The sequence below is a fragment of the Scophthalmus maximus genome, chromosome 18, assembly GCF_022379125.1.
Source record: "Scophthalmus maximus strain ysfricsl-2021 chromosome 18, ASM2237912v1, whole genome shotgun sequence".
NCBI lineage: Eukaryota > Metazoa > Chordata > Actinopteri > Pleuronectiformes > Scophthalmidae > Scophthalmus > Scophthalmus maximus.
The window spans coordinates 4,651,946-4,760,000 of record NC_061532.1 but is presented as its reverse complement, the minus strand read 5'-3'; the positions used below and the strand labels follow the sequence as shown (position 1 = coordinate 4,760,000).

General features: G+C 44.2%; 5 protein-coding genes and 1 long non-coding RNA gene across 27 annotated transcripts in view; 3 read left to right on the top strand and 3 right to left on the bottom strand.

The window, feature by feature from the left end:
* Positions 1 to 17,535, bottom strand: part of pnocb (prepronociceptin b) — a 25,874-nt gene extending 8,339 nt beyond the window's left edge. The window contains exon 1 of the mRNA XM_035618222.2: positions 17,148 to 17,535. The gene's annotated coding sequence lies outside the window, so the exon portion shown is untranslated. The remainder of the gene's footprint in view (positions 1 to 17,147) is intronic.
* On the top strand, positions 15,588 to 21,541 carry si:ch211-63o20.7 (Serine/threonine-protein kinase pdik1l-B-like). Of its 3 annotated transcripts, XR_004786433.2 has the most exons (6): positions 15,588 to 15,786; positions 16,175 to 16,915; positions 17,154 to 17,379; positions 18,255 to 18,342; positions 19,255 to 19,289; positions 19,992 to 20,096. XR_004786433.2 is itself a non-coding variant. In XM_035618221.2 (5 exons), the coding sequence occupies exons 2-5, from the start codon at positions 16,193 to 16,195 to the stop codon at positions 20,025 to 20,027; spliced, it is 1,020 nt and encodes a 339-aa protein (XP_035474114.2). In that variant the 5' UTR covers positions 15,588 to 15,786; positions 16,175 to 16,192; the 3' UTR covers positions 20,028 to 20,179. The 3 variants fall into 3 exon arrangements, 2 of the variants coding, with proteins under 2 accessions (XP_035474114.2, XP_035474113.2); XM_035618221.2 differs by lacking the exon at positions 18,255 to 18,342 and having other exon boundaries at positions 19,992 to 20,179; XM_035618220.2 differs by lacking the exons at positions 18,255 to 18,342; positions 19,255 to 19,289 and having other exon boundaries at positions 15,591 to 15,786; positions 19,992 to 21,541.
* Positions 21,542 to 25,357: 3,816 nt separating this feature from the next.
* elp3 (elongator acetyltransferase complex subunit 3) lies at positions 25,358 to 48,418 on the bottom strand. The gene is made up of 15 exons (XM_035618210.2): positions 48,237 to 48,418; positions 47,758 to 47,857; positions 46,698 to 46,836; positions 46,052 to 46,122; positions 45,780 to 45,843; positions 45,389 to 45,457; positions 44,738 to 44,892; positions 38,718 to 38,879; positions 38,460 to 38,586; positions 30,128 to 30,321; positions 29,239 to 29,329; positions 27,765 to 27,830; positions 27,443 to 27,670; positions 27,123 to 27,204; positions 25,358 to 26,352 (listed from the first exon to the last, which is right to left on the bottom strand). The coding sequence occupies exons 1-15, from the start codon at positions 48,256 to 48,258 to the stop codon at positions 26,276 to 26,278; spliced, it is 1,647 nt and encodes a 548-aa protein (XP_035474103.1). The 5' UTR covers positions 48,259 to 48,418; the 3' UTR covers positions 25,358 to 26,275.
* A 310-nt stretch (positions 48,419 to 48,728) lies between these two features.
* Positions 48,729 to 84,267, top strand: LOC118290489 (kinesin-like protein KIF13B). Of its 9 annotated transcripts, none has more exons than XM_035618207.2 (42): positions 48,729 to 48,915; positions 49,082 to 49,191; positions 49,522 to 49,607; positions 50,584 to 50,677; positions 56,652 to 56,664; positions 56,756 to 56,816; positions 57,343 to 57,435; positions 58,013 to 58,193; positions 58,327 to 58,414; positions 58,581 to 58,715; positions 59,867 to 59,979; positions 60,360 to 60,471; positions 60,757 to 60,969; positions 61,057 to 61,167; positions 61,341 to 61,475; positions 61,571 to 61,701; positions 62,447 to 62,533; positions 62,744 to 62,934; positions 64,256 to 64,472; positions 64,580 to 64,742; positions 64,849 to 64,995; positions 65,406 to 65,555; positions 66,549 to 66,680; positions 67,275 to 67,448; positions 67,555 to 67,712; positions 68,555 to 68,687; positions 68,874 to 69,020; positions 69,189 to 69,218; positions 69,355 to 69,454; positions 69,691 to 69,817; positions 70,231 to 70,286; positions 70,383 to 70,501; positions 70,621 to 70,797; positions 70,927 to 71,019; positions 74,019 to 74,171; positions 74,864 to 74,941; positions 75,658 to 75,672; positions 76,602 to 76,695; positions 77,008 to 77,090; positions 80,711 to 80,776; positions 81,530 to 82,850; positions 82,936 to 84,267. In XM_035618207.2, the coding sequence occupies exons 3-42, from the start codon at positions 49,535 to 49,537 to the stop codon at positions 83,184 to 83,186; spliced, it is 6,015 nt and encodes a 2,004-aa protein (XP_035474100.2). In that variant the 5' UTR covers positions 48,729 to 48,915; positions 49,082 to 49,191; positions 49,522 to 49,534; the 3' UTR covers positions 83,187 to 84,267. The 9 variants fall into 9 exon arrangements, with proteins under 9 accessions (XP_035474100.2, XP_035474096.2, XP_035474098.2 ...); XM_035618203.2 differs by having other exon boundaries at positions 48,730 to 48,909; positions 75,616 to 75,672; positions 76,972 to 77,090; XM_035618205.2 differs by having other exon boundaries at positions 48,730 to 48,915; positions 76,972 to 77,090.
* Positions 84,268 to 84,316: 49 nt separating this feature from the next.
* Positions 84,317 to 105,933, bottom strand: hmbox1b (homeobox containing 1 b). Of its 12 annotated transcripts, XR_004786430.2 has the most exons (13): positions 104,215 to 105,068; positions 102,808 to 103,479; positions 98,615 to 98,700; positions 96,979 to 97,089; positions 93,062 to 93,215; positions 92,687 to 92,769; positions 91,055 to 91,150; positions 90,502 to 90,596; positions 89,686 to 89,769; positions 89,499 to 89,597; positions 87,306 to 88,109; positions 85,836 to 85,937; positions 84,317 to 84,658 (listed from the first exon to the last, which is right to left on the bottom strand). XR_004786430.2 is itself a non-coding variant. In XM_035618212.2 (12 exons), exons 1-11 carry the CDS (start codon positions 104,229 to 104,231, stop codon positions 87,966 to 87,968), a joined length of 1,641 nt encoding a protein of 546 aa, XP_035474105.1. In that variant the 5' UTR covers positions 104,232 to 105,069; the 3' UTR covers positions 84,317 to 87,452; positions 87,931 to 87,965. The 12 variants fall into 12 exon arrangements, 8 of the variants coding, with proteins under 8 accessions (XP_035474105.1, XP_035474110.1, XP_035474108.1 ...); XR_004786429.2 differs by having other exon boundaries at positions 85,836 to 88,109; XR_004786428.2 differs by having other exon boundaries at positions 84,317 to 85,937.
* Positions 105,934 to 106,118: 185 nt separating this feature from the next.
* LOC118290496 lies at positions 106,119 to 107,791 on the top strand. Its single transcript, XR_004786434.2, has 2 exons — positions 106,119 to 106,378; positions 106,575 to 107,791. It is a non-coding gene; the product is annotated as an uncharacterized LOC118290496 (long non-coding RNA).
* Positions 107,792 to 108,055: the final 264 nt, after the last annotated feature.

Below are 108,055 nucleotides of genomic sequence, written 5' to 3'. Positions count from 1 at the left end.
TTTGTGCCAGGACTTAACTTTCCCTAGCAGTACACACAACAGTACATTGCAGCAGGAAGATTATACGTAGCTGTTGTCATTCATGGTGACACAAAAAATATCTAACCAACATATATATATTTCATAAGAAGTCATGCCCTCAAAGCCTCAGTCTGCTTTAGGATTTTTTTCTATTACTCTTCTTGACATAAACGACTCGCTGCAGGAAACTCTACGTTCCCCCTTGGTAGCACTTGATAGTGATATTGAAATATCAAAGCTGGTCCAGAGGGGGGAAAAAAACCTGTTTGAGAAGTCGTTGCTAATGAAAGGAAAAACAACACCAGTGTTCAGCAGGTACACTTTCCAAATAATGAACCAATTACCGGTGTGAGCTGGAGCCTTGTAGACAACGCACAGCGGAACGTTCCTTTTTCCGCTGCTGATTTCTAAAAGGGCAAAACCAATCGACCAAAGCCAGAGCGATCGCCCCCGTTGCTCCTGTAATTAGCACCGATTTGAGTTCTTTTACAAGCGACGTGCTCAGAAGGGATTAGGGAAATGATGGGACCCATGAAACTAAGCAGGGCCTTTTTGCACATGCACTGTTTGTGCAGCTGATAGATCATACCATTTTTTCGCTGTTGGGTAAAATCCATTAAACATTCTGTACAGTAAATGCAGCATTGGTTTCTGTTACTGCATATAACTGTTTGCGGATATTTATTTTGGATAGGTTTCACATGTTAAACACCTAAATTTACTAAAAAATCCAACTTGATCGTGAACACGTTGAGGCGGGCTGTGCAGTCATTTCCTCTACAGATATTGAGATGTTTGGCATATAAAAAAAAAAAAAGGGTTAGTAATACAAACAGCGGCACGACTGCATCATACGCCATCAATAGCAGATTGAAGAGGAGAAACGCCCGGTGGCGCGTCGACTCACACGAGCTCCCATCTGGTCAAAGTGGAATTCACACTCGCGACGTTTTCACAGGTTTGATGACGACAGAGTCGGGTGGCAGAAGTCGCCATGGCTGGAGGCAGCAGTAAGGACGTGGTATCGATGGGAGTGAACGGAAATCTTTGGAAATAAACAGTGAGTGGGTGTTGTATTGATGCGTGCACTGAAGTAAAAAAAAAAGAAAGTAAAAAAAAAAAAAGAATACATTAAAAAACCGGCCCACCGAGACCATTCTCGCTTTAGCACATTACCACTCACAGTCGATAACATATGGTTCAAGTCGAGTGTGACGCCGGCCCATTGAAAAAATATATAAATGGCTTTATGGGAAATCATTAGAGGGACATGTTTGTTTGCTTATGCCGAGATGTTTTGTGCAATGATCATTTGCTAGCCTGCTGACTAAGCCCATTTGATATTGTTATGTTCTCCCTAAAGTGGCCCTCACTAAGTAAGTTGGACAAATGAGTGAACTGTGTAAGCGATGGCGTAGGCCCTGGATACGCTCGGGTGCCACAAAGATGTGGCTTTCAAACATTAACAATGGGCTCCAGTGGTGTGTTAATATGAACAGGCATTCGGAGCCATCATCATTAATGGAGAGTTTCGCGATGTCATGTTTTCAGGGCTTTTGTTGTGGCACAACGGACGTCCATTTGTCTAGTTTGACACATTGAGACGTTCATAGCTTAACAACACGGGGGCCGCATCCCATCATCTGAGGAGTGATGATAAAAAAAAAGGGGCCAGAAACATATCCTCATTAGGCGAACGCTTGCACTTTTTTATTTCCAATTTTGACAAAACTGTTTATCAGTATCCATTTTATAATATGAACGACTTCCAAATGAGCCCCATCCGAGTGCAATTGTTTTTGGCGAAGCCGCGGGTCGATTCAATATATCCGGGAAATCTTCAACTGACTGCCGTCAAATTTCCGCGGTGGGTTCGTTTGTTAATTCATTCGTTCGTGGGCTTCGATAGGCCTATTGTTTAGCTGATTAGAGATCTATCTGGCTGCAGCCGACGCTTGATGAAGTGGATCAAGAGCAATTTATGCGTCTGAATGCTCAGGGAATGACTTACCGGGCCACCGGCTGCCGCCGTCGCCCCCTTTGAATGGAAACCATTATTGTCAGTGAGAGACAATTGACAAGGATATTAATAGTAAATGGTCTACACTGTCATCAATCTGCAGCCTGCTAGGTGTTTATGGAGGGCATCATAGTGAGCTGCTTGTAATGATTTGTGTTGGTCAGCTCATTGACTCGGGATGGGTTGAAAGTGTCTCCTGTTGCTCATTGTTTATTTATTGCATACCCCACTCACGTCTGTTTGCACAACTCCTGTCCCCACACAGCACGACACGCCTAACCCCGCGGGGCCCGGCGATTGCGCCCATTAGCCCGAGAGTTCCCTGCTCCGACATCGTTACACACCGAAAGTGTTTCATGGAGAGCGCACACACGTGATGTACGGCCACAGTGCGTGGGGTTTTTCTTTGGTTGCCATTAAAGTAATATCTCACCCTTTGCTGCCTCAGTTTTGAAAGTTTCCTTTGTAATCCGTCCCCAACTTAATGGAAGTGAAACACCAAATTTTGGGACGGCACCTTTAAATGACTGATTTTCTAGCAGTGGGTGCTAGAGCATATTGATAGCAGTGAGGGACTCAAATAATATCAGGGGAGGAAGTGGTGTGAGTAGAGTTTGCTTTTTGAAAACCATCAATAGAGCAGTCGTCACTGTAGACTGTACATCAAGATGGACGATATGACAGCTCCCCCGAAAGTAAGCCACAACATTTTGATCGCGCCAGGTTAGCAGATGGGGCAAGGACAAAAGTCAAAGTACGCTTTAAAAAATCCAAAGATGGATTCTGTCAGTTTAAGTAGTTCTAATCACACTGATGTACTGTAATGTTCACGTGTTGATTTTTTCGCAGCAAGTTTGGTTTTCAGTCCTTATTTGATTCTAAAAATGACGATTGACAGCTGAGACTGACTTACAAACAGGATGAGCCGAAATAAACGTCACCAGCGCAAGATGGCAGCGACCAATTCCGGAATATTTGGGCTTCTTTTTTGGGCAGTGAGGGGAGGTGGAGATGTCTATGGTCACCACTCAAGTGTGCTCACTTGTTATGCATGAATAAAAACTAGCCCAGGCTGATATTTTAAAGTTTGGTTGCTAATTTTTGGCTGGCTCTCGGGATGACAGCGTCGGTCGGTCTGTCAGTCTGTCACGGAAGTATTTCGAAAACCCATCGGATGGATCGCCAATCCATACAATCGTTGGTGATCTCTGACCACATTGATTTGACACCGTGGCATTTTTCAATAGCTATTTGATGGACCGTCTTGGAAAGATCTGTGACCGACATCAACATTCCAATGCGTATACACAATGCACTGAGATGGGTAACAGTCTTCAGTAACAGAACATCATGGAATTAAAATTGTCATTGTGTTGAGTAGAATAATAATGCAGTGGGAGCAGAATAAAACAAAATGTAGCTTTACACAAAATGAAAACTTGACAACTCTGTAACGTTAGATATTTCTGATAATATGAGTTGAAAAAGTCATTTGGAGTTAACAGAAAAAAACAGTGATCTGACAGTTAAAGGAAAAAAAATACAATTGCAGGCGGATACAAACAGTTATGAATCCCTCAAAAGAACAACATTCATTTCTCCAAAAAAAAAAGCACTTCTCCGGCCAAGATTGGATTAAGTAGATGATTGGTAGTCTGTAGTTTTCTAAAAAGAACCACGACTGATTGTATGACACTTTACCGAGTGGGCGCGTCACCGTGCCCAGGAGCTGCTCACATCCAAGGGCCACGCCCAGTCACAACTTTCCCATATTCTCAACAACTTCAAATGGAATCTGTGTGACACTCTGAGCCGCCTTTTCCATTCTTGGCAACGACTCCCCTTCTCGGTCCTGACATTGCCACATGGGTCCATTTTTCGCCACCCCTTGCGGGTGAATTTGCATACTTTTTCAGCTATCTAGAAATGTTTCATGTCATTTGCATAATGTGCATAATGTGACCGAGCAGGCAGTTGACTGGGTGCAGGGGGCTGATATATCATATGTGACGTACACGGATAAAAGGATGATTGCTAGAGACGCCCCTTCTCACAGGGCTTCACCCCCCCCCCCCCCCCCCCCCCCCCCCCGGGGCACCGAAACAACATTATTCGTGCAGGAGAATGGGACCTTATTACAGGGAGAGTAGCATTTGAAACTATAGATCCTTGTCATTTGTAAATAGCTTGCCCTTCTAAATGAACGCTGGCATGAAAGCGAAAAGAAAATGGAGCATAGAAAATGTCCCTCTGAATATACATCTTTTCATCTTGCAACTATTTTGTTCTCCTAATAGAGGTAACTAAGACGGTAAAAAAAAGTTTGGGGAGAGCATGGGAGGATCCGTTAACTTTTTCTCGTCCTAAATGTATTTTTCTTTATTTCAGTCTTTTCTTGTTAAAAAAAACCACCTCATAAAACGTTCAAACTTCCATATCAGGGGATTATTTTATTTTTGATCAATTAATTGATACTCTCTACTTGTGATCACCTTTCTTATGTTTGTCATAAATATATTCTTTTTGTTTAATGGAGAAGGAATTATTTCAAAGTAGCACAAAGAAAATATAAATAACACAAGCCAAGCCCTCGCCTCTTTACTGAAATAGAATACTAGATTCACCTCCATTCAACCTGAGGACTTTCAGGAAAAATATTTTTTTTTTCTGACGAAAGCGAAACAAACGAATGGACGAGAGCGGAATATGAGCAGCCCAGGTGTAAGTGCACCGCGTTGAAAGGTGAACAAATAAAGCTGACGGGGGGGGGGGGGGGTTTGTGAAGGGTGGCGAGCGGAGCCGGGGCGTCACGGGTGTGAGGCGAGGGAGAAGAAGAGCTCCTTCCTGCGCTTGTCTCCGACAAAGCTCTGACTCACTCGGTCTCGTCCATTAGTCGCCTGCATGGAGCTGCGGAGCACAAAGGAGGCTGCTAATGCACAGATAACCTGGAGGCCTCCCTCTGTCTGTCCCTCTGTGTCTCTCTGGCGCACCCACTCTGCCGTTCTCGTTGCTCCATTCGTGCCTCAACACTCAACCTCCCCCCCCCACCCCCCCCACACACCACCACCTCCATCCGACCCCCCTCACGTTTCTCCCTGTCGCTCTGCACATCTGTGAATTATGGCAGAGATCTTTTATCTTTAATGACATATCGCGGAGGTTTCCAGCCGCGTCCAGCGGTGAGTAGATCTTAACTCCCCGTCATTACGGGCCAGGCTGGAAGCTGGAAGCCACCGAAGATGGATGGCGCGGGAAAAAATGCGGCCACTTATGTCGGAGGGGAAGATGATTAAAATGCATATTCCACCTATTACAGCTAACGGCGGCCTGATGAATTCCTTGTAGGCCGAGAAGAGTGGTTTATCACCTCACACTCTGGGACTGCTTGTTTAAAATGCGTGGATCTGAGATAACGGGCCGATAAAGTGTGGTTTGGTGGAGAAAGATAAAGATCGGTCTCATAATATCCATGCAAAATTCATATAGTTTTTCTACTCTGGTCCTGGTACATGTTTCTCTGGACCACTGGGGAAAGATGGTTGTCCATTCAATGGCTTGATCCACCCAAGTTACAAACACGGGTTTATTTCCTCACCCGTGTCTCCTGGTATGGTGCCATGCACACAGTTCTGGTTTTGATTGCTCAAGTTTTTCCCCCTTCAATCTGTACAAAGTGGTGCGCGCAGCACAGAGCACGTAAGGAAACTCAACAGGCGTCATCCTGGATCATCTACAGAGCGCACCAAGGGCGTAATTTACATTTGAATGAGTGACTATTTGAAGGACAAGTAGTACAATGTTTTTGTCTGTTGGCTACAACAGGGCCTAGAAAAATAAATTTCTCCAAGGCCTAGAAAAATAAATTTCAAAAGCCAAAGATCATCACTTTTTGTGGTATTTTTTCAACAATAAAGGGGATGAAGGGGATTCATCAAAATCGTGTACTAAAGCCCTTTTACTGTAACTATCCCCCCCATTGAAATCTAAATTCCACCCCTGGAATGCACCATGATCAGTTATTTTGGCTAAAACTACATCTGCAATCCTTTGAAGGAAACATAACAATTTTTATCCAGATAACGAGGAAACAGATGCCAAACGTTGCTATTGAACATACTGTACCTGCTAAATGCTCAATGGTAATCGATTTTTTAATTAATACCAACTTAACACTATCATATTTGCCTATTGCAACTGAAGCATGATTAAACCGTTTCTGAATGGCTTTAGTTTTGGGCACTCGACGCACTTGGTTAACATCAGGGAAAGATTGTGTTTTTGGTTTAATACGGTGTGCGTTATTCAACCATGGTTTCCATTATCGTCAATTTTCACAGGGACTATTTCTCTGTTAGAATATAGTCCCAGATATTCTTTGAATATCAAATGTGAGGGGGGACACTGCTTCTGGTGAGAGAAGTTGTTTTTTACATTTTTTTAAATGTAATTTTTCAATGCATACATTCACGTTGCTCGTGATTATATGCCGACAGAAACCTTTGTAACAGATACGTCACAACTCACACTGATAAAAACCAGAACTATCGCCATGGACCGATACCACAAAAGGTGAATGATGGTTTTTTTTTCTGGTGGGGGTGGGGGAGTTTGGCTGAACTGACAATTTGATGTGAATTTGAAAGACAAAAGGCCCCAAGCGGCCCCCTCTGAAGAAATCAATCAAATGTAATTCTTATTTTGAATCGCATTGATTTTGCTCGGCACGAAGAGAGAAAACTCAATCGACTGTTTTTGCCCTTTAAAGCTACTTTTCTCGACAGAAAAAGAAAGAAAAATGACTCGAGCATTGTATCACATTACTGTAACACTTTTGAACATTATGGTCTAGACTGTGGAGTCGGTGCCCTCTCCTTTCTTTCATCCTCATCTGCCACCGTGTAACATCACAATCCTTCACCGGCATCTGAGTCCAGCTCACAGCTGCACCGCATCTTTCAACATTTTAAGAACCCGTGTGCAGAGTCAAATAACTACTTTCTTTGTGTTATTCTAAAATCAGTCACAGATCCTGTGTTTACTGGAATTGCCTCTAGCTCCTCTCGTCCCCCTACAGAATGGGAGCTTTAGACAATTGAAGGATGTGTGGACAGATGGGTGGTTACCCCTAAAAAGTAACCACGGGGGAGAGCGACAGCCCAAAGAAGAAGAAAATTTAAACCAAATCACTGCAATTATTACCATTATCACTATTATTACCAGAACCAACATTGCGAAAGGTCATAAGCACAGTCATGCCACGATGGCCGGGCTCATGTGTCTTAAACCGTCGAGTCTTATGAATGGAGCTCCCTGCAACGTACTCGTGTTCATCATGCGGTGACTCATCAGACCAGCCACTTGACATGAGATACTGAATCTCTCATAGGTCACGGATTGCCCGCAATTACACTGCGATCGTTTAAAATTCCAACTCTAATGGAATTCTTTTTATTATTATTATCATTCTGCTTCTCAAACTGCAATTAGGGCAACTTCTGCTTACATGCTATGATGCAAACAATGCGCTTGCCATCCGCAACCAGTACGTGCTATTACCCGCAGATGTGTTAAACAGGTTCCCCCCGCCCCCGTTTCAATGAACTGATCTGATCATTTGTTTCGTCTATAAAACCACAGAAAGCTGTACATTGTCCATTACAGTTTCCCAGAGCACAAATAGACGTCCTTCAAATCGCTGGTCCAAAACCTTCAAGATGCACAATTTACAGTTATGAAGGAAAAATGAATGGAGAAAATCTGCAAACCCCTCATATTTGAGAAGCCTACCCCCAAAAAAACAGCAAAATGTTTGGAAACGATTGCTTGACAAAGGAATCATTTATCAGAATGGATGTTCCCTTTTACTGACTTTGCCATTCCACTGCGTTGGTCCAAATCCCAACTCACAAAGAGAAAAACCACAAGTAACATGTCAATAGCAGCGGGAATCGACACCAAGTACGTCCACGGAGGTTCTGTGAAAGCGCCGATGACACGCCTGCGACCCGGCGGAAAGTTGAGAAGGGGGCACCTGCAGCCGTGCCCCTCCTTGCAGGCAGGATCCTGAAATGACTCATGTGAGAGAGAGAGCGCGCGCGCTGCTTAATCCCGTTCAGACGCGTCCGCCACAGCGTCACCAGACTTCACGATTGCGTCCGCGCTTCTGCACTTCGGGTCCGGACGCCGTCACGCGCGGGCAGAACTGACAGATGGTGAGGATCGCGAAGGGCGAAGAGGTCAAGCTCAAAGGGCACTGAGGTCATGGTGACGCATGTACGAGCGGTTCGATCAAAGCGGACACGAGGGTGATAAGACGCGTCCGCGGGCAATAGAGATTCTCCTTCATTGTCTGAACTCTCGCTGTCTTAATCGCTGCATCTCCACATCTATCTCAATAATCTCGATTCCTGCTGCTGGATAACTATGTGCCTTTATCTTCCTTCTCCCCCCCCTTCAGGAAGACTAATCTCATGTCGACTGCGGAGCACACAAATTGAGTGCAAATAAGGTAAACGGCAGAACTTTTTTCTTCCAATACCCCGCATCGACCATAACCGTCACATGATACACATTTAGCACAAATATTGAGCGGGGATTTGATACTCTCTGTATGTTTTTTTCCACATCATCATCATCATCATATCAGATCAACTGAGCATATCATTGCTATTGTTTCCCTCAATCGTACTTGCAGGGTTCCTCTAAATCAGGGGACTTATTCCCACCTCCGAGGATAGAGCGGCAATCTTTCCCAGCATCAGGTATGTGGTTCATTGGGAAGCACACGATAATCGTCTCATTTAGCCCACGCAAAGCTGCGTAATTCCCCCCCCCCCCCCCCAAATAATATTCTCGCAGTGTAGCTCATAAGGCACCAGCGAGAAAAGAGAGAACAGAGCAGCACGGACTCGTCGGGGCCGATCGGATGTGTGTGTGTGTGTGAGTCTGTGGGAGATTGGGGGGGTGATTGCAGAGAGGTGCACTCATGTGGATCTCTGTATTCACATCATTTCTCAAAGTTATTGATGGAGTTCGGGTTATTTGGTTTTCCTACAATGCCAGAAAGAGAAGAGACGAGGAGAAATGTCTCTTGATGCCGGAATCAAACCAACCCGTCTATAGTGCGCGGTAAAAAAGTTGATTGAATTATGTCATTTTTCATCAAAGCCCAGTCAGCTCAGGACAATTGGAGGTGGGAGGAAATAAAAAGCTTTTTTAACGCGATGTGGACATTGAGCACTTCGCCGACGCACCCAGTCCGTGCAGTGTTCCCTGCCACCAGCCTCCGACTGGAGTGCTGACATTCTGCAGTGCTGGGCAGCTGACACGGTGTCATCGTTGATCAGGTCGCCGCTAAGCTGCGTTGACACCTGCACAAATCCATTGGACATGGGGCATCTGGCACGGCCACACCAGCTCCCAACTTTGAGAAAGCCGAGGACAGTAAAGGCCGGGATCAAAATAAAGAAAAAGTGATGAACCGATGACGTGCTAAAAATGTTTGTGCAGGGGGATAAGGCAACTGCCACTGAATAAATAAACAAGGTGGAAAACTAAATTGTGAGATGGTTTTGTTTTTGCCAATATCGTGGGGTATGATCAGATTAAGCCTATTTTCGATTAAGATGAAATATAAAAATTGGATTTACATAAAAAAAGGAAACAATTGTATGGACTCTTGTGTTAGCTTTTTTTTTTTTTTTTCAATCTTAAAATAACCAGCTATTGAAAGGCCAAATAAATAAATGTATAGAATAATAAAAACATGTTTTTCTTCCCACAGGCATAAATGGGATTTCTCTTATATGCCATGCATCTTAAATTCAAAAAAAATTGAAACATATGAATTGATTGGCTGACATAGTGTAATATACCTCACTCCATCCTGTATACATATTTCCATCCTTCACACAACAGTTCCCCACTATGGAGTCATTTATCTGTGAACGGCACATTAACCACCCATCTTCTCCCCTGTCTGTGCGGGTATCGTCTCCACTGATAATGGGAAAAGATTATGCACAGTCATTACCATTATCATTAAAATCATCATCATCTTACGCTTAGCATAATAACGCCGTTCAAGCGATTCACCTCAAGCCCCCCCCCCACCCCCCCTACTTGTTGAGGTTGCCGTTGGAGCGGCTTTGACAAGAATCAAATATCTTTAGTCACTGTGGAGCTTTCTTGTGATTCACTCAATCTGACACATGATATTCAACGAAAACCAATAAATAAGCGGCTTTCAGCATAAATATTGGAATATTTCTAAAGATCTATATCTGTATACACTATACACACATTTATACTTTCATAGCATCAATAATCTACACTCCATTATGATTTAAAAAATACATATATTCTACCTGTGTTAGATTAAAGTCATACATCTGAGTGACTAACCGCCTCCTCAGCACAAACTGGGACTTACTCTCTTGTTAATTAAGTATTTATCAAGTGCGATGTGGGTAATGGTGACGGGGACTGTGGTACCTTGAGAGCCGCTGGGAGACGGGCACAGTAATGGAAATTTTTATATATATATATATTTATATATATATATATATATTTTAAACCAGGTGAGTAAAGGGTTCTTGATAGATTTGCCTCCGAGGTCAAGATCCCAAAAAATCACAGAGTCGGAAAGAGACAAAGCAGAAATGACAGAATAAAAAAAGAGGGGGATTAAAGAGGGAGAATCCTCACAGTGTTTGTCTTTAAACAGCAAGATTCCCCCGGGATCTCTTAGCCATTGGTTCGTGCGTACAAGAGTCCTTTCCTAAGTAACTATTTTAACATCTTCCCACAATTCATTCACAATCTTCCCCGCACAGGTGGCCTCACACTCGTGGTTGGGGAAAAAAGAAAGGAAAGGAAGGTCACACTCGCTTACCTGTATCGGTGACGCAAAGATAATCTCTCGGAGTCCTCCTTCTATCTGTAAGACAGTTGGGTGCTTCAGCTCGTATCCTTAGGCTAAGGGTTTCAACAACTGAACACATGCCTCCTCTGAGGCTCCTTATAATGGCACACCCCTTCCCTCCTGGCTCAACCCTCCACCCCCACCCCCCCACCCCCCTCCCTTTTCCCTGCATATCACCATTCACACCAACATAGAGGAGAGTTAGAGAGAGCGAGCGAGCGAGCGAGAGAGAGAGAGAGAGAGAGGGGTGGATTCCCCCGTTCTGTTACGCACAATCCATGGACGGACACACGAACCGTTGCCCCGTGCTGACGTAGGAGGCGTCGCCTACGCCACCGCTTTCGTCTTCATTGAGCCAACTAATGGGGCTCTAAAAATACGCATCATCCACCGTGAGATTGATCCCGAGGCCTCATGTCTTAAAGGTGTGTCCATAGAACCCCCGCGGCGTCAACGCCGACCCGCTGCCAAGGTCGAGGAAAAACAATGGCACAAATCACATGTTTACTCCAGAAATGCAAGTTGAGCTCAGGTGAGGCAGAGCAATGGCACGGAGACGACGATGGGTCGATGAGCTTGTCTGTGCTGGAGAAGGAGATGAACAAAGAGCCTTTTTTTTTTTGTTGTTGGTGGTGATGGCACACCTGAATAGGAGACTGCGTTCTCCTTGGAAATAAAAAGAATGAACAATGTAGGACGGGGCAGTCCACGGACAAAGCGCGCAGCCGGCCCGAGTCTGCGGACAGCAGAGGGCTTGTATGACTCATGCTGGAAATTTGGGGACGGAAAATGGGACCTGCCCCGAGGTCCTGCGGGGTTTTCACTGCAGGCTGCAGTCGACGATACCGGTTGGGTGTTTGGTTAGGGTGACGATCATTATGTCAACCACGAGAGAAGTGGAACAAACAAAAAATATGAGATTGAGAGAAATATGAGAAACGAGAGAAGTGAAATGAAGATAAGAAAAAAAAAAGGCGTTCGGACAAAAAAACCTCAACAGCAGCCCTGTGTTGTTTTAACGCAGGCGCTGCATTAGCGGCTCCTTGTTTTTTTCAGGGAGCCGCTCAGATAGTAAAAGATGAACGAGGACGTCCAATTGGAGTAACGGATGAATATGCTCAAAGTGGTCCTAAACTATATTAGATATATTAATATTAGACCTGTGGGTGGCTCTAGATTAAAAAGTTAGGGGTCCTTCAAAGTTATTACAGGTTTTTCCAGAGGGGGACATGATACCACATTTCATGCCTGTCCATCCAACACTTCTCTAGACCGTCGCCTCAAAACCACGTCAACTGCATATTCAAAATGTACAGCTCAGTAACAACCGACCGTTCGTATATGTGAAGGAAGTCACAATGATTACGTCTCAAAAACTCAAAATGTCTCTTGAGCACTTCGGGGTTCAACGTCCCCTCTCATCACGAGCTGCCGTGAGCTTTGGCTTCCCTGTGAAAGCTCGTGAATGCATGGCCCCGAACCTGTGTGAGGTCTGATAGTGATGGATGAATTGGGTACATAGACGGAGCCCCCTCGGTGCGGCTGAGATAAGGAGCCCCGGAGAACAAGCAGCCACTGCGAAGGCCTGTCTGTCATTGATATCGCCGCTATCCACCGGCGGCCCAGTGTACATGAATGCTTCCAGGAGGCGGAGGTTGCCCTGGTGTCACAGAGGGCCACGCTTCGCTTGGCACCACGTCACATCAAAGACGTTTTAAGTCCAATTTTGATGATGATGTTGAGTAATATTTCTTGTCAAGCCAATCCTTTGAAACCGTATTTTAAAAATGGGATTCTTCAAAAAACACATACAGTATATGAGCATTCAAATAAAGGCCAACCAGTTCCAGTGCGGACAAAAAACAGTGTTGTTAATGACCAAAGCTTTTGTCATACACTAACTCTCCACACGGGTTAAAAAAGTAAATAAGCCTCTGCAGACATGTGTCATTGGTTTCCAGACAGCCCTATGACATAATTTATATTATATAGAATATCACAGCGAAGCTTCCAAAGATCTTGAATTCATTCTGATATATGTGAATATGTATTGATTTGTATCAGTGGAAACGCAGTAGATAAACGTTCAGATGAGCACTTTAAAATCATCAGTCCCGTTGCCATAGATCAGAGAATGTCAGACCAAATGCCTTCATGAGAAAGAAATAACATCTTTTACTCTGTATCACAGGATATCTATATGCACCATTAGAGAGTTGTGAGAGAATGGTAGCTGACATAAAAGCAGACCTTATAATCCAATCAGAGTAAATGTATTATCTGTCCCTAGACAGTTGCCGGTAACGGACCCAATTTTCCAGAGAGACGGAAGCAAACGGAAATATGTCCCCAAATCTACATACACTGTACATTCCACTTTTTGGGTTTACCGCCTGTGACACCAAGTTAGACTTTCATTTCCTGCACTAACGGCTAGATTTAGAAGACTTTTAGTGACGTTAAAGTGCTGACTGATGGCTCACGGGCCCCCTTGTCAAAGGAGTTCGTAAAAACCATATACATCTGCGACCAAACCTGCGCGGCGGTTGGCCCGTGTCTGCCGTTCATCCCGAGTCGCACTCCTCGTCTCCTCTCCGTCTCATCCAGCGGAGGTGTTTTACCGTTCACCTCCACAATGAAAGCCAACGATGTGAAACAGGGGAAGGGGGGTGGGGGGGGATCTCTGCTTTGGTTTACAGCCCCTCGGGACTCTAACCTGTCAAGACACAATTGATCGTTATTAAGAGCAGGGCCGACCGGAATACATATACCCAGGCAAAATTCATCCCAAAGAGCAGCCTTAGTTAATTTCTTTTCAACGGAAGAAGAATGAAGTCGCTGCTCAGAGAATCTGCAGCATCAACCACCCCAAAAAACTCTGGGACACTCGATTTCAGAGCGCAAGCATTTGGCGGGAAAGTATGTCATATGTTTGTATATATCAATCATATTGCTTAACACCTTCAAGGTATTTTTTCTGTTTAGTGCCAGCTGCAGTTACCGGGAGGGCATCTGAAACCAGAGGGGAGCTTTAGTTCTCTCTTTTTTTTTTTAATGGAGAGAATGAACAGTAACAGTAACACACAATTGAGTAGGATTTCCAATGAAGAGCCGGCTTACTGGGCAGGAAAATGATCATTTGTGAGAGAGTGACTGCTGTGAAATTGAGTATGGGCTGCTGAGAAGATGTTTACTGATGTTTACTCTTTGTGCGAGGGAGCTCAGGATAGACCTCGGGATTAAATGCAAGGGTTTTGACCTCAATCAGGGAAATAATTACTGTTGCCCCTCCTGTTGGTGGACTCCATAATTAGCAAGCAGAGCCCCCCCCCCTCCCCACAGAAAACACAATTAGTCCGAAAACAGAGGTGATTGCGACTATAATTCTTATTCGACTCGTTGAGATCTTGCTGGCTCGGCTCGGAAGCGTTATTGAATTTTTCCGGGAAGTTCTTCGTGGCCCGTTTGCGTGGTTCCCACGAAATATCTCCCTAATAAATTCTCCAAACGGAATGCCTCCCGTATTGCGCCCAATGTCTGCATCCAGATATCTGTCAAAGCAAGCGAGGGGTGAGATAATTGAATAGAGGGCATTTGCTTCAAGATAAAACACGTCAAGTGAGACTGACTCCATCTTCCTCAAGTAATGAAGAGTATTCATGATCGGCACCACTGATAAAAGCTATGGATCACATAAGCACGCATGCATGCAAGCACAAGCACACACACACACAGATACCCTTCAAAGCTCTTTTCTTTCACAGTGTGCTTCATTGCAATGAATCACCATGTTTCCTATTATATTCTCTCAGAAGAACACGCACACGCACACACATACACACAAAAAGCTGTTATCTGTCATCACCACTGTTACCGCTCCTCCACCAAAAAACAGTCGATACGATTCACCCACTCATTGTATGTGTGTGTGTGTGTGTGTGTGTGTAGGTGTGTACGTTTTGTGATTAAATGGAACTCAGGAAATGATGGAAGTTGGCCATGTTTTTGCCCATTCGGAGCTTTTAATTCCGTCAAGCTGAAACGGTGCCTGTTTATAATAGACTAGTGCATTCAGATTACCTAGTCTCTTATGTAAGACAATCTTAGCATCTCTATCGTATCTTTTTTTTCCCTTTAACAAAATGATCATCAGTATTGCAAAATGAAGACTGACTGAAGCATTTATTGAAGTTTAATGTGTCCTGTGAATCTACAAGGATACGCGAAGATCCTTCAGACCAGGTTTTGGTTGTTCTTGCTCTCTCTAAGGATTTTTGTCCAAATGTGTCAGACAGGCCTTAAACTATGGAAAGCGGTGTTTTGTTTAATTTTTGTGGAGTCTAACTTTGCAGTCAAATTAAATGTTTCCATTGGGTTTTAACATCTGAGAAAACCTTCTGCTTATTATAGACTGTCGTTTGGAGTAGTTGTACCTGGGCTAATGTGACTCTACAGTTTAAAATAATTGCTTACTTTACTATTTTAAATCGATTGTAAAAGGTTTGTACCTTTAAAACCATTCGCCCAGATGACAGTAGCGACCTGTACCGAGCTCCCATTACCAGCCAATCACAACGCCTGACGCGATTCGATTTGAAGCCAATCACGACGCACGTACGCACAAGAGCGGGACGTTACGAATTAAGACCCGGAAGTCTGGCGAGTTGTTTTCTTTTTGCTGTTTTGTGTCAGTTTGTTTAGCGACAATTGAAAAGAAAAAAAAAATCCTGTTCGTTGAATATGGCGCGGGTCGGCTCGTCGGTCGTGTAAACTGCCGATTTACGCGGATTTATCGCTCGGGATTAGAGCTGCAGATTTGTGGGTAAGTGAATTTCAAAGTAAAGAGAAATCGTCGGAAACGAGAGCTTCGCCTTTAAAACCAGCGCCTACAGATAGCGCCATGTCAGAGCCGCTCAGTAATTCACTTCATACGGTCTCGGGGACACCGTGAACATCTGAGTTATTGTTTGTATTCTAATGTATGTATGTTAAACCTCTAATGTTTTTCAAAAGACCACTTATTTTGAGACAGAGGTACGACAGTTGTGAATGTAACGTGAGCGTTCATAATACCAGATGAACCTGAACATCCTAAAACGTAAGGGACTCTGGTTGAGAGTCCCTTAAGATATTTAAATGTTCATCACATGTCACTGTTATCAAAATAACCCGAGGTGGTTGTTGTTGTTGTTGTTGTTGTTGATTTTTAGGCCCAGTCCCTGTGAAAGATGGAGGAGCTCTACACGTTAGAGAAGGAAGTGGGACGGGGAAGCTACGGCGTGGTGTTCGAGGGTCATATGGCCCGGACGGGACAGCGGGTGGCCATCAAGCGGCTGCCCTGCAGCAACCCGGAGTGCATCGAACTCTACCTGCAGGAGCTGTGGGCCATGAGAGCCACGGCGGAGAGCCACGTCAACGTCATTGCGCTCCACAGCTGCCTGCTGCAGACGGGGCCGAGGAGCCTGAGGCCCCTGAAACCGGGCGTCCTGCCGCTGCGTCTGGTCGAGAGCGTGCTGAAGGGTAGTGTGGTCGGAGCGCCGCAGAGTCAGGGAATGGATAACGGCCGGTCCACCACCAAGAGGAGGACCAGTTCTGTCTCCAGGCTACAGGACAGGACCAACGCTTGCCAGGCCGAGCCTAAATTGAACGCGACGGATTGCACGACCCCTCAAAGACCTCAGTGCAGAGCCGGAAAGAGACCGTCCCAGGGCGAGGCAGAGCAGCCGGGCCCCCAGCGCCGCCTGGCCCTGTGGCTCGTGATGGAGTACTGCGATGGGGGCGACCTGAATCGGTACCTGCTCTCCAGGCCCCCCGACGCCGAGCGCAACCACGGCGTGGTGCGACAGCTCTGCAGAGCCGTGGCCTTCCTTCACGGCCTTGGCATCACCCACCGGGACCTGAAGCCCGACAATGTGCTGGTCTGTGTCACTCCCAAAGGCCCCGTCGTCAAGGTGAATGCACCCCAAAATACAGTCAAACATTGATTTTGGAGAATAGTTACACCCCTAAATTTCACATATCGAAATGCGCTTTTCACATTGATTTGCTAACGAACAATTACACTAAATAATACAACAGATATAAGGGTAGTACAGAGCTCAAGTAAATATTCTTTTAGGCATATTTTTTGTAGAAATGATCTTCAGCGTGAAGTGTCTTTTCACCTTATCTCCCCGTACAAACCTCTAGGTGGCCGACTTTGGTCTGAGCAAGATGAGGGGAGGTCTGGGGGACGGGGGTTTGACCAGGCAGCACTTCTCGTCCACCTGTGGCTCCGACTTCTACATGGCCCCCGAGGTGTGGGGCGGACTGACCTACACGGCCCAGGCGGACATCTTCTCGCTGGGTGTGATGTTCTGGGCGGTCCTGGAGAGGATCACCCTCCTAGAAGAAGGGACCACGCAGGAACAACTGGGTAAGTCAATCAACAGAGCAGACCTGGGGGAGGAAGAGATCGTAAAATAGAAACCTGATGCTTCCTTTCCTCAAACGAGACAGAAGGATCAACCAAAGCTAGACCAGAATAGTCTTATGCGAAAGGGGCCTCAGACTTTTGGGCCACGCCAAAAAGTGGCAATACAGATTTTGACAGTTAACATTTAGGGTAACACATTAGCGCAGACGTGTCACGTGACATCCCGCTCACTGGTCCTGAGCGCCCTCAGAAAGGTTGAGCGTGTGTGTGTGTGTGTGTGTCCAGGCAGGTCGATGACGCATTGCGCCGAATCGAGTTTGATTTAATTAACTGGCACATATTAAAAATGTCACATGCTATACATCATACATCCATCAGCCCCACGGATGGTACAATCTCGAATCTAAATGGCAAAGATATGAGGGATAATTTCTGCAGGGTACGTTTTTTGATACGGATCGCGGTACGCTCCGCTTCTCGTAATGAAACGCGACAAGTGCGCAATTAGGTGTTCCTTACGCCAATAGCGCCGTTGTCGCCAGCATAATCTGATCGATTCATCATGTATATTTTTATTCATCTATTTGACCGGATTTCCTTTTTTCACCTTTGGTTCCTGACAAGAGTTCTCTTTTAATAACATCAAGCTACATTACTGAAGACCAGTCACATATTCTTAGCAAAGATGACGATGAGTTGTAATTGTGTCAATTCATAATTTGTCTTTTGTCGTAAATTAAGCCCGTCGTGGCATAGAAGCTTGGTGTGGTGGAAATGGACCCATAAAGAGAGGCAACGTGCCAGGCTTTCCAGTGCAGCTTTGGGATTTAAATCTATTTGTTTAATGTCCCTTTTTTCCCCCTCCTCCCTGTCAGAATCCCGAGTGGCCATAAGATGAGGAAGCATCTTAATGTTCAGTAGTGTACAGGGCCCTGCTCCGGCTCTGCACTCCACTATCCCATGGTAATGAAACGGCTGTAATGGAGACGTCTCGTTTTATTCACAAAAAATGTAGTTTTTTCAGAGGCGACCTGGTGGCAGCGGGGAGATGAGATGCTATCCCGAAAGTTTAGTGTGTGAGAACCTCCTTGAGTCATTGATACTCCCATCAGGGTGAATGAAAATGGTTATTTTTGGAGGGTAGGGAGGCCGGGGGGGCGACTCAGTGGATTCAAATGAAAAAGGCAAAAAGCAGAAGGAAAAAAAAAAAGGAAAAATGAAATTTAGCAGCGACGATCACAATCCTCTTTGTCAGTGAGAAAATGGGGAGAGGCAGCCGGAGGCTTTTCGCAGACAGATAAAATGGTCTATTATTTTTACTTTATCCTCTCTCAAGACGCACACACCCACACGGTTATTTGACGAGGCAGGGGAGCGGGGGAGGGGGGACGCAGCCTCTCCTGTTTGTCCTCTAGGTCTGGGGGAGCCTGTAGCTCGCTGGCCTTTTTTTTTTTTGGTGCTCGGGTAATTCAGCAAATCGCGGCTGGCCTTTCGCCATGTCGCACCTGTCGCCCGCGGTGTTTAAATCTGGGTTTAATGATGTGCACCGGCAGAAGACGACGACTTAAATGTGCATGACAGATGTGTTCCTATCAGTTTGCCTTTAAAGTTAATTCTCACTCCTTAAGAAAAATGAGAGAGGACCACACTAAACCTGGGGTAGAAGTAAAATTTGATGCATTTTTAATTACTTTGGAAGATAATCCTCGTTATCTTTTCTCTTCCGTCCTTTTTTAAATGATGTAACTAATGATTTTTTTTTCTTCCATTTATCGACTTTTATCAATTCATCTTGTACTCTAGAAAATGTCAAGTAAAGACAAATGACCAGTTGAGTCTGTTCGGGCCTAAAGTTTTACCTTCCTTACTTTTCAGATGAGCAGCCAAAAAGAAGAGAAGAGCTCATCTTGGTAAAGCCCTAATAAGTCCCAACTCCATACTTCATATTATCCGTGTACAGTATGTCCAGTACACCGATCTTATGGTATATACTACTATAAATATGTAGTTGTAATTTTTAGTCAAGTAAACGATGCACTTCAGAATCAGTATTCTTGTAGAATGTAAGTAGGTTCCTCGCATACAAGGGATTTGCTTTGGTGATTCGGTGCACACGTAGTAATCAAAAGATAAGGGGAGGGATAAAAGAAAATTAAAAAAGCAAGTACTGTAAGTACGACAGGAAGAGCAATGAATGTGTCACACTGAAATTATACTGTATGTTTTTTTAACAAAACGATCATTCAAAGCTGCAACAGTTATTGTTTTCTACGGTGTTATTGGAGCCGTTTCACCAACTTCTACATTTAGTTTTTTCCATCTGTGAGCAGCTCCTCCATTTCTTTTTAGTATCGACCGGTGTTCAAGTGTACTTCATGATGTCTCTTTTCGAGTGTGTGTTTACACTCTAAATGTCCTGCTTAGAATGAGTAGCGGCGGTAATAGGTAGTTTTATGGAATTGGGACAGTCCTGAGAAGGCTACTTATTAGGCCAATTAGCGTGTGTGTTCAGCATACAATGGGTGTGTGGGGGCTTCAACGCTGCCCCCCGTCAGTGTTACGTACCAAAGCTGACCTAACTGCGTCTCCCTTTTTTGTACTTCCTCCTTCAGGCGCCTACGTGTGTAAGGGTCGCTCCGGCTGGTTGATGCCGCTGGGTGAAGCCCTGTGGGAGAACGCCGACCTCCAGCTGTGCATCCCCATGAAGTTTAAGCGGGCGCCCCCGCTGCCGCCCCCGCCCGGCCCATCTGTGTGCGTCCTGCTCTCAGACATGCTCGCCTCAAACCCCGATGCTCGGCCTCCGGCGGACCAGCTGGAGGCCAGAGTGCGGGCTGCTCTCAAAGAGGACTCCCACTGACACAAAGTGCGCTTAAGCGGCCATTATGGTCAAAACCGCGGTAGCCGTGACACGGAAATATTGACCGAATACCCCCCCGACCACGGCGCTTCCTTTGTGTGCAAACAGGAACCACTTTGCTGCCACCGGGGAAGTTGGGGATAACAAACATGTATGATTATATGGACTTGAAGGTGCTATTTCTGTCACGGAAGCAGCAGCCCCGGTTTATAAACTCTGTAGGACAAACCATGAGCAGGGAAGATTGAAATAGAAGAAGTCCATTTGACCCCAGAGATCGTCTCGCAGGACTTTATCTATTGACCTTGGACCCCCGGACTGCACTGCAGACACGCAATGATAGTGGAGCAAGTCCATATAGAGATCCAGTGGGACTCGCTGTGTTTCCTGTAAGCACCGTGCTGTTTAGACACACAGGCAAGACATAGAAAATCAATTTTAGTGTGTATAGAGCTGAATTTAATGCAAAGGAGTTGTTGCCATTGCTTGTTGTTTTGGTGATTCCTCATTATTTCAGCAGTATATCCGGTTTTACTTAGATTTTTGGGCATTGAGGTTTTTACTTGCTGGGAAAAGGGTGCAGCTTAAATTGACTTCTTTTGCACTTAATATGCTGGCTCGGGTATTTCCGCCTCACACTGACGCAGCATGGATTGAGCTGCACGCTGTGTTTTTACAGAATTTCTTACTTATGTTAACAGAGAGAACAACACATAGAAACACATCCAGAGTAATGTCAGTAAATACAAGAGCGCTGTAATAAGCACTGCGTTTCTAAAACAACTCACGTAAGTCTTCATTAATGTCGAGTGTCAACAACAGGTCTGCTCTGAGGCTGTAGTTTGTGGCGTCGTACTGGAATACATTATATAGCTAGAAAAGGCAATTTGTGGAAAAATTGCAGAGTGAATGCTGGCTGCTGAAAGGCTGATGCTAACCTGGACTGCTGGCTTGAATTTGGACGAAGAAGCGGAAGGAGTGGGAAATGGGAGCGGGAAACAAATATTTCCGTGTGTAAGTATGAAAGATACGAAAAAGTAGAATACAATCCGGAATGTCCTAATTGAGCAGAATGTTTTGTAATGTTTGACTCAAGTTATAGGTTGAAAGGGTTGCAGGGTTTTCACACACTTGTTTCTTTCTGCAATGAGCTTTTTATTCCTGTGAAAATGCTTCGTAAGAGATACTGTGTGTGACACATTTTGCTTTACACATCAATATTAATAGGAATCGTAAGGGCATCTTATTTTGAAAATGTTCATGTTTCCATGTACAATGACAATAAAGGCCTCCTATTCTATTCTACCAGTTTGATGATGGTGCTTTTTAAACGTATGTGGAATTGTAAAAGTCGACCAATGTCTGAGCAATTTTGTGGGACATCCGCACACAGAACCGCTGGTTGGCAGACCAGCGGTTCTGTTTGCGCGGCGAAAATAAATCTGGGTTTCCGGCTCTGTAAATAGATAACTAAAACAATGGCTCGGGCCGCACCTCACAACACTGTGTGCAGTTTGTTAACATCACATGACGACACGACTCAGGGGTTTTGGCCTCGTAGTAAGCGTGTCGGTCTCCAATACAAGCCTCTTCGGGTTCGCGCCCAGTGCAGTACAGTCACAACAACAACAAAGAAGGAGACAAGCTTTCTCCAAAATTGCTTACTGCCCCTTTAACAGTGACTAGCAATCACTAATATACTGTCCTCTCGTGAACAGGAAATTAAAGCCAGGGGAATCAGGCGTAAGGATTGGTGTTGATCATATCCATGAGCCCATAGCATTTATTACTGACCATAAATCTTAGTCGCCGACTGTCCATACCTCAGCTGACGACTTTATTTCAGAACGTTTCTGCCCACGTGTCTGAAAGAAACAGAATATCCATTACAACATGAATTCTACTGCCAATGTCTTTAAAAATTGTATTCACTTGAACTTATTAGAATTTGGTGGTTGGAGGTCAAAGGTCTCACGTTACAGTAGGGCTGGGCTTCTTAATCTTAATTATATTCATTAATACCGAAGCAAGTCTCATTCCGGAGGCTTGACAAAACTTTACGTGACAATGTGTAGTCGCGGTATTCGCCATATAGTCATTTCAATACATCTCACGTACAACAAGCCGCGATACATCGAATATATTCGCGGTGTGGCCCACCCCTATAGTATCTAAAGATCTGTCATTTGTGTAAAATTCCTGCCCTTCAGTCTTGCAGGAAGATGACCTGCAGAAGAAAATCCTGAATGAACCAATGCAGCATCGACATGAAGGTGACCACTCGGCTGGGTCGTCAGTCTGCCTGGGGTGAGGCCGTGGAGATTTCAGTCAGTGGGCCCAGCCCACCCCCACACACACAGACTTCTGGACAGCCAATAGCTCACACAGATGACCTCTGACCTTCCTACTTCTCAAGTGATTATAAGTGTCCGGTTGTATAAGGGGCTGGAGAGGTTTTCATACTTCGAACGTTTGTCCAGGTCACGCTGGCTGTGAAAGTGATGCCCTCTTTGCGTGACCTCAGTGTAAAAAGATGTGGACGATGGACACGTGAAGGTCACAATCCACAGCGGTTCGCTCCACTGACGGACGGTGACCTTAAAGAGGCAGTAAGCGATTCTGGGGAAAATTGTATGTATTGTATTGTTTGAGTGCACTTGTCGGGGCTCGAACCCGCAGCCTTGAATATGCCTAGATCTCAACAAGGCTTATAATATTACTAATTATGCTTTCATTAGTGTATAATCACCTGAAACTAAGTATTATTTTCTTGTTTTTCTTACCTGAGAATGAGCCTTTATATCCACATCAGGAGCGGGGTCCTTTTCCACGGAGTCCGCCATGTTTCTACAGTAGCCCAGAACGGACAAACCAAACACTGGCTCTAGAGAGGACATTTTGGATTTTTTACCTGTTGTTACTTACAGTACCTGAAGGCCTCCTAAGACTGGAAGGGGAGGATGGGGTGAGGTGTATTTAGTTGCTTGCAATCTGCAACCTCACCACTAGATGTCACTAAATGACACACACTGAAGCTTTAAAACAACAGAACACTGGTGTTTCTTGCTGTAGTCATTCTTCCTGTTCATACGAACTAAATGTCCCCTCCTAAAAATAAGACCCAACCTCCTTATTCTGTAAAAATTGTATTGTATAGGGCAGTTAGATGTGCAGCATTGAAGGAGATAAAACGAGTAACAGAATGAGGAAATGCCTTAAAAGACTAACTAATTTGAACTTGATTTCATTATGAATGTGTTTGTGTGCCAAACTTCAAAGCAGTCCATCCAAAAGGCCAAATCTTTTAGTTAGTTATGGTTACTAGCTCAGCTTTCTAATTCTGCCCCTGAGAGTCTGTAAACACAAACCCTTTGCTTCTGTTGCAGAATGTCCTCTGTTGAGTAAAACGGCCGAAAAATAGCTTGGCCCGTGGCAAATGGTAAAAGCCGTGTCTCGTTTCACCACAGTGAAAAAGGTGCTGTGTGTGCGTTTTGCCTGGTTACCCGCTGCGAGCAGGTGGTTGGCAATTGGGCGCTCCCAGAGAGCTTCAGGCCTCGTTGCGTTTACAAGACGGGAGGTTACGAAACGCCTTGTGAGCGGCGCTGGCTACTCCTTTCCGAGCAGAGTGGACGACGCTGCTGTGACTCACTGTCAGAGGGTGAAGAGATGATGGCAATAGAAAAAGCTTAATAACAACGATGAGTCACAACGATGAGGGTGACCTTATTCCCTCCACGTGGTTCGGTCACAGTTCACCCTGTGGCATCGGTAAATCGTCCCAATCATTTCTGTTGGGAGTATTTCAGTGTGGACCAGATTAGTGCACTGACAGACAGACCTACATTATATGTTGAGCCACGCTGACAGCATGGCTCAACACGATGCTATTTATGGCAGGATTTTCCAAATCAAGCAAATACACTTAATCAGGATTACACCGACTTGTGCACACAACGCATTGGCAAAGCTGGGCCGGTTTGTCCAGCACCATCATTATGTTTGTTAAGAGGAATCATTGTATTGCAACACCACCATCCCAAGAGTCCACCTGTCAGGGCAGTTGCGCCTACAAGGAAGGAAGATATTTTTACGATTTTTGTTACACCTTGTTAAAAAGTATAAAAAAAAGGATGCTCCATATCACATAATTCTAGCACTCATCTTTTCTGTTTTTACACTGAATTTCCACACATGAAAGAGGTGATTAAAAGTGATATTCAGCACTCAAGTTGTCATAAAATACATTGTATAATTCAGGACCTTTGACGAGCCATTACTTTTTTTTAAGAATTAATGAGGCAATGCCTCCATTTGGTGGAGGAGTGAAATATAGACCTCAGCAAATCCCACATCCTGTTTCACCTTCTTCTTGCTTTTTACACCGGTAATTGTCGTAAACAAGTTCTGTAACCTTCACTTCAGCAGAGATTTGAACTGAACCTGCGACACCTCTGCTCGTGTTGCAGTGAAGATTAGGCCCCGAGCCTGCCTCCGACGCGGCACCAATCAGCTCGGCACAGACTCAGCGAGTCTGAGCGGGAAGGAAAGTCCTTTCAGATTTCACAGCTGATTGCGGAAGTGAGCAAGCGTGGAGAGAAAGCCCGAAAAAAAAGAGAAAAAAATCCTATTACTCACTGCGTCAGGACTGCAACAGCAAACACACAGCACAGCGCAGTCACGACACAAGGGGCCGCATCCAGGAAATTACGCATGGCCGTTCAGCCCCCCCCCCAGCCCTGTGCAGTTGGAATCTCTGTGAGACATAGGTCGACACGGGAGCCCTCCGCGCTTTATTGCGAGCTATTTTTCAAATGACCATCACTTTGTTCGGTAAGAGTGCGGCCAAACGCAGCAGGCAGTCAATGTTCACCGGACAGGTAACGGATGGAAATGTGATTGGGAAGGCCGTGTCAAATGAGCCAGTAAAACACTCTCATAGGGCAATCGTCAGGGGTCTCCCGCGAGGGCGGGCACCCTTGACACTGGGGAACACATTACAGGAGCCGTTCATATGACGTGACCTTTCTGTGGGAAGCTAAAACCTTTTTGGCTATTCTGCCATTTAGGTTTTAATTATCAAAATGTCCTCAAGAAGTTCTCTCACGAAGCAGGACATGCAACGATAACTGAAATATACTTTATTTTCTTGAGTAAAAGAAAATGGTCAAGTGTCGTGTTCCAACTGGAATTTTCCAGAATACATGGAGCCCAAGAAAGCGTGAAAGGAAAAACAAGAAACAGGATTAACTGTGGAGCTTTTTTTAAAAAAAAAATAAAGGAATTTATGCAACACTAATATTACATTTCCTGCCCTATAAATCATAATTGTGCAATTACACAACGGCTGGCCAGTGAGGACACTTCCCACTGTTCATTCATCCACTGCCAACCGTTAATGAACGCTCGACTAATAATGGGTTTTCCATTTAGTTGCAGCATAAACATGATTAACTCAAACTGCGATGCTAAACAGGTTTCTCATCCTGAATCAACACTGAAACGCAACATCTCAGTGGAATTAAAAAATGCCACAGCAGCCTCGTTGTCAGTTCTCCTCCACATGACAATGGTGGCACCTTTGTTACATCTTATTTTAGTACGTGTTTAGGCGAGGAGCAGACGGAAATGTAACGTTTTAAATGTCAAATGTCCACATCGGCTCGATTGCATCTCTAAGTGAACTCACTACCTCATTCACAAGATGCTCAGGTAACTTTTTTATTATTATTATTATTATTATTCCTGACGTCCTCACACCGTCTCCTTATCTGAACTAAACAGAAGAAATGCAACAGCATTTTTCGAGTGTGTCCCAGATAAAAAGCAGACGCATGGGCTGACAGAAACCCCCCCCCCCCAAAAAAACCTGACCACTATCTCCTCTGATGCTTGGCGAACAGAACACTAAAAATACCGCAGGAATTACGTTCCCCGAGGATTATTGTCTTGATAAATAACACAATTTTGTGCGTGTATGCATGTCTTTTTGTGCGCACTTTTTCCAGGTATGAACATTGTCCAGGTTCAGTCCGTTCCTGCTCAGTAAAGGTCCTTCACCATGTATGGCCCCTCCAGCTTGTAGCCCATCTTCCTGTAGTAGTTCCTTGTTCCTACTCCTGCAGAACAAACCATGGACAGAGGACAATCCGATCACAAGAACGAAGAACGGAAAAACATTCTGCTTAATGTTGAATGTTATTAATCAATATGAAAACTTCTCTTTTTTACTTGTGAGCACAAAGTAGCTAAAGCACAACCAATACGTTCCCATCGCTTAGCTCATATACAGTATAACTGCAATGGTGTATACAGCTGAATTTTAGGTCATTGAGAGAACATAGCCATTTAAGCTATAATACACTATATTTGCCTTTCCCACCTACCTCCCACAATCTTAATACTACCACTATGATTATATGCCATAAGTAGTAATTTTGAAGATGACATATTATGCAAAAATCACTTTTTCAGTGTTTATGCACATAAATGTGTGTATCTGTGGATACAACACATTTTTTCCGTGACTCCGACTTCCGAGTCCCGACATTTTTTTTTCACAACTCGGGAAGGGGACCGCAGGGGAATTGTACAATAAGACTTGATACTGGTTTCGAAATTGGCCTAAACATCCAGTAGAAGTTGAGCTTTGAGCCCAACTTCTGAACCTGATATGGAAATATTCGGACAGGTATCAGTCAGTGAAACGCATGAAGGACTTTTAATACCTTAAAGCTGCTCATCCTGTACGGCCTGTACGGCCTATTTCAAAGTGGAAATAGTATAACTTGCAATATAGTAGCAGTATTTTTGTACAAACGTATGTATAAGTATGGCATATGTCTTAAAGAAGGATAAGGATGTCCTTTAGTGCTCATGTGGTTTTTACCGGAGATGACGGCCAGTTTTCCGGAGCCGTGTTCATCCCTGGCGATTCTCTCCGCCTCCTCCATCAGCATCATACCAAAGCCCTACACCAGGAGGACAGGGGAGGACGTTACTTTGTAAAACCAGCAATTTTTCAAAAACATTTGATCTACTTATAACAGATTTTTAGCTTAATCTCAGTGTTGAAATTGTCCAGTCGCGCGGGGGCAAAGAAAACACAGGCCGGGAGTGTCTGGGGGAGGAACAATCAGACTCACAGCTGGGGTAATCCAGGGGGATCTACTTTATATGTCGAGGCGGTTGTGCGAAAATCATAAGCACCTGATGCTGGAACTTGCTGGGGTCCCGGCTGCTGACGGGCACGACGCTGCCATAGACGTGCAGCTCACGGACGATGGACACACCCCCTTTCAGCTCGGGACGGAAAGACTGTGGAGAGCAGCGGCGCAGACGCAGCAGGCCAATCAGGATGTCCTGCTCGGGGTCCTCGTAGGAGAGGAAAGTCTCCCAGCTGCCGTTGGCCACGTAGTCCCTGCGCACCAGCTCCACCTAAGAACGGACGCCGCCTGCCTTTATCTTGAAACTTGAAAATGATACAACACCACTGTCTTTCCAAAGTAAATCTACTGGTTCTGCCCCTTACCTGGTAAGGTCGGACTTTGTGATGGATCTCCTGAATGCCCACTTCTCTGGTTCTCACATCTCGACACTGTAAATAAATAAACATTCAAATGAGTCAAACCAGTTAAAAGAGACTTGCATAGGGCTGCAACTAACGCACGATTATTTTCATTATCAGTTAATCTTTTTTTCTCGTTTAATCGATCAGTTGTTTGGTCCACAAAATGGTGAAAAATGTCGATCATGTTTCCCATACTACCAAGATGATGTTTTGTTTTGTCCACACACCAAAGATATCTAGTTTACTGTCATAAAGGCGCAAAGAAACCAGAAAATATTCACATTTAAGAAGCTGAATTTATAGAATTTTGACCTTTAATAAATTTAAATACTGTGTCTTCCTCTTTACATAGTTATTTTCATTGTCAGTTGCAGACTCTGCCATTTATGTCCTAGATTTAAGTTACTGTAGCTGTTAATGTATTTCACTGAAAACAGCCTTACTGTTTACTGTTGTCTCTCTTGCAGCTGTATAAGCTGCTGCTTATGCAATCTACTCAATGTGTCTACTCAATAAGGAGTGGACATTTTGGTTAAATTGATTCAAATTTTTTTCCATACAATGGATCAGTTTGAAATCTGTCAGGGGGTTGGTTAAGGAGAAAAAGTAAAGGGCAGCCACTGTGAGATGTTCGATAAATGGCTGCAGGTAACACTCCTCTCACTCTGCAGCAAATGGACCAACGTCACTGTGTCCCCGCTGTTGACAGGTAACCTACATGCACTGTGTCCAACATTACATCAGATTGTAGTCATCCGTGATGGAAACGACTGATCAGCTTCCTTTTGAAAAAGTGTGTGAACATAAAGGCTCAGCAACATGAAGGCTCAGCAAGTGAAGTTAAAAAAAAGAAAATGTTTGTATAGCAGGTGGTGGAGACAAAAAAAAAGAGCGTAGTGTGTGTGTGCCGTGATATTTCAGCTTTATAGTCAATAAATGCCTCGCTTGTTTTTAATAGAAGCTAACAGGAGGCTCGTCCCCCCCGTAGGCATTTTCTGATGAAGAATCTTTTTTATCCTGAGTCTGTTTTAATGGAATTTGGTGAGGGGGTCTACTGCCTGTTGCTCCTAGTTGGCGATTCTGTTAGACGGACCCTCGCATGTTTTTTTCAGCCTGAATGAACTCCGCATCTACTGAAGCTGTCAAACTCAATACATGTGCGGGGTTGCAGGGAAGGAGGGTGCTCCAATTCCATGCTCCGAAAGCTCTAAACGATACCTGAGAAGTTTTATAATCTGTCATCTTGCCCTATAACAGCGGTGTATGCAAATTATTTTGACAGTCAGCATTCGTCTGTTGGCAGCCTCCGCCGCTCGAGTTCGGCTGTTCCCGTTTGGATCGCATCCCAGCTGGAAAAGTCCATTAGCTTCCTCGCTCAAAAATGAGCTGACACAGAGTCTTTTTCGTTTTAATATGTAGGGCCCTTGAGTCTCACCTCAGTGCCCATGTCCTTCATCCTGGCCAGTGCTAGCTCTCTCAGGTTGCCGTGCTCCACTCCGGAGCTCACCAATGGCATGGGGATGTCCCTGGTGGTGGGGGTACCAGAGCAGAAATGATGGGAGAATAGCTACTTAATAGGATATTACAGAAATGACCACAAAAATAAACTTATACCGGATCAGTGATGCACAAAAAACTGTTGCTACTGTATCTACGTGTATCTGTTCACTGATTATTATAGGTGGCCAAAGATTTTTTTAGAGTTAGTTAAATTCTATTGCCCCCCCAAAAAATGAATGAATAAATAAAAAGCTTTTATTAAATTGAAACATATAAATGTGATCCTTAGCAAACACCACTACTGCACAATAGTTTTACACATTGCCGCCAAATTTCTCCATATTCGTTCGGGAGAATTGTGGTAAAGTGAAAAATCATTTGTAAACTAAAAACTACAAAATAGATCATCAACTGATAGTGTAATTAAGTGGCTCTGCACGTGACTTACAAACTCAAAAAGGCGGATTTACCCTTGAGTTACTTAAAGCTGCATCATGAGGTTTTTGGCCACTAGAGGGCAGAATACTCAATAACAACTCACCCAAACCAAAGTGTTGATATATTATTAATTTCTGGCTGTTGGCTAACTGTGTAATAGCTAACTGTAACTGTGGCTAATGTGTGCTTTTTTTTTTTCTTCCCACTGTTCAGATACCAGAGTGCTGCCATCTTGCACTGGTTAGTCTTCTCAGTAGTGATCGTGGCGTGGAGCTGCGGCATTGAGGTCCGACCAACACACGCATTTGGTCGACCGCTTGACTTTGACTAAGTTAACATAGAGGAGGTGGGGTTTGCGACAATTACTGCGGCGTTTCTTCTCCTACCTCTGTACACGGTACACTCGTGTCCAGGGCGGCACCAGCGCCAGAATCCGGGCCACGAGGTCGACCAGGGCGCTGGGTGTGTAGCTCTTGTAGCGGCCGGTCTTCCACAGCTCGTACAGCCCCGTGCCCCGGATCACCAGCGTCGGGTACAGCTTCAAGCCATCTGGCCTGAAAGCTGGATTCTCAAAAAACTCCTGCGAGAAAAACACACAGATACACGTTGCACATAAACAGTCAATGGAAATGTGAAGGCGGAATAACACTGAGCGATTTCCCAGCTCTCAAAGTCAAAGCCACCAGTACAGTTTGTTTCTCATTAGTCTTGAAAATTGAAATTGTTGCGTCGCGATTGGAAGTGAATTTAATGCACTTGTGTATTTAAACATGAATCAACAGTATTTATTTTACCATGAGTTGCTGTGTTGTCATGTCACTATATAATAAACCTTATGGACTAAAACTCATTGAACAATGCCGTATTTGCAGTGTTAATTTTCACATTTATATCTTTTACTCCCCATGACAACAAGCTCAAACTCGTTTACGGACTCACCACGTAGCTACTTTGATACCTCGTCAGCTGAGTAGAAGCTATTATGTGTGAGCATCTGAGCCCATTCTACCTTTAACGCTACGTTAGAACATTACCGGCAAAATATTGCTAAAGATGACATGTTTTGATGAGCAAGAAAAAGCGTTTTTGATTGGAAATAATGGTTTGGATTCGGAAGCAGAACAAAGATATAGAACGAACCTCATATCTATCTTGACAGAGTTGGTTTAGCAGGGGGCAGTGGTTGAATGTAACCAGGTACATTTACTCAAATACTGTACTTTAGTACAATACAATTTAGAAGTACATGTACTTGAGTATTCTCATGGCATTTTCTGCTACTTTATACTTCCACTCCACTACATTTCAGAGGGAAATATTGTACTTTTACCTCCATCGCATTTATTTCACAGCTATAGGTTCCTACTTACTTTTCAGATCAATATTTTATACGGAAAATTTATGATCAGTTTGTTATATATTTATTGTTATATGTAGATCTATCATGTGTTAAAATTAGCTCTACTATATATATATATATATATATATATATATATATATATTAATATTAAAAATCTTTTACTCTGTAATATCAGCATCGGCCCCAAAAATCCAATATTGTTCAGTCTCTACAAAATACCCACAGTTTATTTCATTTATGCAGCTTTTTTCTACACAAGCAAATAGCAGCATAGGAAAGTGTCTGAACGTTCAGTAAAAACTGACTTCTAGACGTCCACCCGGCCCATACAGGGCAGATGTCAAAGAGAACAGTGCAGCGGAGCTCAGTCGTTCAATTGAAGGGAACAAATGTGGCCGTGTGGTTCGGTGCAGTGAAGGGAATCGGTGTTATTTCCAGTCATTCTCTTCCCTCTGTACTGACTATCACATTGACAGAACCATGAAGATATGGAATTGAGGCACATTCAACAAAAACAAAAAACGGGCGGCATTATCAGTATCTCACAATCTCTCTCGTCGCGGCTTATAATCGCACAGGGCCACGTGGCCCTTCACTAAACCTAAAGGATGTGGAAAATAGCAATGCTTCAATGCATCCCCCCTAAAAGGGCTGGAAACTATTTTAGGTATTTTGCAACTGCTACCATTCTAGATGGCGTATCACAATCCTGTTGGACGGTGGAGAGGAACCCTGTTAACAGGCGAACGGGCAGCATCTGTGCACAGGAGATAAGTGAGAGAGGATCTCAGGCTGGGAAGTAGTTGTAATCGAATTTCATTATCAGGACAGTCACTGATAGATGCAAGGAGGTTGCAGAGTTCTCTCGCTGCCCTCCGCCTGCTGCGGCTCCTTAACTGGTCTGCGGGCCACGCTGACATGAGGAGCTCGGGAGGAGGTGGCGAGGACAAGACAGACTCTAACGTCGGGCAGGAAGTGGGAGAGGAGGGATGTTTGAATGGGTGTGGTTAATGCAAAGAGAAAAAACTACAAAAAGGGAGAGATCCCTGCTTCCTTAAGCTGGCAACCAGCACTGAAGAGCTCTGTGCTGAGAAGACTTCAATAGCATGATTATGATTATTACCAAATTTCATGGAGGTTTCTCTACATCTATGTAAACATCCCTCTGCTGAAATCTCAGCTGCCGCTTGCATCAGAGTTGCAGCATTCGCTTCACATTCTGATCAAATTGGAAACAATGACGTCAAAATGTAGGTAATCTGGAATTTTCCTTCGTTTTCCTTCCCTATACTTAATCCTTTTATGGGTCACGGGGCAGTGGGAGTCTTAGCGCAGGGTGGGCTTCATGCTTATGGCTAAAATTAATAAATATTCATGCATATTCTTGGAACAAAATAGTTTGATATCCCTTAAAAAAAACTCAATCCATTTTTTTTTTTTAAACGTGAAAAAGGGTTGCTCGTAGTGATGGGTCACCTGTTCCGGCTCAATGTTTATCATTGTCCAGCCGCGGGCCAATTGAACTGTTCTGGTTCATCCACACCGCCGACCCACCCGCCGTTTCGCCGACCCACTGTGTCCACCCTGCTCAGCCCCCGCAAACAGTTTGTTTTTAGCTGCTGAGCATCGTGGAGCATTTCAGAATTTTAGGTTGAAAGAAAGGTAAAGAAGAAGAGACAATTAAGTGATTTCTGATGCAGTCTGTGTTCCCATTCATTCTCTATTCATACCATTTACTCACAGTAGAGACCCACTCATGAAAATACATTGCTCTATAGCACTACCAGTGCTTAAAAACTCCTTAATACCTTTAATTGAGGCCAAATATAAGCATCCTGGACAAACCTAAATATGAATATTATTAGATTATACATTTGTCCCAAGATTCCAAATGAAAAACTCCACATTCAACTCTTAGGATATTTTCTAGAGCTGCCACAGTTAATTGATTAATCGATCTGTGATTGACTACTAAATTAATCAACAACTATTTTGACAGTCTATCAAGTAGTTTTTATGAGGAAAAAATCTAAATTCTATAATTCAGCTTCTTAAATGTATTATCTCATTTCTTTGCTCCTTTGTGACAGTAAACGGAATATATTTGGTGTCTGTACAAAAGCAAACATCATCTTGGGGTTTTTGGAAACAAGATCGACATTTTTCACCATTTCATGGACCAAACAACTGATCGATTAAACGATGATGAAAATAATCGTTAGTTGCAGCCCTAATATTTTCCACCACTACAACTTCCTGTCTTTCAAACTAGAATATTTGTGGATGCTCCCTGAGTAAGAGTTGTGGCAGGATCCAAGTTAAGCAACAGCAACAAAGATGTTCAGGAACCTGCATATTTTTCCGACTCGCTAAGGAAGCACGTCACAGGAGATTAGATGTGACGAGGAGGAGCAAAGGGGAGCCACAAACACGTCGTCTAATCTGGGGGTGTCTGTGTGATAAGAGGGAAGATGGGGAGATGGTATGACTGGAAGAGTACAGAGATGAGAGACGGGGGGGTGGGGGGTTTGGCGGGTGGAGGATGAAGTGAGTGCAGAGATGAGAAGAAGAGTTTTGACGAGGGAGAACGAATTGAGTGAAAATGTACAACCGGAGAGGAGAGAGAAAAAGATAAAAGATAAGGGAGGGAGAAAAAAAACTCAGGAGGGGAAAAGAGACAAACAAGGAAACAGGAGAGAGAGAGAAATACTGCACACTGTTCTCCCAAAAGACAGAAGAGACAAAGGGAGAAATGAGGTGCAGGGAGGAGACAGTGACAGAAGAAGGGAAGAGGCTCCGAGGACACATTTAATCTGCTTCCCCTCGCTGTGTCGACCTGCTGCTGCCCTCCTTATTACCATCAAACACACAGAGTCGCACACAGAAGTGGTTCGGTGAACACACACGCTCACACACACGCACACGCTCACACACACGCACACGCTCACACACACGCTCACACACGCTCTCACACACGCTCTCTCACACGCTCTCTCACACACACGCACGCACACACACACACACACACACACACACACACACACACACTCTCTCTCTCTCTCACACGCTCTCTCACACGCTCTCTCACACGCTCGCACACACACACACACACACACACACACACACACACACACACACACACACACACACACACACACACACACACACACACACACACACACACACACACACACACACACACACACACACACACACACACACACACACACACACACACACAGTAACGTAACAAATCTGCAGGAAGACACGGACACTTCTCGCCGACTTAAATCTCCTGTGAAAAATGAAGCACTCAGTTGTTGTTGATGCTGAGAAGATTGGGAGGGGGGGTACGCCTCCATCGCCACACATTCCCATTTCACACAGTCAGCACTGACAACACAAAAAAAAAAATGAAGAAATGAACTTGACGGGGATGCTTCTTCTTCTCTCACACAACCTTAAATAACACCAGATCCTTTCCAGGAAAACAAAAAAACGAGCATATTTTGTCTCGGCTCATTGAACGTCCACTCTGTCCACTCCTGTTCTCTGTGAGACAGAACACTACAGCGTCTTGTGTCTTCATCACAACCCAGACAACACGTCAACCAATTTCAGCTAACTGTACATACAGTATATTAGCATCATCATAATGCCGTCCGATATGTAACAAGAAATTGCAGCATATAGATGAGGTTGAGGGTTCTATTCTGCAGTTTGTCTACCATATTACTGAGAGGTTTTAATTTTACATTTAAAAAAAATCTATGATATAAATATAACATTTATATCAAAAAGTTTTTAAAAAAAACCTGAAATATGGATATTGGTATCTGCCTTCAAAATCCCATTCGTTGGGCTTTATAAAGGTAAAGGAAATAAAGGAAATCCTTAAATTGTCAAAAAATATTATTCCAAATTACTCCAATCTCTGTTGATGCTATAGTGAGATTACTGGAGATGAAGATACACATTTAGCTGCTCATTATTTATCTGGGTTTGTTAAGACTATGACGAAGAAAATGGGGTTGATATGAACATATAGCTTCATGTCATATAAGACTCTATGTTGACCTCACAAATTCACAACAATTTTAAAAAACCCTGCACGAATCAACCCGCCAAAAGAACGCATGGGGTGAAGTCGCCCATAAGATGCGCCTTTTGTAGTCCATCTTCGCAAATGTGTAGTTTCACCAAAGCAGACGCACATCTATAACATCCACCGTCGCATTAAATCATGTAGTATAGTGTAAGTGGAGTCGGCTTCTCTGAGCAGCGCTGTCGGCTTTTCCTAAGTCAAATGAATCCTCATTTACACCTTTCTTTGACCTCATGACGATTTCCATTGAGGCCAAGGAATAGTAGATAGGAAAAGACAACAGGAAGGACAAACAGAATCCACCCCTTGACTTGGGTGATCCATGACGGCAAAACAGTAACAGGCCATAAAGGGACGCAGTAAGAAGTAAAGCGAACGTGCCCATAATGAGTCAGCGATGATTTCACCAGTCAACATCATACCTGACTTTCTATTGGTTTGGGACTTTTGACCGGGTCATTTCACAAAACGTCTGAGAGCAGTAGCAGAAAACTGAGAGTGAGGAGGAGGAGCAGGAGTCAAACTGCAGCACGGGACATTTGTGGAGCAACAGTATAAATCTGCGCGCAGACAGACAGTTCTGAGAGGGAGCAGAGGAAATGTGCACTCGAGCAGGTGCCATTTAAGAGAGAGAGAGAGAGAGGGCAGGGTTTTGAGGGAAAGCATTACAAATAACCGAGCGTGAAATGAAGAAATAATGCTCTCAAAATGAAAGATCACATCGTCGCCTACAATAAGCGAGCGGTATCGATCTCCTCATCTGACTCGGCGAGAAAGAAAATACTTTTATTTTCCTAATATGTCAAAACTCCTTTAAGGTGCGACAGACGTCCAACCGTCCAAAAAAAAAACTTGGATAAAGTCATCCTGGCTATTTTCCTCTGTTTTCTGTCTTTATGCTAAGAAACGCGAAGCACCTACCTGACTCTCTAAATGTCAAATTATTCCTTGAATATTTCTGGCACACACACACACACACACACACAAGTTACCTGACCAGGCCTGCATCACTGTTCAACAGAGAGGCAGCAGAGCAGGGTTTTTCTATGTAATAAAATAATAATGATAATAATAACAACAACAACAACTAGAATTTGAATAAAATCTTGCAATGTTAAAGAACATCCGGACCCAAATGTAATGGGTTCTCTCGCTCCCTCTTGGCCCAAGACTCCTTTCACCAAGTTTCATAGAAACCCATTCAGTAGTTTTTTCGTAATGTTGCCAACATCAAACATAACATCCTTAGTAGCAGTAATAATAATAATCATAAAGTTTAAAATGCTGCTGGCTTAGTGTGGCCGCACTCTGAAATCCCCCCGGCAGAATGAAGCCATTTCCGCATCGCATCTGAACGTTCGATCTCTTGTTGTTGTTGTCTCCTGGTGTTTAATTAGAAGCTCATTACACGGGAACATCGGGGGTTTGAACTTTTTCACCTCGGCAGAAGACTGAAAACTGATCCTTTGCAACACCCAGTGAGTCACCGCACTGCCAGAGATCAGACGCAGCAATAATAAAAACAGAATACGTGATGAGAGAGAGAGAGAAAGTTCAGGAACGCTGGTTCTGAGGGAGCGAGTGACACATTCTGTCACGAGGGTGCTTCACATGCTCACCGGCAACCATTAGTGACATGTTATATTTCCGTCATTGAGTTCTCAATACAATAATTCGTTCTTAATAGCGTCATTTGTGTTATAACAGTAAAAAAATAAATAAATAAAAAAATAAATAACAAAAGCGTAATGAGCTGAGCCTCAAACAGAGTCGTCATCTACATCCTACAGTCAGGCACGTGGGGAGGCGGCGTGCTCTGATTCGGCACATTCATATTACGGCCGTGTTTCCAATCAGAGCTCTTTACGTGAGCCTGCTGTTGAGAAGACATCTGACAGGATTTCCTATTGAGTCACAATCACAGTCGAGACTGTGCGTCGACTGTCAGTGCCAGGCCGTTTCTATTTTTAAAATGCTACATGTAGAACTTACTCGCTTACATACCACTGTGAGAGGAATAGTCGTGACGCACTCCACGATGCCAGGAATAAGAGTGATTACTAATGTCACAAACAATGAACCTCATGATCAGCCTGGTGCTGAATATTACCGGTGTTATTTTTGATTGACAGTCGTCTCCCATCCGACTAACTTCTGGTTGTCAGCTTAAAAAGGAGCATACGCCTCCTTTCCCCTCCCCTGCTAACCATAACGGCCGAGAAACACCCAATCAATTTGGTGGATATCAGTATCTCTGTCACATTCACCACTCTATAGTCCTGTCAATGAAAAAAAACAGCAGAGAAGCTCAGTTAGACCCTTTGTGCCACACGGGTGAGGTTCTCCAAAACTGCCAACATAAAAGGCCAATAATTTAGTTTATAGGACAAATATCAAAACTTTCTACGTCTATGTCTATGAAGCGCTTTCGCAATACAGAATACCGTGGCAACGACATGAACTTTGGTCAGTATTACAACCAAGTGTCAACCCACTGTGACGTCACTCATTGGTTTTGAGAGCTGTCGTTTTGAAACCTTGAGTTTATCGTTTTTTGGCCGGTGCCCTTTTGTTTTTTGGGAAACCAGAAGAAACCATATTTGAGGAGCAGGGGGGGGGGGGGGGGGGGGGGGGGGGGGGGGGGGGGGGGGGTGACTGAGATGGTGCACGTCCACCTAGACCTGTCACCTGCACCTATTGGAAGGTACTAACTGTCAATCACACGTTATCCGTCTTTTTCTTGCAACCAGTGAGTTGCCATCTGCTGGTCATTCCAGAGAATTAAGGGTTTTTAGGCACTTCCCCGTTGGTTTCACTTTGAGGACCCGGTGATTATGTCTATTTTTATTACCATTCTATGAATACAGCTTAATCTAATGTTATGCAGATCATGTATTATTGTTAACTGACAGCGTATCATGCCACTAAATTGATTTTGACTTCTATTTAGGAGAAGTGTTAGGTAACGGAATCAGAACATTATCTAATTATTTTTGTTAGGTAAGTGTTATAGGCAACAGTTATTGTGCTATTCTGATGGTCAAATATGGTTTATATGAATAGTTTTTCTTATATACTAACATACTATTATGACCTGTATTACAACAAATTCTTACTAAGCGAACGTCCTTTTAAAATGGAGTGCCATATAAATGTATGTTCCTGAAACACATTTCAACATTTCAGTCGATGGTCTAGTTCATATTTGGAAGTTTCAAAAAGCAACAACAAAACTAATAATGTCACTGCTTACAATGAACTGCTCCACGTCCCTCTCCATGCCCACATTGGGGAGGTCTGGCATCATGTGGGCGACCACTTTGAAGCCGGCGTCCTTTGCCAGGTGGAAGGACTCGCACACAGCTCGCACCGTGTGGCCCCTGGAAGAAACACAAGTAGAGTCAAAATTCAAAAGCCCGTAGGGGAAAACTATCACACACCATCAAACCAGCGGCTGTTTCATTACGTCTGCTCTCTTATCTACATCCGTCACCCCCCACGAGCTACTGACCTGTTTGTGTCGCGGGCCACGTCTTCGTACACGCTTTGGACTCCAATCTCCAGCCGGGTGCAGCCGTAGCCCAGCATGTCACTGAGGTGTCGCTTCAGGCAGTAGTCCGGCCGCGTCTCGATGGTGATTCCCACACACTTGGTGTTACTGCGCTCAGAGTACCTGCGGCAGGAAACCGTCTCAGTCATCTCCACTGATTGTTATTTCCGCTCATGATATGTTTGTATCGTATACGCTTGTAATACGGCTCCTGCTTGACATTATATGTTTTTCCTTAATTAGACTATTTAGTCAGAATCTTCCAACACCGAGTGTGTTGGAGGGCTCTAACATGCTGGGATCATTTAGCAACATCAATTTACATGCTGCGAGTTTGCACGGCTCATTATCCAGACAGTTAACACTAACCTCACATTAAAGACACACTGAAGGAAATAAAGAGAAACAGATGACAGCAGAAAGAAAAGCATTCATCATGTTCACATGTTAAATGAGACATTACCGAGTGTTTACTTTGAGTCAAAAGCAAGTTAAATTATTCACTCATTTATAAGCCATGACTGACTCAGGGGATGTAGATGATTAAGTCTCAAAACATTTAAAACTAGTTATTCTTTATTTTACGGGTTAATATCAGTCACTCTGTTTTCCATAACAGACTCAGAATTAAAGATTTCTATAATAACAAGGAATCAAATGACTGTGTAATGTGAATGTGAAAAGTCCCTGGTAGTGTTGAACCAGTAGTGGTAAACCATTAATTATCACTCGACTCTGCATTAGCCCTCAGCTAAGGAGGAGCGTTTTAGTGTATTTCGGCTCATCATTTTGGTTTTAAAGCCCAGATTTTGTTTTGATTTACTCTCACTGCTCTCATTAGTGGAATTTACAGGAGGGCAGCTGAAAGCTCTCAGACACAAAAACAAAAACACTGTTCACCAAAAGCAGACAATGATAGCGAAAAACTGGTGAACACAGCACTTAGTTGTTAAATATTCTGATATGTCCCTAAATGTTTGTGGAGACCAATCGCTGCATGTTCAAATTTGCAACATTAGCCACATCAACTTTTAAAAGCTTATTTTGCTGCCAAAAAAATTAAAATAAATAACAGTGAGGAATCCAAATGTAGTGGTAAACAGCAGCAGGAGATGGGAAACAGCATTTGTTCCCAAGCTACTGGACAATGTCACATTCAATAATGTTCAATTTCAATCCCATTTTCAGACACTTTCTAAAGGAAGTGAAACATGTGAAACAATTCAATCTTTCGAATATGAAATATTGAATCAGTGTTTTTTGCTGAAGAGAAAACTTTATTCATATACCATTGAGCACAGCTTGGAACCAAGTCTGATTACTGGTAGCTCTATCTTGAGAAAATAAATGAACCGAGTCAAATGTTTTCCTGGTGCCAGACGCTGCATCCTATTTAAAACTGCTGGCTTAAGGATAAAATAAATATAGTAAAACTGTAATTCACGTTGGCAGTAAAAAGACTTGATTATGCCAATCAGAGGTCACAAAATTCTATGTTCAGTCGGTGTGTACATATGCAAAGACGATGTTGGATTTCTCTGGGCCTCTGCTGAATCTGACCAGTGTCGACATTTATAGCTGCATGTCATCACTCAACCACAGGCTGTCGATACGGTGTCCAGCAAACAATGTGAGCTGCGAAGATAAACGGCAAACTTTCTGGTCTGATTATGAGAGATAGCATTCATCCCACGCTGGATGGAGCAGCTCTCATATCTGGAGATCTGACCGACACCAGTAGATAGGAGTTGCAGTCTTACACGCTTCCCTGCGCTTCCATTAGAGCAGTCACCCACCCAAAACCACACAGATACCGTGTCTGCCACCCCGACCACCTAAATTAATTAAATCAGAAGTACGCTTAAGATTAGCGTTGCACATTAAAGCCTAATAAAACTAAAAATAAAAGTACAACAAAATAGGAAAATCAAATCTAATATCAAATTATCATATTGATTTATTTTGATTTGTTGCAACGCGCCCGTGTCACGATGAATATGTTTCCACTCGCCCCGGTCACCTAAACACTCACATTCCTCGAGGCACCGACGAAGGAGTTGGAGCCATTTTCAACTCAAGACGATTAAACAAACTCTATACTCAGTCATAAGGGTTACCAAACCCTAACCCTAGAAAGCCTCGTTCTTAGTCTTTCACATCCGACCTTGAAAACACTACCGCCAATTATTTTTGTCATGTGAACCATGCGCCTGGTCCATACCCGGCATTGTCTGAGTATTGTGTCTGAGAACGAGTGCCTGACCTAAAACCTCTATAACTAATTATCAAATGGTTTTAAACTGCATGTAGCATGACTGGGACTTATGAAAAACTACACTGCTCAAACGAATTGAGGGAACACTTAATGGTCACAGTATAAGACCAAGTCAGTTAAACTTCAGGGATATCAATCTGTCCATTTAGGAAGAACAAATGGTTGTGAATCAATTTCACCTCCTTTGGTGCAAATGAAAGAGACAAAAACAAGACGACCCCCATAAAGGGAATGGTTTTACATGTGGTGCAGACAATTGCTCTCTCCCTATCCTTCCTGACTGATTCTTGTCTAGTTTTGTGTTCCGCTAGTGTCCTTGTCCCTACTGATAGCATGAGCCGGTATCTGCAGCCGAATCAGGTTGCACGGGTAGTCCATTTCCTCCAGGGTGGCACATCCACACGTAAGGTCGCAAGAAGGTTTGCTGTGTCTCCCAGCACAGTCTCAAGAGCATGGAGGAGATACCAGGAGATAGGCCGTTACATGAGGAGAGTTGGACAGGGCCGTAGAAGGCTATCATCCCAGCAGCAGGAGGGACAGGAGGGCTGCCAGAGCCCAACAAAATGACCTCCAGCACACTACTGGTGTGCATGTTTCTGGCCACACTGTCAGAAACGGACTCCATGAGGGTGGCATGAGGGCCCAACGTCTTCTAGTGGGACCTGTGCGCACAGCCCAGCACCATGCAGCTCGACTGGCATTTGGAGAGAACCCCAGAATTGGCAGGTCTGCCATTGGCGCCAAACGCCAGAATTGGCAGGTCTGAGCCATGGGACAGGCGTGAAAGAGTCTGGAGGCGCCGTGGTGAACATTATGCTGCCTGTTACATCATCCAGCATGACCGGTTGGCTGGTGGGTCAGTGATGGTATAGGGAGGGATATCCTTGGAGGGTGGCACAGACCTCCATGTCATAGCCAACGGTACCACGACTGCTGTTAGGTACCGAGATGAACTCCTCAGAGCGATTGTCAGACCTTACGCTGGTGCAGTGGGTCCTGGGTTCCTCCTGGTGCAGGACAATGCCCAGCCAAATGTGTAGGCAGTTCCTGGATGACAAAGGAATTGATGCCATCGACTGGCCCTCCTCTTACCCTGACCTAAATCCAATGGAGCACCTATGGGACGTTATCGTGCATCCGACGCCGCCAAGTAGCGTCACAGTCTGTCCACTGATGCCCTGATCCAGGTCAGGGAGGAGATCCCCCAGGAAACTATCCGCCGACTTACCAGGAGCCACGACATTGTCAGCTGGAAGTTAGTTAGAATTGTTCCAAGTTGGAATCAGCCTGTGATTTAATTTTTTTACTTTGATTTCGGGTGTGATTTTGAATCCTGCCCTCAAAGGGTTGATGATTTTGATTTCTATTGACCGTCACTTTGTTCTCAACAAATTATATAATGTGCATCAGTAAAGATTTTCCTAACTTGAACAATTCAATCATCAAGATCGGATGTGTGATTTTTCAGGGTTCCCTTGATTTTTTTGAGCAGTGTATTTTGCCAACACGGCAGCAGGTCTGCTGATTAAAGAGGCAATAAGGTGTGAAAAGAAGCAGCCAGGTGCAGGAACAGAGGTGACGCAGTACTTTACCTTGTCTTCTTTAAATGCAATCTCAAAACGGGCATTTTCAGAGCTTCATTTAACCTCAACCAGCCATCCCGTGTTGATTCCAAACTCATTTGAGTCACTGATCGAAAACTCAAAAAAGAGCACAAGCGTGCCCAAACAGACACATCTCATCTTGCCACACTAGGCGGCTGTTATTTTCTCAACTCCTGCTGCTCCGATGACCATTAGCTCCCCTCATGCAAGCTCATGTTCCTTCTGATTCTGTATCTGCTGGCAATAAATGCCCATCTTTTACAGTCTGCTGGATGATTTACACCAATTACACGAGTTTATGCTCCAGAGGGGATGATCAGATTGTATGAAATGAATCAATAAAAAAAAGTCCATTATCTCGGGCGATTATCTCAAGGTATCTTGCTGCTGTGATCAGATCGGGTGCTGGGCGAGCATGATGAGAGGCAGAAAAGGGAATGTGTCTTCAAGACACACATTAACAAGGACACATCACCGATATCTCATGCACACACACACACATACAAACACACTCACACACACAGGCAGAGATAAGGACCGCCCCAAGCCATACCAAGTACTCCCTCTTTCCCAAACTCAGTAGCAGCCACCACAATTACTGCAATCATCGCATCTTAACGAAGAATGCTGATAGCAGCGCAGCAGCAAATTCCGGCACGCACACACACACACACAACTGGCCTTTGTGTCTTATCGGACTTTAGTAAAGTAAATAGCCCCTGCTGACAAACAGCCTTGGGCCTGTGAAGAAGCCATTATTTGCTCCAATCATCTGTATGACGTCTTCAACAAATGGGGATTTCTTGCTTTGACTTTGAATCTTGTTCAAGTCATCTAGAAAGTTGCTCCTCGTCCATACCGAGCAGACGTGTGCACAATGCCACCGAAAGCCGGTCTACCTGGGTAATTGAGAAATCAATATACGTAACTCTGGAGGACTCATTCAGCATGCCCGCACTTATTTTACTTATTCTACAGCTTCATTCAGCAGCCTAATCTGCTCAGATGCTCATGAGATCTTATCTTCCGAAAGGATGTTTGGTGTTCAGCTGTGCCAAGCTTAATGGAAAGGGGGAGTGGGGTCAAGTGAGTGTAAACATACCGTATGTACTAATAGAAATATGGTACAATATTTCACATGTTGCATAGTACACACAGAAGGAAAAACTGTTTTTGCACTGGGAATGGATGCAAGTGTGACGACAGGGAAGAAAAGGATGAAATGCTGAGTATTTTTGTTATTTTAGTAAAACTTAGACTGGCTAATGCAAAAAGGGTTAGTGTAATAGTTCATACACAGAAACTGAGGTGAGGAAAATGAAGATTTACTACTTGTTTCTGTTTTATCCTATTGTCTTTGTTTTGTACTCCAGATAAATATAGAAATATATAAAACATAATATATTAAGCCTCTGGGAAATGGTGATGAGCATTTTCCAGATTTTCTAAAAATGTATAAACTAAAAGATCAGGATTTAATAGATCAAACTAATCAATTAATCTCACAATCACCCACAGGTTTATTGAAAATGAAAAGAATTTGAAAGTAAAAGAAAAGAAAAACGGTCACATTGCCCTGGTCAATGAGGTCTATTGCTTTACACTGAAACCTCACTTTTTTTATTTTATTTGTGTTTATATAAACAGTCTGAGCAATGCGTGTCATTTATGTTATGTAGTATTGGCTTTTGGGGTGGGGGGGATCCAAGAGCACAGGAGGGCTACAACATAGTGAAAAAGCTGCAAATAGAATGGTAGAATAGCTCCCTCTAGTGGCGACTACTGTTAAATATTCTCAAATATGATACTTTGTATCCATGGCACATACTGTATTAATACACAGTGATTTGGCCTCCTCTAAATGGTCTTGGGGCTGCCTACAGTGCGGACACCCGCACCTAAATTCTCTTCCAATGGGTCAAAACACCTTAAAATAACAATTCCCCTTCCACCCAACTAACTTTGCACCATCCCTAATAATCTAACTTCCTCCATAGCTCATCTATTTCTGTCTATTCCATGTCCACTACAACGTCTCCTTCTCCCCTCTGCTTTTTTCTCCTCCACAAACATCTCACATGGGCCTTTGAGTGACTGAGTACCTGACGGCCTCGGCCACGTTGTTGGAGGTGTGTCCCGACAGAGCATCGTGTAGGTTCCTAATGAAATAGTCTCTGTAGTCTTCAGGCAGAGCCATGAAGGTCCCGCCCATCACGATGAACTCCACCTTGTCGACACTGTGTCCCAGCTGCTTCAGCTGCCCGTCACATGGAGAAAACACAAGATTTTGCACAACTAGAACAAAGTGGAATACCCACACATTATATAGGTTTCTCATTGGGAGTACAGTAACATGCAGTGAGGCGCAGTAAAGTGTTATCTAGAATAATAGTTATTAAGAATGATCATAATACCTTGCAGAATAAATTGGAATCATACCAACAACAATGGAGAAGATGAGAGCTGTGGCAAATTAACATTTCAACATAAACTGTTTGCTTTAATGAATGGTTTTGCTCTGCTGAATTAGACTAACGTGGTCATAATTTAAATAAAACCATAACAGATCTTGGCAGGAGTGTGAGAACCAATAGCCGACATTACTTCATACTAAAACGATGCTGGGCTCAACAGTGTGATTACTGTCCCGCCATCAGCGATGGACAACCCAGTCAAGCAGTTTAATTAAACTAAAGATTAAAATCGAGCAGAGCCACTGAAAGGACAAAAAAACAACGGTTTTATACACTGACCTGCTCCACACGATGCCTGGTCTGGAGGTAGGGGTCATAGCGGGCTCGGATGGCTCTCATGGATGTTGGCTATCGGAGAGAAAAACAATTATTATAAATTATGGGAAAGAAGAAGGGAAATCTCTTCATAACAATAAATTAGCATCAGCTTGATTAGACTTGAGTAGTGTAACCAGCAACTGCAAACAAAAGCAAAGCAAAACTCTCTTGATGATACAGAATAAGACAAAAACAAAAGCTGCTTTAATTAAACAAAATATAATAATATAATAATAACAATACAAGCCATATAAATAATGAGACAATTGAGACCAGAATTTGTGTCTTTTAAGCAGATTACTGCGTGAATAGAAACTTAGTGAAGAGTCGCCTTGTTTAGATACTAACTTACCTCATAACCAGTATAAGACTGTGTAGAGTACTCAAAGTCCGAGTCTGGTCCACCAGGACAGTAGCTGCCAGAGAAGAGATCGATTCAAGAGTTACTTACAATGCAAGAACAATGAATTAATAAACCCATTCAAAAAAGTTCTAAGATTGTTTTGTCCTGCAGTGAACATTATCCAAGTGATTCTATAGTTTAAAAAAATACAATTCAATATAATTAATCATATATATAATATGATAATGTATGATCATCCAAAACAACATGTAAACACGTACACGCAGATGTTGCCTGTGAAGCTGATGTGTGGGCAGCGGTGAGGTTTGCACATCACAGCCACAACTGCGATCTGAGATAGAGAGAAAAGCATTAATATATATATTAACTAGTCTTCCATTCTTTAGTGATAAATAGGTAAATCTGTGGCATTTATTCATCCCTACCTATATACTTTGAATATAATCTGTCGCTGAATCAGGTCTTTATTTAAAAGAGATGCATAACACAAAGATACTAAAGCGTTAACACTATGTAAAAGAGATGCATAACACTAAGATACTAAACCTTTGACATGCTATATATTAGCCCAGATAAGAGAACAGTCACAGTTAACACAGTTTCAAAGTTTAGGCCTATCACTGGGTAAACTCTATGTCTGCTGATCATATATGCCATGGGCTACAATTCATAACTGCTCCAAAAAGATTGAGAAATATTACAAAGTCTTCTGTGGAGTTTAACTACAGATAAATTAATCATCACTATATGTCTTGTGTGGAGGTTTCACTCTCTATTCAAGTGACTGAATCTATTACACTGAAGTTACTTCAAAACTATTGAGCTAATTGACATTTGGTTTTAACTGGTCATGGTCGTACAGAGCTCAGCATGACAGTGAGAGTCAGGAGAACGGGGGCTACATACCCCGCTGGCAGTGCGAATAGGTTTGGCCTTTAGTTTGGGCACCAGAGCGCGACGGTATTGTGGTGGAACCGCCGCAATGATGTCTACCAATCTGGGCTGGGCTTCAAGTCCGTATTTAGCCGAAGTCTTAGTCTTCACTCTGTTTGAAAATACAGATCAGACCGATTATGGCTGGCAGAAGAGAAAAGTAACATGGTCTAGTGTGCACAGTGGCAGGGGGGCACCTAGGAAGTCACTGCAAACTTGGAAAGACAAGACGAGCCAAAAAGTGATCATTAAGTATGTATTACAAGACACGCTCTTCACACCAATCTAGCAATGGCCAGTGTAGATGAAATTTTCCTTCTCTCCTCTCACAAAAAACTGCAAGGATGAGTGTTCTTATGCACTATGCAAGGTCATGTTATCTGTGGCAGGCCGAGACAGTCGATGGGTAGCTGAAGGCTGTTTCGGGGTGTCGTAGTCGAAGAATGTAGGCTACACCTTGTAAGACACATAACAATAAATATAGAACATACTAAGACAGAGGCAGAGTGTTACTATGGAGATAGCTGTTCTGTTTGTGCAATGACGACATTACTCTGAGAGCTAAATACACCCACAGAGACCGGGGTAATGCAGATTGTCTTGGGACGCCATACACTGACCACCTGATCCGTGTAACGAACCAAAATCTCCTTGATATATATATTGAGCTGTTATTATAAATACCTCTGCCTAAGACATCTACGGTCTCCGTCTTCCCCTGATTCAACTGCATACATTTTTAACATTTAAAAACATGTTTTAATATAAATTAAATAAGTTTATTGGTGACCTCAAACAACTTGATGTTTTACTCAAACAAACAGGTGGAAGGATGTGAATACAGCAAAAGTTATCGCAGTTGAATAGAAAATAAATGATTGATATAAATAGATACCAGCAAAAACGGTGTAAAGATGCTCAAAAATAAATACCCAACAAAATCAACATGGTGACACGTCAATAATAAGACTTTACTGCATGAGGAGCCATTTGGAATTTCTTAAACACTGCACTAAAACCACAGAGGACCTACTTGTTCAGGTTGATGTCTTTGCCCTCCTCGTGGGCGTCAACAAGCTGCTTAATGACGTCGGCAATGGTCATCATCATCAGCTCAGCTCGGCTGAGGTCACCTGGCAAAGACCATCAATAATCAATCAATAACGTGAGATCTATAATACTTGACACAAACAAATGTATCTCGCAACTTCCAGGACTTCGGTGTAACTGCGATCAAAGCAAATCTGAGTATGTAAGTAGCAGAATAGCTAAGTGAGTTGTTGTTCGACAGTCCACTTTCCAAAAGATAACGCTCAGACAGAATGAAATACAACTGTACTGTGTTGTCATGCCATGAGTGAGTCATGGAACTTACTGAAAGGGGTCAAAAACAGAACAACTTGAAGACCAAAACACAGTCAACTTGCTGTTAGCATTAGCAACAAGCTACAGCCGGCTGGAGAGGGTTAGAAGGACATTTCACACATTTCAAGCGCTTTGTCGCGCACTCACTCTTTTTCTTTGGCTTCCCCATTTCGTCCTTTCGACAAACGCTCCGATTGCAGACGGGTGGCTGTTGGTTAGAGGCTCCACTTATACTCAATAAACCCGAGAGCGGTGTCAAAACATAGTAAACAACTCCACGTTGCGACCAAACACGGCTTCTGCCGCAAAAGCGCCGACAATTGTCGTAAAGTGTCGCAAACGTGCCTTTTTGCCCCGTCTTGATCTGCCGCTTGTTGAAAGTTTCTAAAAAAAAAATATTTTTTTTTTTAAAACAAACAACCTGTGTCACAGTTTCACCAGAGTGACCTCGGTTTAATCAGCTCTAATTCAGACAATATTGCAATTTATTCACACGTGTTGAACAAACCTCCTCGAAAAGGGGGAGAGGAAAAAAAAAAATCACAGAGTTGTAACGCATGTGGATTCACACCGCGGCGCTGAGATCGCCTGCGAAACCAGTTGTACCAGTGTGTGTGTGACTGTGTGTGTGTGTGTGTGTGTGTGTGACTGTGTGTGTGTGTGTGTGTGCACAGCCGAGCGCAGCCGGGGAACTTGGGAGCTGCTAATTCTCAGGGCAAATCCCTTTAGCTCGCGAGTTGACATGGCTTGACTGGTCTCTGTGGGAAGTTTCAGGAAATGCAACAGGTGGACGAGTCGAGGCAATGAGCCGAGGACTGTCGTAAGGGTTTGTTTTTTTACACACACACACACATTATATATACAATATTTATATATATTTATAAGTATATACACAGTGTCAGATAGACGCCACGGTTTCCATAGTTGAACTAAACCGGGGTCGGTTCCATTTAATTGCGGTCATTTGTTGAATGTGTGTCCCTGTCACCCAGCTCTCTTTAGCGTCGCGGGGCTAGCTGCTGCTGCTGCTGCTGCCGCCGCCGTGTGTACTGGAAGGTGCCTGCGCCGGGGAGAGACAAACAACTGCGCACTCTCCCACACGGTCAGTCCCACTGCTCTTAGACGGTGTCATTTCTTACTTTCTTCACGGACGTTTCTCTCTCTCTCTCTCTCTCTTTTTAATTTTTTTTTAAATTTTTACTTTTTACAAGCTGGGGTTAAAATATATGTATCGCTCCGTCGAGCAGGAGGTCGGTTGCTCCCTGCGTGTTATTTATAGGGACGTTGTGTGTCTCACGTAATGAAGGTGCCGCGGGGGGGCTGAATTAAAGGGACGTAAAGGAGATAATGTGCGTTGTATTGTAAGTTAATGTTTTCATTTTTTACGCACACACGACGTGTGTCCACTCATTCATTCATTCCCTCGCCACAGGTCCCGTGGCACCATGGACGACATCAGCAGCCTCAGTGACTCCAACGTGAAGGTCGCGGTCCGTGTGCGGCCCATGAACAGGAGAGGTGAGTGGGCGTGTCCCGTCAGGGGAACCTCGTGCGTGACAATTTCTCGACTTGGGCCACGTAGCAACTTACAGTGTTGCTGTGTTTTTTTTTTTTGGTTCCACCAAAGAGTCAACCAAAGACACGTTCGACCACCCCTTGCTCTCCCTCTTTATCAGCTCCATATGTGTGCTGGTGTTTGCACTCACCTAAGGGGGTTTGTGTGAGGCGGAAGTTAATTTTTAGTTCGGGACAAACAGTAGAGGCTGAATTCCTGTGTTTTTGTTCTCCCCATCAGGCTCTGAAAAGGTCCTCTTATGGGACGCTTTTGGCTGGAGTGCTGTGGAAGTGGAAAAATTGTTAAGCGACACTGACTTCACATCCTCACAGAAAATGGACACACACACACACACACACACACGTTTAATTCTCTGTCACTGGCCCAAATAAGTCTGAGAGAACAGCTGAGCAGGACTGAGGCGTCAGCTGACAAGACTGTGCAACATCCTTTCACTAACCTTTAATGTCATATATCACCTTTCCAATTGGGTTTCCTTATCCAGTTGTTTTTTGTTTTATTTTTATAAACAGCAAATGTGCCTTTTCAAATTAAAGCCCAACATCACAAAAATGCATGTCAAATGGGCCCTCACTCCAGATTGGTCCCAGCGCTGTCCTCGCCTTTAAAACACTGTGCACTGTCGGTAGGAATGAGGAAGACAAGGTGTGACCCTGCTTTTCCTTCAGGGAGAAGTAGTAGACAGGCTGTAATGTTTGCGCAGGCGAGTCCCGGATGAATCATCATCAATTAGAAGTATTTCCAAAATATTCTACCATTCTATTTGCAAAAGTGTTTGTTTTTTTTACTGCATATTTCACATCTTTACACCCAGCTCACCTGTCAACATTATATTTGTGATTGCTGGAAGAAGCGTTACTTTTAGTTTTATCACTAAAAATATATACAAAATTCTCCTTGTTTTCTGTTTCAATCCAGAAAAAGACTTAAAAACAAAATGTGTGGTGGAGATGGAGGGGAACCAGACAGTCCTGCACCCAGCTATCACCAACATGAACAAAGGAGACCCTCGGTAAGACGCCGAGTTTCACGCAACGTTATTACAGTATCGTCAGGTGCATTGGAAAACCATTCAGCTTTTTAAAGTGGAGACTTCTTTTTTTTCTGTCTTTGGTCCTGAGTTATCCACAGTGGGATAACTCTGGGTTACCATGTTATATGTTTGGCTTTTCCTCTTAGTCAAGAAACATTTTTTACTGCAGAGGTGTGGACCTGAGTAACATGACTGTCGCTCGAGTTGAACTCAAATCTGATGACTATAGATCCAGTTTGACAGAATAAAAAACTTTAACACCAGCAACTAGTGATGTTACAACATTGGAATTACATCACTTCTGGTGAGGGGAACATGATGACTTGTTAGGAAACAAAAGATAAAGTTAAGACTTGAGACTTGATTTGGGACTTGTCTGTGGAGTTGTTGGTCTTGGCTTGAGACTTAGTGGTCTTCACTCGCAACTTGGATCAGAACTTGTTGGTTAATTTGTAAAACAATGACTGATGCAAATTGACCAAATTGAAGAATAATGATATGCAAGAATAAAGTAATAATCTTCCACCGTCATCCTGCCTTAAAGAATTTGACAAACACTAGTTTTTATATTTTAATGAAAAATTTCTTCCGTTTTGTCCACAATTACAAATTGGTAATTCCACTGGGCAAATCCAGCTTCCTACTATATATATATATATATATATATATATTTATGCAGTATTTAAGCACAGGAGGAGATCCAATGATTTATTTCCCTCAAAACTACTGGCAGAGGAGTTTGCACAGACTTGCACCATAGTTGCTTGGAAGAAGCTCAGATATAAACCCTAACCCCACCCATCCTCCTATTACTCCTTCCCTGCATCATTCCTTGTCTTTACAAAGGGCGTGTCTTTTCCAGCTCGGTCCTGCTCAGGCAGTCGAGCCACAGTTTAAAAGGAATAAGAACAAAGCAGAGGAGGACAGTATCCGGAGTCAAATTCGGGATTTGGATTTAAGTTACAAGCACACGCACTGAGTCAGAATGGAAATACTTTTGACTTTTGGTTTAATGTTACGTTACCGGGTTGGTGCAGTGAATCAAACATTGCGACAGAGTGATAAATGTTGTGGATACAAAATGTGCATTGGCTGTGTTGCATGGCTCCTTTATATGTTTTCTGTTGACAAAGCAGCCCAGACCTCCTCCTCCTGCTTTATCCTTCATCAGGCAGTGAGTCAGAGTGGTGCAGGTACACGCTCCCTGGAGGCTTTCTAAGGTTACCTTGTTCAGTAAATATGTCTTTTGGCCACCCCCTGCACACCTGAGAGTATGAATCGGTGTGTTTGTGGACAGAGATGGGCTCATGTTTCATAGTTATCCTGTGCATTATTTTTTTTTTAATGCGTGAATGTGTCTATGAGTGTGTCTCTTCTGCCCTGACACGCTTCAGCAGTGGTATGTTTGTCCTTAATCGGGTTAACAATGAACAGGTTTGACAGGATCAGTGCAACACAGACGAGCACTTCTCTGAACCTACAGTAGAACAGCAGAAGTTAACTGATTTTGGGCAACTATTTAACAAATATTTTACCTGATATTTTAATTGGAAGTTTTTCTATCGAATGATGCACTTATGAGCATCTGTGCTTTGCTTGCTGGAGGAGTCACTGACAAACCAGTGCGACACAGATTTTCGCTCAAAGGGAGAAGAATAAGCGAATATTTCCTCACCGTCCGTGAACTGTCGCTGTTGTGTGTGCGCCGAAAAAAAATGGTTTTCGGTTCAGCCCAGGCTCTGTAAGTTGAAAACAAAAAAATGGCGCAGACCACACCACACACTCGTCGACACCTTCAGACACGTGCTAGCGGGTGGCGCTGCAACTCCGCGGTTTTGGTAGTTAGTGGCTAGCGCGTCGGTCTTCTTTACCCAAGGTCGCCCGACCACAGCCGTAAAATCACAACAACAACAAAGGGAGAAACAAGTTTTCACCAAAATTGCTTACTGCCCCTTTAAGTCGGCTCACTCCCCAACAGGTTTAACTGAGGTTCAGGACTGAGCCCTCGGGGGGTTGTTGATATATTCCAGCACCCTTTGGTACCTGCAAACAGAAACACGGGGGGGGGGGCTATCAGATCCTGTGGTAGAGATTAACTGAGCCTTGTTTCTGTTTTCATAACTCAGGGTTCAACAATTGTTGGCAAACCTGTAATTCAAGCTTGTTAAAGCCGTATTTCCATTAATCCCAATTTTCACTGCTCATGCTGGGAACATACCGTGGAGGGCAGGAATGTTAATCAGCATAATGAAAGTGAAATTGTGTCCCTTTCTTATCTGGTCTTGGCTCTGATAAGAACCCCACTTTGAGAAGTTGTTGTTTTTTAAAATCTGATTGTCCGTAGTCCGTATAGGTCATCGGCAAAGGCTGATGAAAAAAAAATCTGTATCGGCATCGGCCCAAAAAAATCTGTTTCGGTCGATCCCTAATTGTGGCATTGTAAATGATTGTCTGTTTCATATCCTGACTTTGAGAACTGGTATGTGCAGTATCTGTATCACCCAAGAGGGATGTGCGTTATCAAACTGCTCGATTCTGGGAATTGTCCGTGTGCTGTTGGTCACAGACTTTCTGACCTACCGTCCTCCTCCCCTCTCTTTGTCGACTCCTTGGAGCTGCGAGACTCTGCCAGTTATCTCAGGAATGTCCTTGCCAGTCAAGGAGAGGACAGGACTTAATGTTGCTCTTTCATGCACCGGCCAAGTCTCACATAGGGAGGCCTTGTTTCAGAGCTGCCCCCTCATGTGTGAGTGGCCATGACTGATATTTCTGCCTGAGTGAAGACTGTGTGTGTGTGTGTGTGTGTGTGTGTGTGTGTGTGTGTGTGTGTGTGTGTGTGTGTGTGTGTGTGTGTGTGTGTGTGTGTGTGTGTGTGTGTGTGTGTGTGTGTGTGTGTGTGTGTGTGTGTGTGTGTGTGTGTGTGTGTGTGTGTAGACTGTGTGTGTGTGTGTGTAGACTGTGTGTGTGTGTGTGTAGACTGTGTGCGTGCGAGCGAGCGTGCGTGCGTGCGTGTGTGCGTGCGCGCGTGGTACAAATATGGTACAAATGGGGCTTCCCTGGAGACTGGGTATGTTTAAGGATCACTTATTTCACCCTAACAAACATAACTATGGTATCACAGCCTCTCTCTCTCTCGCTCTCACAAAAAAAGATTTGCCAAAAAGATTAAGTGTTTTTGTTGAAGTAATTATTTCTTCCTTTTAAAAATAATTTTGTGGCAGCATGTTTGAAATTGCAGATAGCTTGATGTGCAGTTTTTGATGCTTTTGCAAAATTCTCAGCGTGTACTCATATTCTCAGCATTGAACAATAATTTGGATCTGTTTTTTTGTAGTTGCTTTTCAGCTCTTTCCTTGGGAGCAGCCTCTGAATGCTACATGATGGTTAGAGGCCCTTGTTCTATGGCACTGTCGTACACTGAACATTGGCCACAAATATTATCATATATATATATAAAAATGTCACATTATTATTTCTGTTACGTTTAGAGACTGATTTTTGCTCCTTAGTGCAGGTTGTGGTTTTCAACTCTTCTTTATGGGCAGATGAATGACAAACACATTGCTAGACAGCAAAACATTTTACAAATCTGAGGTAGAACAGTAAAACCAACTATGTATTATACCTCCTCACCATGCTTGCACAATACATAAGCAACATTTGATATATATTGAACTTTTGATTTATTGCTATGTAATGAATTCCGTTACCAACAAAATGCCAACTCCAATCTGCTGCAACTGACTTTCTGACCTCTTGGGTGGTCAGAAAGTCCACCCAAGAGAGGGGCTGGGTTGTGTAATACACAACGCTAGCTACTTTAAACTCTTCTCACAAATATAACACATTCAGACTTTTACCAACACAATTTGAATAGTTCTGATTTGGTCTGTGGTGTATTTAGTATACACAATTTGTTTACATTATTAAAGTTTATTTTGTTGGAACACTGACTTGAAATATTGAGAATGACGCTTCTTTCGTTCCCACTCCTCACACCAAGTGCCTGACCCTAGAAGTCATTAAAAAACAGCGTTTATCTCTGACATTCAGTGAGGAAACGTCAAGAATTCTAAACGGAGTTTGGTTTATTTGTTACAGCGCCAATGGTTCCGCTTCAGATAACTGGGGGTCATGAGCATATACACAGTTGATTTGGGATTACGCAGTCAGAGCTCCAGTCAGGAGGTCGATTGGTGGGGCCGGGGTGGCTCCGTGGATAGAGCAGGGACACGTATACCTTGAGGTTTATGCCTCGACGCAGAGGTCCAGGGTTTGAATCCGAGCTGTGATGATTTCCTGCATGTCTTCCCCTTTCTCACCTGGCTGTCCTGTGAAATTAAAGGCGGAAAAACACCCAAAATATAATCTTAAAAAACAAAATAAGAGATTGATTGGCTTTGTTTTTTCTCTGCATGAAAACCCCTTAATCGCCTGGACACGGAGCCCGACATGATTCATCAACACATGTGACTTTTGCTCAGTAAAATTTACATATAGCTTTAATGTCTAATGTGTGGATATAACACACAATGCAACATTTCATGTGTTAAACAGAATTTTAACCCTCGTGTTAAACTGGATTCGACTCTTGCTCCAATACGAATGTGATGGACAGCACCACGGAGCTGCAACGAGCATCGAACATGTTTGATAATTAGATTTGACGTTAGCTTGCTGGAATGCGGGGATCTGTTTGCTGACTGATGCCTGGTATATTATTGTTGTCTGCTCCGGGGTGAACCCAGAACATAGTGTGATTTTCAAGTGCCCTGGTAAGAATGCAGCGATATAGGCCCGGCCTGTGACACCGGCTCACGTGAGGTTCTTAGCGCTGCTGAAGGTCACTCTCCCTTCTCGATTCGCAACGAACCAAAGAGGATTAGTCACTCGGCAGATTTTCAGGCCTCACTACAATTAAAACACCTTTGATTCCTTATCCTCGAAACTCTCTCTGCAGACTTTGACCTGCAGTTACGTCAGACTCTTTTTGCTAGCGTTGCTGTTCCTTCGTCTGGTGCGCCATTCTGAACTGCCAGGGAAAGACCGGTGCACACACCATGGCCAGTGCTTTTATAAAACCATGATCCCTGAGAAGGGAAGGCCGGCTCACAGCACTGATGCCGTGCTACAGATGCAGTGACAAACAGTTTAACCAGTTTTTCTCCTCTCTGTTTTTTTTTCTTCATTTGATTAATTTCAAGAGGAGGCCTAAAGGCAGAACAATAACAAGTTTTTTGTGTTCTTTTTAAGCACAAAAAAAATCTGAGAGGTGAGAATACATTTCTTTCGGTTTGTCAGGTTTTGGTCGGACCTGACAAGGCATTGGACTCTAGGAAATTTTTACAGACATTTTACAATTTCCTAAACTGTTAATCACACTAATGAATTGAGAAAATAATTATAATCTTTCTGCCCCACAGTACTTTTGAGCTGTGTAACCCGTTAAAATTAGCTTCTGACCCCGCTTTACTCTCCTGACTAAAAGGTCGGTAATTCAAGGCTCCCCAGACCGGCTGGGAAATTGTTGGTGTGAAGAACAATGAAGTGAAACGCTCTCCCACCCTCCCGTCAGCGACTCCTGCCTACCTGCACAGCTTCCAGCTGCGACTGCGTGGACCTGAGGGAAAGTGAATCTTTTGCTGAATCAGGACTCTATGATCATTTGTGATATTCAGCGAAATGTCCCTTTCTTTGTTCAGAATCTTACAAGAGTGCTTCTTCTCAGCCGGACCACGGTGTCGGTGTTGTTGTTGGTGTTGCTGCTGTTGCCACGCGATAAATATTTTCACATGTTCTTGTCTCGACAAGGTCCCTCGCCATGTTTCCCTCTGGTGTGTGAATCCAGCACGTCTGTGATAGAGTTGCAGGAAAATCAATATCTGAGTTCATGTTAATTTTAACACCAATTATTAACTTTTAACATTTTCCTTTTTTTCTTTTCTGTCCTCAGGAATCAGCCAAAGGTAAGTTTCATATTAAACTTTATTAAGTTTTGTGATGATTTAATGCTCTTTCTGCCTAATGATGGTGATTTTGTTTTTTCCCCCCCGTCAGGCTTTTGCATATGATTACTGTTTCTGGTCCATGGATGAATCTCAAAAAGACAAGTTTGAAGGTTGGTACATTTTCACATTGAATCTGTGTTTCTGCCGCCCAATATGGTGCCCTCTGTTTTTAGCTCGTGTGTAACTACACTTGGGTGAGTCATTTCACCAACTTATCTCCTGACAGAATGTTTCCTGATATTCTAGAGCTATATATGGAGTCGAAGAGGGCGGGATGAAGAGTTACATGTTTACCCTTGGATTATTTCTCCGGGCTTGTATACTGTGATTTGGGTAGAACAAAACAATTACCAGGGGGTTTCTTATCAATGTGAGTGGTATTAATATGTCAGCAGCCAGCGTCCGAGGTATTGAATGTGAATAAAATTCCCACCATGTGTTTTCTGAGCTTTGAGTCAGGTATAGAAAGTGAGAGACCAGTACGCCACGTACTTATCTTTGAAGAACCTCAGGAAAGTGGCTTTTTTTCTTATTCTCTTTAGCACTCTCATGCATTCTGCTTATAGTTTATGATTCCAGCCTGTCATAGTGTGTCCTTGGAGATATCAAAGTGTTTGCTGTCTGCTCTCTGTGCAGGTCAGGATGTAGTGTTCCAGTGCCTTGGGGAGAGCCTGCTGGACAACGCCTTCATGGGCTACAACGCCTGCATCTTCGCTTATGGACAGACAGGTACTGTTACATTAAAACCTAAAAACATCCAACCTGTGGACCGTTGATAATGTTAATGAGACCTATGATAGTGAGACTGTAACTGTTCAACATACAGAATATCAAGTTGTCAGTAAGGGTGATATTCATGCCGGCAGTTTATAAGTAACATTCTGAGTTACTGTATGACTGTGCAAGAAAGCAATAGCAATAATTATCGCGATAATGCATAATTGTTTTGAATGTTGCGCTGTAATCAACCACACTGCCGTTCACTTGGAAGAGACTTGCCTTCTCACACTTTCCCTTTTCCATTTCCAGACAAAATGTGTCTCAACAAGCCACTTAATTAGCTTTTTATTCATTTTACACCACGTCTGAATCTTTGACTCCTAGACGGTGTTATCACCAAATTTGCATGAAAGCTTAAGAAGTGTTGTGTTGCATCTGTTTATGTAGAGTCATATATATGTGTGTGTGTGTGTGTGTGTGTGTGTGTGTCCGTGTGTGTGTGTGTCCGTGTGTGTGTGTTTGTGTTTGCTCGGTTTATTTTATTTCCCTCTTTTTTGAGTTATATGTAGTGACTGTGTGTGTCCAGGCTCCGGGAAGTCGTACACCATGATGGGCTCGTCGGAGCAGCCGGGTCTGATCCCTCGGCTCTGCAGCTCCCTGTTCGGCAGGACTGTGCAGGAGGCCTGCGAGGGAGAAAGCTTCACCGTGGAGGTCTCCTACATGGAGATTTACAATGAGAAGGTCAGAGACCTGCTCGACCCCAAAGGGTGAGGAACTTTTTTATGTGTAGGGGGGAAGAAAAAAACCAACTTGCTGTATTGTTTGCTTTGCTTATTCAGGGAGTGGAGGAACAGAGTTTAATTTTTGGAATTGAATGTCTTTTGTCGTCCTCTCATGTAGAAATCGACAAGCGCTCAGAGTGAGAGAGCACAACGTTTTTGGGCCTTATGTCGACGGCCTGTCCCGCCTGGCTGTGGCCTGCTACAAGGTACTGTGGGGTTTTCTGGGAAAAAACTATTTATGAGCTATATCTAATTCCTTCTCTGTTTTATTTGGCTTTCATTACATTGGGTTGCCAGCGGAGAAAAAAGTTATTTCACAATGATGGATATGAGCTACACGTGTTTTGCTTGTGCTGTCTCCGTCTCTGACAGGACATCGAGTCCCTCATGTCGGAGGGGAATAAATCTCGGACGGTGGCAGCCACGAACATGAACGAAGAGAGCAGCAGGTCACACGCTGTGTTCAACATTATCCTCACACACACACTCATGGACCTGAAGTCTGGGGTAAGACACACACATACACACACGCTCATACACACAATACTCTATAATCATCAATTATTGATGCAAAACGAGATCATCACAACCATTCTACTAATAATGTTTTTGCTGATATAAGAATAAGTTTGGAATTATATCATCACCAATGGTACAAAATTTAAATATGCATGAGAGCAAAAGAGAAAATACTGTTTTCAGATGTTTTTTTGAAAGATACACCACCCACTGACCAATTCACACATTAAGTAATAGCATATATGGTCCCTAAAGCTTATATAGTTCTGTATCTATAATTGTATAAGTGAATGACGAAGCAGCAGACAATTGTTTTAAATACAATTGGTAGCAAGTTAAAAAGCTGTTACAAGGAAGTGGCAGAAAATAACTGACAAACTCTGATGCTGACAAAAAAAACCAAAACAATGGCTCGTCATTGTGGAAACAAAATCTTGGTGGCAGAATATTATATATGCATATCGTGAGATCAAGAAGCACAACTGGATGAAAAATGGACGATAATAGGAGACCTGAAACCAGCACGGTCATAACAGAGCTATAAATTAATCCATCACCAGGCCGTCAGAATGACAGAGGACGAAAACCTTTTTTTTTTTTAAGTTATTATTTACAGCAATGCTTAGATTAGATTACTAAAGATTTAGGGTTGACACAAAATGCCCTCTGTCAACCATTCATTTGATTGAAAATGATGATAAGGTTTCCATCCCAGTGTTTCAGAGCATCAGATTGCTTGTTTCGTTGACAATCCAAATCCCACAGATATTTAAATTCCACTGATTTAACAGAGAGAAAAGCAGCAAATGTTCACATCTGAGAAGCTGGGAAACAGTTGTTTGTTTGATGGATAGCTATATTGTCATAAAAATGTTGCTGTCTTTGTTCAACTGGATATTATCTTGTTGTGGATTATAGTCATATAGTTTTATAGAGTTGTACCCTTGATATCGTGATCGGTAGCATTTTGTCATAAGGTCTGCACTTCCTCAGCACCGCTCCATTAATGCAAAGACGGAATTGCTCATCTATGAATAATCACAATTGCAGCTGGACCTCGACTGGATAAAATGGACCGAGGGACGTAAGAAGTTAATCTGAATGTGAGAAAAATGTGTGCATCTGTGTGTTTGCTTCAGACGAGTGGCGAGAAAGTGAGCAAGCTGAGTCTGGTTGACCTGGCGGGCAGCGAGCGGGCGGCGAAGACTGGAGCAGCAGGGGAGCGGCTGAAAGAAGGCAGCAACATCAATAAGTAAGACAACGGAAAATAGACACACTCCACGGAAGTGAAAAGTGAATCAGTGTTCCCGGTCTTTACTGTCTGGATCTAAACTTAGTTGCGTAGGACTATTCTTCCATATTGTATGAAAGGCTGGGATTCTGTTTGTTTTGTCTTTATTCACCTTTGATTTCGAAGCAGTGGTCATTGGTTCAGGTCTTTTTGGAACCTTGCTGATCTCACTAGCCTGGCAGGAGACTGCCCTTCTCACTGATGACTGTCACAACATAAAGGCCAATATTACCTTGATGACTTGTGGTCTCTGCACTTTTTTTGGGGATTTGTTCATCTCTGTTACGTTCTGTCCCCATAATCCTTTCCCCGTCCTCCCTTCTCCCTGTTCTTTCCTCCAGGTCGCTCAGTACTCTCGGTCTGGTTATCTCAGCCCTGGCTGACCAGGGTGCAGGGAAGAACAAGAGCAAGTTTGTTCCATACAGAGACTCTGTGCTCACCTGGCTGCTCAAGGTACACAGAGAAAATGACCCGCACTGTTGGTTCAGATTTCACCAAAGTAATTGTATTTTCCCTTTTATGTCTTAATGCTCTGCTGGTTATTTTCATTAGCTCTGCTCAGTTGGAAAAATGCACATTTTTGTCTTTAAATTTGGCTCCAAATAGCATGATAAAAGTATTTATATGTTGCTTTCTCACTGTGCTTCATAAACCAAACGCCTTCATGTATGACATTTGTTCGTTCAGAGTTTTTTGGGGGCTCGTTCCTGAGGTTGAATCTGTGTTTTGTGCCTGCAGGACAGCCTGGGAGGGAACAGCCGCACAGCCATGGTTGCCACCATCAGCCCAGCTGCAGACAATTACGACGAGACGCTGTCCACCCTGCGTTACGCCGACAGGGCCAAGAGCATCATCAACCACGCCGTGGTCAACGAAGACCCCAACGCCAGGATCATCCGAGAGCTGCGAGAGGAAGTTGTGAAGCTGAGGGAGCAGCTCACCGAGGCGGAGGTTTGATCGCTTCAACTCGGTTCAGTGATTATTGAATACTGTGAACATTTTTTTATGAGTGGAGTATAACACAGCTTCTGCCCTCAGTCTTTGAAGGCACCAGAGCTGAAGGAACGTCTGGAGGAATCTGAGAAACTGATCCACGAAATGACCGTGACCTGGGAGGACAAACTCAGGAAGACTGAGGCTGTTGCACAGGTAAAATGCACACACACACACACACACACACACACACACACACACACCTCTCTCTTGCTCTCTCTCATTGTTCATCGAAATTCTTTTTGTTTTAAAACAGTCACCAGATTAGAATAATTACTTAATGAACTAATCAGTTCATGTATGAAATATTGATTATGTGTTGTCTTCAGGAGCGTCAGAGGCAGCTGGAGAGCCTGGGAATTTCCCTGCAGTCTTCCGGAATCAGAGTGGTGGATGACAAGTGTTTCCTTGTCAACCTCAACGCCGACCCTGCCCTCAATGAGCTGCTGGTGTACTACCTGAAGGTACTGGACACACACACAGACACACACACACACACACATTCTTTGTGTTGAAAAACACTGGTGGTGCGACAGTCCTCTCCATGTCTCATGTTCAGGAGCACACGCGTGTGGGCTCAGCCAACTCGCAGGACATCCAGCTGTGCGGCATGGCCATCCAAACTGAGCACTGCGTCATCGACATCCACGAAAACCACAGTGTGGTGCTCACTCCCCACCGCAACGCTCGGTACGTAGTCGAGACGAGGAAAATAAACTTTGCTTCGTGGTCACATGAAGTAAATTGATTAACTGTGATATTGACAATGGATCAGAAATGACTGCGTATGATATGAAAGCAGTCGCGCATAGTGACCAAAGCATGCTTCACGTCATTTATGTCATGTATCTGTCAAGAACCTTTTCTCTCACGCAAGAGAGACATGGTGCTTTTAAAAAATCCTTAGCTGAGATAGATTGATTCAATTTATTTTATATTGCTGATGAGATATGAGTTTTGGTACAGACACAAAGGATATTTACTTTGAGGAGTAACACCATTGAAAGAAGCCTATATCTCAAATGTTAAATGTTGTTTTAAACACAAGCTTTTCCTCATCAAATTATAGTCTGAAATGGTCAGAATTCTTTTTATACAGCATTAATATCTGATTAAGGTAAAAAAGACTAGGGCAAGTTTTCAGTGGGAACACTTTAACTGAGCACCACAAATAAGATTCAGATTTCAGTCGTTACAGCAAAAAAAACTGTTCCTACCCTTTGTGATGCTCAGTTCAGACAGGATGGCAAAATAATGTGTGTATTTACATATTTAATTTTGGAAATTGCAAAAGAAATAAATTGGCGACGTGCTTTAACACACACAAATCGTTTTTTTTGATTTGTTAATTATACTTTCAGCATGTTCAGTGTGTGTATGGTATATTTAGTTGTGTGTCTCATGTTGTGTAATGCTTGTTGTTTCCCCTCTGTAGAACGTGTGTGAACGGTGCTGCGGTCACCAGTCCAGCCCCCCTGCATCACGGTGACAGAATTCTGTGGGGTAACAACCACTTCTTCAGGTGTGTTTCAGCTGCAGAGCGTTGAGTCTGAATCTGCGTAGTGTTTGGTTTCTCACACCAACATGCCTCGAAGGCCTTTATTTCCATGTGGGTGACAAACTCTTCATTGTGTTTCTTCCTGTTTTTTTACCGTATGGTTCTTCCTCACATGCACCGATATGCAATCACCTCTACTCACGCACAAACACAAACCCACACACACACACACAGGATCAACTTGCCCAGGCATATGGTCCATGCAGGGGGCGAGGAAGAGGAGAGCGGAGCTGCGATGAAGACATGTTGGAGCACTGACCAGCTGGAGTTGGAAGTTGACGCGTCAAGCGACATGTCAAGCGAGCTGAGCTTCAGTTACGAGTTGGCCCAGACCGAGGTCATGATGAAAGGCATGGGCAGCAACGGTGAGTAAGACTGGGCAGTGAACAAGGCCGACACAGGATAAATTTAGCTCCTTTTTTTATTATGTTACAGTAAATAAAATGCAACCTTAACCAAGGAGCTTCCTGATGGCACATTTTTCAAGTCGTGGTTAATAAAGTGACAGTACATTATTATGTTCATGTCTTAATATAAAAGGTTTTCTCTTCATGGAGATGAAGAGAAAAAACTGGCTGTTGTAAGCTATAAAAATGTATTTCTTTTGGTCGGATTTTCTGTCTATACGCCTGTAAGCTAATAATTTGTTCTATTTTTAAACTCTTTTCATAGTCCAAGCAATAATATGGCATGAATTATAAATGCTCTAAATGTTAAGATTTGGTTTGCATGTTCTAAAAATAGTTGAGATGGGGGTGGAAATCTGTAAATGGTGTGTGTGTGTCCACCTCATATTTTTTCTGTCCTCCTGTACGTCATGTCTGTCTGTGGGACTTATCACCGACAGTGGTCATGGACAGCACAAGTTCTGTCAGCATGCTCATTAATTATTCAATGATAACTAATATCTGCGAGTTTGAGGAAAAGACAAAAAACAACATTAGTTTTGCAGGTTTTTTTTTTAAACAAATTAACAAATTACATTTTTTTGACTTGATGAGGGACCTTGTATGTTGAAATGACAATGAACAACAGGGCCTGTCATTTGAACACTGGAGCTCTTTATGGCACAAAGGTATAAGATGGTATGTATCTTTTGACATTAATTAATAATAGAAAATAGTTTTATACTTTACAGGCCAAGTTCTTTTATGGCTTAATCAAAAGCGCAGAATCTCGATTAAGTTACTCCAAACAGTTTATGTAGTGTATTCCCAATATTTTGACAATCAAAAATGTGTCCCATTGGGGTCCACAGGCTCAGTATTTAGCCTGCTATCCTTTGTGTCTTCCATAATGTTCTGGTTTGAGTAGAGAATGTTGTGCTCTAACAAAGGACAGTGCCAGATGTGCCAAATTTCAGATTGTGAGGTAAACATTGGACTTTGGTGGCTGCACTCCTGTGAAGCAGCTTCAGCTTATTTATGGATAACTGAGCAATTACAGACTTTCTGGATGTTCAGTGCTCTCAGCCTTCTCAGTGAAGCTGTTAAACACATGAGTGGTACCAGCAAACCCCCAGGGGACATTAAAGAAAACACTCTGCTAGCTGTTAAACCATAGACACCAATTTTTATTTGATAAGAACAAAAACTTAATCACACCCACCTTTACTGTTATCCCTCCTCTCCCTCTCTCCGTCCATCCATCCATCATCTGGCGGCGGCTCCTCCTTGTCTTCCGCAGACCCCTTACAGTCAGTGCTGCAGACCCTGGAGCGGCAGCATGAGGAGGAGAAGCGCTGCGCCCTGGAGCGGCAGAGGCAGATGTATGAGCAGGAGCTGCAGCAGCTCCGCCAGAGACTGGACGCATCAGGGCTCCCAGTCAGTGCTGCTGCTACTGCTGCTGCTGCTGTAACGTCACCAAGCTCCCACAAACGCATGCGGCGGTGGAGTGAGGACAGGTGAGACTGCACAATGGGGTGCCTTTACTGATTCCTGTCGAGCAGTCAAGTCTTTGAATCCAGATAATTTGTAAAAACCTGCATGGTTGTGTCTGTTCGTGGTGCAGAGAGGCAATGATGACTCGCAGCCTGCGGCGCCTGAGGGAGCAGATAGTTCGGGCCAACTTGCTGGCTCAGGAGGCCAGCTTCATCGCAGAGGAGCTCAACAAGAGGACGGAGTACCTGGTCACTCTTCAGATACCTGCCTCTAACCTGGACGCCAACAGGAAGGTAGAGTGCGCATATATGAGTGTGTCTGAGTTTAAAAGAATCTTTTCTGAAACAAACGTTGGTGATGACGTGTTCGAGTTTCCCCCCTCCCTCTCTCGCCTCACAGCGCAACGTGGTGCTGAGTGAGCCGGCCATCCAGGTCCGACGGAAAGGCAAAGGGAAGCAGATCTGGGCTCTGGAGAAGATGGAGAACAGGCTGGTGGACATGAGGGAGCTCTACCAGGAGTGGAAGGACTTTGATGAGGACAACGCTGTGAGTGATGAGAACCTGCTTGACACCGTTAAGAGATAGATTGTGGGGACTGTTTTCACCTCTGTAGGTATACAGAAGTGTTCATCTGTGTCAGTTTTCAGATGTCAGTCAATATCTGTCAGAATTTATCTGCTGGCTTCCATTAACACCATTTTGCATCCCTGAGTGATTGCATGCTAAATAGCAGGGATGCAAAACGGGCAGAGAAAAGCAAAGCAAATGCAGGTAACACAGACTCAATCCAGATTTTTTTCAGAACGTAGATATAAGTTATATAGATATCAAAACGTCGAGATGGATTTTCAGCTCCAGATCCATACTGAGGACTTCCAGATGACCCTGTAGTCCGATAAGAGGATCTTTCACCAGTCTCATCCCATTGTTACCTCTCTTCTTTTACCCCAATGCAGGTGATGCGGTCCTATTTCAAACGTGCCGACCCGTTCTTCGATGAGCAGGAGAACCACAGTCTGATCGGCGTGGCCAATGTTTTCCTGGCCTGCCTGTTCTACGACGTCAAGCTGCAGTATGCAGTGCCCATCATCAACCAGAAGGGAGAGGTAGGAGCCCACTGTGTACAATGAGTAGGCTGCTGTTAAACATGGTGTAATTAAGACCACTGTAATGCAGGACCCCCTGTGAGCTGTTACAGTACGTTTGTTTCCTTAAATAGACATTATATTTTGAATCACGTCGGCCAACAGATAGCAATTTATTTTTGTTGACCTATCTAGCAATCGTTTTGGTGATATACTTACCAATTCAAAACTGAGAACGATCACCCATCTGTGCTGTTCCCCTCAGATCTATGGAGTTATTTAGTGTCTTTGAGCTCATTGTTTTGGTTTCCTCCGAAGCTCGTTGCTCTCATCAACTTTATGTTCAACCAAACTGTTTTGTGAACCAACTGCCTCGTCCCAAAAGTTAACAATTGGCCGATGTAGTGGAGCATCAAATGTTTAAAACTGAGTTAAAAAGAGAGGGAGTATTGTGCTTCAATTTATAAGGTGATCAGGAACATGACTCCAGAAGGAAGGATGATAATATGCCCCCATCTTTTAAAATGTTGTGCTTACATGTTGTTTCTGCTGCATCCAGTGTAACAAAAATTAGTTAATGCAAGTTTTTTTAAAATATTTTTTAAGTAAAGGACTGGACAGAGCTGGAAATGTCCCAAACATCTTTTAATGTAGGTGTAAGATTGCAATATGTGAAAAAGTTATGACAAATACCCAAAGAGCCCCAAGTAGTTACCAAAGGGGAGAAACACAAGCAAATATATATATATATTTTTTAAAGCTGTAACCAGCTAATGCACGGTACTTGAAATGTCTGAAAAGATCAGATGTTCAAAACTGGAAAGTTTTTTCTGTGAGGACAGATTATTCAAGTGAACCAATCAAGTCAGAGGTAATCAACAATTTTGTGAATATCATTCATTTAGCCATCTCTTTTGTGGCCCAAAGGGACTAATAGAAATGAGACTCCAGCTGTGTGTTGTTTACAGTGTGTGTGTGTGCGTGTATGTTTGTTTATGTTTGTGTGTGTGTCAGGTGGCAGGCCGGCTGCACGTGGAGTTGTGGCGCGGCACAGAAGGCTCTGAGGAGGAGGGTCCAGGAGAAACTGACTCTCAGGAGATGTACAGCACAGATGGCGATCCACTGGAACGTAAACTGAACTGTGTGGTGAGAACATGCGGCTTCACAAACAGCTCAGATTATCATGTAATTTAGATATCAACGAGTCGAATCCATCATAGTGCTATATTCCTTCTCTCTGACATATTAATCTTAAGTTTACATTCAGTAGCTGTTCAGTATAAGTGAGTGTAACTTCCGTTTAAGGTTTTGCCAGTGGGAACATAGCCTCAGAGTAATAATGCATCTCGCAGGCAGGCCGATTGTTGTATTTGCTCTCTATCTCGACTGTCTCCAGCTCACTGTCCTGTGAAATGTAAGTTTAATTAACTCTGAGTCAACCTTATACCATGGTTATCTATTGCTTCTGTTTTCTTAGGGTGAAATTAAATATTGCTATGAATTCTTACATATTGACCGAAGGCACTTATAAGAAATTATGACTCGAGAAAGCCAAACAAAACGTTTAACAGAATCACTACACTTAAAACTGTAAAATCAATAAACAGATGAGGATCTGCTTTGCAGCCTGTCAAAAAAAACCTCTGAGATTCAAACCATCTGAAAACACTATGAAGAAACCTTGGTATTTGTCTATTTCTTTGTAATCAAGAGCATTTCCTCCTCTTCTCACTCTCTCAGGTGAAAATCCTCCAGGCCACCGGTCTTCCTCGCCTTCTCTCCAACTTTGTCTTCTGCCAGTACCACTTTTGGGGGGAGGGGGACCCCGTGTTCATCGCCCCAGAGGTGGCGCCGTCCAGCTCATCATCCGCCTGCAGAGACCCTCAGTGCACCGTAGTCTTCGACAGTGCCAAGGTAAAACAATCCTCCTGGTTACCGGCAATAAAAGGCGATGATAAAAACGGCAGCGCAGAGTGAGTGACGGAAAGTGAATTCCTGTCTTATTTTTGTATCTCTGCAGGAATTGTCTGTGTCAGTGTCAGAGGACTTTGTGGAGTTTTTGGCGGAGGGGGCTGTGGCCATCGAAGTATACGGCCACAAACAGGCCAACCACCGCAGAAACCTGGCGCTGTGGGACCTCGGCGTGATTCAAGCCAAGACCAGATCCCTCAGAGAGAGGTAAACATATCGCAAACACACATTGAAATTCATCCAAAAGCAACAGGTACTGTACACACACTTATTGGTCCAGTAATACGTGTCCAGTAACTATACCTATATAAGAGAGGAAGAAGAAACGTGTGGCAATAGCTGTTTTTTAATATATTCTTGATATTCAGTGCTGATATTCTAGCATGTAGCCTGGAATGTAAGTATTGTTTAACCTAAAAGAAACTGCTTCTTTATTTTACAGTATACTGTACTCTAATCCGTTTTTTAAACAATCTCAAAATCATCACTCGTTTTCTTAAACATTTATCCTTTGTCAAGTTGTAAAGTATTATATCTATAACGTCCTCAATTGCATAGGTTATTCTTTTGTCTGTTACCATGTAAAAAAAGCTAATGTGCTGTTGACGGATGGACATCTATTCGGAAGATTTCAAATTCAATGCTTTCCCTTTATTTGGTGTTATGTGACAGTAGCATCAATCAGCTTTTTGTGTAGAAAGCAGAAAGTACGTGGACATTTTGCTGTTGTGCTACAGAAAGATCATTTTGAAATTGGACAACAGTTGTTATGGTTCAATTTTTAAACTTATGAATGGTAAAGTTCTTTTTTCAGTGTGATGCAAAGTTCCCGGGCTGGACTCAAACTCCAGGTTATCTATACTTTAGATGAGTGTAGTCGCATATTATTGCCCACCACGGTGTGGCTTAATTGTTAACAGTAATTGGTTAAGCATCAGAGCCTTCTTCACAAAAACTTCAATGCTTGAAAAAAGCGAATAACTCGATGTGCGTCGTGACATAATTGATGAAGGGTATTCACATGTAGCGTTTCCTCACCGTGCCTGCAGGTGGAGCGAGGTGACCCGTCACCTGGAGCTGTGGGTGCAGCTGATGGAGCTGAATGAGGCGGGACAGTTCACCACCGTGGAGGTTCTTCCTGCCAAAGACATACGCACCGGAGGAATCTTCCAGCTTCGACAGGTATCCAGTACAATTTTTACTACTGTTACTACAAATACTATTTGTAATTGTGTTTTATTCTTTTGAATAGGAACTTTCATTGGCCGTTACTTCCTATTATTATTGTAATCACACTGACGATATGAGCAGGAGAATGAATATAAACTGAGCATTAGAGTCAATGTAAGTGTGAATCTGTTCCTCCAGGGTCAGTCCCGTCGGGTCCAGGTGGAGGTAAGGTCGTTGCCCGACTCTGGCACCATGCCCCTGATCACCGCCTCCATCCTCTCCGTGTCCATTGGGGACGTCAAGGTCCGACAGACGCGCCTCTCCAGAGGTAGCGAGTCACAATTGGTGAGGAAGGGGAAAAATCTGTTATGTTGATATTCGCAAGATATTTGTCAGATGAGGATTTTTATTTTACTAAATTACATATTCTGGTTTTCACACCCCCTGTCTCTACATTATAAAACAAAGTTTTGTGACAGTGGCTCGTGAACAGTTTGTCTATTTACATTTCAGGGTGGGGATGAAGACATGGACAGCTATCAAGTAAGTAGATGCCCTGTAACACGACATAATGTGTTTTTATTGTGTGAACAGTGAAATCAAAACTTCTGGTTCTGTACAGCTGATGTGAATTTGTATCTCTGCCTCCGTGCGTGCGTGCGCGTGCGTGTGTGCGTAGGAGGTGGACCTGGAGAGAATGAGGGAACAGTGGCTGTTCACTCTCACCCAGAGGCAGGAGTATTTGGACCAGCAACTGCAGAAGATAGTTTCCAAACCAGGTGAAGCTGTGAATCACATTCAGCCTGAACATAAAATGATATGGAAACAAAAATTATTACATTGTATCAAACATGTCATTTCCTCCCTCTGCACAGTAACAAATCTTAATTTTACCTTCTCACATTCCTTTGTCAGAATGTATTTGCCAATTGATCCTTTTGCAGCACAAGTACTGCTTTTGCTGATTCCTCTGTCATAACTAACTGGCAGTGATCGCCTTGTGCACGTTCTGCAGATAAGTCGGAGGATGACGTTGAGAGGGAGTCCCAGCTGCTGGAGTGTCGTCTGACTCTCACAGAGGAAAGGAACGCCGTCCTGGTACCGTCTGCTGGCAGCGGCATCCCCGGAGCACCAGCAGAAAGGTGTGTGTTGTTCAAGGAAAGCTATGATTTTTTTTCACACATTGTTCTTTTTTTTTTATTCCAGGAACAGCCAAGGTTAAAAAAAAGAGAACCTACAGTTGATGATTTTGTTAGCTGTTCATGTCAGTACCCCATTCATACCTAAACCCAGGGTCTTTAGGTTTAAGTCTTTCATATAACTGCGCACATAACAGCCAGTCACTAGCACCCTTAGGTGAAACCTAAGTGAAACCTTGCCAACACTTTCTAGCTAATGGTTTTATTAATTATGCCCCCACAGTCTTGTTAACATCAGATCCACTTATGTGGATATAAAATGCTTGCTGAGGTTTGAAACATCTTTTTGTTAGCAGAGCCTCTGTGTCACAGATTAGGTGTTCAGTAGATGTAACGATGCTGCTGTTTCTCCGCAGGGTTCCTGTCCCCGGTATGGAAACGCACATTCCTGTCCTGTTCCTAGATCTCAGTGGTATGTTGTTCTTCTGACGTTTTTAATTTGGCAAAAATCCCCAGTTCTTTTTACCAAATGAAGCCACTGAAGTTCTGTGGTCCTTTTCCCCTCCAGCTGATGATTTCCAGTCCAGCCTTTCCGCCCCGTTGGCTGGGGGGCTGGATGCAATGCTCAGCGGGGAGGATGACGACGAATTCTTCGACCTTCATATTGTTAAACACTGTGATACAGAGGTGCTGAGACTGAAATATCAGTGAATATTTCCAACGCGAATCCCATATGACACTGCAGATTGTTGGTCTTCCAGCTACAAGGTGGGGGGGAATTCATTTAGCTTGTAATCGTGTTCCAGGTAAAGGTGGAGGCTTCCTGGGACTCTACGGTTCACGAGTGCCCCCATCTGAGTCGCGTGGCGTCAGCTGACCAGAGGGTCTACCTGACGGTCCGCGCAGTGGTTCAGCTGAGCCACCCGGCCCACATGCAGCTAGTCCTCAGGAAACGCATCTGCGTCAACGTCACTGGGAGACAGGTGGGTGACCCCCCCCTGAGGCACAACTGACAGGGGCGAGCTGACACAACAATCGCTCTTAGATAATCCCACGTTCCACTAATAAGATGAGGAGATATTAGAAGATGTTCTTGTGGGTTTGTGTGGCAGGGTTTTGCCCAGAGTCTGCTGAAGAGGATGTCTCAGCGCAGCACCATCCCCGGCTGCGGAGTCACGTTTGAAATCGTCTCCAACATCCCCGGGGTAAGAACTGGACCAGAAAGTCGTTTACCAGAAAGAACGTCTTAAAAATGTTGTCACCTATTTAAATTAAGGAACAATAATATATGTTTGCAACTGCATATTCCTCCTAAAAAACTACAAAACCTGAAGAATAGCAGAAAAATGGAACAGAGCTCTTTTGACACTTAGATTTACTTAACAGTAATTGAGTAAGGTGTTCAAGTCAAGTGTCAAAGTGACACAGAGACTGGCTTTAAATAAGCTTCTAATAATTGCAGCACGTTTGTTCTGTATTTGTTTATAAATCTGTAGCCATTATTTTTTGATGTAAGAATGGATTAACCAGAACTTCAGCCACACAAAGTATTTTTGAGCAGCTGGGATTTTTACTTATGGGACATGCAAATGGCCAGACGTCTGTTGGTCAGAGGCTGGATGTCAGTGTACCGTTACCATAATTATGCTAAGGTACTCTCTGATACGTCCTAAATATTAAGGTAAGTAATAATAATAATAATAATAATAATAATAAATTTCATTTATAGAGCAGTTTTCATTGCTAAAAGCAAGTGCTACAGAGTAGAAACAAGATAAAAGGAGCTTTAAAAAGAAAACATCGGTGGAAGAAACAGTACAAAAAATTTAGGGGAATGCTTGTTTAAAAAGAAAGGTTTTCAGGCCTTTCTTAAAAGAGAGAGTGCTTTGTGGAGCCCCCAGGTGGTCTGGAAGGGAATTCCACAGACGAGGAGCGGCTGAGCAGAAGGCTCGATCCCCCATGGTGCGCAGCCTGGTCCTGGAGGGGTGAAGGGTGAAGGTTTTGTTTCCGGAGCGGAGGTTGGGTGAGGAGGTTTGTGGTGAGACTAGATCTTTCAGGTAGGGAGGGGCATTGCCATGGATGCACTGATAGGTGAGTAGGGAGATTTTGTAATCAATCCTGAAAGAGACAGGAAGCCAGTGGAGTGAGTGAAGGACGGGTGTGATGTGGTCATATTTTCGTATCCTCATCAGGATCCTAGCGGCACTGTTTTGGATGTATTGAAGCTTTTGAATGCTCTTGCCAGGAGTCCCAATGAGGAGAGCGTTGCAGTAGTCCAGCCTTGAGGAGACAAAGGCGTGGACAAGGTTTTCGGCATCTGACAGACAGTGTGGACGGGGTTTGGCATTGTTCCTGAGGTGATAGGAGGTCTTGCACAGATGTTTAATGTGGGTGTCAAATGTAAGTTGAGGGTCAAATCTTACACCCAGATTGGTGACTGTTGATGACGGGTATATTTTGACCAGAGAAGGTTATTTGGGTTATGGGGGATGACTGGACCTGGTGTGGTGTGCCAGCTAAATACCTTCTGTTTTGGAACTATTTAGCTGTAGGAAGTTTTCTGTCATCCACTCCTTTATCTCCTCAAGGCAGGTGCCCAGTGATGATGATGACAATGACACTGAGGCTGCAGATGAGATAGGGTTGGTTTTTATGTAGAGCTGTGTCATCAGCGTAGCAATGGAATGATATTCCATGCTGGCTGATGATGCGGCCAAGGGGAAGAGTGTAGAGGGAACCGAACCTTGGGGGACTCCACAAGTGACAGTGAGTGTTTGCGATTTTGCTCCTCCCAAGGAGACGTATTCTGTTCTTCCAGACAGGTAGGACTGGAACCAGCTCAGGGCGGAGTCAGAGAGTCGGACGGTGTGTTGGAGGCGCTGAAGGAGGATGTTATGGTCAACCGTGTCGAAAGCTGCAGACAGATCCAGAAGGATGAGGAGCGATGGTGATCCAGTGTCAGCCGCCATCAGCAGGTCGTTTGTGACCCTGACCAGGGCTGTTTCGGTGCTGTGGGCGGAACGGAAGCCGGACTGGAACTTCTCAAATAGGGAGTGAGAATTTAGGTGGTCCTGAAGATGTGCGGCGACTACTTTTTCCAGCACTTTGGACAGAAATGGGAGGTTGGAAATGGGCCTGTAGTTGGCGAGGATTTCTGGGTCTAAGGTGGGTTTTTTGAGAAGGGGTCTGACGACAGCAGTTTTGAGAGCAGATGGAACATATCCAGGCTGGAGTGAGTGGTTGATGATTTGGGTGATTAGGGGACTTAGAGCGCAGACGTTGGATTTTACCAGGGCTGTAGGAAAAGGGTCCAGGGTACAGGTGAAGGGTTTCATCCTGTGGATGATGTCCTCAGTCTCTCGCTGAGAGATCTTGGGGAAGCAGCAGAGAGGCTGAAAAATCTCAGGAAGTGGGTCGGCAGTAGGGACTGACAGAGCTGGAGAGAAGAGAGCGGATGGTATCGACTTTTTTCCTGAAGAAGATGAAGTTATTGCACTGCTCTTCTGTGGTATCGGTGTGTGAGAGAGTTTGAGGCTTGAGCAGATGATTTATAGTAGAAAAAAGCTGCTTGGAGTTTCCAGGACTTGTATTTATGATGTTAGAGTAGAACTGTGACCGTGCTTTTCTAAGTGACTTTGAGTAGGCCGTTTGGTGTTCTTGATAGACCAACTGTGCACAGTGAGTCCGATTTTTGCAATACGCCGCTCAAGTACACGCCCAGCTGCTTTCTTGTTCCGTAGATCTGAAGTGAACCAGGGGGCTGAGTGTGAGAAGGTGACTGATTGTGTTTTCACAGGGGCGTGGAGGTCCAGGATACTGCTCAGGGTGTTGTTGTAAAAATCCACTGATTCATTTGCTGATGTGAATTTTGCGGAGGGTATTGGCTGGAGGTCCAAAGTCATGTTGTCCAGGTTGATGTTTTTTAGGTTTCTGAAATTAATTTGGTGTTTTGGCTTGGTGTGGTGAGATAAGTTCAACTTCACCAGCAGATTTTTGATGGGGGCAGTGAAAGTAATGACCAGGTCGAGCGTGTGCCCTCTGTTGTGTTTGGGGACGTTGACATGCTGTTTGAAGTCATATGACTTGACGAGTTAGTGTAAAAGTCTTTACCATAAATGTAATTCCAAACCACTGGGAATCAAGACTTGGCATCGATCACGTGAACACACTGTCCCTGACATTCCTTGTCCCTTCCCCGTAACAGGACATCCACGGCCCAGAGGACAGGGAGATGTTGGCCCGGCTGGCTGCCAGCGGCGAGGACGACCAGTCCGCCGACAGCGAGGCGGCCATCGAGAAATACCTCCGCAGCGTCCTGGCTGTGGAGAACATCCTCACTCTGGACCGTCTCAGACAGGTCGGGAAATATACTGCATGGAAACCTGAGATGGTTTTAATGAATCATTTTGATTTCCATTCAGAATACCTTGATGTCACCAGTCACTTATAAAACTGCTCTCAAAATTGATATCCCTCTCAAGCATGAGTACATATAGTCAAATCATCATTGTCCTTTTCACTTTTCATGCAGTTTGGAAAATTTTCTTTGTACGACCAAAAAAAGACACAAATGGAGATTATTTGTTTCACGTGACACAAAAGCCTGGGAGCTGATTTAGATTTGCTCTGCCAGAATACGGTCTGGATCCTCTCCACTGGGAAGTGATTTTCCCTGGCAGAAAACTTGCCGGTCAAATCACAACCGATTATCTGAAAATGGGCAGGATTTTTACCATTATGCAGCTGCACTGATGAATGCCTAAAAGTACCCGATATTTTTAAATTTCTCCCACAAAAACGGCAGCACTTGTTCGCAGACATTGTGGAATCATTATCACAGACACCTCCTCTCTGCATGCTCTCTAGTCTGTTGACATTCTCGCGTCGCTAAACGCCTCTTGGAAATGAACCGAGAGGTCCCAGACTTATACGAATTTGAGTATTAGTCTGCCTACTCCAGGCTAGTAATACAAGTCATCGAGTATGAACCCTAACCCCCAAATTGTCAGTCTTTCCATAAATCATACGACTGTTTGTGTGTGTGTGTAGGAGGTGGCTGTGAGGGAACAGCTGGGGGTCAGAGGGAAACCTCCCAGACGCTGCCTGAGCTCTCCAAACATCAACCGGGTAAGACGGCTCCAGTTTGAACTTCATACTGTAAAGGGTTAATTCAGGTTTGACTTCACATAAGTCGACTGTGGCGGTGACACTGTCGTGATCTCGATGCACTCTGCCAGTTCTGTGGACAGATGGATTTCCACATGAGCTGCCAGTTGGTCAGACAATAATAGGTCAATACAACAAAACTGTTTAGTTTATTTCCATTTGATTTTTTGTGTTTCAGACCCTACAGTGTCATGGGAATGTTTTATCCTTTAATACTTCTCATGCCTAGAAATGACGTTGATGATAACAGAAATGAACGTCTTCTTACAACAAGCTGCTGTCCAGACGTCATTTGCTGAAGTCTGTTTCCCTCTCTTTCATATAGTGGTGTTAGGTTAAGTTTAGGTTTCACAGAGATAAAAGCTTGTGGTAGGTTGAGGGTTGGCCTGAGGTTAAGTACTGGGGTTACAAGTAGGAGTAAGAGGAAACGGGCTCTGATGTAACACCAGCCTCGTAATTCTCCTCGCTTCTGCGAACCACGAACCACAACACACTCTTTACTCTAACTCACCTCTTTCTTGCCTGTGGCTTGTTTGCATTCTGGCGTTCAGGTGTTTTGTTTTTCTTGACTTAACTTGTTTTTGTGCTTTTAACCCACTAACACCTTAGCTCTGAAACTCTGTCTCTCTAACCAGCTGACAGCCAGCAACGTTGATCTTTACTCCTCTTCTCATCAGCTCAATGACTTCAACGTGAGTGACATCTACTAATCTTCTCATTAATACCTATTTATTTGTCTTTACCTCGGATAGTGAAGTACTCATGCTCAATTCAATTAAATGCATTTATTTTGCCCAGCATTTAAACAGATTGTGAACATTGTTGGTGAAGTTCAAAATGCCTTATTGTCGGCTTGTGACTGACGAGCTGATAATACCAATGCAAATATCAACAGTGATTGGAGACTCGTGCACATGAAAAATAGAAAAAGTAGATTAAAGGCTATAAAAGTACTTTATTAACATTCGTATTAAAAACCAAGTTGTTGTGAAAGGTTATAGTATTGAAAAGATGATTTACAAGGTAGCAACCAAAAACAAATCTTACAGAAATTATTTTATGTTTTCTGATTTCTTTTAGTTTTTCCTAAACATTTGCTTCCTTTATTATGAAATTCCTGTGAGTTTGACATTTCCGGACCAAACACACTCTTGACTGAGGAGGTAACATCGCACTTCAGTTGACATGCTCACTGGGTTAGGATATTTACAAATAATAATAATATATAATATATTACCTGTATATAAAAGCGATGAATGCTCTTGTTGGCCCCTGCAAAGACACCATCAATGAGGGTGACCACAGACATTAGGGGGTGTTTATGCCTCTATAGATGGATGGATGACAAAATGGGCTGAAATGAACGGGTATTGGTTGAGATATATATAGTTTTAAAAGTAATGGATGAGAAGTAAAAATAGATGTACAAAAAATGTAAAGGTGTTGCGTACGTAGATGAAACTAATGAATAAATGGTTCAATGACTGCTCTGGGGGACGTCCTGTCAGTGTTGTTGCAATTCTCTTTGCAACCAATAGAGTGTGCTAAGTGTCACTGCTTCCACCGCTGTGTGTGTGTATGTGTGTGTGTCATCGTCTGTCTGTCCCTGCCGTTTGTGCAGAGCTGGACGAGCCACCAGGACCTGTGTGTGGTGCCTCCTCCATCCAGACGCACGCTGCCCAGTTCCATATCCCAAACCTTGAACCCAGAAACAGGTACGACTGATAAAACCTTCCTCTTCCAACCGATTCTCTCTCTCTGGCTTTGAATCATTTCCCTTTTTTGCTGCATTCTACGATATCATCGGGCCGCTTCAGCCCCTTGGCCAACCATATCTGTCCCTTTGCTCTGAATCTTAATGTCGCACTTGTTTTCCTCTGCGCTAACACATCTTTCCATGCCTTTTAAAAAACTTTTTTTTATCTCTTTCTGCCCCCCCCCCCCCCCCCTTGTTTTCTCCACCTCTGCTCCTGTAACCTCCTCTCTATCAGTGCACTCAGGCTTCGCTGCATCTTATCTCCCCCCAGCGAAGGCCGTGCCCAACCTGCTGAAGTCGCTGCTTCCTGGTGGGAAGGAAGATAGCCGAGCCCAAACACTTGTCCATCAGCAGGTACCACTCGTTCAGTCGGCTCGCCGGCTCTTTTGATTTACGCTTCCGTTCCGCTCGCTCCCTTATCGGGGATTTAAAGTTTTTTTCATGCGTCATTGCAGCTTGAATCTAAATATACCCGGCACTCAACGGCGGCGAGTTTCCTTTTTCATTCTGTTGCCATGGAAACAGAGCTTATGTAGATGGAAACACAGATGACAAACAGATAAGTTGTGTAAAGGCCTCGGTGACCAAGATAAGTGGGGGTTTTTTCAGAACTTTTGCAAAAAAATAGATACGATAAGCTTCATCCTTTACCAGGAATACAAGGAGAGAGCGCTTTAGGTGTTGACCTCGTATCATGTTTATGAATGTTTTGAGGCATAACTTTTTTTTTGTCAGTCACACCATTATACAATGGATTCAGTAAATATTCACACTCGGTCCCCCGTTGTACACTTTAATGTGTTGTGAGTTTAATTGTGATCAGATAACATTCTTGTCCATCAATCTACACCCAATCTACCACCCATAATGACACAGTCAAAACCGGTTTGAAATGTTTTGAATAAAAATGAAAGTGAAGGATCTAGAACATTAATGCAGTAGTTTGTAGAAGCCACTTTGGTTATCGATTACAGCTTCCAGTCTTCCAGCCGGGAAACTCTGAATCTTCATGGCAGATTGTCTCAAGCTCAGGCACGTTGAACGGGGAATTGTCCTCACATATCTGTGGGGTTTAAGTCTGGGCTCTGGCCGGGACCTCCGAGGACATTCAGAGACTCGGTTCAAAGTCCCTCCAGAATTTTATTGGTGTATCCATGTCAGATTTTTTCCACTCAGGTGAGAACCCCCCCATAGGGAGGTTATTATCCAGGTGATGAGCAGCGCCTGATGTTCACCAGACATTGTGCTTTGATTGTCACTCAAGGAGTTAGTTTGTTGACTCATCAGACCAGAGAGTCTTTTTCCTTCTTTTCCATTTATAGTACTCTCTGAGACTCCAATCAGGCTGTCACGTGCCTTTGACATTAAGTGGCTTCTGTCTCGCCACTCCACCATAAAGGCCTGGTTGATGGAGGGCTGCTGAGAAGGAGGCAGGTTACAGCGGGTTCTCCGTTCTCAGCACAGGACTTCTGACCATAGGGTTATTGGTCTCCTCCCTGACCAAGATCCTCCTCGCCTGGTTACTCCGGCTGAAGTCCTGGTGGCTCCACTTTTTTTCATGGGAACACTCAAAGTTTAGGAAATGGTGTTCTGCCCCGATTCCATGCCTCACCACAATGTAACCGCCGAGGTCTACAGAGAGATCCTGCGACTTCGTGGCTCTCGGGGACGATTTAGTCAAACTCAGTTTGATGTGCCACAGCAAAGGGTCTGAATAAGATTGTAAATGAGAGATTCGTCAAGACCGTTTGACTTTGACCGTTCTGTTTTAAAACTCTCCCCCGCATCCACGAGCTGTATGGAAATGTGGTTAGAGATTGCCGGAGTTGTCTTTACCACTTTAAACTGTGAACATGAACCTTTTTGAAACCCCTCATCTCGATCAAATTAAAAGAAACAAGATATTATGTTATGAATAGTATTGAAGAATACCAGTCACCGTTGTCTGGTTTATACAGTATGGGGACATTAACTTTACTTGTTATCCTGAGTCATCACATTTGTTGAATTCAAACCGGGTTACTTGAGAACTCTGGCGAAGACTGTATCAGTACGGATGCAGTCGGTCGGGGTCTCCTGGCTGATTGACACGCCGGTGTGATTGTTTGTGATCAGAGCAGACACTCAACAAACATCCCCCACCATGACGGGGGCTCACTGTGTAGAGGAGGGTTAATTAGGAGCAGGTGAACCTTCGCTGGTCTCCAATCATGTGCCACCTCGACTCCGGGATCGGCAGCCGAACACCGCAGCACCCGATTTGGCTGATTAGCACCACGGGTCGCGGAGGGAAGCTAATCTTACCCTGGAAATAATGTGCAGCGTGGTGTTTGGTGGGAATGGAACCCCGTCACTCCACACGTCGGTGTGTCGTCTTTCCACAAATGTTTACAACGGTCAAGCCCGGAGTACTGCGATATTATTGTGAACATAAATTGGAGTGATTAATTATTGCCGTGAGTGGCCAGATCTACCTTCAAAAATCCCAGCGTCTACTTAGTGTTCCAGTCAATGGGTACAGATCTGGTCTACAGCAGACGTGTGGACTTCAGTCACTCAACTGAGAACTTGAGATATGATTCACTTGATTTGGCCTTTTGACTTGAAAACAAAAACATTGACGTGTCAGTTAGACAAAGCTTTTGTTATTCTCAAACCAGCAGCGCTTTAGTCACTTCCCTTCTCAATCCAAGCCAACTGAGCCTAAATATGTCATGAACATATTTGTGTATTCCTTTATTAATAACAAGTCATTTCCTAAAACAGCTTGGCACTGTAGTGAATGTTGATTAAAGCATTTTATTTACAAACTATTTTCAACTGCAGGGTAATACACGTTCATAATGGTCACCAGGATGAAGTACTGTACCACTACACAGTGTCATGACCATGATTTATGGTCAATGCAGGTGCATTAAATATTCATGTGTAGACTAGATTTTGTGATCCTAATAATATTTTCCCCCCCTAACGAAAACTAATCTATAATCTTGCCATTTACAATAGATTTGTAGGAGTCCGACTTCCTTGTGCGTTGACCTCCAGGTATCACAGAGACTCAGGATTAGACGCGTAGACCCACTGAACTCGTGCTGCGTCGCACAACGTGACCCGAGTCGACCCTCTTTAGTCCTGATGAGCGGAGTCTGGAGAACGGAGTGTTTATTCCCTCCACATGCAATGTCAGGGAACACTCATCCTGATTCATATTCTGTGACTGAGTTTGTCGAACAACTGTCCTAATTAATCAAATATCCCAAAATATCTCCAGATATGTTTTTTTTTTCCTTTTACCCTCTTCAGAAACTGTCGAGAAGCAAGTCGCACAATATTTAATCAGCTGACGGCTCATATTGAGTGTAAAAGAGGAACACGTGAATACTACATACGGATAAATGATAATGGCTGCAATTATAATTACGGCGCAATTATCCTGATTGTTTTACGAGTTTATCCTGATTACCCGTCTGAGCGATCTGACGGGCAAATATTTTCATCACGCTTTCTGCATCTCGCGTCAACATCTCGACGGCCGATTGCTAAAAATAAATGGAACTTTATACTTAACGGAATATCCCAAAATGATAAAAAAATGAGGAGAGATGTGCCTAGTTAGTTATTGTAGTTCAGTATTCCGTGTTATTTTCAGTCTGCCACCTTATAGACATAGAATCATAGACTAAGCTCTTCCCCCCCACTGGCTCTATTTCTGTTCTACTGTCACACTGAAGCCTGAGATTTCTAATTCCCTCACAGCAGCTAATCGTCACCTCACACACAAGCACACACACTGTGTAACGATTAGGTTCGGAAACCCACAGGCTCACATTAACATTTAATCTTCGGGTCGAAACGATAGCGACTCGCTCGTGATTACATCTCGAAATCTGTTTGACGGTGCACGTGTACCTGACGGGTTTATCTGAAAACGACGTTCATTTCCTCTGAACTCTCTCCCCGCTCACCCGTCGCAGGGCCTGCCGCGCATCGTGGTGCAGTCAGCCAGCGTCGAAGAGGGCCTGAGCAAACATCAGCAGCCGGTGAGTTCTCCGACCCCCCGCGTGGTTCTTACGTGTACCGGTAAGGACCCGGAGTGAACTCTTATTATAGCCAAAGAATTGTCAGATACCTGTTTCATTTATTTTCATCTCCAAGGAGCTTGTGGATAAGGTGAAGGGAATGTCACTGAGACAATTGATTTTGTACTTCTATGCTTCGTTATTGGACTTCTCCCCCGATTCTTTTCTGTTAAAACAAGAAAACAGTTAGTTGAGTAGCATTGTGTAGTCCTACAGGTTTGTACACGTCTCTTTAAAGCTGCTCTAATCAACATTATTATATTGGAAAAGGTTCTCCAGACGGATGAAGTGTGATGTGGTCACGGAACCCAAAGAGAATTACCGCCATACTCAGTCAGTGGTACCGACGTTCTTAGCAACTCTGCACAGATTTGGTTTTTCATCGTGCAGCTTTACTGTTGCACTGACAACAACGAACAGCAGGCAAGCTAGGTATTTTGTGAACAAGGAGGATTGTTCAAGCCTCGAAGATGGTGGAGCCCAAAACGTCTGACGGGGGGGGGGGGAGACGAGGCTCAAAATGAATGCAAACAAAACCACTGTGTCGAAATGATCTTTACAATGAACAATTCAACTCTACAATGATGAAATTCCCACAGACTAACCAGTAATTCAAGAGTGTTGTTCTACGTCAGACTCTCTACTACAATGCATTTGAAGGAAGACTTTGGGTCGCTAACGCACTTGTTGCCACGGTTTTTCACTTGCTCCCAGGTTCCCATCGAGGAAATCATCCGCTCCGTGCCCCTGCCGATCAACCTGGAAACGGAAGAATCCACGCCCAGCCCGGAGAGCGAAGCCTCCAGCGGGTACATGTCGACCAGCATATCCACGGCAACGCTGTCGGATGTCTACACGCTGAGCTGGGACCTGCCTCCGTCATCCGGCTTTGAGATGGTGCCAGATGAAGAAGAAGAGGACGCCAGAGTGACACCGTCTTACACACTGCGCCCTGAAACCCTTCTCGTGGACCAGTCGGAGCACGATGAGTCATCGCAGGGTTTGAACGACGAGGCAGCTGTAGAGAAGATCGACTTGCCGCCGCCCCAATCGGACGATACCACATCGGATTCAAATCTTAGTCAACAGGAACCAAATCAATCTCCGTCAGTGTGGTTGAAGGAGCAAGGGAAGTCTGATTCGGCAGCAGAATCGGACCTGCCAGGCCAGGCCACACAGAAGCAAGAGTCAACAGCTGACCCAACTGGATTGGACCGTTGGGAGCCACTCAAAGATCCAGTGATTGTTCAGGAAAATGAAACCAAACGGCCTGGTTTGTCGCAAACACACTACTCCGAATTGGAGACCCCAATGACCAGCGTGCTGGAGGTGGCTGCCCCAGACGAGACGGAAGGTGAAAGGTCGCTCCTCGACGGAACACAACCGCCTGCACAAGAAGGCCCCATCTCCCTCCCACCGCAGCAGCCCGTACAAGACGAGGCAACCTCTGACGGTATTCAAGATCCGACTCCAGACCTGATCCCAGCCTTGTCGGAAGATACGGACCCTGCTCCAGAACCACCCGTAGAATCGGTTCTTCAACTTCCATCAGAGGAACGATGGAATTCCTCAGACCCAAGCGATACCGCCATCCCGACCCCATCCTCCTCGACAACGGAGGAAGTCCAACAGGAATCGCCCGCCGAATCCTCCGCTCCCGCAGCTCCCACTCCTCTCTCCGAGGACACTCTGCCTTCCAAACCCGCCGCCCCCGCAGCCAACCCCTTCAAAATCCAGAAGGTCAAGTCTTCGGACCTCAAGTCCTTTCACCGCGTTCTGGACGAGGAGAACGCGGGGCTCGGAGACGAGGCTGGCAGCCTCGGAACGGCACTGTTCCTCTCAGTGCCGATGGAGAGTCTGGAAATCATCTCCGACTCCGAGGAGGGAGACGCGGCTTCCACCGTTCTTCCCGATTGGTTAAAAGAAGGGGAGTTCGTAACCGTGGGGACCAATAAGAGCGGCACCGTGCGATACGTTGGACCCACGGATTTCGCAGTGGGCACCTGGGTGGGAGTGGAACTGGAGGTGCCAGCCGGTGAGTAGAAAATTGATTTCACGTCGTTGTTAATGAACATTTTACAGTGTAAATATCTAACTAACCTTTCTTGGTCCTAATCTAGGTAAGAACGACGGCTCAGTGGCCGGTAAGCACTACTTCCACTGTAACCCTGGGTACGGCGTGCTGGTGAGGCCCGGCAGAGTGAGCCGCGGCGGTGCCAAGCGCCGTCGCCAACAGCAAAAGCGCCGCAGTGCCAACCTGTCTGGATCCAGCCCCAACCTGGCGGCCCTCACCGCCCTGGCCAAGGGTGAACCCGGTGGAGCCTCGACCGGCCGCAGCAGGGGAGAGAACCGCAAGTCGTGGAACACTTGAGGAGGCTCGGCAGCTGCGGAAAAACGGCTAACTGCTCGACACCAGCTCGCCCGTCGCCCAACAGCTGGTTGATTAGAGGGTAAGCTTTCAGAAACAGTGACACCACAGTGATTTTTATATCTGTGCAGATTTACTGCAGTGTTTTGGAGACACAAGGATGAGTCACCACACGCTCCTCCGCTGGGAGAAGGAACCTACCAGATTTTGGCTGTATTATTATTATTATTTTTTTTACTACCTGGTGTACCCAGTGATTGAAAACTCCAGAGAACGATTGATTGTCTTATTGGAAAAAATGTGAATGTTTTAGGTAACAAGGTAACAAGTAATTAAGTTTTTAATGGTGGATTTATCAGTTTGCAATGTATTTCTTCGAGTGACATTAGAAAACAAAACACTGCCTCAAAATCGGCACGTTTCTTTTTCTGGAAAAAGTCCACTGGATCACACCGGAGGACTCCGACAGCACACCTTCACCTTCGCGTTAACAAATGCTACTAAGCAGCCGTTTGTGTGGCAAAGTTTTTTTGTTTTTTTTCCTCGTGCCTTGAAAAACTATGACTACTAACTCAGCAAAATGTGCCTGAGTGCTACATCACCACATCCTCTCTCGTTGGTGGGTCGAAAAAAGGGTTTGCTCACTTCTCAAAGAAGCAAATTTTAGCTCTAGAACGTGTATTTGTACAGTTTCACAGACAGACTTGCACCGTCTCCGCTGGAAAAACTCTACTGAAATTGTGCTCATTTAAAAAAAAAAAAATCAGCTTTGTCCTTGTGTGTGAGAGAGATGGATTTGACGTGACTTCATTTTAAAAAGACATGTGCGACACGTTTTTTCAAGTTTCATGCTAGTGATTTATAGAATCCTACTGTTTGTTAGCCTTGTGATTTGTGCATGATGAGGACAGTTGGGAATTTTGTCCTGAATGCATTTAGTAAATAAGATTTTATGTACGCGCATTCATTTTGACCTCCTGAATGCTTATTTAAAGATGAATACACTATATTATTGATTATCAAGAGCAAAAATATACTTTTTTTTAACCGGTTTCATTTAATAAAAAATGTTAATTTAATTCTGCTCCTGTTTGATTTCATATTTGTGACCAACAAAAGAGTGAACCCAGATGTCTCATTGATATAGCTTTATTCTCTTGTACATTTTATATATATATATATATCATACTAAAATAAACACAAGTTTAAAAAATGAACAAAGAAACTGTACAAAAAAATGTATATATACTACATCTTAATTACAGAACAGTCTACTGTCCAAAAAAGGCACTAAATTCTGAAAATGGGCAATACAGTAACTGTGAACATAACTAGATTGGAGATCGATACAACAGCGTTCAGTCATCTTTTCTCGGGGCGATGTCGGGATGAGGCGGATGGCATTTCACGGGACGGGACGTTTGGACGCGTGGACCCTGACGCACCACAAGAGGGCGCCCCCTTCAGGGTGAGCACTGGCGGTGGAGGAGGAGAAAGCCTGTTTTCAGGTGTCAGTTCATGGTTTTTCTGTTTCACTTTCCGATGCACCTGAGGGTTCTTTCTTTCCATCCCATGAACACTTGTCGGGCTTGAGCTCTCTCTCACAAAAATACTGATGGATTAAAAGTTTGTACTCGCTAATTGGGCCACAGCGTCTGCAATTCGTTGAAGTGTTTTGCCCCGAGAGAGTAATCTCTAAATGCACTCTTGATTTCTTTTCCTTTCCACGCATGATAATCCACAGTTTAAAACATAACATTCTTAAGCATTAGAGGGGGAGTGGGGGGTCACACCAAACTCCACCGAAAAGGAAAAATCCTTCAAGTAAAAAAGTATTTGGGCAACTCCTTTGCTTGGCAAACAAGTTGTGAATCAATCGTTAAAGGAATAGTTCACCTCATAATTAAAATGTAATTTTTGTTGTCACACCCACAGTAGTAGAGCTAAACCCTCGGTTCCACTTCTGCCATTTTTTTTAAGTGTCCATTTCAGATGCAGACATTTGAACCAAACTGAAATCTTTTTTCTTTCTTCCGTGTATCGAGTTATACACTTGCAGAAAAAGGAAGTCCATGTTAAAATGTTAAGATTTCTCTGAAGTTTGGTGTGACGTTTTCAAAAGAACAGCACATATTTATTCAACATATGGCGTCAGAAGCAGCTGTATTGGTAATCTTTATTCACACCAGCCCCTTTTTATTTTATATTTGACGTCTTGTCTTTTCCAGAGGAAGGTTTGCGAGAGGGAAGGCTAAATTTTCAAGCTTAGTCAACGGCGATTCTTAATTTTAATAAGGTGCATCATATTTTTTTTTTCAATCTTTCACAAAATAGCTCACACAAACGGGGGGAGACTGTTGTTCAGCAGAACAAAGGTGACGCAAAACGTAAAAAGAAACTTGTTTAAGTGTGAATAGAAAAATAAGTCAGGAGAAATTTAAAAAGGCATGATTAACAATAAAAGCATGTTTCATTCTTTTTTTTTTGTACATTACCATAAAAACCGAGTATAAATACATGTTTTTAACAATTTCTTTTTGAAACAAAAAGGTCCCAGTGCGGAGTCGCACACGTGGAAGAATTATTATTAAATACAGTTTACTAGACTAGAGCATGGGGCTGGAAGCTATTCTACGAGCAGGACCCGGGTACCTGATTATGTGATGCGTCACCAATTCGTTGGGTTTCTTGTTCAGATACTCCTGGTTACTCCCTTTTCCCACTTCTCCAAAACCATCACTAAGGCAGGCGTTCCTTTAAAGAAATAGTTCAGACATTTGGAATAAGCCAGGTTAGCCGTCTCCCCCCCCGCTGCCAGTCTTTGTGCTAACAATGGCTAACAGCTAACGATCTCAGCTTCCCATTTAGTGTACAGACGTGAGCGTGTTACCAATCTTCTTAGCCAACTCTTGGCAAAAAAAACAATACGTGTATTTTCCAAAATATTTGAACCACTATAATAAGGAATAATATTAGGGAAAATCTGAAGAAAGCGCTAACACTTGACAAAGTCAGGACCTAGTTGAAACTTTGAAGGAACACGTCATTTCATCTACGCTTATGATTTAACAGCGACCTTCAACCAAAGACGGTTTTGGAAAATTACCACCCAGGGCGAAAAAGAAGAAACGGTGGATAATTGTTTCCCCGTGTCACCACTTGAAGTGTCTTCGATTCTGATTCCCTTCAAAGTGGTGCACTGACCGTTGAGGCTTTACAGATGTAATAAAACAAAAACAAAAAAAATTGATGTTATTTTGATATACTCTAAACCATCTCCAATGGGAATTTAGTCTAAATCGTTACCACTGATATTTAAAAAAAACAACAATCTTCTCAAAGCACATTTCTTTAGGCGATTATAAAGAGGCAACATCACAGAACAAGTGTTTAATAGCTTAGGGGTATTTCAACCCTATGCGCGGCTACTTATACCCATCTTTACTGACACAGGCCTGCTGTCGTGTCATGCCCGCATACTGTGCGACGCCACGCTGGCTGAGAGGCTTCGCTTGAATATGAGAGGAACTACTGCAGACGCCAAAGGAGTTAGTAGAAATCACTTTGGATAGACGCGAACACCGTTTTCGGATCAGCCTTGGCTTCACCTCTTAGCTTTTTTTTGCTCCCGGCATCTTTTCCTTTGGCATGAGTGACATTTAAAAACAAAGCACAATTTCCCCTCATTACCTTACGTTTGCTCGATTATCACATTGACCCCTAAATTGATTCTCACGGCCTTGGGGTGTTTAACAGCAGTGTCACTGGGAAGCTAAATACCAAGGCGATAAAATGACTGTATATCCAGTCACTGCTTGGGCTGAACACATCGGGGAAATGCTGCTGTTGGATCTAAACCTTCACATTGATTCTGGTGTTTTCTTATGCATAATTAGAAAGTGTATTATTCACCCTTGTCAGGAAATAAACTCGACAAACCTGCAAAAAAAAAAAAAGGAACGGTGTGGCTGTGTGTATGAGGTTAAGGCTAGGTCTTTTTTATAGGTTTCCATCCAACAGCAGCTCTACTGTAGGAAAACAAAGCCATTCCACAGAGGAATGTCAACTATAGAGGGCGAGGACAGGGACGGGACAGTCCTGTGTGGCGTGTATGATCCTTACCGTCAGCCTCGGTGCCCCGGAGTGGGTCCATCCATCTTTCCCAAGACGGTAGGTGGAGGCCGCTCTTTCCATGAATTGCACAATGAAGACGGCGACATTTTGAGGGGCAGGTAGGTTGGTAGGTACCACACCGTGAGGTGAGTGCGACTGAGAACCATAAGAACCATATATATATATATACATTTATATCATATATACAGTACACGTTATTTTTCTGAGGTTGACGTTGAGGTGAGATAAGACTGAGGATCGGCTCAGACGACCAGGCTGGAGAGCTGGGGAGTGAGGCAGAGGTATCCTGTGAGGAGAGGGTCTACAGAGGGAGGTGGGGGAGGTTCCTGGGAGACACAATCCAAGATGAGTCAGGCCTGGATTGCCACCATTTCTTCTTTCCACGGTATATTTTTCACACATCAGAGGACATATAGTGACCCATTTCTGCGAGCTGCGTCAATATATTGGGTGGGGGTGGTGGGTAATTACTGTTTACATGGACTTTGTGGGAGGAGGGACGCCGAGGAAGTCGCGACAGTTGGCAGGGCGGCCGACTGAGGTTCAGATTTAGAAGGTTTACTAAGTAGCAGTCTCTTTTCTTTTCTTTTTTTCCCAAGCCCCCATTTCCCACCTTTTCCACTCCTCCATCCCAGTTTCCTGTGCAGTTCATTCATCCTCCAGGGACTCCGTCTTGATGTCGTTGGGGACCCCTCCGGTTCTGGACAGCGCCAGGATGGTGTGGTTGACGGCAGCCATCTCCACGGCGAGGGAGATGGGGTCCTGGTGCTCGCTGTGCGCCGCGCTGTCATCCTGACACAGGGAGGACAGAGAGGACAGCGGAGGTTCACAGTGGGTCAAAAAACAAAAAAAGACTCTAGTAGATGGGTTCTGTTTTAATGCTGCTTTCGTGTGCTAGTCGGAAGGTCCTACTTCCAATAATAATGTCATGTTCAAGTGCTTTGTTGTCGGAACGAATTGAAAAATGGCGAAACGGCTGATGTTATAATTTTGCACCACGGTAGGAGACTACAGTCCATTTGTTGTGTAAAGAACGATAAATAGCATTGGTCTATGTCAAGTTAAGTGTACAGATTAAAATTATGTACACAAACAACAGCTTATACTTGTTAAAAATAAAGAATGAAGTACCATCCATTACCAAATCTATCCTCTTCTCCGCCATGTTCAAAGGTTCTGGTCACACCCCAACTTGGGAACTCGGGTATTAAAATTATCTCAGAATTTCCCCACTCATAATTACGGCTTGATGGGTGCAATTTACAACTCGTATTTACCATAATTCCGATACCACACAAAGGCAGCATAACACCTGGGCTTTATTTTCCTACTTTGTTTTTGCCATTGTGTTGACCGACTGTTTGATTGTCCAATCACAGCTTAGAGGCATGGTAACTGAGCGATACTTACAAAGACTAGGAAGTATTTCACACTGCAGCTTGTTAAAAACTAACACAGTGGTAGTGTTTGACAACTGAGTAGAAGCTGGTCCTGGGTGTTTAGGCTAAAGAGAAGCAGCTCAGAGTTTGCTTCTCTTAACACCCAAACCTAAACTTGTTCGCCGAGATTCGTCCTCGTCCTCAAACCCTTTTCTCCTGGAACGTTATCGGTGAATACGTGTGCAAGCTTAGCTGCCAAACAAGGTTATATTAGAATGCAGTAACAGTCTAATCTAACGATTTGAGATAGAAGTTTGATAAAAGCACGTTCTTAAATTTTGTGGGTGAGGAGGATACTGACTGTTTGTAAGATACATGCAGTTTTAGCCTAATATCATATATGCAGCCATCAAGTGCATGTCTTAGACCCTTTCATATGGTTCTCCTTTAAAAAACTGAGGCGGCACCCAACTGGCGGAGTAACGTTAGCTTCATTAGTTATCACTGTAAACTGCCATGTGTGATACTGTAACCTTCTTCAAAACTACACTTTACAGACACAAACAGAAGGATAAAACACTGTGACCCTGCGAGGTACAGCAGATCAAGATATCACAGCATCTGCTGCCGTTTTTTTTGGATATCAAAAGCATATTTTCGTGCTGAGGGAGCCGGGAAACAGGTGAGCAAATGGCATCGAGCATCAAACCAACATTCTACATGATGCGGCGTCTGATTGGCTGTTCAGAAGGAACCATTTAAAAAACGACATGCAATCAGAGTGTCATTGTGATGAGTGGACCTTTTTAACGTCTGCCTGATTTGAACGCTTGTTTCTCTTGGCCTGGTTTTGGACCGTGGCCGAGAGCAGTGCTCCCTGGGGAAGACACACACTAAGACACTAAGCAAAACAAAATGCTGCAGACCTAATTATAAGTAATGCATAATTCTGCCAAACGCATGTCGGCTGCTATGAGAGGGGGGGTCACCTGTGTCGGCGAGGTGGGCTCCAGTCGGTAAAGGCCAAACGGTCGGCTGAGGGGTCTCTTGTCGAAGTAGGGAAGGTCGCAGGCCTGGAGGTTGTTTCGACAGACAGAGTAAGAAAGTTTCATTCAGGAGATACTGCGTGACGATATTAAATACACCCTGTGTTCATCATTAGCTGCACTAGTTAAAATAAACGGGCTTCCAACAGCTTTCGCTTCCTGGTTCGCATGTTGTGCAATCAAGACTAAAAACTCCAGGGCTCGAATTTCAACTGTCTTCATCTGTAGCTCTCTGCAATAATACAGAGCTTTGTTTCTTTCCATTGCTCCGGCTTGGTTTCAATTGGCTAAAGGCGGGGGGGGGGGGGGGGGGGGGAATAGAAAGCTTTTCTTAATAATTGCCTTGAGCAAGTTTAGTTCGCTAAATAAAATAAAAGAACTTTATGTTTGTTCCAGATTTGGAAGAGGGTGTATTCAGAGTTCATCTGAAGAAAAAAATGTTTTAGTGCCTCCCTTTTTCTTTTTTTTTTGTGAGTTTGTGAACAGTAATGTGTCAGTGCGGCCGCAAGATTCGACTCCGGGCAAACACCACGAGCTGCTGGTTTCAATTAATGTGGAGAGGGAAACTAAACAGAAATATCAACTGATAGATAAAAAAAAGTGGCTAGCAAGGCGCTGATCCATGAAAAGAAAATATAGAAATATACACAAATATATGGGAGAGGAAGCTGCTGTACAAGGAAGGGTGACCTCCGACCAGTGGTTTGAAAGTGTTGTCTGAGACGCGGATCTTGTCGGGACGCTTGTTCGCTCTCCTACCTGCTCGGAGAAGTCGTTCCCGTCGATGTCGTCACTGTTGGAGTGGCCCCCGGGACTCTGGACGTCGATCCCATGGCTCTCCAGGATTGTGGCTTCTTGGAGGAAGAGGACGGATCGTTAAGATTCACGGCGCACCGCTGATAATATCCATCATTACAAAACTGTGGAAATTTTGATTTGATTTAAAAAATAAATAAATAAGCGGTTGACACCAGTCAGCTGTAGCGTGATGGCTTAAATGGAAAAAGAAATAGAAATATTTGGCTAAAATTGATTTGTAAAATACTGAATGCAATTTGTAAATGATTGAAATTTCCAAATTCTTCTATTCTACACCTTAAGTACGACTCGTTGTCGTCTTTAGATCCGACTTTACAAGTCTAAGTGGTCGTTTCACAGGTCATTACAGTTGTCAGCTGACTGATGAACAATCTTTAGCCTAATTGTTATAGTGGGGGAGAATGTATAAGAAAATATGATAATTTGCCGTTATTGAATATGGAAAAGTCACGTTAACACAAAGGATGCTACTAAACGTGCAGTGTCACATTACCAATGTTTGCCCGTCTCTTGATCTCTTTGCGGCGGTTGGCGAACCAGTTGTAGACTTTCAGCGAAGTGACCCTCTCCAGATCGGACAGCTTCTTCCCTGGGAACCAATCGGAAAGACAGACTCAGTATCAGCGTATCACTTACAGTCGCACTTCTCCTCCACTGTCACGATGATGAGCGACATTTGTCGTTACACTATCTGCCCCCCCCCCCTCCGCCCAAGCTGTGGATTGTGCTTTTATGAACAGTTTTACAACTGACGGTGCTCAGAGAGCCGCTGAAAGGAAATGACTTGATTCCACTGCGTAGGGAGGGAATCATACAGCAGATGTGTTGCAGATGTTCGATCTGTAAAAATTCAGTTCCAAGTACGAAAGACGATAGATCTAAAAAAAACTCAAGCCTCAACCATGAGGGCCCTCGGGAGACCCAGCACAAAGAACCAAATGTAAACAGTACATTATTCCTACTATGTGGTAAACACATTGTAGAAATACCAGGAGATTTTTGCTTTCTCTCTTTTGGGAAGCCTGACCAATCAGAGTTGAGAGTTGAGCGCGTGGCCTCTCGCAAATCACTTGCGCTCATGCGGCTGTAGATGAATGGCCGCAACACCTGTGCACAGACTTTCCTACTGTTCTATTTCCTCGAAAATGATGTGCGCAGCCCAACGCTCAAGTCATCGTTATTCCGTAGTTGTTAGGAGTGTGTGGGAACTCCAAGATTAAGTTTACTGATCTTCATGAGTAGTGGGCTACTGTGTGGAAAGTGCTGGCCTGTGTCACATGACAAACAAATTCATAACCCATCGCTTTGGTGACGTTGTTGTTTCCGTGTTCTTGGTCCACTGCTGATGTACGAGCGGGTAGTTTAGAAGTTGTGCAGCCATATGTTCATATTTGTTACGGTCGTAATTACTAGCGACGACTCATACTGTGAGCGCTGCGGAGACAGACGGCGCCAGGGGCAACGAGGAGTCACAGGATCGTCTGTTAAAGGTGCAGATCACCGATTTGCTCTGAGGTTGAAAACTTGGTGATAGATGGGTGTAGATAATTCTCAGTTTGTGTTGATGAGGATGATGTTACTGTCATCTATGCCGATTCTTCCTCAGCCTTGAGTACCTGGAAAATCTGTTTTAATTGTTGTAATTAATATTGTTCTATGTGCTGGTGGCTACAACAAACAGGTGAATAATGTCAGTGGTAACATTAAACGCCTATCCTTTCCATCAGATTCATATTTACATAGATGGACTACGGCCTGTGTAACGGCATAATTATACTGATACCAATCAATGTGCATTTGTTATTTCCTCATATATCAGAACTAGGGCTGCAATTTACGAATACTTTGATTATCGATCAATAACAGATTTGTTTTTTGGTCCGCAAAATGTTATAAAACCGTGAAAAACGTTGATGGTGTTTCCTCAAACCCTGAGATGATGTTTTTTGTCAACACACCAAAGATATTCAGTTTACTGTCGTAGCGGGGCAAAGAAAATATTCACGTTTAAGAAGCTGAAATCAGATAATTCTGACTATTTGAACCGATTTAGTAGTCGATTACTACTAAAGGTCCCACTGGGTTTGAGTGGTTTTCACACACTGTCCTGGTTTGGGTGATTTACCTGGTTTCTGGATCACAGCGTTGCAGGCGTTGGCGATCTCCTCCCGCTTGGCCTCGTCTGGGTACTGGTTGTCGTTGAAGTAGCTATAAATAGCAGAGGAGCCACACTGATTAAATTCATTTCCCTACACAAGGACGATGTCAACACACTTGAGTTACTGCTGTGTGGTATACACACACTGTGTTTCAATGTACAACCAAGCCAATAATCCAAAGTATGACGAGAGTCTCTGGCTTTGTTTTCTCACTGTCCGGTCATTTTCTAGGTCAGGTCGCGGTGTTTCGACAATTCCACGTGGAAATAAGGGAGAGGTTATGAAACAAACTCCCATTTATCATTTTTAATCTATCCCTTCTCCCCCCCCCCCCCGCTCACCTCTCCATCACGGCCAGACACTCTTTCCTCCAGGTGAAGCGACTTCCCCGACGCAGCCGGAAGGTGCCGGGGGCGGTGGTGAGGGGGGGCGGGGTCTGCCTCCACTCCATCTCTTCCAGGGGCAACGGGGCCGGACGCATGTTGAGGGTGGCACCTGAGGGGCAGCGGGACGCAGCAGAGACACGGGCGAGTTACAACAGAAGACACGCCTCAGGAGGACACAGTCTGCAGGTGTCTGTGTGACCGTCTTTGTGTGTGTGTGTGTGTGTGTGTGTGTGTGGTTTGGAAGTATTAAAACTGTGCCTGTAGAAGTGAAAGTCGCGGGGCATGTGTGCGGTGGCTTCACATGAGCCAGAAAGCCCATCCCTCAGGAAAATGTGTGCGAGGGCGCACGTCGCCTTATGCAAATCTCACAATATATTCTGATTATAAACTCCAGTGAATAGTGCTGACAAAGACTCTGCAGCCTCATCTCGAATCATGACCACAGCAGAAGGGGGAAAACCACACAATGGGCTTGATTTGCACTCAAACTCGTAAAACCGGCAACACAAAAGCTCAAAGCTGAAGATATACGATGCGGCCTGAAGCTCGCCCGCATTTTTAGAACCCTAACCCGACACCAGCAGTGTCAAAGTTGCCTAACTGGGTCAGCCTGCAACTGGCTAGGTTACCAGAACAGGCATGAATGGGGTGAATCTCTCTTCTCTGCAGCAGTGAGGGAGGCTGGGCCTGGCCGGGCTGAGCCGAGCCGAGCCGGGCCGTGCCGGGCTCAGTGTGGCCATAAATAGCATAGAGCAGTTTCCAGTGCTGACGTTGTTGGCAGGGCTCCACCGAGTGAACATGCCGCAGAGAACAAGGCGTGGGATGTCTGCTGCCAGGCTATAGGTTGATACAGCACGTCCACGTGTACACACACACACGTGCACGAGCTTGTGCACAGTCAGGATCCAATGCCAACTAGAGGCCTGTTGTTTTTGGTTGTTGACCTTTTACAGTGCAGTGTGGGGTTAGAGTTGAGATAATGTCTGCGCGACGCAACTGAACGTCATCTTTTGACTGCAAACTAAAATATAACTACTTAACCAATACCCAACTAAGATTCATTTCACCTATATAAACAAGTACGATTGTGACATAATCGAGGTCGTAAAGGCTCGAGAATTTGAGACATGGGTCTCTGAAGACCATTTGAAAGTTGAAATAAAAAACAGCAAAGTCTCAAAGTTTTGACCTGATCAAACAGTTAAAGAGATATTGCTATGCTAATTCAATAATTAGGCCTTTGGTTGTCAATATAAATAAGATCCAAGACATGAATCAATCAAATTAATGTGAACAAACCAAAAATAACCCAATAAACTAAACTGCGTCATCGCTTTTCAATTCATTTGCGAGGCCATTCGAGGGACACGTTGACGGGAGATTTCAGATTAACTGTCATCGGAAAACGTTCCATGTTCACTTCATCTATGATGCTGAATCCCGAGAGTTTGCTCTCAAGAGGCTTTGGGGTCGTGAAACAACTGTGGCCTTGTTTTCTGATTTGGCAACAGGCACTATGTGTTAAATGAATATTTAACCTTTTCCCAATGATAGTTTTAGTTGGGTCATTTTTATTGAACGGCATTCAGTCCTAAATGGGAATCCTTTCAGAAGCTTTTGGTGGGTAGGCGTTCGGAGAACAGGGACCCAGGGTTTGACGGAGGGAAGAGGGATCGCTTTAAATTGAGCAGAGTCACTGGTGCTGATTAAGTGCAATCATTATTAGTGTTCCACACTGTCTTTTTTATATATACGCAGTCCCCTCGAAAAGTATTGGAACAGCAAGGTCATTCCTTTTGTTCTCGTCGCACATGTGGCGACAGATTTAAAATCAAAAGATGAATAAGAGACAAAAGAAGATGGTATTCACATCTAGATGGTGAAAAAACTCAGCTGTCTGAACCCACCCATTTCTTTCTAATAAACAAAACTACTGGAACATGACACTGACTGACAGGTTGTTCTTGTTGCCCGGATGCTGACTTCCACAGTAGATTGACTGTATAAACATTAAAAAGCCCTGAATGTCTCCTCTTGGATTCAGCCTTGGGATTCACCCGTGAAGACGGTGTTTATTGTTGAAGACCGGAGAGCTCTCTATGGGAGAAAGGCAACACATTCTGAGGGCATTGAGAACAGAAGGGAAATCAATCAGAGCTGCTGCACAAACATTGGGCAGAGCCGATACAACGACGCGGAATGTCCTGAAAAAGATGGAAACTAACTGAGCGGCAGACGTCAGCAGACAAAGCAGCTGAGGACGAAACATTGTGAGAGATGTGAAGAAAACCCACATAAACGCATAAACGTAGAGACCAAACCGCAATATGCAAACCACCCATCAGAAGAAATAATCCAAAGGCCAGATTGGAAAAAGATCTGCAACAAAGTTTTCTGTACTGATGAGACCGAGAAGAACCCGAGTGTGGAGAAAGAAAGGATCTGCTCATGATCCCTGTAGAGCCTGGCGGAGGTGGTGGTGTCATGGCTGCTCACTGATCTCTACAGATGATGTTAATAACCATGGATGGCAGCAGCAGCAGCAGCAGAAGGAATTCACACATCTACAGAAACATTCTATCTGCCAATTGCACAGAGAAGTACAGAGGACGGTCTTAAACCGACCAGGGCCACATGCACATTACCACGTTTTATCTTATTAAAGCGCTTCACTGCTGCTACGTCAAGGCCTGCCGTCCACACTACTCCGGAGTTTTTCAGCGCTTACTCTGATGATGACGCAGTCATCTGCATTCACCTTCTGATTGGTTCTAATCAGTTGCGACTCAATTACCAGCTGTGACGGCAAAACGTAAACACTTCATCTCTGAAGTCCGGACATTTCCCCGGTATTTTTACTACCAGTCAAATATCCGGAAGATCTTGGCACGCACATGCCCGGTGTACATGGCCGGTCGCGTGGTATGCTTGTGTCTAAGACGATCTTTCCTTTGATATTGCTCACCTAAAAAATGGGTCTGTGTCCGAAGTTGTCGAAGACATATAGATATAAATGATACCAGGAAATAAAAGCTGAAATTCTAAACTCTTGTCTCTGTATTTATCTTTGACTCAGTCCTCAGTGTGCAACAGAGAACACAGGAATTGGCCCTTGGCCTTCCAATGCTTTTTGAGGGAACTGTAGAAGGCACTCCAATTTTTTATAACCCTACTTTATGACTTTATGATAACTGGAAACAAGTTGCACACGTAGACAGTTGCAGTCCCACTGTGTGTGTTTATTTGAACACACTCCTTGACTTGTCGTGACCCTCATGACCGGCTGATTTCCCAGGGTGCCGCTCTGCTGCCATTACAGTGCCTTACACATTGTTACACATTGTATGTCAGTTCCCAGCGAGCTGCCGGCCCGTTACAATCCTGCCCTCCTTTCTCTCCATCGGCCTCCGCTTTGTCACGCGAGTGAAGATGCTTCTGCTCATGTGGAACTGAGCCACCATACACATCACATCCCGCTGCACCACATATACCGCAGGACGCTAACTACTTCTACTGACATCATTAACCGCCTCACGGGGGAAACTGTTGCCAGCGGAGCATTTTCCCACTGTGCCTCCTGTCTCTGGAGCAGTTTCCCTGCTACCACAACTTATGCATGAGCATTCAGACGGACTCGTGGAAACCGCTCTCTTTGATGACCTTTAAAATGTTGGCACTGTGACCGTATGAGATTGACACATTCATCTTTTGTTTACTCGATATATTTGATTTTGTTCCCCCTTTGCATACCTCACCATCCTGGAAGGGGAGAAGGCGGGAGGGGTTCCCTCTCTGATGCCCGTCCAAATGTTGCTTCCATTTTTTAACCTCATACTTTCAATAAGCTAAACAAATAGAGAGAGCGACTGTACCTGGTGTGGTTTTCTCCAGCGTGTACCAGCGATAGAAGGCCCTCTTCTTCTGCTCACTTAAGTCGGAGCCGTGCTGCAGCAGCCAATGGGAGATCCTGCTCTGGCTGATGCCTGGAAAGCAGCCAGACATTGAATTACAACAGAGTGTTTTGCATCAACCCGCCGGCACGGTCTCTAGACAACCCTTTGGAAGAAGTCAAGAGAGAAAGAGTGGAATTCTAGAGGAGAAAAGTGTTTTCTCTCTCTCTCTCTCCCCTTCAGCCCGGACTTCATCTCTTCTCCAATCACTCGTCTCGCACACGAGCAGCGGCAGCAGGAGCACTGCTGGGAACTCACACTTTTGTGCCGATTGTTCCTGTTTAAACTCGACAAACCCCTTTTGAGTTTGGCTCATATGGGTTTGTCTCTAAAACAACATTACAGAGATCCAGTCCATCCATCTGACCTACGTGGCCTTTTCACTCATCTTAGAAAGCAGTCGATACAAATGTTATATTATTATATTACAAAGACTATCTGCAAACGCTTCAAGCTAAAAATGATTAAAACAGAATTCAGGTTGTTGGCACATTTCACAGAGACTTTGCCTGTAAACAATGCCAAATATTCAATGGCAGTTTGTGGGTTTGTGCTCTAGAACTCGTGGAGCCAAAATCAACAGTCCCGTCTTGTAGAAAATTAAAAAGGGGACATTTGAATCAAAGGCTCATCATGTGGACAATGCTGTATTTATCAAAAGGCCAATATTTGTCTCATTAGCATGTTGATATACTGGTATAACTGGTCCATGTCAATGTCAAATTGCCTGAATATCCAACGTGTCTTTGGCATTTGAATTTGTAATGTGCTTGTAGTTCATTCTTTTTCTTTTCAATAGACTTGTTTAGTTTTTTTTCTTTATATTCTCAATATTATCACTGATGTGGGTTTTTTTTTGCCTTCAATGCATTTCACATATGATTGGGATTAAACTTATTCATTCTCACCTCAGCCGAGTTACGGTACAGTCCAACATCCCACACTGAAACAACAGTCTAAATGTCAAGTCTCGACAACAAAACCATGCTGCACACGTGTCAAAACCTTTGCTGGTCATCCATGATGTCGAGTAGTTAAGAGTTCTACACATACAAAAATAAAAAACCATACGCCAGATATTACAGAGCGTTCTTTGTGCTGAAGAGTTGGTCGCACTTAACATCAGTAGAGGAGGTAAACGCAGTACAGTACTTTAGCAGTCTCTGGACAGAAAAGAGAAACTAGCAGCACTGCTCCTGCACTTCATTTCTATCACCCTTCACTTTTTCCACTACAGGAAGTTTTGTTGTTGGCAAGACTCGGTTCGTAAAAGTCAATAGCTTGTCCTGATGTTAACCTGCTCTGTGTACAATGACAGAAATGATTAGACTGAAACGAAATTCAATTCAGGAGGTTTCTTAACTGCTAATTCAAAGCATCAATGTTTTTACGTGGATGATAACGAGTTTCCAGGAAACTGAAAAGTTGGGCTTTTCCCACAAAGAGCCCTGTCGAAATTAAATTACCGACGAGACAAAATGGCTGTACTGTATTACAGCAACAGAAAATACAACTGACATTGTTCCATGGCGTGTCTGTGCGTGTATATGCTACTCACCGGTAACTTGTGCCACCACGGCCTGAGAGATCCTCCTGTTCCCCAGGAACGCCTTGATCTCCTCCTTCACCATACTGCTCTCCCTCCTGCACACACGCGCGCGCACGCACGCACGCACGCACGCACACGCGCACACACACACACACACACACACACGCACGCACGCACGCACGCACGCACGCACACCCACGCACACGCACGCACGCACACACACACACGCACACAGGTGAGAACACAGCTGTGCCATTTAATACACAGCTGGAGTAGCACTGCTCTATTCGACAGGGGCGTGCACACAAAGGACCATTTCATGAATTTAGTTAAGGTGTGGTACAACCTCACTGACAAGACTGATATCAAAAAGATATGTAGAGCAGATTAAATGCCTGGATGACTGGACAGAATTTCTTTATTCTTTTTTTTTCAGGGGAATTTACAAGTTGACGTCTTGCGAGCTGCTTTATCATCATTGTACTCTTTTTTTGTTGCTGTTGAGGCTCTGCTCCTTTACATCAGACGTGGATGAGCTTCTTTGTTTACGCTGCAGTGACTGATGCCTTTGTTTTCGTGTCAGATAATCAAATCCGTGTTTTTCTATTGTACCTATTTATGGCAGAACTATTAAAACCCAGGCTCCATTTTAGTACCGAGCTGCATTTTGACAGCGTTATTGCTGTGGCGCTTTTATGGCTCCCACATAATCAGCATTACATTTCAGAGGAGCACAAAGGCAGCGGCTGTATGAATTAGAAACGAACAGAGGCACTATCGAGCTATCTATATATTTTCCAAATGTATGTTTCCGGACATGTTTCCGCTGTCTCAGTCCTCGGCGGGGGGAGAAAATAAAACATGCAGAGACTTGCAAGATTGGAGGGTGGTGAGTGAACGTGTGCAGTCACACAGTGTACCCAACCCTGCTTTCTGGCATCCAGCCCAGTCCCCTCCCCTATACATACACAATAATATACACATATACACACACACCAACATGCTTATGAATGTCTTGGCTTGATTCCTCATCCTGCTACAGCTTGTGAACACCTGTCTCATCCTGACTTATCCATACTAATACTCTTCATATTTTCTTTTTTTTAATGCAGGGAGGCATTTTCAGGGGGCGCCTACACAACCCAACTTTTAACACCACTGCTGCTCAAACCACACGATCACAGCATCCTTGGAAGCAGTCAGTATCCCACACTCGCGGTCAAAACGCATCAAAGTCGTGAGAAGCTCCGTGTGTTTTCTGAGATGAAAAATGCGTCACGACTCTTTGACATCCAGCGTCAATATCCTCCACACCAGCCTCCTGCGGCGCGGGGCTAAAATTAGAGCCCAGAAAACGCTTGCTTGTATCGACACCAGTGAATCAATGTAGCATGAGCTGCTGTACAAGACGAGAGAGGGAGAGTGGGAAGCGGAGGCGGGGGCGGAGAGGGGTGCCACCTCAAAAGGCCGGACCCCTGCAGAGAACTGAAATGTGCACTTAAAAGTGAGAGAAGTCAGAGGGGCACCGTGGGATTGTTGACAAGCCGAAACTTCGTGTCACGCCCCCGCAGCCCTGCTGCACGCAGACGCCCGGGAGTCCTGCAAAGCGGAGAGGACGAGGGCTTTTGAACGCTTCTTAACTTCTCTAAGAGGACGTGCAATTTAATGCAGAGGCAGCGTGAATGAGCAATGGGACAGCCCGTGCAGCACTGAGGATAGAGCCCGAGCTGTAAATGTCAATTCTGATTCCGACTGGGCGGCTGGAAGGCGGCAGGAGGCCGCGGCGGTGGGAGAAGCCGACAAACGTGTTAAGTGGAGAGAAGAGGAGAGGAGGTGGCCAACGTGTGGACTGTGATAGGGCACGATCACCGGAGCTACCAGAGTAATGAGTTGTGACGACTGATTTCAGACATCAGTAGTTACTGTACGTTGAATGTCACTGGATGTTTCTGTATCTAATTCCACAACTGGCGCAGACAACTGAAAGTCTTTTTCTTCCTTCCTTCTGAGAAAATGTCATCCTGAACCCTGAAGGCTTCTCCGATGTTTCCCACAGGACACATCCCCCTTTTTCCTGCAATAACATCTTCCCTTGCCTGTACATAATCCCAACAAGAACATCTTTATGACTGACTGTTATTTTGATACTCCATTACAGGATGTACATCTTTATGCGGCACATGCTGTTCCGAGACAAATGTGCTCGCCACATTTGTCATGTGGTGCTGCTGTGTCCAGCCGGCTTTGTTCAAGCTTGCATCTTTAGTTTTCTACCCTGAAAAAACGATTTACCGATGAATCGATAAGTCAATCAACAGAAAGTTAATCAGCAACTATCAGTAGCACTCTGGATCTTTCTCAAACCGGACCCTCCCAACTTTGTAGTCAGACTCCCAGCTGAGTGAAGCACACTTCTTTAAAAAGGTGTGTGGTATGAATACATCCACGAGCTTCGGGAAGAACCCCCCTCTCTGCAGCGCAAACAGGAGCTGTCTAAACTTTCCGTAACCATGGTTACTCCCAAATACAACTCCCTCCCAAGCTTCTGTGGCCGCCTTTTTTTTTTTGCAAACATGCTCAGGCTTTTAACGGCGATGTTTATGAACTGTTGGATTGTTGCTACGGTAAGTTGTTAATGACTATCTCAGCAGTGTAGTCGCAGTGACATTGTGTTTTCCATGACGAAACGCAACGCAGTGTCGCAGCCGGCATCTATTATTCCCATTAGTCCATTATTATGGATGTGGATGGTACTTAATTTGACGGACCTCAACGAGAACATGCAAACAGAGAGGGGATGGGCAGGGAGAGGGAGCGGGGTGTGGTCTGTAAAAGGGTCACCATGTCATATTTCAGTGACAGATGCCACTTTTTCACTGGATCCAGCTTTTCCAATGTGAGGATCTGCTGCTTTTCTTTGCCTAATGTTTTAGTAATTGGGGTTTGGTTAATTGGTTTGACAGAAGATGTGAATATGTTACATAAGGCTTTAGGACAATATGATGGGCATCCTTCATCATTTTCTGTAATTTTATAGACCAAAAAAGTAATTCAATTAGTGGATATATTGTTGATGACAAAAAGTTGCACGACCAGAGTCGAGGCATGGTGCCGACTATTGCTCCATGAAGCAATAACAACTGTGACTGATCAGCTTAAACCGTTTCCAATAACGGTCGTGTTTGTTGATTATGAAGATTATGAGCGGTTGGTTGAAGGAACGCCTTGACAAGTTTTGCCTTTTGTCATCACAGCAAAGCCGCTGCCGCTGCAAAACCTTTGCCACAGGGATGATCAAAAATGTAAAAAACTACAACACTTTAAAGGGAAGCTCCCTCCTTGAAGAAACACAAAGTCTCAATTTCCAGCTGCACTGGCATTAAAGGGGTCAGTGTGACCACACAAATACTGATGGCATGCAATGCACCAATGATCAGTTCATTTCTTTATTTCCCATGGCATGACTACAGTTTGGATATGAACATTTTTCAGCACAACCCAAACTTTCCCAATAACGATGAATGCAACAGAAAACTAAGGAAGTCAGATGTGATGTGATGGTAAAACCATTTCTCCTGGTGAACACAATATGTAGCCACAGACAAATTCATCTACACTAGCTCAGCAGGTAAATCAACCTTGGACCTTTTTTTTTTTACTCGGATCAGCTACTAAGCTCTGAAGCGACAAATCTTTTCTCAACTGCGGTTTTCAACATCCAGAACAAACTTCAAATCTCTGCTTTAAAGCCAACATGAACAAAAAAAAACCCTCTCCATCTCCCCAGGAAGTGAATGTTCAACTATAAAACATGTCAGAGGTAAATGTGGTCTCTCTCACTTTGTGGCAAAATAGGTTACTAAATGGTAAATTTCCAGGGTGAAAAATAAAATATGAATCTCAGTTAAGAAAGCCTGACACTTTCTTGTCTCCTCATTGTGGGCATTACCGACAATAAAGTAGAATCCCTGACTCCCACCAAGTGGCCACGGCAACACTCAGGCTGCCCCAAATAACAATGCATCATTCAGAAAGGATGGATTATCGCCATCAGTGCTGCCTTTAGAAGGACCTTGAGCGGTTTCTTTTGTTCTTTATGCAAAAGAACATTTTGTGACACAATGAAGTGTAAAATATTGATCATTTACGCTATGAAACCACAAGATAAGCACCATAGTCTCATATGTCCGGACACTACTGACCTCATCAGTTCCTCCACCTTGTCGTCGATGTCCAGGTCTTCTTCTGTGGCTTCGAACCCAAACGCCCGCGCTGCAGCCGCGCTGTTCACTGGATAACGCGGAGGAGACAGCTTCCCGTTGGGTGTAGCAGCTAAGCTGTCACGCCCGTTCTGTGACAGCGCCACCAAGCTGACGGGTGATGGCAGGATCGCAGAGGGCGGTGGCGGCCCCGGAGGCGGGGAGGTGTCGTAGCTGTTGCTGGGACACGGCGACGAGAGTCCTCCGCCGCTGCCGAACTGCGTCTGTGTGGCGGTGGAGATTTTGGAGGTTGTGGAAGAGGCGGCGGCGCTTCCCTCGACACTGCTGACGGCGCTGCTGTTCCCATTGCATGCTACGGAAGAGGTGTTGGTTGCAGAGGCAGTGTTGTTATTGTTGAATGGCGTGGTAGTTGTGTTGGAGGCAGAGTTGTTGGTGCAGCCGTTTGCCCCGCCTACTCCGTAGGAGGATGAGGAGGAGGAGGAAGAAGAGGTGCGGCGGCCAAACTTGTCGCCATGCTCCCGGTCCAGCCGGTCCAGAGTGTCAAGTGCCTGCAGGATCTCCTGCTTGGTCATGCCGGTGCGACGCAGCCGCTGCAGCAGATCTATCTGCTCAATAGTGAAGCGCGGCTCTTCGCTAAACTCAGACATCCTGCTGCTGGATGAGAGACAAGACAGACAGGTTTGTGAGACAGAGGATGAATGAGAGGAGGGGAAAGGAAACAGGAAATGCAGGGGGGAAGTTAAGGAAAAGAAGTGGATGTTCAAGATCTGGAGGGGGAAAAAGGCAAAGAAAAGGAGGTGGAGAAAAGGAGGAGCGAGGAGGAAAGTCAGGCAGAAATGAGACAGATGGGGGGACGGTGGATGAGAGGAGGAAATGAGGGGATTAAGTGGGAAAAAGAGAGGAACAGTTGCAGAAAATGGATGGGAGAGGAGGAGAGAGGCAGAGAAAGGCAAGTGGAGGAGAGTTTGAGGGGTAAAGTAGAAAAGAGCCTTGGGGAAAGGAGAAAAACTGCGAGAAGGAAAAAACAAAGAGGCAGCAGATAAGAAAAAAAGGAAGACAAGAGCGAGAGATAGAAGTGTGAAAGAAAAAAGGGGGAGGGAGGGGCAGGGCATAAAAACCTGCTATTTTTGGGAGCCAGCAGGCAACACACGCAGAGTGCCAGAGTCACCTTGACAGCTGATGCTATCTTAACATTCTGACTGCTGTTCTTTAAGAGCCGTACAATTCAATCCCTGTCTCGGGCACGCCACCCACGCCGTGTTTTTTTTCTCATAAGCAATTTGCCGTGCTCAAAATCAATGCCACTGGAATCAGACTGCGGCAGATTTTCCCGCCGTCTGTTCCTGCCCCGACCTATGAAGATATGATGGACGGTTTAAAAGGGGTCACCTGCATTCCGTATCCATCTGTGTTAGACAGAACCGTGCTGAGAACCGGGCAGGGGGGCAGTGTTGGTAGGTAATATGAGCGCGAAGCTTTTAGTAGAGGCTTTGAAAGAAGAACGGTTACAGGGAAAGTCACTCTAGGGTCAACGCTGACTTACATTACTCATAGGATACCATAGGGCGGCTTAGTAGCAGTGATCATTAACTAGTCTCTTAAATTGACATTAAAAATTCATATGGAACGCCACTGTGGCTGTAAATCAGTGTCCAAGCACAGTTGCACTGCGGAGCCCGTCGCACATGCCACACAGGACTACGACTGTCTGACTGGTTACATGAGCCGGAATGGACGTCGATGACGCGATGGCGGGCTCCTCTCTTCACCTGCAGACGCATTGTGTTGCAAAACAAGTCATCGCCACCGCGCTTGTTTAACTATTCACCAAGCCAACTATTCACGTTGGCCCGAGTCCGTTTGACTGGCTGAGGGACACGGTCAGTCAGCTGGAAGCACAAGTAAATTCGACCTGTGATAGATTCAATTTCAATAGGTGGACAGACAGGTGTATAACCAGGAGGGAGGAGAGGAAGGAGAAGAGGAAAGAGGTTGAGGGGTGATCCTTCTTCTTCTTCTTCTTCTCCCTAATTATAAGACAGGGGCAAGCGAAGCCGGGGTTGTCCTGCACGGATGGTGAGGCAAACCTCCCCTTTGTCCACATCCTTTCAAGGGGTATTTCAGAAGAGTCCCGCAGAAGTTTCAGACCTCAGGGAGGAATACATCCACAGTTTCAGCGTTTGGTCGCTTGTCTGTTCGCCGTGCAAGCGCAAAAACACAGACGAGGTTTCCCCTCGCCCTTTTAAATACCCCCCCCCCCCCGCAAACCCTCTCAGCCCGAAAGATTTGACCGGAGTCCCCACCCCCCCACACCCCTCCATGTGTTTTTGTTGTGCTGACCACGGGGCCCGCAGAGAGAGCGCGCGCCGGGCATCGGCCGCTCGTGTCGGCGCCGCGGGCGGGCGAGCCGCCGCCGCCGGGGGGGAGGCGGTGATGCCGGGCAGCTCTCTCGCCCTTTGCCCCGAAACAACAAAAAAAGGAAGCGATGGCAGCGATGGACACGCGGACGATGCCCGGGGGGACGTTAAAAAGGGCGCCAGCCACCAACCCCCCCCCCGCCCTGAATTATGATTCCAGCCCCTTCCTCAGCACCGCGGACTTTCTTTTTACGCTGACGAACCGGCCCTCGGCATCACACAGGGGACGGCTAGCAACTTCCCGCACTGGGGGGGGGGGGCTGCCTCGCTAGCGTCATTAGCATAGCACGCTAGCCGCGCCGCTATAGCAGCTGACGTTAGCCACCGTCGCTGGCTAGCGAGCGTTTGATATCAATATCGCCACTTTCGGCGCAGTGCGCGGCCAAGTGCGCGACTCACCTCGCTTCGAATCGTCCGCTGGACCATTTAACTTCGCAACTTCGAGCGAAGAGCCGCCGCGTGGGGGGGGGGGGGGGGTGTCTTCCCACCGCGAGCCGAGCGAGGTAGGCGAGTTGACGGAGCGGTGCCCTGTCCGACCCCCTTTCCCAAGGATTTTTTTCCAATCACAGGCGAATTATTCGCCTCTCCGCTTTGTCTGTCTGACAACAGCCATATTGACAACCAACACCTCCGAGGAGCTGCGAGGGAACTGTAGTTCCGCTCGCGCGCGGCGCCTCTGGCGCGCGGCGGCGTCCTCCGCGCGGAAAACTACAAATCCCAGAAACCAGTGCGCGCGCGGGGCTGAGCTGATGGCTCGCTGATGGCTCGCTGATCTACAGTTGTCACAAAAAGGTGATGCAGTTTTTAATGTGGCCACAGCGGCCGGCTGCTCCTGCTTAACCCCGCCTCACCAACACCTTCTGACAGACATCTTCTGTAGGTCACTGATCACCGGTGTTACTGTGTTACAGTAGAAAATCTGTTCAGAAATGTCATTCCAGTTGTGGATGAAAGTTCTCCATATCAAAACAACAGGGTCAAAGGGCATGATATAACTCAAGTGTAAAAGAAAACTGAATTAAATTGGCAGTGAAATTATCAACCCAAGAAGGGAAGATTAGGAGAAAATCTCATTGAGCAGCTTTGGTGAAAACACACTACAGTGTAATGACAACCCAGACCCTCCCAGATGCAAGGTACCTGCCTCAGTAAACACAATGTTATTAACTGCACAATCCATGCACGTTTGTTTACACTTAATATAAGAAACTGAGGGGATGAATTATTCGTGAGCAATCATATGGAGCATCTTTAATTTTTTTTAAACAAGACCCGGCCTAATTACAGGCCTTGCAAATGTATACACCGCTTTTTTTTTTTTGTTACTTACAGATGTTCTGGGCCAGGCTCTGCTCTCAGATGGATATGGGGAAGAAGAAGAAGAAGAAGAAGAACGGCAGCAATTAGCCTGGCGTAGGCAGCAATATGGAGAGATTTGAAGAAAAAAAAATGCTTGATTCTGGAGAGTAAATGGATGCAGGTGCAGGCTTGTTTTGCGTGCACACCAATCCGACATTGCAACTGAAACCCACAGGCCGTTTAAGTTAACCATTAATATTTGTTTGGCCGTGCTGTTTCTGCTTCATTTCAGCCCACACCTGCGTTTGCCTCTGCAGAGTTGTTGCGATGACAATCAATCTCTGTACACTCCAGAAAACCACCATGGTCTTATAGCAAGTGTTCTGCTCTCCTTTGACTGCAGACAGAGACAGTCAGCCCTAACCTGCCGCAAACATCGGTGGTCAGATGCAGTTTGAAAAACATTTGTTTTGTGCGAATATGATTAATATTGATGCTGTTAAAGCAGGCGTCTGCGACCGAACTTGCCCTGCATAATGCATAATGCACTTATGATGCCATATTTACAGTCTGCTACATATGAGATGCACCATAGCTTCCGCTTAAGATGGAGCACCACACGTTGTGTAAATTAGGTGTGAATGCTGCTATGCAGAATCTGTGCAATTTGCCATACAGTCTAGCAGTCATACTGCCCCCATGTGACAACTATTGTCCAAAAAAAAAAATTATATTCAGAGGAGAATGGGAGGAGAAAGTTTGTACTTTTTGGCAGAATGTGTTGTTTTCTCTGTCAGTGTGGACTGATTGATGCACATTAGAGTTATTGTTTATGGATTTCAACAGTTTCACCGACATAAATCAGCGTAGATGTGGGGCAGAAACACGGTTAGAGGCCGTAGGTTTACAGTGAGAGGATATTTGTGTGGATTTTTCATGTTCTTCTTACATTTGAGCTATATTGGTTTCTCCAATGCAATCACAGCTGTTAGACACGTGAAACAAAGTACATTTTGTCCATGAATGAGGACGATTTCCCGACTCTAGTTAATAACTGAGTTTTTCTCCCCATTTCTCCAAATGCTTGCATGGAAAACTACCAGTGCTTTCTTCTCTTTATGATTTGGGGAAACAGTGTTCTGAATTAAAATATGTATTCTGTGGCGTTTGTTTGATGGACCATCGTGATATCTGTAATATCTGTAACATCGAACCAGTTCTCTTGCTAAATAAAGTAAGTCATAACTCGTCCTCTTGTTTTTGATATTTCCCTGTTGACCTGAAATTCTACCTATGAGGAAAGGAAAATGAGTCATTTCTTTTTGTCCAAAGAAAAAAAATAACACACTTCTAAATGTTAAGGCCTTGCTCTTAACACTAGATGCTTGAAAACAGAATTAGGTTGCTACAGACACATCTGACTGGTTTTCTTTCTTTCTGTTCTTCTGCAAGCCTACAGGGAGATGACACAGTTCAAATGACTGTCATTATTCATTCATTGAACGTGAGTTCAG

What these genes read in the sequence shown, in the direction of transcription:
- elp3 (XM_035618210.2), bottom strand. Translation starts at nt 48,258, where the DNA reads ATGGGGAAGCCAAAGAAAAAGA. An exon ending in CCAGGCATCGTGTGGAGCAG is followed by an intron (nt 44,893 to 45,388) that starts GTCAGTGTATAA and finishes TGTGACGGGCAG; the next exon opens with CTGAAGCAGCTGGGACACAG. An exon ending in TGAAGGACATGGGCACTGAG is followed by an intron (nt 27,831 to 29,238) that starts GTGAGACTCAAG and finishes ATTTATTTACAG; the next exon opens with TGTCGAGATGTGAGAACCAG.
- LOC118290489 (XM_035618203.2), top strand. Translation starts at nt 49,535, where the DNA reads ATGGACGACATCAGCAGCCTCAGTGACTCCAACGTGAAGGTCGCGGTC. An exon ending in ACTCCCCACCGCAACGCTCG is followed by an intron (nt 61,702 to 62,446) that starts GTACGTAGTCGA and finishes TCCCCTCTGTAG; the next exon opens with AACGTGTGTGAACGGTGCTG. An exon ending in ACTTTGATGAGGACAACGCT is followed by an intron (nt 64,996 to 65,405) that starts GTGAGTGATGAG and finishes ACCCCAATGCAG; the next exon opens with GTGATGCGGTCCTATTTCAA.
- si:ch211-63o20.7 (XM_035618220.2), top strand. Translation starts at nt 16,193, where the DNA reads ATGGAGGAGCTCTACACGTTAGAGAAGGAAGTGGGACGGGGAAGCTAC. An exon ending in CCAAAGGCCCCGTCGTCAAG is followed by an intron (nt 16,916 to 17,153) that starts GTGAATGCACCC and finishes ACAAACCTCTAG; the next exon opens with GTGGCCGACTTTGGTCTGAG. An exon ending in GACCACGCAGGAACAACTGG is followed by an intron (nt 17,380 to 19,991) that starts GTAAGTCAATCA and finishes TTCCTCCTTCAG; the next exon opens with GCGCCTACGTGTGTAAGGGT.
- hmbox1b (XM_035618212.2), bottom strand. An exon ending in GGAACGACTTCTCCGAGCAG is followed by an intron (nt 89,770 to 90,501) that starts GTAGGAGAGCGA and finishes AACAACCTCCAG; the next exon opens with GCCTGCGACCTTCCCTACTT. An exon ending in AGCCCACCTCGCCGACACAG is followed by an intron (nt 89,598 to 89,685) that starts GTGACCCCCCCT and finishes TGTTTTGCTTAG; the next exon opens with TGTCTTAGTGTGTGTCTTCC.